This window comes from Diadema antillarum, unplaced genomic scaffold (assembly GCF_040938485.1).
Source record: "Diadema antillarum isolate AM-2024a unplaced genomic scaffold, OU_Dant_1.0 scf00000035, whole genome shotgun sequence".
Classification (NCBI taxonomy): domain Eukaryota; kingdom Metazoa; phylum Echinodermata; class Echinoidea; order Diadematoida; family Diadematidae; genus Diadema; species Diadema antillarum.
In genome coordinates, this window is record NW_027270924.1 from 2,058,792 (window position 1) to 2,202,970 (window position 144,179).

Sequence of the window (144,179 nt, forward strand, 5' to 3'; positions counted from 1 at the left end):
TCCAAACTAGAACTCTATAAGGCTGAGTTATATGGTAAACAAGAGGTTTACGCTCGTAAGCTTCATGCAGCGGCAGGCGTTCCGATTGGGCCTTGTGGCATAGATGAAATCAAGCGATATGAAAGTATATTCCCCACAATGCACAATATCATCGAAAAGTAGTAGCTTCGAAAGAACATCTTAACCATATAATTTGGACAGCTACAGCAGATCTATCACTGGAAGGAGCTTTTTAAAGAAGACAGAGAACTGTTGGTAGTTGAAGTGGAAGAGTTTTTTCACTTCCAGTTAGAAACAGACCCCGTACAGAAAACACTAAAAAACAGTGTTTATGGAGGAGTTGGGATGAGATAGTTGATGACTACTTCGATGAAGCCATCAGATAAGTCAGTGAGGCTGATCTGATAGGAGAACTACGCCAGATTTATCACTGGGAGGACGTTTTTGAGGAAGACAGTGAACTGTTGGTAGTTCAAATGGAAGAGGGTTTTTTGATTTTCTTTTTTGTTTTACAGTTCAAGAGAAATGTCCGCCTTAATGTAATCTTCAATTTGGAGAAACCTGTGTTTTATAACCTTATTATACCCGTAACATCTTAAAGGAGCATAACGATATTGTTAGAATTTGTATGTATATGAGGTTTCGAAGAAAAAGAAAACGTGTTGTGAAATATAAACTTGTGTCACTTCATCGTGGCATATCATTATGGTAGATAAAGAGTGAAATTACAGTAAACTTGACGAATATCATGATCAAGTGGTCGTGTAATTGATTGGATATTAATGTTCTGAGTCTTAGTTCGTGATCCATCAATCAGCAACTTGGCAATTTCAAGCGACACATGAGTTGTTGCTGAGCGTTTTTGATCAATCGGAGATTGTGATTTAGAAATTGTGTATAGATTTTGTTCGAACCCCCCCCCCCCTCCCGATGATCTGGAATATCTCCTATAAATCGTAAAGTTTGGCAAAACATCAGCTTGTTTTGTGAATGCGTTAAATACATACGCACTGTCATGGTGCATTCGAATTGAGTTTGCAATTCATTGTTATTATAACAGGGAATACCAGAAGTAAAAGCTGTATTGTTTTTTTTTTTTATGAAGTGCTTAGTCTACATTACTTCCAACGTCAGGTACAGTAAAGTCCCTATGCCATGTATACCAAGGATTCAAATCTGCGGTCAAACTAGTGCTTCTAGCAATGCACTCACCACACTGTTAGCAGGGTATTTCTCCAATATAGCTCGTCGAGATCTTTGATCCGCATGCGTGGTACTCCATTGACTCTCGGCATCAAAGGGCTTGACATATCATTCGTTGAGGCCCGGAGAAATTCAGAAGGCCTTGTATTTCCCGCTGGATTAGGAATGAACAACACAAATCGAAATTCAGTCTTTAAGAAGTTTATGCCCTGACTTTGATAAATCGTAGTAAATCATAGCCACTGAAACAAAGACTATAAATGAAAACGCCATAACTCTCCAGTTAACCTATTTATTGATTCTATAGACCGTGTATATATCGATAATAATAATAATGATAATGTCTTCTTTATCCAGGGCATATAGACTCTTCAGTGTTGCCACTGCTCTACCACAGGGCCCTGCCATTATTATTACCCTAGCGTTGCCAGGTACCCATTTATACACCTGGGTCGAAAGGGACATGATGGGTAAAATTCTAAAAACATCTTGTCCAAGGACGTAAGCACTGGGCGGGAATCGAAATCGGGTCCTCCGATTGGCATGATTGGGAGTCGGGAGTCTTATCCACTCTGCCACAGCGCGGTAAGCTACCTTGCTGTGAAATAATACGCGATTTTGCCCTTATTGAAAACACGAGTATTAATGGTGTATGCCCATGACACTTACGTGAAGTTGTCGGATAAGGTCATCCACCTCGTCCTTGTTAACCCCCTCGATGCTATGGCCTTCCCCCTCGTCGATCGCATCGCTGTCTCCACTGTCTTCAGGTGAGACGTGCCAGGAATTTTCATCACTTCGTATACAGGGAATTGTGGGGTCGCTGTAGTCATTAGGAAAGTAATCAAAATACAGATGGATCAGGTCATGAACCATTTTATGAGGGTATTAAACATTTTACAAGATGAAGGGAGTGGTCGCCATTGTAGACTTCGTGTTGTGAAGAAAGTGTGGATGTCTAACCTTTCTACATTGTGATTCTGGCGTCTCGAGGATGACCGAGGGTGATTCCATCAAAGTAGAAGAAGATGTGAGCAACTACTCTTTTACCTCAGCTTCATGTTGCTGTGGTTGCTAGGCTGGCGTTGTAGAAATTCATACTGCCCTTGTGCGAGGTTTCGGATCGCTGATTCTTCGATCGTTTACCATTATCATAGTGGGACAGCTCGAGTGTCGTGACGGTAGTGGCGAAGGAAAGCCATCTATGCTGACCATTTCCTCAAAGCGGGTGACCTTGAGCTTATAGAGCGAAGAGCAGTTTTTCCCCTCGTGTTCATGAAAACCCTTTCATCGTTAGCAAGTTGATGTGTTTAAGCTTTGGAAACACACGCATGATGAATCTGCGTGAAAAAAACAACAAACAAAACATGTTTTGGTTATACAAGACACAAGAATATGACACGCAGGTAATAATTAGACCTGATATGGGTGACTAAAAAAGGTAAAAAACAAACAAACAAACAAACAAACAAACAATAAAACGTGTATACATATATTGGAGTCAAAAGGGGCCTGAGCTTTCGATCCTAGCAGAATCTTCCTCAGAGGCAAAATGACAAACAGACAAGGACAGCGATCACGTATAAGGACTTCACACAACAAGAACAGTCAGGGACAGGCTGGGTACACAGAACAAAGAAAACAAAAGGGGACGGTTGGAGGTCACTGGCAAGGAGCCCAACAGGTTAAGGGAGGGGGATAAGGGAGGGTGGACAGACAAAAGGCAGAGGAGGGTCAGTGATGATCCCGAGGACCATGGGGGCAACCTTTGAAGGATAAGGATGAATAGGGAGGCAACATCAAACGAGATGAGGAACAACAGAGGGATAAAGAAAGGAAAAGAGTGAAATAGCAACAGCAAGAGTGTGTGTGTGTGGGGGGGGGGGGCAGTAAGCAGCGAGCCCTAACCAGAGGTGTACCAAGAGGAGGCACAAAAAGAAAGTAAAAGTCAACCAACAAATGCAAGCTATCAAACATATCAAAGTGTGTATAAAATAATAATAATAACAACAATAAAGATGATATTGATAATAGTAATGGTAAAGATAATTACCATTACATAATCATATTGGACAACATAATGCACCTATGTATGTGAGGAACAGCCAAAATGTGCTCACAACAAAATACACCGACACAGTGTAAATTTCACAACCAAACATCTACAAAACCGAGCAAGCTACAAGACACACACAAACACACACACACACACACACACACACACACACACACACACAGAGGATGTTATGGTTATACACTTTTCAGGAATATATTAAATGTACATTGTACAAGATGGGGAAACAAGCTCCTTTCCCTCATCTAAAATAATCTATATTCGCCTCCAAGAGTATATGACTCAGGGCAAAAGTTTGGTAACTAAACCAGAGAAAGAGAGAAAGAATTGAGACTAGCACACTTGCATTTTACATAAAACAAGACAACTCCTACAATGTATATGAACAGCTAAACTAACTCTTCAGATTCTTGTTGCTTCGTGTACACTGTAAAACTATGAATTTTCGCGTGCATGAAACTTTTGCGTATTTCGCGAGGACCCAAGAATCGCGAAATTCAATGCACGTGAAAGTGCTTTTTTGATTATACGCCAGGACATGATATAGCGCACCCATTACTATGTGTTTACTAACACCTTATGGTGTAGGACCCTGCTCACACCAAGAAGGTACTTCACATTATGAACATGATGTCTTCTCATCTTATAATAAGGGAATGATTGAATAAGTTTTCACTGTACTGTACCATTCTGTTCTTACGTACTCTCTTAATTTCTAGGACTTAAATTTTAAATCTTTCTTACGACTTAAAATATTTTAAGTCTTTAAGACTTATTTTAGGTGGCTTCGATTAAAAGTTGAGTGTCGAAGCTGTTCGCAATCTAAATCTAACAAGGACTTAAACTTTCAGCCAATCAGATGACTTGTAAATGACGTCATGCGCTATCTTGAACCGCCTAAAACCGGAATTGGCGCTGGCCGTCACTTTGCTTCATGCGATGCTAGATAGCGTAGTCATACACACACATTCAGTGCATGCACAATTGTACATGTACTAGACCATTTATAGTACTTGTACCCAGTGTTGCCAGATGGTGATTTCGGGAACCAAAAAGGGTGAAATTTGGTGATTTTTGAAGTGGTTTGGTGACAAAATTTTAGCCTGGTAACCAAATCAAAATTTGGTGATTTTTGGTAACTCTTTGGTGATTTTTAGACCAATGAAAAATAATCACACGAATTGAAAACGAAAATGCATTTCGCCCAAAGTTTTCCCCTTATTTCCTTTAGAAACATAAGATGTGCCCCTTTTTTGTCACTCGACGACACACACAAACATTCACATATCCATACACATCGTACACATTTTGCATTTTACGGCGCGCCGAAAATTGCACCGAGACTCGCTCAGAGTGTTTGATAAAGGTTTATTGACATAATCTTGTCTTGAAATTGAAGCCTTACCTACGCTTTTTCCAAATTTGGTGATTTTTGATGGCTTTTGGTGATTTTTTACAAGCCTTTTGGTGATTTTGCTCTGTTGGGACCTGGCAACGCTGCTTGTACCTACCATCGACCATTTGCAAACAAACGCTATTGACTCGAACAGTTGAGTTGGTCTTGAAGGCAGAAGTCATGCAGGCCGGAGTTTTTTGAGGGCATGATCTGACGGAAGCTTGACCAAGTTGCTTAAAGGTGAGCATATTACTGTATGAATGCCTAAGAATGTGTTTGATAACTCTGGGACTCAGTAACCAAAGATAAAAGATGTTAAGATGTGCACTAACCGCCCTACATTTTTGGCGAGTTTGAGCCTTGCCGCTGTATACAGCGCTGTCCATCCCTGAAGCGCCAGTGCTAACGTTAGCTGTTCATGGCTAATGTGTCTATCCAAACATTGTAACAAGTTACATGTAGGCTAACGTTATACTAGTATTGTGGGGGCTCTATTTCGGTGAAACTGCAAGTACAAGTGTAATAATACAGGGACTCTTATAAAGCGCCCATTCTACCTAATGATTTACGATGTTGGTGTCTTGACTGAAAGGTAAAGCTATGGCCAGGGCATAACACAGGCTACTGTAGCGTAGGCCTAACTGTCGTCTAACACTGAGTAACAGTATAACAAGTTAGTGTCAGTTCACCCCTTCCTACACTCTTGTAAGGTTTAATTTATCAATTTCTATGTAGAAAGGCACAGTTCTAGGCCTTATCATGCCCCTCTATGCTGTGATAAAATGTAGGGCATATGCTGTTAGATGGGTTTTATTTTTAACGTTGTGTTTAGGCCACCAATAGTACGTAGACCCTATGGGCGCTACAATACAATAGAACTGCGACCAGCCCAAACACGAAGCCCCCTGTGTGATGAGCGCCCCAGGGTTTAGGGCGCCAATGTTGCAATGCCAGTGCAGTGGCGTCAAGCTCTGAACTGTAAAAACTTCTATCGCATGGGCCATATTGGCTGACATCACCAATTTCCATTGACTCCCATATTAAAATAGGGGGTCTACAATTAATAAACAGTTTCTGTTCCATTGCATGACTAGGTCTACTGAGTCTGATGTCACAATAAACAATTACCTTAGGCGTGTGCACTCAACACTCTTACTATCAAGCGTGCATCATGTCACTCATTTTACTGGAATAATCAACTTCAATGCTACTTGCACTCGGCTGCGTACATGTGTATGTAATGTGAATGTGCTACTGATTTGCATTCCATGAAAATACTTCTACTATTATTACTACCACTCAGTAGTAGGCCTGGACACCTAGGCCTTATGGTTGCCATTTCTGCACTGAATTCAAGACTCTTTCTTGAACTAGTGTAGTCTGTTAGTGTTATTGTTGAAGGTGTTGTATGAAACAATGTATGGGATAACTCGTGCAATGGAACAAGATTTCGCACCTGGATAAAGGTATTCTACTCCAGTCTTTCTCTTTGTAGCATAATCAATGTGGTGATCTGTGTTTGAGTAGAAGGATCTAGACTTAAAATTCTACAGATCTACACTTCTGGCTGAGATGTATGCATTAAGCATCACATACACCAGTGAGAGAATGTAGTGAAGTTTTACAATATATGAGGCCTTTTTTAATTTTTTACTTTTAATATTTTTTAAGATAAAGGGAATGCAAATTACCTGTTATTTGTATAATTTGTACTCCAAGGAGTACTCTGTCAGGACTATCCCTTCTTGGTGTTTAGATATGCAAGACATCCCTGGTATTTCTAAAGATTGATTTTAACGATAACATCTGAAACAAAAATCAGAGATATCGGTCTCATTTTTTCCTCCAGCATGAAATACAACCCTCGAGACCAATAAGAAATAATTAATTACATAAAAATCTAGAAATGTGGCTATGGCGACCGTTTATACCCCCGAAGCATATTTGTTTTCTTCCTTTTTTTTTGTCAAGCGTTTCTGTTTTTCATTTTCCACTTCCTTATCACTGATATTTCACAGTTTTTGTGTTTATTTTCAGATCAATACGGACTTTGCCCAGTTGTACCGAGAAAAGTGCAGGAGATGGTGAACAGATGGGGGCCATTTTACGTCAATAGAATCTTGCACTTGCCAAGCGAAACCACCCTTAGTTGCAAGACATCGTAAGAAGATGTGAAGACATGGATGGAGACAGTAAGTCCTTCCGCCAATCCTCATAGATCTTGTGGCATTGATTATAATTACTGGAACAATTTCTGTCCAAAGTGTAGGAGTAAAACTTACTCATTTGTTTATGCTTCATTGCTATTACACCTTTCAGGAAAGTGAATGTGTACGAGTTTGCTCTTCATAGACTGATATTGATAATAAGTCGAAAACTGAATGTTAGGGATTGTCAGAGCAGATACAATACGTCATATCTAATATGTTAAAGAGAATGGGTGAAATACTTAAAGTTGAAAGAAAAAATTGTATTGTCTTCCATTCTATAGGAATTTTGTGGAATGTCACTACTTGCAGCGATGCTTCACAGACCCAACATCCCCGTGTAGAAGAAAGGGAGAGGACCTCTCATGCTCCCGAGGGATGCCCAGCAGTACCTGGTGCAGAGTGACTATGTGCCTGTAAGTACAGTATATGCTTAATGTTTATAGACTTGAAATCAGTTTATGATCAAATCATTGAGCTTCCAATTTTGAGAATTATCAATATGCATGTTTCATTGGGCTTTTAAGTACCAGCTCATGTTTAGAGAAGAATATTTGAGCTTCGTATCTTACAAAGCAAGACTCGTGTAGAATCTGCATGTACTCAGTAACAGGTGGAATTTAAAAATCTGGATTTCTCATGCTGTCGTGAGAAATGCAAAGTTTTCTTTTGTGATATATCAGTGTTTTTGAAGCGATTCTTCTCAAACAAACTTTAGAACATTCAGCAATGAGTATTGTGTAGGGGTATCTACCGTGTTTTGTCAGTTTTCTTTTAAATTCATTAAATTACGGATTAAAAATGCATGCTGACTTCTATTGATTTGTAATAATATGTACATCAAATATCTTATGAGTCTGGAACATGTAAATATCAAGTAGGCCCCACCCCGATGATGGCAAAAAGTAATCTGATTTCTGGGAATTTTTTTCAAGGCTTTGAGGTTTACCAGATGAGACAAAATGTTTTAAAATAATATGTTCCGAAATATATTAGAAATATTTACTTGTACATCACAAACTAAAAGTTATGTGATGAATATGTTATTAGTACATTGTATTTAAGATCAATATGTAAAATTATATTTTAATATTTTTTCCCTCCAGAGTGCCCTCTCACTGAGAACTTAACTTCCCTCTATGTGATGCAAAGTTTATTTGATAATAATTGTAGCCTTTGTCATTTGCTCAAACGATTCAAGTGAAATTTAGTTCGAAATATCAGTAGTGCTATACATGTTTAATCTCTTTTCAGGTAGGAACCAATGTTCATGGCATTGCTGATGCAGAGACTCCAACCCCAGCCCCTAGCATCTTCTGATCTGGAGATTCTCCCACCTGAAAGCCCTAGCAAACGGGAAACGCCAAGTTGATCCGCGCGAAACGTATACATCACGAGCGAGAAGCGCGAAGTTCAGTGATGCTAAAGATGCCACCTTCAGCCAGCCCTGCTTAGTCAGATAAGGGAGTGACTAGACGTACATCCAGTATTTTCTCATCCTGGACAAGACCATACTAAGTCCAGGCTGGAGATGACCGGAAGCAAGAATTTGACAGACTCTTTAAAGCCCACTGTGTCTTCATCGTCAAATATGCTTGGGTGCTTGAAGCATTCTTTGATTTTGTGGCGGCATATTCATGTACTGCAACAATCCCAAGTGAGGGTTTCGTTCTGGGCATTAGCCATGAACTTCAAGAACACGTCAGTGTATGATGCTAGTAAGATTTTCCGACATTGTGCCACAAACCCATGCACACAAGAAGCATATCTGACTTGCCCTGATGTGCAGCAAAGTTTTCTTAATTTTCGGTGAATTCTTAAATCAAAGTAACACAGGTAAAATGCTGCAATGTTTCCTTTGAAGATACTATCATGCATAATGTTTGACTCATGGATATTGAGTTATGTTATGTGTGCCTCACTTTTCCATTTATATTGAGCTACAAATCCATGCACACAAGAAGCATGTCTGTCATGCCCTGGTTGTAGTAAAGTTTCCTTGTAATTTTTTTTGTGTGTGCATTTTTAAATGAAAATAACACAATAAGGAAAGTTAATGCCGCAATGTTTCCTTTAGAGGTGCTATCATGTATGTGTGTGCCTCACTTTTGCATTTGCATTGCTACGTGAACATTTAAACAATATTTCAAGTTTTTATACATGTCCAGTTTCAATTTATTTATTGTTCATCTTTGGCTTGTTTTCTGTATATTATGTCTGGTTGATGATGAAAAAAAAAAGTAATGCCAGATCCGCATTGATTTAAATTGAAAGAAGAAAGTTTAAGTTCCCCTGAACACTTTTGTAATTATTCAACGATTACCTAATTTTCATCACTCCCACAGTGTTGTTGAGCCATTGTCCATCACATTTATTGAGCGCTGATTTGTTGCTATTTTCATTATGACGTTGTGGCTAAACACTTTAATATGAAACTCTCTATTTATAAAGAAATAAACTTTGGTTTTCCAGCCAAAGTATGTGCTTGAACCCACGAGGAAGGATAGATTCAGCGCAGATGGGCACCTTAAACAAATTTAGAGCATTTGACTTGAAATTTGGCACACATGACCACTATGGTATATAGATATGGAAACAATGTGGTGAGCAATGCGTTGCCGTGGTAACAGCTTTTTTTAAACCAAAAAACATACAAAAATATTGTGGATTCAGCTAACTTCCTTTAGTCTTCGAGCATTTAGCCAGAAATTTGGCACAAAAGACCACTGTGGTATGTAGATGTGTAAACGTATTCTTTCGTAAGTGTCGATCAATGTGTTGCCATGGTAACGGCATATTTTGAATGAAAATCACAAAAATAATGTGGATTCAGTTAACTCCCTCTTTGAGTAATTGGCTTGACATTTGGCACATGCAACAACTTTAGCATATAGATGTGCAAACTTAATCTTTCATCAATGGTGAACAATGCGTTGCCATGGTAACAGCATCTTTTCACTAAAATGCATACAAAGATATTGTGGATTCATGTAACAACCTCAGTCTTTGAGCATTTGGCTTGAAATTTGGCACATGCAACCATTGTAGTTCAGAAATATGCAAACTTCATATTTCATCATTGTTAAACAATGTGTTGCCATGGTAACGGTGCATTTTCAATGAAAATCATACAAACATTTCGATTCTTCTGTCTCTGTTTAGAGCATTTTGGCTTCAAATTTGGCACATGTTACCTCTACATTACCTAGATGTGCAAAAAATCTTTTGTCAGTGTGGAGAATGTGTTGCCATGGTAACAGTATATTTTGCATGAAAATGATACACTAATGTGAATTCAAGTAAACCCCTCACCCTTTTAGCATTTAGCTTGAAATTTGGCACATATGACGGCTATGATATAGGGCCTATAGTTGTGCAAACTTCATTTTTTTCTTAATGTCCAACATTGTGTTGCCATGGTTACACAATTTTTAGTAAAAACCATAGAAATCGTCAGTTTATTTATCTTGCTCACTCAGTTTTTGAGCACTTGATTTGAGAGGTGGAACAGTGCATTGCCATGGTAATTTTTTTTCTTTATTAAAAAGTAAGAAAAAATAATCCTGGTTGAGCTAATTCCCTCAATTGTGGGTGGGGGTATATTAATCACAATGAGTGATAATTCTAGTTAAAAATTCAGATTGCATCACTTCAACATAGTGCTTTGTTACGAGATATGACATCAAAGTAATTAAGAAACTAGTGGTCCATCTCACTTGAACAGTCTCTTGAGATGGTTCCCTGTCATCAGTTGAGATGGATTCTTAAATATCAATAGATTAAGCAGGAATTTGTATATTCTTTTGTCAAACATTTTGTCTACCAAAATGCAGTATGGAAATGTACTTATGTAAATCCATTTCAGACAATCGATATTCAAGGAATTTTAGAAGTAAGTTTAGAATGTTAATTGTTATTTGAGCTTCTTAATGTTTTAAGGTGAATTTACTTCAGAGTTTACATAGATCTTGCTCCCTAACTGTTGTATGTAATACAGTTTGGATTCAATTGTAAATTTTCCCTACGGAATAGTGGAAAAATTAGGGAAGTCTGGTAAGAAATAAGGAAATGTAACACGTTTTCAGAAAACATTTCTTGACTAGTCCGTATGAATATGCAAGTACATGCAGGTGAAAAGTGTAAAAAATATTTTGAAGGAATGACATCATCAATTCCCTCATTTGGACGTTCATAAAGACTGGACAAGATCTGTTTTCTGGAAATGTGTGAAATTGAAAAGAGGCATATCTTCCTTATTTCGTAGCTGATTTTCATAGTCTTTACACCATTCTGTGTAGGGAAATTTCTTCTCTTTTCTAATTTGATTACACTAATTTTGGCCTTTACTTCCCTCTTGATTAAATTTATACTATGCATCATTCCAAAAAATCAAATAATTCTTTAAATTGCATGCATGGGACGTACAAAGCGTGTAAATCTAAACGTCAACTTAATGGAGGCTGTATTGTTTATTACACAGCATCATTTCTAAAATTTAAGTTATTAGAATTCATATATAATCTTATATTTGTTCATAGTTTCCATCTTACGACTTAACGATGCTCACCAGGGAAAGAAATACATAAAATGAAAGTGAATCGAGTCGTATGGAGTCATCTTGCAAGATTTAAAAAAAAAAGTGAAAAAAAGTAATCTATTTGCCAATGAAGGTTCCAGTCGTCTAGTAACTTGTTTACAGAACACAGTGAAAGAATCATCAGTAACATGAATGTGAAGATGTGACCATCCGAGACTATTGCAAAATATGCTCTGTTTTCATTTTTACTGGAGCCTACATGTGTATGACAATCATCTGTATATTTTGTAACTTATCGATGTTTGTGAAAAATGCATCAGGTTGATTTTGTTAAAATAAATAGACCTTTACATGTGAAGAAAGTGCATCAATTGGCTGTCATTTTCAGTAGTCTGAGTTTAAATCCATGATGGATTTATTTGAAATAAATCCAAGGAAGGCTTAAAATAAGTCTTTCGTCGTTTAAATCCAAGCTGGATTTATTCTAAAAACAAGTCTAAGAAAGATTTAAATGTAATCTAATAAGACTTAAAAAATAAATCCTATAGACTTGAAATTTAAGTCGAACATAGACTTAAATTTTTAAATCCTAGCTAAGACTTACTTTTAAGTCCTAAGGTTTTGTCTGTATTTACAGTCCGCTAGGACTTAAAAAAATAAATCCTTAGGACTTAAAAATAAATCCTAGAAATTAAGAGAGTAATGATTACACAAATAAGCGTAAACATACATTCCATTATGGACAATATACAGTGTACTAATGATACTGCAAGGAGACGTGTTTCCATATATGTTTACAAGGAAAAGAATACATGTACTCTACATAATGGATATGGATGGCATGATTTAAATAGTACATAGCTGTTCTCAGCATGCTAACTTGCCAAATTCGTTAATTACAAGTTTGATATGAAACTTACCCCCTCGATGTATCACTTCACGTGGCTTCATGGGTCTGAGGGTTCCTTGTGCTGCCTGGTATGTACCAAGAGAAACATATTTATAGTCATGATAGATACCCATCCACACAATATTGACTACAATTTGGTCACTTTGTCGATATACTGTGTCTATTTCATAGACACAGTCTCTCAGTACTTCCTATCTCAACGATGGTGTAACAGAAAATGACAGAGAAGCATTCTTACCCGCACTGCCTCATGGCCAAACAACTTACTGGTAGGGAAATATATAAAGAGAAAAAGATAGACAAAGGGGAGGGTGGACGGAGCGGGCAAGAGAGCAGAAAGGAGAGGGAGGGAGATGAAAGAAAGCTAGGGAACAAAGAATATCTAGTGAATGGGGCACTTCCTGAGTTACTCTTGTTGGGAACATTCCCACCATACACTCCACATAAAACATGGTTATCCAACAGAACACGATATTGGCAAAAATAAATGTAAAACATAGTATGGTACATGCATATATATCCTTACAGATAATGATAGATTATCATATCCTGATTTTAATTTTATACATAATAATGAAGCTACATAGCGATAGAATCAGGATTATTCGGGCGTCATGGATCAGCCATTTATGCAGTATACGGTCTCTCACGCTTTATAACATGCGATCATTGCCAGCCGTTGGTGCCTCAAAAATCAAAGGCATGGTACAGTTTCGGTTGAGATGGGACTTGAGGTTTTCAACTTTGATAATAATCCTTTGAGATAATAAGAAATCTCTTACAAAATATGAAAAAAAGCATATATTTCTAAGAGGAATTCAAAGTTTATTTGAAGAAAATTGGTTTTGAAATGGCTGAGATATCCAAAGCAAAGTGATTCTTTTTGTTATATAAAATTCGGATCGCTTTATTAACTTTGTTTTCGGATATGTCAGCCATTTTAAAACCGTTTTTCATCAAATAGACTTTAAATTCCTCTTAGAAATAGAATTGCTAGCTTTTTAACATTTTCATTACTGGTTTCTAGGTATTTCGCAAAATGTAAAAGCTGAATTCTCACCTCAAGCAATACTGGATCATCCCTTTAAGCACTGGATGGTCGGAGGAGGAGCTAGGAGGGAGATATCGTGCAGCATCTATTCGTAGCGATGTGGAAGGGTTCTTGATGAGACGGATGCAGACAGCCTGCCCTTGGTGACTCAAGAAGACAGCTCTCGGAGTCCTCAGGACGATCAAACGCCTTGATTACTTCTTACAGCTTCTATTCGTAGCGATGAATGAGGCTGAACGTTCTTTAGAGCTGGCTATCTCCATTCTGTAGTATGATTCCACACTCGGAATCGGTCCATTATAGGCTGCCGGAGTGACTGATGCGCGCAATGCAACTTCCCTCGTGATTTGAAGCGTTTTTATACCATGCACTTTACCCACCATGAGTGTTAATCTATCTCAATGGCAGGTGCTACAACCACACAAAGGTAACTTGCGAGTTATGTTTATTTCAGCTCGACCGATACAAAATTCGTGTACGCTCTAAGAATAGTGTTCTGCAGTCCGGGTACCAGTAAGAAATACCGTGGTGGCAGATCTTTTTGTCCGTCATACATTGCCGGTCGTTCCTGGGCGCATGCAGGTTGCCATGACTGTGTTCGCTTCAAGTGCGCAGTATAGACCAATTCGGTTTGGACGCTGGTTTTAACGGTTCTTTCTAACTGGGAGCTTCAAGTATGCAAAACAACAAATAATTTATGCACTGACATAGCAACGCACCTGTAGCATGGCTCATTGCATATCCCATTGAAAGCGCTTTTGTTCTTCTTTGGAATCCCCCCCCCCCCCCCCCCCCCCCATGGCCGCCATAAATTACAGTGCTCTGAAGTCGGATTTATCTATAGGCAGTTTGCTCCGAGAAGGGGTGTCCGTGGTTACGCGCAGGGTCGGGTTCTCAGCTGTGGAGGAGGGGGCAGGGAATCCACTGTTGCAGCGGTAGGCCGATAACAATGATGGACATGGTGGGATGGGGGAAGGGCTTTAAAGAGATCGTATAGTTTTGGTTGAGGCCTACAGTAACTTCCGGTTTCTAACATTTTTTGGTGAGATAATGAGAAACCTCTTATGATATATGTTAAAGGGCGTGTAATTTCATGAAGAATTCAACGTTTATTTGATGAAAATTGGTTTTGAAATGGCTGAAATATCCAAAACAGAGCGATTCTAATTAAAAAGCGGGACCCATCTTTTATTACGATCGCTTTGTTTTACTTTGTTTTTGGATGTTTCATCCATTCCAAAACTGATTTTCATCAACTAAACTTTTCCTCTTAGAATGGTATATGCTCTGTACTATTTTATAGGTGTTTTCTTGGTATCTCGCAAAAAGTTAAAAACCCAATTCTTATCTCCAATAATACCGTATCACCCCTTTAAGTCGGGACAGGGAGGGGAAGGTCACCGGAAGATGAATGAGCAGGAGAGGAAGCAGATGGAGAAAATAAAAAAGGTAAAGAATATGGATGAAACGAGGAAGGGGAAGATGATAAAGACGGAAGAAGAAAAAGATTTTCAAAAAGTAGAACCTGAAGAAGAAGAGAAAGGGGAAGCATAAGAGATGGTAGAAAGAGGCTGTTTACCAATTGCAAACAACCAGACGAAGTGCAAAAAGAAGATATGATACTGCTGTGTGAATCTGTTGGTTTATGATTCATGGATTGCCATACACCGTTAGAAAAACACAGAAATTTGCAATAAAATATCGCGTATGTTCTCTTTTCGCTCCTGTAAGTAAAGGAGAATAGTACATCAGTATACCTCACACTTCACTCCTTTTCAGTTTACAAAATGTAAATAAATATATTATATAATGCGGGAAGCATCACTACTGTTGTCATCAATATCATGGCCGGCGCAGCCGTGGGGGCAGTGGGGGCTCGGGCCCCCACACTTTTTGTGCACCATACAAAGGAATACATAAGGTGTCATCACTTTGGGCCCCCACACTTTTTTTTTAACCCGGAAGTACGTAAGTGGCACTAAAATAGAAACAGATAGGGATCTTGAAGTATGGCGGCGGTAAGGTTATGTTTTTTTCTCTGAAGACCTTTTTTTTTTTTTTTTTTTTTTTTTGCTTGTCAGCTGAAGAAACCCGGAAGTGGACGGGGAGAAGAGATGAGCCTTTTTTTTTTTTTTTTCCTTGTTAGCTCATGAAACCCGGAAGTGGGCCCCCACACTTTTGAAAACACTGCGCCGGCCCTGAATATAACCACGATCATGGCAATAATGGTGCAGCAAGATCATAAATCATCCTTCTCATCATCATCATCATCATCATCATCATCAATACCACGCATCGTTAGTCTACATAAATGATATCATTTTGCAATTATTAAAACATAGTAAAAGTTTCTCGCGAAAAAAACAAACAAATTGTCAAGGAAAAGGTCAAATTGCAATGCCGAAATATGTGGAAAATATTGACTTGATATGCCCAATATATGGGAAAAGGCTAAAAATGTATTAAAATAAACCCTGCGTATCGAAGCTTTGAAGAATTTGGGAGAGAAATGGTAGCTCCTTTTACATGCAAAGATACTTTCTAAAACTAGTACGTTGTTAGAGAATTCGAATTTGTCGTGGTGTTCAGTTATCACTGTCATTCCCACGAAAGTATCCTTATTCCTTTTTCACAAGAACGTCCATAGAAATATTGTCTATTACCTTCTGGTGACAACCGCGTATAGATGCAGGATAATTAAATTCCCATTGCTACCTGTGCGGTAACAACATTCTGTAAAGGAGTGTTTGAATAAGAACGATATAATTACGGACATGACAGCATCCTGGATTATTGTGAAGAATGTTATTAGGATTAATGTTACTTGTGTCGGAAATCATATCTGGATTTGTATATAGATCTAGATAGGTCATCGAGTAATGGTCACAGCTGCAGAGCGGCCCGATATTGTTAAAGTGAGTAAGAGAGCCCCATATCTCGAATGCAAACTAAAGAAAAGAAGAAATTTTACTCACCTCTTCAAGAAAATTGTTGAATCACATGGCTACAAATATTCGCAACTGGCTCTCAAGGACTATTGAAAGAAAGCAAAATGAAAATCTGTTCCATATTCCGGTTCGTATAAACAAAAGGCGTTTTCACATCAGCCCGATAAAAATCCAAGCTCGAGATATTTTTTAATTTCCCAAGTCAGAAAATAGCGCGCTATTTTGAAACATCGGGCTGATGTGAAAACGCCTAAAGAGAGTGAAACAAAAGATCGTATCCAGGCTCTGTAGAAATATCAATTATCTCGTCGTATATGTCATCCTATAGAGCCCGTTAAAGAATCAATACCATGAGAAAAAAAAAATGAAGTTCTGGTTTATCATGAATGCACGATGCTATAACATTTACATGGATTTATCATCGTTTATGAGTTGTTGGATCGGGTTTTGTTTTGTTTTGTTTTGTTTTGTTGTTTTGTTTTTACGAGAAAAATGAAATGTAGTTCTGAAAAGAGATGAATAAGGCGTATCTAGACGCATCATGCAATCTCATGTGCATTCTCTCGTTTTTGTTGTAATTCTCCCACCGTATTATAGTGAATAAACCAATACCGAATAGCTTAATTAAACGATAACGGTCCGCACCCTAGGTACTAGTTAGTGGAGCTTGTTCGTAACGACTTAAAGTTTCAACATTCGCATAGTAGAAACAACTTAAATGCTCACAATGAATCTGCTGTGTCTATGATTATTCGAAGCTGCTATATTATATATTTTTTCTCTCTCTCTCTTCAATGAAACGGGTCCCTTGCTTGTTCCCATTAGTGTTAAACTCCATACATCTGACTTCTGAAGATGACGATACTTAAGTAGGCGTCACACTGCCACAGAACCAAGCAAAGATGGGCACACGATAAAAAAAAATGTTCGAATATAATTCTGATCATGACAATGATAATGAGAAGTGATGAAACGAGGAAGTAGCGATTAATAAGACTATAACTTATTCGTTCAAGAAAACGTGATATTAATTAACTGACAACGAGTACGATAAGATATGCACTTTTTGTATTCTTCCACTTGTCCATACGTAATCGTGGAATATTTCTGCAAATTGTCAGTGTTTCGCAATCATCTGAACTATTTTCAAGACAGCAATCATGATAGGTTTTGTATTTCAATTTATTTATTCATTTTATCTATTTACTTATTTATTTATTCATTCGTTCATCATTCATTCATTCATGCATTCATTCATCCATTCATTCATCCATTCATTCATGCAGCATTCATTCATTCATTCATGCATTCATTCATCATTCATTCATTCATTCATTCATTCATTTATTCATTTATGTATGAATTATTTATTTCTGGATCTGGATCAGTACGCTGCTAGAACCTGTTTATTCATTTATTCATCCATTTATTTATTTATTCATTTACTTATCTATTCATTTATTCATTTATTTGTTGTTCTTTATTTTTTATTTTGAAAATTAGGCGAGTTCGGTTCATAAAGCAGAATTCATCGCAATTTGTCATCACAGAGTTTGACTACTAGTATACTGACAGTCACCGGTAGATGGCGTCCTGTTCAAAACAATCAGTAACATTCACTCTGCCTACGCTCGTCGGTCCACCACACCACCTCCACAGCCAGCGCAGCGGCTAGCGAGCTACAGCTTCGCGTTCTACGTAGAAGGTAACATCTGTGCGAGCTGCAGTGTACATATAACATACCGGAAGTGCTAAGTAGTTATTTATGTCTTCGCATTTCTCACTGTCATCTCGAGAAACATGGGTAGTCGTTTAAAGTGAGTACAAATAATTGTGTTATTGCTCGAAAGTTTTAATGATGTGATTTTCTGTGTGAAACTAATCAACTGTTGGTTGAAATTTGTTCTACCATGCATGTACGAGAAGTGTGCAGTAGTGTCTGACTAACTGTTCATTGTCACTCGGTTTTTCTCCCTACAGACTTTACAGTACATAAAGTGTGAATACTAAAATAGTGCAGTGGTCTATGACTATGGTCGTGGTAGTAATGATTGCCGCAGTGCAGTATCACATGATGATGACTCCTTATAGTCATTAGATTACATAGTAGTAGTACCTCCTTGTATAGACCAGGATCGAGGGAAAGCTAGAAGAGTCGAGTGGTGATAGTTGTTTGTCACAGATATGTGCATTCTTCCTCCACCTGTTCGATTTATCTCTCGAGGACGATGTACATTCTGTTAGCTGTTGAGTGTTGTCAGTGTTGAAATTTTGATGTATGAAATATTGGTCGCATTTGTCTGCACTCACCACACGGCTTACAATTGACCGAAAGATCAGTCTGTATCTGGTCATCAGGGATATGTTCCACGGAGACTTCATGCGGCTTCACGGAATCCCCTTCTACGGAGTAGAGTGATAACGTCCAAAAAATAAAAAATCCTCTGGACAGACAGATCTTTCTGTCTAACATACACTTAATGGAATGATGGAGGAAGACTATTTATTGACTTGACATCAGTGCAATACATTATATGTCAGGGATCCATATGTCAATACCTGGTACTTATTGTGTGCCTCACTGCCCTGTCATAAATCTTGACTAGGTTGTGGTTCTACATATACAGCATGTATCTGCAGTTGTACAGATGTGCAGTCTTGACAAGTGGTGTAAATTTACTGTACCATAGTAGACTAGGCTAGATTTATGTTAGACCCTTATTTATGTCTACAGCTCTTAAACTTGCATGACAAAGTAACTCATTGTGTAGTCATTTCAAATACTAAACGCAGGTCATCTCTCAAGACTCTAGAGCTCTAGCACTAGATTGTAGACACACAAATGTGTATTCTGCCTTCAGAAGTGGCTTACAACAGTCATCAACATTTGATCATTGAACATATACAGTTGTAGTTGCCATGTACACATGCATGATGTACACTGTACATGCAATGTTAATTCAACTACTTTAGTACACTGACTTTCCACAATTTGGAGAAGACATACAATGGTGTATTAGTTCCAGTACTTACAATGTCAGCATACACATACGGGCAAGTCCAAGATAATGCGCACGTTACGTATGGGACATTCAGAGACTTTTATGACCTGAAAAATAGTGTTAATGGCCTTTGATCATATTAAACTTTATCATGGTGATTGATATCTAGGAGAAGTATAATCATGCAAAAAATTGAGAAAAATGACCTTGACAATTATGTTCTAGAAGAGAAAATATGTGCCGTTACGTATGGGACCAGAAAGATTTTGTTTTTTTGAACATTTTTTTCAACCTCAAAACTCTCTGAAAGTATATCATTCTACAACTTGTAACTCACTGTGATGAAAGTCACAACACTCAAGATTATCACAGGTAAGTTTCATGTCATTAGGCAAAAAGCTCTAATTACAGGTTCTAATTAAAGACAGACATGACGTGTTACGTATGGGACAGTTACGTATGGGACAGTTTGTCCCCCATTCATTTAGTGTGTGAAGAACCATGTTTATGGGTATTTTGCATAATTATTGAAGTAAAATGAGTTGAAACTACTCAAATACTGATCCAGATTGTCAAGGAAACAATATTCCCCAAATATTCACCATCATAATCATATTCAATCATATTTTTATATTTTTATGACCTACCTGGGTATGCATGCCCTTTGTCCCCCATTCGTTTAGTGTGTGGAGAACCATGTTTATGGGCATTTTGCAAAATAATTTTGCAAAATAGCCATTTCAACAAATTTTTGCATAGTTATTGAGGTGGAATCAGTTGAAATTACTCAAATACTGATCCAGATTGACAAGAGAACAATATTCCCCAGATATTTACCATCATAATCACATTCAATCATATTCTATATTTTTTATGACCAACCGGAGTATGTATGCCCTATTTTTATCAGGATAGTTACTACTGAAAAACTGAATAGTTTAAAGTGTTTTCTTGCATTGATGAAGGGCAGTTTGCCATTTAGTTTCAATAAAAAACAACTTGACACAAGAAATATTAAGTTTAATAAATAAGCAATACCTGCTGCATGAAACCCCAGTGATCGAGTAGATATATGATGTCTGTCTAGCAGTCAGGTCATTGATTCGAGTCACAACTCAGTATGTATACCCATGAATTTTTTGTTGTGGCTACTACTGAAAACTGAATAAGGACAATTTGTGTATCACTTGCAATGAAAAAAAAAAATCATTTTACTTTTTATTTTTTTTCCTATATATATCACAACCATTTCAAATTGGATCTCCATCACATAAACTTTGAATTCCTCTAGTCTTAGGATTTTATGCTCTTAAGTAATTCATTTGTATAAATTGGTTTCCAATCAACTCTTTAAATGTTGAAAACTGAATTCCCATTTCTAGAAAAAACTAGACCATCCCTTTAATGCTGATTTTTCATTGTGTACTTTGCCATTATCCCCTCCCCCTTTCTGAAAATTGTTCAGTCAAGTTCATGTATTGTTTCAAGTGTCTATAACTCAAAAAGTAGCTACAATGTTGGGATGCTTTCTTCAGGATGATTGACCATTTGTGTACTGAGAGACCTTCCTAGCTAGCTACATGCATTCACATGCAATATGTATGAGGATGTCCCATACGTAACGCATTTGTCCCATACGTAACATTATTTCAATGCCTAATAAAAAATATTTCTTTAATTTTTTTTTCTTTTTTCTCTGGTATTTAATTTCTCTAAACAATAAATTAGAACTTTCCAAAAGGGCATTAAAATAACCTTAGCAATTTCAGAAAAAACCTAAAAAAATGACCTCATTTTGTTACGTATGGGACATCTCATGATAGGACACGAGCTAATTTGCATAATCATTTGCATAATCCCTAAATTTTCATACCAAGTTAAACTATGTGATGAACTTCTTATGTCCACATATTAATCAAATATTATTTCCTTTCCTTTGAATTAATATGAATTTTTATAAATGTCCCATAGGTAACGCTGTGTTTCACATTTATGCAAATGAAGCCCTTGAAATTTGCATAAATTTACATAATATCATTTTTTCCTCCATGGAAATCAAAACTTCAACTCATAAGCTTCAAAATGATACCAAACATGCCAATATTGAGCAAAGATGAAATTTTGCCTTCTGAGGGGACCTTATCTTGGACTTGCCCATACACGGAATATGTATTGTTTGGCCCTTGTCTAATTCTTTACAAAGTATTATTATGTGATACATTAATCATTATATCATTTTATAGTATTGTGTGACAAATGATATCAATAGAATTAATGTAATAATAATGTTGATATCATACTGTTGACTTCATCAAAGTATTTACCATTCAGATAAATATGTTTAAATTGTAAACAATGGATACGTTAATGTACAATTATAACAACACAATCAATATCACAATCATTCCGTTTGTATGTAACATTACATACATACACTATGCACTGACAGTGACTGACTACATTCAGTGATCAGTGGCAGATCCAGAGGGGGGCGCAACCGGCGCACGCCTCCCCTTTATTTTTTGTTAAAACAAAAGAAATAAAATGAAAAAAATGAAATGAAAACCAGAACTGGCACCAAAAAATATTAGTTACGCCCCCCTTTACAGAATTCCTGGATCTGCCCCTGGTGATGGCATCCTCCCATTCCTGTGTGCAAGACATTAATGTGCTGAGGGAGAACAATTTATGTAATTGAATTTGCCTGATAATGATAATTTAACTGTACAGTTTTATTCAGAAAATTAAAAACAAAAACAAAAACAGCATTAACATTCATTATAGCACAAGTAAGAAACGTCATGAAATCACATTTGATAATCTCTTGCTGTGGCATATTACAATGTGAAATAGTCTTTCCCAAGTTGTATATGGCTTCAATCAGGACATTCATGTAGGGTACATCGATGCACGAGTGTATTGCGACAATTTTATTGTGCACATGAAACGCACCAACAATTGTAAGATCCACTCGACATATTTGTAGGTAAACATTAACGAAACGGAAGGATGATCCATTCTACATCAAATCATGTTTTGAATACAAGTCTGTCAAAATGTGATCCATACTAGCATTTGGAGTGAGTGGAAATCCCTATGGAGATGTGAATCATGGACTGGTTTGAGCACTTTAAGCAAACCCACTTGAAAAACAAACGAATAAATATATATATATTTTTTTTTTACCATTAGTCTTGTATACTGTATGCGCCAAATATTTTGCGAGGTTTTTATTTTCACGAATTTTGCAAGTCAGGTGCTATTCGCAAAATTAAAGGCACGCGAAAATATTGACTCTGATCCCGATGTGAATATGACGTACGCGTGTACACTTCTCCATTCAGTACAGGAGTCTACGATTACGAAGTTAACCACTCGCGAAATAGACGGGAATTCCCGATTCACAATTTAAATTTTGACTCGCAAAATATATGGCGTACATACAGTATTTTACAAACAGTGTGTATTTGTGATGTATGAAGCATGATGAGTCCCACCTACACGCTGTATATGTTTTAATGTTGTGGACTTCCAAGCATGTTGCTGCCAGTAAGATATCCAGCCAGTACAGTACGGTACAAATACATGTAGTATGCCCTGTGCCATGCCTGTCTTGAGCTGAGCCCTAGCAAGAACATTAGTGTACTGATCTTGTAGAAGTGTGTGGATGTACATAGCATCCAGTTGAGTGCACAGGCAGCAGGGTACAAAACGTTATGCGAAATAAGTTGATAAGGATGGTACAAAATTTGGCATTAAGTGATTTTTAGAAGAGAATAGAGAAGAGAGCTTTGATTGACGTACAAAATGTAATATTATTAAAATAACCTGCAGGTGAAAAATTATTTGATGTACAACACATATTTGTTCATGATTATCAAAATACATTAATTGTATGAGTTTCTGGAACATTGTTTCTGCTGTAAATAAGCATAGGATATTCACAAATTAATACTCATGCTGCCCCTGCAGATGGGGAGCCAGTTAGCTGACATGATCATTACGCTGAAGGGATGGTGCCCTGAGATAGATGTGTAAAACCTCATTTCTTTTTCCATGCTTGACAGAGACTTGGTATTTCTGTGGTACACATGATTTATTTTGTGATTTTTTTTTATTTGATTTGATATGACTGAGAGATCCAAAACAGAGCAATCCTAATAAAAGATGGGACCTACATTTTATTAGGATCGCTTTGTTTTACTTTGTTTTTGGATGTCTCAGCCATTCCAAAACCAATCTAATAACCTTTGAATTCCTCTTAGAATGGCATGCTCTGTATAATTTTGTAAGTGTTTTTCTAGTATCTCGCAAAAAATTATACAGTATGCCCAATCCTCATTTCCACCAATACTATACCATCCCTTTAAACACTTGGTGGGCCACCAGAACTTTATATATCCTTTCTGAAAAAGTGATGGCATCGGACCACCGCTAATGTTGAGCCCTGCATGTACATTGCAGACCTGCTCAATATCTGCCTTGAGCTCTTCTTTTTCAAAACTGAAAATGACTGAATGGTCTAACATTAGATTTAAAGGGACTGTACAGTATTGGTTGAGGTGAGGATTCAGCTGGTAATGTTTTGCAAGATATTTAGAAGCCACTCTATGAAATGTTAAAGAGCATACCATTGTAAGGGGAATCAAAAGTCTATTTGATGAAAATTGGTTTTGAAATGAGTGAGATTATATCTAAAAACAAGGTGAAACAAAGAGATCCTAATAAAAGTTGTGGCCTGTCAATTTTATTAATATCGCTTTTTTGGATATCTCAGCCATTTCAAGGCCAATTTTCATCAAATAAACATTGAATACTTCTTGAAATTACAAGTTCTTTTATGTCTCATAAGAGGTTTCTCATTGTCTCACCAAAAATGTTATAAACCTGAATCCTCACCTCAACCAGTACTGTAAGTCCCTTTGATAATTCTAGATGTGAAAAAGAAAGAAAGAAAGGACTTAAAACGATTGTTTTTTTTTGTGTGTAAAAAGAAAGAAAAAAGGAAACCAAAACATTCTGAGAATTCATTGGAAACATACAAATCACAAGAGAACCATATACCATGTCATGGTGTACAGACAACAGCTCAGTTTTCAGGTGATACTACAGAAACATACAGTGTATACTGTGCATAGTACAGTTTCCCTATCTGTGACTTTTCATTCTTTGTAATATATTGTACTTGTACATCTGCCACAAAGGGTGCCAGAGACATTGATTGTTCCTTTTTTATATAATACTATAGATATTTTCTTTTCCCATTTCATTTGTGTGTGTACAAACAGTATGACTCGGTCTTGGTACACTTTAGTGGTGGAATGACACACATCAGTACAGTCCAGCGCACAGTGTGGTCATTTCACATTCATCTGTTGTGCTGACAAATGAAATGGGGAATGGATTTCCCTGTTGTTCTGAGTCATTCCAGCGTGAAATGAACACTTACAGACAAATCCGTCAACCCTCCCTGTAATATCAGTATTTACTGCAGTCAATATCCAAGATGATTAAAAACAGACAAACAACAAACAACAACAAACAACAAACAACAACAAACAAACAGACCCAAGGTAACATAGATTTAAGCTTGTTTGTGTATCCACATTGCGCTGGATATGAATGGGAATGCCAGGTACTCTTATAGTGAATAGTTTGAGTTGATTTTTCATGTCGTATGCCTTTATTGATTTGTGTGTGTTGGTTTTGGTTTCATTTTGTTTTGTTGTGGTTTTAAGTGCACAGTAAAAAGCATTACGTTTTACAATGTAATGGTCTAGCTGTATCAACGCTCATTTAAACTTTTCACAAACCATCCTGTCGAAAGTCCTTCCCATTTTTTATTTCAGTCAAAGTTTATGGCATAAAATGTTTTCTAAATCTTCAAAGATTTTGTGCTGGATTAGTATTATTGTTCATGTTTGTATAAATTCCAGCTAGGAGATTGTGCTAAAAAACAAACAGTCTTTAAATAAAATGGACAATATGTTTATACTATCCGTAACATGCAACAAAAAAGCTAGCACTACATACAAGTAATACTGAACAGTGGGTGTACATGTGCTTTGAACTGACGTCAGACAATATGCATACCTGGAATACAAGACTGTGTTTACAGTAATCAATGAGCTGATGTTTATTACATCGTAGTCCAGGTAATTTACAATCATAGCCCTACCTGTAGTAGCCTTTAAACAAGGCGACTCGCTCTGCGTGCCCCCGTATAGCGCGTTTACCCCACAAACCTGTTGGCCGGCGAGTGGAGCGAGCCGCCTTTATCCACTCGTTCAGGGATGTGTACTTTTGTCGTTGTTGTTGCTTTATATTCTTTGACAAATTTGCGTACAAATTTGACGCAGAAAATACACACGGCACCAAGGCAAGCCTCGTTAATATTAAAGCCTCGTTAATATTAAGTAACTATTCTTATTCTACTTAATATTAACGAGGCTTGCCTTGGTGCCGTGTGTATTTTCTGCGTCAAATTTGTACGCAAATTTGTCAAAGAATATAAAGCAACAACAACGACAAAAGTACACATCCCTGAACAAGTGGATAAAGGCGGCTCGCTCCACTCGCCGGCCAACAGGTTTGTGGGGTAAACGCGCTATACGGGGGCACGCAGAGCGAGTCGCCTTGTTTAAAGGCTATACCTGTAGCTGACCGTTACTGCCATGCATTCCTCCATAGTTACCCAGCAATGGTTATAGTCGGCTATTAAGTTCTGATAATGTTTGTTCATCAAATATTGGCCTTGAGGCTTGGATGGTCAGTAGCCAGGGTATTGTAGTACTAATTAACATTTAATGTGAGGACAATTGAATATACCTAGATATTTAGTGCCCCATAGGCTTGAACTGTACTTGCGTATTTCCATCAGCGTGCATAATGCTTCGGCTTTTTTGATACCAGGTAGGCCTACAAATTGTACCTGATACTTATTAGCTTTTTTGTCCCTTCTAGCTGAAGGGGGCAGCATTATGTAACATGATGTATTTCAGTTGTCTGTCTCTCTGGCTCTATTTGTGCCCCAGATCTCATTAACCCACTAGATTTTCTTGGCACTTGGCCCAAATGCTCTAAATGCTGATATTTTTCGCATGCAGATATGTTTATGAATGGCAGTTGATCAGGCATTTTAGCACGTTGTTAATTTCGCCCTTAGTGGTCTTCTCATTATAATGATAACTTGGAAAAAAAACAACATCATAGAACAAACATTCAGAAGAAAGTGGGACTTCTCAAACAAACTATTTTGTTATTGAAACATTGTTTGATTCATGATCAAATCTCACAGAAAAAATACTTTGGTATATTTGGTACTTTGGTACTGTAAAACATGATATATTCGCGGCATGAATTTTTCGCGAATTGGAGCCAACGGCCTTTTTTGCGGCATGAAATTTTCGCGAACTGCCACTGGTATTCAATGCATATAGTGTAGACAAGAACTTTCGCGTGCATTTTAATTTCACAAATCTTGTTGCTCGCGAAATTCGCGAAATTAAAATGCACGCGAACATTCCTCGTTTTACAATTACAATGTATGTACTCAGACTGAAGATGTCATTGCCAGTCGTATCATCAGTTACGTATGATAGTTACAGTGGAGCAATGTATTGGAAGAAAGGATGAACTACTTGTGTAACATACAAAACAACTCCTATCACTGGACAATTGCCTCTGAATTGACGTGACAGAATTTTTTTAAAAAGGCCAAATTTCAGGGTCAACGTCTCCAAAATTTAGAGGACATTTGTCAATTTCTGCTATCCGTCTGCTAGGGCAGTCCTGTAGGAAAATGTAATTCAATATCCTGGACAGGAATGTATTTGGATATAATTCTATATGTGCAAAGATAGTCAGAGGGCAATCCTGAGGGTCTATCCATAATCTACAATTGATCAATGACTATGCAAATGATCCCGATGAAGGGCCATGCACAATGATATTGCAGTGTTGTGTCATTCCAGTAAATTGTATGCTGTTTTTACATCGCTCAAGTACTGTTTGTGTTTCTTGATTCCAGGCCATGGATGTTTTCATTGCTAAAGTGCTCTCCACTCTCGGGTATCCTAGCTGATACAGTTTGTGATTTATAAGTTCTTGATCTTTGTACCATACAGTGTAGGTACAATTGTACATGTATAGGATTCTGGAATGTTGACAAATCTATTGTCCATCTGGAAGAATGAAAAAAAAAAGGATTTTCATTGGAATTTACTTTCATCCACTATTTGCTCTGTCATGTCAATATGAGTCTAAAAACATGACTTGTATAATGCAGACAACACAAATTGTGTATTTGCCAACATGCAAGTGTCATCGTATCTGAGGGTTTACACAATGTAGTGTCTTTTCATTTTCTGTAAAAATCCTAATGGTTGATGCTATTGGCAAGATTGTGTGCACACCACAATAATATCTGATGTTTGAGTGGTGCATACTGTACAGCATTTCTCTCCTTTTTCTCACTTCTTGTACACTCTTCCTGGAGCGGAACTCGCAAAGGTAACATTACGCGTGCCCCAGTGACTGCATGCATTTTACAGATCGCTGCCTAACACGCATTTTAGCTGCCGTGTTGGCAGGGAGAGAAAAAAAGAAGAGAAATCATGATTTTGTTGTACATTCTGTAAAGGACATAGACGTCACACATGAAGGGTGTGTTGAAGCAGAGATCCGAATCACATTCAGTGCTGTATACATACCTAATCTCGGAGAGCAGTGCAGTGCACCCTTGTGTATATTATATGATAATTATGCACAAAAGTAGCAGAGCAGAATGGCATATTCCAAAGGGAATACCTCCATCTGTAGCCTATCTTCATTATCCTTGAATGATAGCACACCAAAGAACCACAGTAAAATGTGTAATGTATGGGGGTATGTATAGTGTAGGTATGTGCATGAAAATACTCCAGACTAATTGTGATTATGACACTGATACAAATTAGAGTGATTGGTATCATGCAACACCTGAAAAGATTCTAGCTATCCGATTGGTCGATTGCTCATCATGTGACATGCAGTCAAAAGTACTATTGCATGCTGTTGCTGTTGAGCCGACCAATTTTTGTCTACAGAACAAAAATGGATATTGCATGACTGATGTCAATAATTTACAGCAGCGCCTCACTCCTGTGCTTAATAGGCTCATGATCAACTCATACGTTGTAATTCTTACACCATTGCCCGCCTCTGATGTCACCTTTGCTGCGCGTGCTCAATCAGTTACCTGTACAAGCCTGCATTCAGTCACTCATTTTACTCTCAACAATTTCAACCAATCACTTTTGCATGTGATGGACAACTCTACTGTTGTGCGCCTCTGATACCATGTACAACCATTCACGCGTAACAAAAATAATGGTTGTCATTTCTATACTACAATGTACAATCAAGAATCGGTGTGGACCACATGCGCTGACGTCCAAGGTGTTGTATAAAACAAATAGTGTATGGTCTTTACTCATGCAGTGGAACAAGATTTTACACTCCACGAAAGATGAGGCACACTTTTCAACTCAGCTTCGCCTCTTGAATAAAGTGCCTCACCTTTCACCTCGTACGAAATCTTGTTCCATTTCACTTGTGACTTTTCCCTATTTGTATACCGTCCTTTTGTTGCACCTTTGGGAGGACACAAATTTGCTTTGATGTGAAGATCACCTTTGAGGAACAGGTGCGAGGGTACTTAATATCCATCTGGTATCCTGTGAACATCGTCATAAAATGGACACCATCTATTAAATCCTGATGGACTGCTTGGTGACTGGACATGATCTCTAAGACCCCGTTTACAGTGAGTGAAAAGGCCAGGCTCAGTCCGGGCTCAGCCCGGCTTTCCTTTCACTGTAAACGCTCAAAAGGCCAAATGCGGTCCTAAAACGGCCGCGCATTTGGCCAAGCTGTGGAGGTAGTCTTGGCCTGGCCTTTTCTCGCTGTAAATGCAAACTGGGCCAAATGCGGTACCAAATTGCGATCGGCGCGCTCCCAATAGTAATCGTTTGTTTACAAGCAGAGCACCACTGCGACAAAATATTGAAAGGTTTGAATTAAAAGCCCTGGTCGAGCCCTCCACTGTAAACAGACAAAATTGCGGGGCCGAGTATCGCAATTGAGGCCGGCCCATGTGTAAACAGGGTCTATGAGGAGCGTCATTGCTCAAGCCGGCCCCGACGCTCATGTGTAAATGGTTCACAAAGCAGCCTCGGGCTGGCCTCGGGCCGGCAACGAAAAGCAGGACTCGGGCCGCCTTTCGTAACAGGGGTCCATGTCATCTTGTGGAAATGCAGTACTTCTCAATCATATCCTATCACAAATTCTAGCAGCATTAACAGCATATTTTGTAGGTGCCACTGTGCAAAGTTCTGAATTCCCCGTGTACCTAATTGGGCAAGTAGGATTAAAAAGAGAGAGAGAGCACAGGAACCAAAGAAGAACCTTTCCCAACTTCACTAATGTCTTATAGAGCAAATGATCATAAGCATGAGTGAAATGCTGAGAAAAAAAAGGTACTCATTTATTTTTTTAAACACAGCAATTACAGTGATTTATCACTATCATATTGTAAAAAGAAAAGTAGAAGAGGAGGCATAGTGTTTAAGAACGTTTACAATATGAGAAATGTTAGGCTTGAATATTTAAATCCATTATTACAAACATGGAAAAAACATGGACCCAAGGAGTGTCAGGGCAGAGTTTCAATCATGAAATCTGCTTATCTGAATAGCGTCAGAGACTTGGAAGTGAAATTCAACAAAATATTGAGACTCTGCTGCTGAAGCATAAGATCAAATTCTATGATTTACAACATTGTACAAATAGTATATTGTACAAGATATGTTTTATATGTCACTTCATCAGACTTTATGGCTGATTGGGATTTTTATGACAGGGCAAAATTTTTTTGAGCAAAATCTTATAAAGGGAGAGGTTAAAGAAAGGTGAAGGTTGATTAAAAAAATTTCACATTCAACACATACAAATGAATAGGTTTATACCCATACAATTTTGTATTTCACAAAACATGTATGGCTATTTAAAGGCTCTGATTACTACAGGCCTAATATTGACATGTATTCTACTCTTACCTGCCGGGGAAATGTCTGGCAGATTATGTATGTATGTCTAGCAGTCAAGTCCAATGTTTATTGTTTTCATATAATGCAAGTATTTTCAAAGTATCGTGTATATTTTTCTGAAATGACAGGTAGGTAGAATGTAGGTTTACATACTAGATAATGTGGATCTATAGCATAAGACTTTGTAGGATGAAATCTAGTATGAAGATTGAAGGTTCTGTGTACATGTACATGAATGATCAGTGAGGTCAGGGTCAAATTTTAGACTTTCACTTTCTGTTTAATAGTGAATGACAAAACTTTACTTTCTCTTGAACATCAAATTTGGTGTCACACCAAGATAAAGGTAGAGGGAAATACTCTGATGAAAATGTGGACAGATTACTACAATTGTATGACAGATGGAATCCAGCTCTGTTGCAGTGCAAAACTCTTGGCAGGGTTCGAAATTGGCGATGGTCCGCTGGCCATTGGCCACCCAAAATCACGTCGGACTAGCTAAAAATCATAAAATTCTGAAGTTACTAGTCCGTCTGGCTAGCCAAAATATTGCTTCAGTGTCAAAATTGATTCTAAGTAGTCCGCCTGGCTAGTTAAAAAAAAAAGTTTAGTGCGACCCCTGCTTGGACTGTTGAAAGCTCACCAAACTTTGATATTGCATTGTTTTTATGATATAATGGGGTACATGTACAGTATTTGCAGGTGAACAGTACACTTTGGTATTAATGGCTCAAGAACTGTTAGGTTTGAAAGGTTTTGTAAGGTCAAAGTTTCGCAAGTGCTCATTCACTCACATCCTGTTGCTAAAAATTACTACCTGATGGGGTAGACTTTGATCTGACAGAGTTTGGACACCTCTGGAGCTTCCGCAGCACAACCGATCCTAGTATTAAAAAAGTACGACTTGTTGTTCGCAATCCATGGGGCTTGCTTGTATATGATATGAACATGTACAAACTGTAGGTGCAATAAAATATGCATGCATAAACCATAGCACTGAGAATCACAGTATGTACATTTAGTTTCTAGAGTGTCACAAAGCAATCATGAAGAGTTTTAGAGTGTGAGCACATCAGAAGTCTTTGTCAGTAATTACACACAAATGGACACAGCGATTGAATATTTAGTAAGTGATTTTGTTTAACCTCCTTTGTGTTCTGTTGAGCCTTTTTTTTTTGTTGAGTGGGGGTAATTAGATACATAACTTCTAGTGGTTTTGCAGGAACGTGTTTTTTAATACTTCACTTGCGCTGACACATATTCGAAAACAATGATAAATGTTAGCCACATTTTTGAGGTATCATTGGTAATATCTACATTGTAGTGTATTCTTGTATACCAAGCTCAGTTAAAGTGCATTGACAGTTCACAAGCACAAACACACCCACACACTTTTAAAAAAAAAATCTTTGAGTCTGTTCTATGTTAGTGTAGATTATATTCCACATATTACACAGAGACCACATACATGTACAAAATAGAAATTTGTAATTGTGCAAGAAATATACAATGTACATGTAGACCATACATGGAAAAGTAGGCTTAGAGTGTATGTACACTGTACTGCATACTATGTACTTGTACTTTGTATTTATATACATAATATGTTTACTTGTATTTAAGGCAGCATTCACTTCTTGCAAACTCCAATCTCCCTTTAAAAAAAAATGACCCCATTGCTTCAATGTCGTACCCTTGTAAAAAGGAAATGCCAGTTCAGTGCTCATTTTTAATGTGGAGCAAAATGAACTGTTGATTTCGCTTTAGTAAAACTTTAATTAACCTCCGAGTCTATTAAAATCTCATTAGCGGACACCTGCTTCCTTCCGATGTGCTTCTCAAGAAGTGCTGTGTTTCATCCAGGAATATTTCTGATTGAGCAGTCTCCGACTCGTTCGTACAGTCTACATGTACAGCTGTACATGCATCCGTTCTTCTCAGGTTGTGTGAGCCCCAAAATGAGATTCCCATGCAAGGGTTAGCTGCCCTTTACATCGAAGTACAGCTTGTATATTACAGACTGTGTGCGCCCTTGGATGCATGTGATAAGGTCTGTTCTCAAAGACTACTTGACTATAGGGCTCACACCTGTAAATATAATGGAATATCCCTGACCGCATCACAAAATTGTACCAAAGATACTAAAATAAATGAAGAAAAAAAATTAAAAATCAGAAAAGGCAGTTTGGCAGAAAATGAATAGCTGTAGATATTGAGTATGAATTCAATGTACAAACTGCATTTTGGTTGGAAGATGAAGACTTTTCTCATGGAATTTGAAGGGACTATATTTGATTCGGTGCATGTACAGAAAATATGTGATTTTTTTAGTTAGAATAATTTGTAGTCTGGCTTTGCGAACCCTTGGACAGAGTTTGAGCCAAAGAACTTCCCTTGGAAATTTGATGGATGAAAGGGTATACCCCACTTTTTCAGCTTACTGAAGATGAAACACCTCATTTCTCCCAGCTATTTTACAGAATTTTTTGAATTTGAACACACGTCTCTATGGGAATCATTTACATGTGTGAGCCCTATAACTTTCCCACAGAATGTTTGACAAGTGTAAAGTGAAAAAGGAGATCATATGAATGTATATAGGACTAAAGTGTAGTAAATATTTTCAGGTAAATTTTCAGGTACGACTAAAGACTTTACACAAACCAGCATGGTTTTTTTTTTCTTTTTTTATAGTCCAAGGGTTAATGAATGGGTGTCACAGATTGTTTGTCTTGGGTGTGAGATTCTTTGAAGTTTTGTATTTTCATTATAGAAATTGTATACTCTGCTCTTCCAGGATATCTAAGAAACATTCTGTGTAATGAATATTCATCATATTTAATAGATTTTATTCAGAGAAAGCATGAAGGATGTACATATATAGGGTAAATCAGGATAACATCCTCAACATTTAGTTTCGTATATTTTTAAAGTTTATTTTTGAGCCAGGAAGTTGTTGAGAGGGACTGCCTAAACACAAAGTGAAGAGTCTTTAAAGGACAAGTTCACCTTCATAAACATAAGGATTGAGAGAATGTAGCAATATTAGTAGAACACATCAGTGAAAGTTTGAGGAAAATCAGACAATCCGTTCAAAAGTTATGAATTTTTGAAGTTTTTGTGCAGTAACCGCTGGATGAGAAGACTACTCCAGTGTATGAATAACTTAGATGTCACATGCGTACAACAGTATAAGGAAAATATAAAGAGAATTTCACAAAATGCCATCTTTTGTACACATTCCCCTGACTCGTTACCGACAAATGTTATGGGTAATATTATTCCCCCTGCCTTTAGAAAGAGGCAAGTCAAGAGCTCTTTTATTATGCGAAAAAAGTGAAAATATGTTGAATTTTCTTTTACATTTTCTTTATACTGTTGTATGCATATGACTCACAAGCTGTAGTAGTCTCCTCATCCAGCGGTTCCAACACAAAAATTTTAAAAATTCATAACTTTTGCATCGATTGTCCAATTTTCCTCAAACTTTCACTGATGTGTTCTACTAATATTGTTGCATTCTCTCAATCCTTATGTTTATGAAGGTGAACTTGTCCTTTAAATATACATTGCAAATTGCCATAAAGATTTGTATGACGATCATATGATACAATGTATCGACATTATAGTACAATGCCAAACTTCATGGAAATTGGGGAACAAAAAGGTATCTGATTACCACAGGAAAATTTAACATATTGTCATTTGGGACTTATATTATGTGTAGTACATGTAGTTTTTTGTTTTTTGTTTTTTTTAATGAGTGATAATGGGGACATTTTGATGGCAATGCTTTTCCTCACCCGATTCATTGTTATCTCTCTTAAAGTGGAAACCAGACAATAGTTTCGCCGATGCTCTGTTTCATTTCCGCAAGTTGTTTATCTTCGAGAATGTGTGCATACAGGGAAGGTGAATTGGTAATTTCCTTTTGTTATTTCTGGCACTCTCTCTTCTAATTTTCTTTTCAAGTTGCAAAAGTCTGTGCAGTAGTATACTTTTATAGTGAATTTGAGAAGTGATCAGCACATTATGATCATGGAATGGGAAATAGATAAATGAACTGCCTAGTTTTTTGTGTATCACCCTTCACTTAAAGGGATTGTACAGTTTTGATTGAGACCTAATTTCAGGTTTCTATAATTTTTTGGTGAGAAAATGAGAAACCTCTTATGAAATATGAAAGAGCATGTAATTCTATGAGGAATTCAACATTTATTTGATGAAAATTGGTTTTGAAATAGCAGAGATATCAGAAAAAGAGTGATTACGATTGCTTTGTTTTACTTTGTTTTTGGATGTTTCAGTCATTTCAAACCCGATTTTCATCAAATAAACTTTGAATTCCTCTTAAAATGGTATGCTCTGTACTATATCATAAGTGTTCTCTTGGTGTCTCACAAAAAGTTAAAAGCCCAATTCTCATCTCCACCAATACTGTACTATCCCTTTAAAGACCTACATTTGTACATGTACATAGTGTGGGGAAACCATGGCGTGGGAAGGTTTGCCTGGCCTAGTAATGGATGTACAAGTATTTGAGAGTCCTTATAGTGAATTGTGACACAGCTTTATAACTGGCCTCTATGTAGGACTACTGCAGAGACTCCAACCCCAATCACCTTCTGATCTGGAGATTCTCCCGCCCGAAACCCCTAGCAAACGGGAGACTCCAAGTTGATGTGTGCGAAGCGCAAAGTTCCGAGGGTTCTAGATGTTCTCTGGTGCTCTCTAAGGCTTATTTTTTCAACATAACGATAGCAATAAGTAAGAAATCCTTTCCACCGGGAGACACAGAGCCAGGGCGGGAGAAATCAAATCTCAAGTGGGGGAACGGGAGATTTTGCAAAAATGGGCTTTCGGCGGGAGATCTCCCGTCGAAAACGGGAGAGTTGGAGTCTCTGCTACAGTATATGCTGTATATTTCGCTAGGTTTTTATTTTCGCGAATTTCGCGAGTGAGGTGCTATTCCGCGAAATTAAAGACACATGAAAATATTGACTCTGATCCCGATGTGAATGTGACGTACGCCTGCACATTTCTCTGTTCAGTACAGGACTCCACGATCGCGAATTGAATCACTCGTGAAATCGTCGGGAATTCCCGATTTGCGAAAATTTAGACTCGCGAATATGTCGTATACAGTACATTAAAACACACTTACAGCCTAAGAATCTTGACCGGAGTTTACTGCATAATGATGAGCATATGCTTCGATGGATACATTTGCTGACAGGTGTATGTGTGGTTTTCGAATGTACCCCAATGGGTAGTTTTCGAATGTACCCCAATGGATAGTGTTTGAATGTACCCCATGGGTAGTGAATGAAGACCATATCAATCAAGCTACCCAGTCATCCCCATGCTACCAGGGCCCCATTTCATAAAAGATGTTAGGATGGCAACTCTTGCTGGAATGGCAACTTTCCATAGCATCAGCCAATCAGGAAGCTGGATTCTTGTTGTTACCATGACAATTGCCATTCTAGCAAGAGTTGCTATCATATCAACTTTTTATGAAACGGGGCCCTGGTCTTTAATTTAAAAGATTATACAGAAATCATGTGTGCGATTATAAAAACCAGAAACATTCAGGCCATGAAACTTTCCCCGAGTCAGCGACTAGCATTAAATGCATAGTGTAGACAGAAGCTTTTGCATGCAGTTTACTTTCACAAATCCTAGCTCTTCATGAAATTCACAAAAGTTTCATGAATGCCAAATTTCTGGTTTTACAGTATAAAGGCAAATCAGTCATTGTTTTGCAATATTTAGTATAATTTTATATAGATGTGTGTGCAGTTTACATGTATATTCAGTATACATGCAGTTTTAAATTCCAGTTCGCTTGCCTTTTAGACTTGAGAATACCCAAACCTACATTTGTATCATGGAGAAGCAAAAAGAACCCTCCTCCCCCATAAAGAAACAAAAACATTGACAACAGCAACCAGATTCTACCATTGTGGTCCAGGAGAGTTAACATACAATTTACAACGAACATTGTCATACACGAGTACACATTGCTGTCAATGAGGTCTGTGTTTACATTTTTTGCTCGCTATGCCATGGGACTTCCCCTTTCTTTTGTACACAGTGTAGTGTCCATGTTCACAATTCAGCATTAAATACAGATCAATGTGTCATCAAGAGACAAGGTGCAACACTTCCTATTGTGGGTTATTGTCTGGCCATGCATTTCATCAAGGAGCTTCAAACACATGATATGAAGCTCCTTGATTTCATGGTGGAAGAGACTCCAACTCTCCGGCTTTTGCCAGGAAGCAACCCATTTTCCATTTTGCACAACATGCAACCCGCTACAACAGAAGGATCCGAAAGTCGGTGGAGGACGATTTTCTGAAAATGACATGACATTATTCCCTTACTCTTCCTCTTTAATTTATATAGCACAACTCATAAAAGTACTCGGTTGCGGAGATATGGATGATTATATTAGCGCATGTCGAGTGGTTTAGGAAATCAGTGTTTCGAGAGAACTGCCTTGAAAGTTTTCCTTCCGACGATATCATGATCGAGGGGAGGCAAGATAGTTTTCACCTCTTGACAATAGAAGGTATGCTCCTAGCAACCTCTGTGATGTTTGTTCAAGCTTAATAGCACCAGCGGTCTACACACGACCAATCAGTAACCAGGATGCCACACACTGACCAATAAGATCATTCCCTTGTTGCTAGGGGCGGAGTCTATCTGCGCGCTAAATCCAAATCTTCGGACACGTTTCTGTTCCATTGAAAGTTGGAAAATCATGGCCCAGAAAAACGTTAATTTCTTGCCTTTCCATTGATCATTTAGCTTTGAAATTTCAGCAGATGAAAGACGAAACTCTAGACTACAAAATCATGCCAAAAACAGAAATCCAATTGTTTTGACCGATTTTGATGATCTGACTTCAAACTTGATTTTCTCGGCTCAGCTGTCGGTGACTTTAGGATCCTTTTGTTGTGGTGGGTGACACCGCAGGTCACATATGTTGCTACTGTACACGTACAATTGTATGGTGTAAAAGCCTCTGCAATTTTGGCAGTCGGGAACAATGTACCCTTTTTTCTTCGTACATGTATCCTGTGTCATAAAAGGTATTGATCCACTCAAATTTGAATAAACCAGTCTATTGAGTGTAATGTCTTGGCAGTGAATGACTTCTCAGCCACAGATTTTGGGAGATTGTGTGTGTGTTTGGATTGCTGTACACAAAAAGGAAACCAAAACCCAAAGAGAAATGTGAATTGAGTGAAAGCAGCAACATCAGTAGAACACATCAGTAAAAGTTTTGAGGAAAGTCGGACAATCGATGCAAAAGTTATGATTTTTAAAGTTTTGGTGTTGGAACTGACGGATGAGGAGACTAGTAGAGGTTATAGTGTCATGTGTAGACAACAATATAAAGAAAATATAAAAGGGAATTCCACAAAAATTCACTTTTCTAGCATAATGAAAGAGCACTTAACTATTAAGTAACCACTTTCAGAAAGCAGGGGGAATAATTACTACCCTTAACATATGTCAGTATCAAGTTGATGGAATGAGTAATTTTCATGAAAAATGACTTTTTTCCGGAATTCCCTTTATATTTTCTTTACATTGTTGTCCACACATGACGTCATAACCTCTAGTAGTCTCCTCATCCAGCGGTTCCAACACCCAAACTTTACAAATTCATAACTTTTGCATCGATTGCCTGATTTTCCTCAAACTTTCACTGATGTGTTCTACTAATGTTGCTGCTTTCACTCAATCCACATTTCTGTTTGGGTTGTGGTTTCCTTTAATGCATACTCCAGAGTGTCAAGAAAGCTAGAGTGTACAGGTATTCCTCACCTAGCCAAGCAAACATTGCTTGAACACAGCAGTGTCATTTCTGTCCTGTGACTCTTTGATAGCGCTTTCAGTGTTCAGTACAAGTCAAGGCAGCTGTCATGAGCGCTAAACCAGTGACAAGTTTGACAGTGGTGCAGGGACAGTCCAAAGGTCTGAATCGTGATGTCTTGGATGTGAAACAATCCGTCTTTCTGGGGTCAGGGCTGACCTGCAAGTAATTTGCCAGTGCCTGACACACAGCCAAATTTAAGTGAGCGGAGAGTCCCTATGTATTTACATGAGTGATTATATGCTGTCAAGCGTGACATCCCGTTATTAAAGTGGGTAATAATGTTTCCATCGCACCCAGATGTCTGTGGAATTGTGTCTTTGTGCAGACAGTGTTTGTGTAGCTCTTCTGTTCTCGTTGTTTAGTTGCAATGTCTGCTCTCATCTGTACACAGTGCTGCTGCATTAAACCTGTCTGCTCATTCCAAGTACTGTAAAACATGATATATTCGCGGCATGAAATTTTTTTGCGAATTGGAGCTGACAGCCTTTTTCGTGGCATTCAATGCATATAGTGTAAACAAGAACTTTCGCGTGCATTTTAATTTCGCGAATCTTGGCACTCGCGAAATTTGTGAAATTAAAGTGCATGCGAAAATTCCTCGTTTTACAGTACACTAATGAAACCCATCTTAGCGACCACCCTGTCTTTAGTGAGTGGTCACCTGCCGTATACAACCACTAAAAATGATTCCCTCCGAGGGAAAAGCATGCTTTGTAAAAACCTGTCTATAGTGACCACCTGTCTATAATGGCCACTTTTTCCGTCTCCCTTAGGTGGCTGCTACTTATGTATAGACAGGTTTGACTGTATTAGGAGGGGAATAGGAAAACTTGTCTTCAGTATTACTGACTATCTGTGTGTGTGTGTGTGTGTGTGTGTGTGTGTGTGTGGCTGGGTGTGGGTTTGTGTGTGTGTGTGTGTGTGTGGGTGGGTGTTGGTTTGTGTGTGTGTGTGTGTGTGTGTGTGTGTGTGTGTGCGTGTGCCCCGTGCAGGCTCAGTGCATCCCAGCATAATGTTACAATCAGGACGAAACTGCCAGTGGAATATTGCAATAATTTCAAACGTGTGATAATGAGATGCGATTTGAGTGATGTTGAATTGGTGTTTGATGATTAACACTGTAAGCTTTAGGACAGTCTCAGGTGGAATAGCCATGTGACTGGGGCTTTCCCCTAGGAATATGACAGTGTATCGTATGTGTTTGGGCATTATATACTGTATAGATATGACCCTAATGAGAGTTGTAAAGCATAGAATACAAGCAAGTGGTGTCATTACGTGTACAGCATGTCGCATGCAAGTGAAACTCATCTACATACCTGCCATCCATGCAAGCTGTAAATCAAAGAAATTATGTGGGCATGTGCTTGCTTCACAAGGCAATGCATGGTAATAGAACAGATAAGATCTATGACTGGAATGCTGTACAAGTAATTTCTCTGATGTCTACCCCCAAGTTATATGGAGGAAGAAATTTTGTCTCTTCACTGTCATGTTGAAAGGCAGTCACATATACCACATAAGAAAAGAGAGTTGTTCTTGAGAGAGCAGTTTGAAATAGGGATAATTAGTACAGGCAACTCTTGTCACAACAAAGTCCATGGCATGGGCAGTTTTCCTTCATTATAGTGACATTTCGTTCATGATAGGCCAAACTAATAAAGTATACAATTATATTAAAAGATGTATAGATTTCAATAGTTTTTGGACCATAACCCGTTGAGGACGGGCAGATTTTGCTACAACATGCACTTCCTGTAGACACCTGCCCGAGTATACTCAGTCCTGACTCGTCCTCAACGGGTTAAGTTTTACTTTGTTGTAACCAAATCCTGTTGTAATCGTGTCCATTGTAACGGGAGTGCACTGTAGTGCGTTTTTTTTGCAGAATACCGCAATAGTAATTTTAGTGAATACTTCCAAGTCTGGTTTAGATTTAAATGAAAGAATCAAGAGAGTGTTTACAGAATACATGCCAAAGAATGTTATACCAATGTGCTCTATCCAAAGAAATTACTGGCGTGACACTGCATAGCAGAGCATGACTGTATGATTACTTGTACATCAGTGATCATGATGCATTTTGTCGTAATTATGAATGTTTAAGATTTCAATTAAATTCAATTCATTTCAATTCAATTTAGTTTGATTATACTTTATTTTCAGCAAATAAAAATTAACACATGTTACTATGTTTCATTTTTCCACTTCATTTCATGCAGGACTGACCCAGAACATTTATATGAGGCTTTCTTCGAAGTAGCTGGCCCTACAGATGAAGCTCCCGGTGAGTAGGATCTATACACACACTGTAAAATCAGTGCAAACCCATCAGGGCCCCATTTCATAAAAAAGTTGATATGATAGTAAGTCTTGCTGGAAGGGCAATTGTCATGGTAATGACATGTACCCGTATATGAGGTTGGTCCCAGATTATGTTGGGAAAAAAGGCAATTGGAGATAGTGGGCCTACATGTAGCTATTTACTATATTGTACTTTTTGAAGAAAAAAAATATTGCAGGAGAAAAACTAATCAATCAATACAATTGATCTTATGAAATTGTAGTATACCGGTATGTAGCTTACATTGATTTTCTATCCGTAAAATTTTTGATGTTTTTTCAAGTTATGTGGCACTCCTGATGCATTTAGACTATCCAAAAATAAAGCTGAGTCAGCAATGATTTAAAAAGACTTAAACCCATTTCACCAAAACATTATTGGCTTGTGACTTTAACCCATTGAGGATGGGCTGATTTTGCTACAACATACATTTCCCGTAGACACCTGTCCGAGTATACATGTACTTGGGACTACAGTCTTCAATGAGTTCATACAAAGAGGTCCCTATTGCTGCAGAGTAAAAGTGGGCTGAGTTGCGGGTGCTTGGAGGCCTCTTCACATTTCTCCTCACAGTGACTGGTGGATGGTAAAAAATCAAAGGCAATATAGAACTCCTTCGATTGACCTTTGCAGACAGCAAATTTTGCTCCACTGTCTTCCAGAGAGAATAGGAGTTGATTGGGGCCAAAGGTGCTAATGCCAATTTGCCAGGATCTCTCGTGGCACCTCTAAACAGCTGCTGATGGGGAATGGCATCGGTTCAATTCAAGGCAAATTTGGAGCGATTTGTGGCGCTGCCGCCGATCGGGCTGCTATAGTCGCACAAGAAGTGCTTGCAGCTGATGTACGAGGGGCAGCTTGTCTGTGAGCATAATCTGTGAATGTAGTTCTTGGAGCTGCATGCTCGTGAACTTCTGTGCATGACACAGATTTTGCCAAGTTACTGCTAAGATGAAGAATTGAAGTATCTTGCTAAGGGCTGGACGGAAGATGAAGGTCAAGGCCTGTAGATTTGAAAGCATAGAACAAAAAAAAAATGCCTCACAAAGCATAGGGATTCTGTTTTTTTTTTTTTTCTTTCCTACGTTAAGGTGTGTGCGTGTGTGGGTATGGGGGGGGGGGGCTGCAGGTCATTGGTTAACCTCTACCTCCCTTTTTTTTTCTGATTTTTTTTTTTCCAGACCAGAAAAAAAAAGGGGGGGGGGGGACTCACCCCCCTCCCCCAGCACCTCTGGTTCTGCAGCTCCTTGTATCTCTTTTGCAAACATCACAAAATTTGCATCGCTGTAGAATGATGACTCCCAATAATTTTTGAATGCAGTAATATACACCTCAGGTTGTTGTAAGAAATTAAAAACCATGTCACTAAAGAACACCCTCCCCTTTCATACAATGAATGATGGTTGGAATGTTTTCGAGGTCCCAATAGATTCACTGGAAAGCTCTGATATTGCTTCCCGTCCATCATAACAAAGTTTTCAGGTTTTTATCATTCTGAGGAAAGGCCTGAATTTTATGTACCTCTACAGTATATATACAACGTGTACACATACCTGTACCAGCTTGTATGAAAGGAATCTATGATGTACTTTTCAGGTGACACAAGGGTCACATTTCTGTTACTGGCACTGGTTGGTTGGTACATTTGCAAGACATACTGGAAGTATATCGAAATTATCCCTACAAAGTGTAGAAAGAGATGAAACACATTGTATACACTGTAGAATCATCACTTCAACCATACAGCAGAACAGACTCAGCATATAACAGTGCATGCAGAACACAATGTGTTTTCACTGACTGCAACACCTTTAGACTGCAGCGTGTGTCGTAATGACAATGCACAGTTCATACTTTGCAGCGTCACTTTTACTTCCTTGTGTCTTGTGCATGTGAGTATGTCATGGTGTGGGGTGGGGGAATTGCTCTGTAGCCATAGTAAATATCAAGTACAGTCATGCAAGAGACCTTGCATTTGTGATGACTGCAATGAAGTGCCTTTAGGATACTACTTTCTGTACGTATTGTACATGTAATGTGCAGGGATGCCAAGTTCAAAAAAATGTTATGAGTGAGATTTTCATGACTCGGCATCTCGGCATGCGAATGTGCATGCGAGCGAGGGTGTGGGAGGGGTTTTTCCCCCTGTGGCCCGAGTCCCACGGGAGGGAGCTTTTTCAATTTTTAGCTCTTAATGGTGTGATCAGGTGCATACTTAAGTGACTATAAGACAAAAGGGAAATATACCTTCATTTGCAACTATCACTTTAATCTTTTGAGCTATGCTCATTATTATAGGCCCAATTTGCAGACTTAGCCTGATGCGTGAGAAAAATGGGTGTAATGCGTGAGATCGTGAGATGGCCCCTAAATGCTTGAGTCTCACGCAAAATGCGTGAGACTTGGTAGCTCTGAGTGTGTGTGCACGATTATACTGACATTACCTGGTAATGAATTTCTGATTACTTGTCTGATGTCGCAAAAATTGTCACTTTCTTTGGCCCGGTATCTCTGACAGGGTTCTAAAATGAATATCTTTGATTTTGGACAACTCCTTGAAGGTCACTCATCAGAATTGTAACTCGAGGGGTAGGTTGTTATTGGTTGTTGAATATTAGTTGAATCATCTGCTTTAAAAGTGAAAATATATTCTCATGACCAGAAATTAGTGTGAAAATAAAAGCATGCGATTAGTTTTGCCTGTTTATCATACCATGAAGTAACATGTAATGTCTTGATACCATGGAATTTGTACTTGCAAAATTCATCTTTGATACTCTGCAGAGTGCAGAAAATTACCCACTTTTACAGTGCATGTTCCATGGTGTGCTCTATACTGAGTAGAAATATGTGTAGTACAGCTGACTTGAATGAAGACTAGTGGTGCAGCAGCCCCGTGTGGTTGGCACACTAAGGCTCTAAACCACATTGCCCAATACAAATGTATGATGTCATTAAAATGGTATTCCTTTGTGACAGTCATGTACACATTCTAAAGATTTTCTTCTTTTTTTTTTCCCCATCACATTGATATTTCTGTACCGCCAGCATGCCGTCTGCTTAAATAATAATATCCTTCCTCAAACACACTCTTTCTCTTCCTTTGAAGTCTTTGTGAGGATGTTGTGGTCACAATTTTAAACGGTGTGAAGAAATTTCTTATTTACGCATAACCTATTGTTCTGCAGGTTTCGATTGGTAATGGCTGATTTGTCACCAGCACAAGAGAGGCTACTCGACTTTGTTCTTTCTTTTCTTCTCACTTATTAATAATCTTTCTTTCTTTTTCTTTCTTTTTTTACTTTTTATCAGCCGTGAAGGAGCTATCTTGGTCGCATGACTGTGATCTCCTTTAAACCTTGAAGTATTTTTTTAATTTGAACACAAAAGACCCGAAATCTCTCTCAATTTTCTGACATTCAAATAGAGCTTGGAGGATACATTTTTATATGATGACATCATGTCCGTGGTATATTTCCCAAATAGAGCCATTATATACGAAGATCAATGTACGTGCTTTGATAATATGGAAGTGAACGTTTACTGACAGCCAAAAATCAAAGAATATAGTGTAGTCAAAGGAATGTCACAATCATTTAACACTTTTTCATGCAAATGACTGACTTTGATATTTATATTCAGGTAAACTTTCTTATGGTATCTTTCGTGTATCTGCAGGCACTGTAAGATGGCTTTGAAAAGAATTCACCTTTAAGACTGCCTGTGAAATAGTTCTTGACTTTTTCAGACTGTCATTTCCTTGATTTTTTGTTATTTTCTTTTTCTTAAAACTTTAAACTATACCTAGATTGGCTTTGTAAGTACAGTAGTATGCATTTTGGACTTGGAAGTTCTGCTGGATGCATGCAAATCAGCCTTTAAGAGTAGACATTTTGCTGAATTTGGTATTTTTTGACACCCTTGGAAACTCATACCTTCTGTTTGATGATAATAAAGATGATGATAATCATGATAATGATTCAAGCAATAATATAGCAACAGTAATTAAAATGGTAATGATGATCGCAAGTCTCATACTACCGCACGCTATAGATGATCTACGTACAGTTGTATAATGCATGCTTTTGTGCTTTTTGTTTGTTGCAGAGCCTCACATTGTTGCTACGTTTCCGGAAAACTTCAAGGATGAGGTGGTATCCAAGGAACTTCCAAGGTTCTGCTTCCCATGCGACCTCAGCAGGTAAGCATGGTCCCTCTCTGTGGCACCCCTCTCACACCAGGCAAAGTGTATCTTGTACCCCTTTCAGTAACTCATGCATTTCTGGCCAGCTCCTGGCCCGAGCTAATTTGGCCCGTGCCAAGCAGTAAAAATTGCGTTCAGTAACTACAGCAGAGCCGTGCTACTTTTACGATGACCCATTCACGAACTCGGCCACGTAAGGGATAACTACCATGGCAACTGAACGCGCGCTCCGGCGGAGGGCATAGCCAGGTAATTGTGACCTTTGACCATGCAAGAAATTTTGGCCCGAGCCTGGTGCTGCTATCATTCATAAACTCTTCGATTGGCACCAGGGCCGAGCCTGGCCCGTGCCTGGTGCTAGCTTCAGCAGCGCCAAAATAGTCCACTCCTGGCAAGGGCCACTTTGACCCGACCCATTCATAAACTCAAAATTTTACGACTTAGCTCAGGCCTGGCGCTAGCCAGGGGAGTTACTGAAAGGGGTATAAATACATGAACATATATACAAATTTGGCCAAATATTTTGAAGCAGGAGAAAGGCATTACATATAAAATGGTGTATGGTGTGTGACTGCCCTGTCAGATGTTTTGGAATACTGATCCTTCAATAAGTATACAAATTATGCACAGGTACAACACGTGTAGGAGTAAGTGAGTGGATATCCTGCGCACTCGAAGTTATGGTCAGCATGCACAACGTGCAGCCGAGTGCATGATGCATGACATTGTGAATACCGGCATGATTGTAAATGACAATAATACTTTTTGTTCTATCAAAATGACCCGGCCATTCCTTCTCGTGAAACATACATACTTGTAGACATCAATTATATGATGACTAAACTTGGCTACATTCGCTTGCCCAACTCAGTCAAGAGTTTGCCCACTTTGCTTTTTTGCTCAAATGTAGAAACACACAAATAGATCAATAAACGGCAATTTTCTGCAGTACATTGAAAGCATCGTATCCATAGCTTTGTCATGTAGTAACATCACAACAAAGCTGACAATTTTCTCTATGATTTACTGGACTGCATTTCTAGCATAAACAGTGAACTATAAAAAGTTACATGGCTTTGAAAATCAGAGTGTTTTCAAGAAGTGTTCATGTGTTGCTGTCTCAGAATTATGTGGCATGCAGGGGGTTCAAAAAGCAGTTTCCACAGGAATCCGCAGGGATGTACTAGACATGTCTGCAGCTCTTCTGTGGCATTGTGTTAATCTGTCTAGCAAGGTCTCTTGAATACTTTAGTCAGTCTTAAATATTCAAATGTCATGGTCTTGTATGTATATGGGGGCCTCTGTACATTCGTCTCCCACATAATGAATTTCCCCTAGAATAACCCTCCAGAAATAATTCAATTTATCCAGCAAGAGGATTTTATGACACACAAAGCAACCCAGAGCCCAAACAGGACCACCAGGGGCCCGTGTGTGTGCAATGTCAGTTGGACTTATAGGTGGCGGTGTTCAGAGGCTTAATCAGAGTCGACAAAGGCAGTCTCACTGCAGGAGAAATGATTGCTATGCAAGCCCTCCCTTCGGTGTGACGTACAGTGTGGGAAGCTGCGGCAAATACACCGCCAAAGTCTTCGCCCACTGTGTGAGTCAGTGTGAAAGACAGCCAACTAATCCCATTCACGTAAAAGTGGCCGCACAAACCCCACCCCCTTCTCCTGGAAAAAGGGAAGAGACCCTCCATCCAGACAATCCTTAATATTCATAAGCAAACAGCTGTATACCTGGTACTATTCATTGCACATATTTGTCGCTATACCCACACATATTTTTATCACATGCATTGTGTGCTCAAACAGACAGCAGAAAATACAATCCACAATGTATGGTGGGGGGGGGGGGGGGGGGAGGGGAGGCATGTCACGTGACCAGAGCCAAAGAAGGAAGGAAATTGTCACGCTTGTTGTTCTTTCCTGCTGAAACAGATGCAGGAGGAAATCCCAGCACAACTGAAAAGATGGCCGCGTGCATGCTGGTTGAACTTGAGCTCCATGTTCTACGCTCTCTGGTCTTTTTCCTACCCCTCATCCTTGTCTTCCTCCTATCCCAGCCTGCCTTTCCATATTATGTTTCCCGAACTGGTGAAGCCAAGTTCAACTAGACCAAGCTTGGCATTGTGGGGGTGGGAAATAGCAGGCCATGTGAGTCATACATGTATCGTCTATGATGAATGAGAGCGAGATATTGAAAGCACTCAGTGGGTTGCAGCACCTGTCTGTGTGGGGGATCTCATTTTAAAAGGGCACTCTGAGTTGGGGTGAATGAAGAAGAAATATGAAAAAAAAGAGCCATTCCATCAAAGGAAGGCAGTATTTGAAGATCTGTCACTTCAAAGTTACATTCTGCACATGAGCAGATAAAGGTCATGTGAGAAAAGAAAAGAAAAAAACAAAACAAAATGCAGAGTTGCAATGAGCGATGTCATGGACGGCGCCTGAAGGGTTTCTAGACGTCGCAGTGAAAGGACATTCTGAACATTCAAGGGAGTTTGTTAACATAAAACCAAGTTGCATTATGCAATGTGCAAGTGGGTGATATTTAGCTTTACAGCTGTTTTGTTTCAGTGGTTTCAAATTTGGGTCATTGGACATTTTAACTCTGCACTGGTCTATAGAGACCTGTATATTTATAGTAATATGTTGAAGGAGTCTATGATATTAATCTTTGGCTCTGGGATATGAGATCCAAATGAAAAAAAAAAAATGGTACCAGTGCCTTCATTGTGAACCATGAAACTTGTGAAAGTTTTGCTGCTTGTCCTGGGAAATCATCAAGAGCTAATGCAGTTGCCTAAAGTTTGTGTTGGGATGGGGAGGGGGGCCAAGAAAAGGAAATTGTCTCTCGTTTTATGTCATAAGGAATGGATAGGTGTGTGCACTGATGTACTGCAACACCTGTTAACAGAAAGCGTGGTAGAGCTTTAAACGTTGCCCTTTTGACCTGCATGTTAAATAGAAATTATTGCAGTTTGTTTGCTTAGGCAAAAAGAAAACCTGCCTGCCTGTGTGGCTGGGACAACATTATCTCACTTTCAAGCATTTAAAGGACATGTTCACCCAAATTTATATGTGGATTGAGTGATTGTATGCTTACATTGCAGCAATATTTAGAACACATCAATGAAGTTTTAGGAAAATTGGTCAGTCCCTTCAAAAGTTATAAATTTTTAATGTTTCAGTGCTGTCATCACTGGATGAGAAGACTACAAGTTATAGTTTCTGAAAGAGGTATTCAAAGTCAAATGCTCTTTCATGAATGCTAAGAATATGATAATCTGTTTTTAGTTTTTTCTTTATATTGTTGTCATGCAGTGATGTCACAAATTGTTTGAGTCTGTTCATCCAGTGATGTCAGCACCAAAACTTTGAAATTCGTAACTTTGGAACTGACTGTCACAATTTCCTCAAACTTTCACTGATATGTTCTACTAGATTATTGCATTCACTCATCCCACACACATATTTGGTTGATCTTGTCCTTTAAATCTTTGAAATAATGTCTTTCCCATAAAAAAAAATCCCTATCATTACTTAGGATTAGTCAAGGCTGACCCCCTTTTAAACATTATGGTGTTATTGAATATTCTGGGGGAGATCTTCAGATACTCATATAGATTAAGGGGTCTCAGTAATTTCCTGCTATCAAACCATATAAACATTTACTTTATACACAAGGTGGCCATTAGTCAGTTTACTAGTATGATTCACACTTTTTGTATTGTTGTTTTTACAGTGAAAGCTTTCAACTTGCACCAGTGGGACCTTTATGACATATACGTAGACATGAATGAAAGAAATGAATCAGAAATCATTAAATTTTTACAAATGTGTGCAAAGGGTTGACTGTTAATCCGGATGCAAAGTACTCTCTTATTCAAGTCTATTCAATAAAGATGGAAGCCATATGCAGTGCATGGGCTGTTGTAAGTTGTAATTTACCAGCTGGGAAGCCTGTACCCCTCTCATAATTTTGTGATTTACACATGAAGTCTAGATGCATTGGTGTCTCACAATTCACTGGAGATATACAATGTACTTGTCATTGTTGTGAGAGTACAAGTTTAGATTGCTGCAATGAAGGGCCATTTAAGGTCAGTGTAGAGCTGTGGCTCTAATACTCTGTTGGTACAGGAATTATTGTTCTCATTGTAACGGGACTATTTCTAGTGTAGTTAAGATTCCCCGTCCCTCCCCGGCCTACCCCCTCCACAATCCTTTGTAACAGGTAAAGAGCATTTTGAATCCTGTGTACAACCAGGGATTCTCTCTTCTATTCATATTTGATTGTCTTGAAGAAAAAAAAAAATATTTCCCAGTGTTTACAAAGTATGGCAAAAAAGACCAACTTTGTTGCTGTCAGGTTTGTAGGTTGCTTTGTGTGTGCTTTAATTGATGGAAAAATAGTGCACTGCCGATGTTGATCAATTAATTTGGTTCAGCATGTTTATGTAACTTTGTACTCTTTGTTCACTTGTTGATTTTCCTTCAAACCTTGCCAAAATGTATGATTTATTTTTCTTTTGCAACATTTTTCATGAACATTATTTCTGACATTTGATATACTTTCCTTCTTCGTTTTTTGCGTGTTATGGAAGTTTTTGGAGAGGCTTTAAGGACACAAGGAAGTTTGGCACATCACCAATGTGCCAACTGTAAGTCTCACCAAGTGGTGAGTTATTGGAGCTATTAAAATGTATTTCACAGCTAAAGTTCCTGCAGGGTGATGATGCGTCAGTAAATATTTGCTATGTTTATACCTGTATAGAGTTACCAAGGTCTCCTTTTCTGCTTTCTTTGATACTGGAAATATCTCTGAGCAGAACCTCAACTTGTTTAATACAATTTGAGTAAATTTAGCATTTACGGTTCAGGAGTTGTTTAATTTGAAAAACAACAACAACAACAACAAAAAGTTGGCACATTGACAGATCATAAAAGGTACAGTATCTCCACGTCAGAGTGGACAATAGAAGATTCAAAGTAATGCTTCCCTTCATGTGAGTGTCCTGTTGTTTTCTTCAGTATGTTTATGATGTTCAGCAGAATCAAAAAACTTCTTTTACCTTGAGATAGTTACATTTGTCATCATGAGCATACGATGTATGTATGGGTAAGAAAAAAAGAAACTACACGTTGTATGTCAATGCATTGAGGCTTTTCACTCAAATTGTAAAAAAACTGTCACCCCAGGTCTTCCCCTAAAAGTTTGTATTACCACTGACATTTACACATACACCTGTACATGATGCGTACTTCTGTATTCTGTGTACGTGTGTAGGTGTACGTGAACGTACAATTAGACACACACATGCACAAATACAAACATATGCAATGTATACATTAAAAAGGCATAATTTACCATTTGCAGATGAAACAAAAACCAAGCATTAGTGCTTCAAAATAGTTCTGAAATGTGAGTTAGGGATAGAAACAACCAATGTAAAAATTTGAATGAGTATAATCGATGTGAAGTATTGTTAAATATACAAAATGTGAACAATAGTTATAATAAAAGTGTTTCCAGACTAAACCGTCTACAGTTATGGTTTAATGAGAAAAATAGTGATATCTCCTTATATTCTAGGCTTTATTGCAAAAACTTTATATGGTACTAGGATTTTTTTGATACAACCGACCTTTACATGTACAGTATATGCATCAAAAGTGATATCTTGAACATTTCTTTAATCACTTCTCCCAAAGGTAAACAGGACCTTTGACATCTCTACATTACGTCTTTATAATAATTACACATTGTTCTACACATACTGCGCATCATACATTCACACATCTGTACATACAATATTGTACACATACGGGTATAGTGTTTATTCATGTATCAATATTAAAGAGAGAGAGAGAGGGGGGGGGGGGGGAGGAGAAAGGAGTTTGTATGGCCAATAGAAGAGGGATAATACATCTATAGGCAAAGCCTAGGATACAGTACAGTGTAATGATGTGTGTCCGTGCCCTTTCTGTATTACTGAACTACCGGTATGCTATTTTAGGAAGTGGCTGTCACATCCAGTGTTTGTTCTGCTGAGCTGCTTTCTCCTGTCTTACTCTGATTCTGTAGCTTTACTCTACCGGTCAAAAACCATGTGACAGGGCTAGTGATGCCTGTAACATATTAAGGATGGCATGATCTCTTAAAATGCTCTATGGCTACAACTGTAAGGCAGACTATCATATGGCTTCAAGAATGTAGCCAATCAGAAGTGCAGAAATTAGTCACATATCGTCGTGCGCATGGCAGATTGTCATTACAGTGTGGGAGTGTGCATGGCAGATTGTCGTTACAGTGTGGGAGTGCGCATGGCAGATTGTCGTTACGGTGTGGGAGTGCGCATAGGGTTAACAACATTCTGCCATGCGCACGGAAGTGCGCTAACAACAATCTGCCATGCGCACGGAAGTGCGCTAGCAACAATCTGCCATGCGCATGACGATATGTACTCTTTTTCTTTCTTTCTTTCTTTTTGTTTTTTGTTTTTTGCTAACATGCCCAGGAGTGCAAAAAGTACACATCAAAAAAGTATAAACTGTGTTGTTGCGCTGCATGTTTAAACCCTCTTGTGGCATCATTGTTTACTGATCACTGTGCGTGAGCGTAATGAACCCAAACAACTGCTTTATTTCACACAGTCATCTGCATGGTCAATCGAAGAACAGCCCCATTGTATTGCAATGCAAAGTCTGATATGAAAAAAAAACAAGTTCATAAGCCCATTTTATAAAACAAATGATGAACAGGTATAAATAAGTGGATGATGCTGCACACTCTCGGGTATTCACAATGCCAGGCATCATGCACTTGGCTGCATCTCGTGCATGTTTTATCATTATTATAATTATACCCTCGAGTATGCTGCATCTCTACTAAAACACACTCTCACCTGTATGATGCATTATACATTGTACATGTATTACTAGCATCCATTAAAACTGAAAATACTGTAATTAGGTTCACATGACATTTCTGATCTTAAACATCTTTCAATATGGTGTATGCACTATTCATATTATAGTTTAGCATCATGTGGGCATGATAATCAACAAACTCGAAAGTTAGTGTGACCTCTCTCGTTAACTCTATTTCTTGTTAGCCTCCAAGTCAACCTCTAGTGCATGTTGTACTCTACTGTATCATTGCACATTTGTTAGCGTGCATGTACACGGTGTACATTGTATGTATTTCTTCTGGATCTGTGATTTAATCATTGAGTTGGACTCTTGCTTGAAAGTTTAATGTTTAAGATTAGGTGTCATGCGTTGTAGTCTGAAACTACAGGCTAATGATCAAAGTTTAAAACTTCAAGTTAATCATGAAGATTAGGAAGGTCGTGTGAACCTAAGTAATGTAACTTTTGCTTTAATTTAACTTTTGCTTTTGCTTTTCTTTTCTTTAATAAACATGACAGGTACAACCCTGCAGGTCAGCTCTTCACATTCGTCCTTACAGGGATCGACAACCTGCAGAGGTTTGGATTCTGCCGGCACCCCCCTGGAGCCAAGACGGCCATCTGTTTCCTCAGGTACATACCACCCTTCTCTGATACACCTTCATCCCCTGCCCAATTCTGCCCAATTTACCCACCACTCCTTGCCTATTTCCCATCCCACTTCCCTAAACCCTTTGCAACGCCCACCCTCATCTTCCACCGTCTAATTTTCACGTTTATTTCCATCCTATCCAGCAAGTGCGGTAGGCGGTAAGTTAGCTCAGTCAGTAGTGCATCTGCCTCATGATCCAAAGGACCCAGTTTCGATTCCCAGGTCCCACTGAACAATTTTCTGTGTAATCATACCGTCCCCAGTAGTAAGAGGCAAAGCACTCTGTCCCTCGGATAGGACATAAAATCGAGGTCCCCTGTCCGAAAGAGTCACAACTCATGCACATGAAAGCTCCCGCTTCATTTATTCATCGCAAAGAGCAGGGTGTTTATAACCTGGTGAAGTGGTCCTGGTTTCCAAAATTGTACATCCAGCTGGATCCCATGGAAGACCAGCTATTGCAGCTGAATATGGGCTATCCAGCCATCTTATCAGATGGAAATGAAACAAACAAACTAAACAAACAAGTACATTCCCCCTTGTACTGTATATGCCGTATATTTTGTGAGGTTTTAATTTTCAAGAATTTTTTTAGTAAGTTGCTATTCGCAAATCTAAGGAAAACAAGAAATTACTATTACTCTGGCCTCAACATCAATGCGACAGGCATGCATATATTTCTCTGATCATAACTGTACTCCTGGATCACGAATTTAACCACTCACAAAATTGTTGGGAAGTCCAGATTTACGAAAAATTAGACTCACTATTAATGTATGGCGTATACAGTCTCAAGGGAAATGCTTCCTGGTGTCATAATGACATGAATAAGGGAGATTTTCTTACAAGCCAATGGAATAGTTGTAAGGTAACAAATGGTAAATATATTTTGGCTGGTGTCTGTGGGAAATGTGTGTTACAGCAAAATCAGCTTGTCCTCAACAGGTTAATACAACTTTTATTATGAACTCCTCATTTTTACACTTTTTTTTATCTCTCATCTTTATTTCATGTGTGATTATCTTATCTTATGAGACTCTGAAATTTTCATAAGCTTTAAACCTCTAGGACCACCAGATTCCTGTAGTTAATGGGTTAGATAACTCCCTTTTAATGAAATCCTCCACCTCCTTATCTTCTTTTGAGTTTTAAAGGGATAGTACAGTTTTGGTGGAGGTGAGAATTGGGCTTTTAACTTTTTGTGAGATACCAAGAAAACACTTATGAAATAGTACAGAGCATACCATTTTACGATGAATTCAAAGTTAATTTGATGGAAATCGGATTTGGCATGACTGAAACATCCAAAAACAAAGAAAAACAGAGCAATCGTAAAAAAGTGTGGGTCCCACACTTATTAGAATCACTCTGTTTTGGGTATCTCAGCCATTTTAAAACCAATTTTCATCAACTAAACTTTGAATTCCTCATAGAATTACATGCTCTTTCATATTTTGTAAGAGGTTTCTCATTATCTCATCAAAAAATGTTAGAAACCCGAAATTAGGTCTCAACCAAAACTAAACGATCCCTTTAAGTGTTTTTCCTCAATTTTTTATAATCTTCTCTTGACCCATATCTGTCTTCCGCTTCTTTCCCCTCCTTTCCAGTATTTTTTTAGAAGATCCCCATTCCCGTTTCCCCCCCTCCACCCATCCATGCCTCTCCTCTTCCCTCTAATGAAAAACCCTTCATTCACACAATTTACCCCATTTTCCTCCGCCCCAACCCTTTCCCATTCTGAGTGCTCCCCCACCAACACAGTATTTCTATCTTTCTCTGTAACTTCAGTCCCATGAAATTTTGCAACCTCTCTCCAGTAACACTCCTCCTCCTCCTCCCTACTCCTCATTTCCTGCTCTCCATTTGTAACCTCCTCTTGTTTGCCTTTTTATTCTTTACCCCTGCCCCCATCTTTTCATCCCATCACGTCTTGCCACATATGGCCTGATGGATTTACCCAGTTGCGGCTTCATGGTCGTTCATTCAGGCAGTCTCTTTGAGAAGAGCTCTGTCTCTCGCAGCCTTGCGAACAGACGTTATAAGGATGTGCTTTGTGCAGTACTTCAGTGTACATATTGCACCTCACAGATGCCTGTCATGATTGTAAAATGGATTTCAGGGACTATAAGTTGCCCTGATATTGTTTTGCAAGGTGCTAGTGCACTTCTAGTCTCATTAACCTTTTAATGACTGGTCGAAGCACTGCCAGCCGATATGGAGAGTGTCTGCTTTCCAGCAAAATCAGTGTCTTCAAAGAGTAAAAGCCAAAAGCTCTTATCTCACAGTGGATTGCATTACAACAGAGTAGATTTCTGTCAGTAGAAATACATCAATTCCCAGTCTACCAAGTCTTGCATTTGTGATGTGGTTTATTGCACAGAGAGAGAGGCAGTGCGTTTGTGCGTTTGTGTGCGTTTGTGTGTGTTTGTGTGTGTGCACGCATGCAAGTGTACAATATAATACTTCTATGCAGCACTACATTTTGTACAAGTCGAATTACAGTGTCACATGAATCATTTGTACCATAAATGGTTTCAAAGGAGCAAATCTTAAGGCATTGATGTTTCCTTTTTTGGTACCGGTACATCTTGATAAAAACTTTTGTTTTAAAACGTCATTACCAATACATTTGCTTGAGTTCTGAGCTACTTTGCAGTCTCTACTGGGTCTGCCATTTGATAGCCAGTCAGTTTACACAGTGTGTTTGCAGGGGTCTAGGGCAATTACCCCCTGGGCAATTACCCCGGACCCTTCCCCTGGCCCTAATCCTAATCCTAATCCTAAATCTAATCCTAACCCTAACCTAAACTCCTAACCCTAAACCTAACCCTAATCCTAATCCTTACTCTAACCTTACCACTAACCAGCATTTAGCCGGGGGGTAATTGCCCTCTGGGGGTAATTGCCCGGATACGGTTTGCAGACATGCCATGGAGTGAGCTTTAGTTTCTACTGTCCTATAGTCCTTGACCTGTCTTTTCAACTGAGCCAACCAGTTAGAACGATGTTATGGCTGTTTTCTTTCTTTGTTTTTATTTCAATCAGTTATTTCTATTACAAGAGTCACTTGTATTGATTTTATTGATACCCCAACATTTTAGTATCACCATGATGTAATTGTAGTAGCACTGTAAAATCTTGCCTTCTTCCTAATTTTGACACCATCATACATTAAAATCACTTTGTTGCAAAGGAAGTACAAGTACACATGTACACGTGTATGGTTTACAGTATACTGTGTTCTGCCTTGCAAGATGTTCTGCAGAAGAGAAGTGTGACAACATTACATACATTTTATATTTGTAAATTTTGATGTAACCATTCCTAAGTTCTCAGATTATACAGGCTTGATAAGGAAATCTGAATCAAACAGCATACAATATCTACTTTCATTTTAAATAGCTACATTTTTCTTTCGATTCAAGCAATGACAATTTACTGTGCATTCCTTTTGCTTCACAGTGCAGATTTGTACACAATTTCACACTTGGCTATATTTGCCCAGGTGCTTGGCAGGTATACTTGTCAAGCTACTCTATCAAAAAGCTGACTATTTGTTTGCAATTGATTTCCTACAGCTGATATAGTAAATGTAGTGTCCCATAGTATATGATTTTACATTGTATTTTGCTACCTGGCACATATTGAAAGCAACAATGGAAATTCATATGGATTAAACACAGAAAAGAAGAAGATTTTGGCACAGTGTTATTCTAACTCTGGTATTACAGAGAAATGAAACACACTGAAATTTCTATACTGCCAAATATTGGACATGTATTTCAGTGGAATTGGGATTTTATTTGCCAAGAAATAAGGCCGTAATCTTTGTTGGATTTCCAGACCACAGTCCATAAACCTCATTTTAAACTCATAAAAAATTGATGAATTAAATACAACCTTGTGCTAAAAGATTTAGCCATGATGTAAGTTGGATAGATGAAACATTGCAAAGACCCTCATGATGCAAAGATTCAGGAGGAGGATTACATAATCCCTATCCAGCGACAGTCGCTGTCTGGACATGTGGCTTGATTGGAAAAAAAAAAACAAGCCAGAGGATATGTTTGGTATGCATGCACACCATATATTTTTTGAGCATAATTTCTGCCAAGCAAGACAACTACATGAGTGCTTGAATTCATGTGCAAGAACTGCATCAGCAGAAATACATACATGTATTTGTAGTATTCATTTCAAGACATGTGTTACTAATTTTGATATTCTCACCCTCAGCAGTATATTTCCAATATTGTTAATAACCCAAAATCAATGGACACACAAGGTTTCTCCACAGTCATTCTAATTCTTATTGCGTACTGTACAAGCTGGATTTTTCACAAAGAGACATAATTTTTAAAACTGCTGAAGTTACCATGGCATTGTCTGACTTGTAGTAAAAGGATTGCTCATTACCTGTGGCTTTCAGTGTGGTTGTCACACAAGTGTTGGAAATTACAAATTTGCAATATATCGAAGAAGTTCTGTTCAAAACAGGATACAAGATTGACAGGAATGAGCGTTGAATGAGATATGTACAGTCAAACCTGTCTTTAAATAGCAACCACCTGTCTATAGCGGCCACCTGCCGTATGTGACCACTAAAAAAATTCTCTCTAAGAGAAAGAACCTGTCTATAGGGGCTACCTGTCTATAACATCCACTTTTTTTGTCTCCCTTGGGTGGCCGCCATAGACAGATTTGATTGTACATGATTACTGCGAAAGTGAGTATTTCCCTGCACGTAATTTTTCTGGCTCGGCCGAGTAATACAATTTCATGTTTTTAATTCTGCGTAATCAAGACATTACGTAGTGGTACATATAGCAAGCAACATTATTCACATATATGCTTTTATTTTCATGCTAGGTTCTTATCGTGCAAAATACGTTTAAAAAAATGTTCACAACATGAAAATTTCCACTTTTACAGGTAAAAATCAACATTAGATGAAAACCTGAACTGCAAACATTGGATATTAATGTCCCACTTTGCATTTCTGTCTCATCCTGTATCATTCCTCCCAGCTACCTGCCATGGTTCGACATCTTCTACAAGGTCTTGAACAAGATGGCTAGCCTGAAGAGCAGCAGTGAGCAGACGGCCAAAGCCCTGCTGACCGAACTGCACCGGATCAACGTGCCCGCTGCTGGACAGTCTTTCAGAGTCTGCATTGACGATGCTCCCAATTCAATAGTAAAGTTCACTTTTTATACATCACCCCTTCATCTCTTTCTGTCATCACCTCATCTTTACCTCATCACTCCATCTTTTTGTTACCTCTGCGTCTTTCTCTTTAACCCGTTGAAGACGAGTCCCAAGAATACTCGGGCAGGTGTCAATGAGAAATGCATGTTATAGCAAAATCAGTCCGTCCTCAATGGGTTAATATTACTTGATCTTTCTCTCGTCACTACGTCTTTTTTCTTTATTACTGCATCTTTTTTCTCATCTCTGCATTTATTGCTTTTCACCACATCTTTTTTTTTTTCTCATTAAAGGTCACACTTTTGTTCTTCTCATAGTTCATATACTGTAGTTTTTGTACTCCTCTTGTTGTCCATTTGTTCTTATCTAATGTCAATCTCCTCCTCCTCCTCCTAACTCCTCCTTGTTACCATGGCGATACATCCTGTCTGCATCAAGAAGCAGTGGGTATGAAATAAAAGCCTAATGAGTAGAGTCTCGAGTGATGAAGAGCTGCAATCATTTGTAAGTGTGCTCATATTCGTAGGTAGCCATTGTGTCAGGAGTGATCAAATCTTGATACCAGATGAAACTCTTTATTCAGATGCTCTGGGAGATACCTGTTAAAACTGCTTTCAGTGAGATTTGAAATACTGGAAAAGCATGCTGACAGAACTACACATTTGCATGTTCTTTTATTCTTCTCTACTTTATCATACCCTCCATTGAAAATCTTTTCTCCTACCTCTTCATAATGATAATGAAATAGATTTGTCTTTCTACAGCATATTTCTGGTAAGACATTAGTCATTGCACTTAAGATCATGAAAGTATGATTGCAGCAAGCTAAGAAAGAAAATAAGAATTTCTTATTAGATTCTATTCAGAAATAGGTTCTGAGGGTACTGAACTAAGATCCTATGGCAGTGTCGTCCACGGTGTCTGTGGGAGCATTATTACACATGAACAAGCATCAGTTGTGCACCCCTGCTGTCAGTGGCATTTTTATTTTTCAACTTACCAATGGATGCATATGTATGATATCATTGCAAATTAATCCATTGAATGACAGCTGACTGATGCAAGGAACAGGCCTTTTTGCAGTTCTGAAGCCATTGTGCCTGTGGTTTCATTTTAATTGCTGCAATTGTAAACCTCAAGCTTCTCATTTAATGTGGCATCCACTTTCTTATCAAAGCCAACTCAGTACAGCTGTGCGCAGATATATTGTTCATAGTCACTGAAGCGGGTTGTCTGCTCGCTGCTCCCTCATTTTGTAGAATCAACGGTGGTTCAGTATAGTACTGTTGATGAAACTTTTACATTTTGTTTCTGCAGATGGTGACAGGGAACTAAAAAATCAATGATCAATCCGTCATTCACATGTAACGGTCTTAGCTCGTTTTTATTTCATGTTCTGAACGTACTGCCATTCAAGTTTTACCAGCAGAGATCAGTAAACATGTGATTTTCTTTTTCCTGTTTGCTTCCTTCACCTAACAGGATTTACTTCATACTTGCCCAGACACAAAGAAAACCTTGCCTAGTATTCCAGAGAATGTAAGTATCATACATTTCCAGGAAATATCACCATGAGTGGTATGAAATAGATTGTAACTGGATTTGTTTTTAATTCATGAAGTATACACATAGTGCACGTAGTGACAATATTTGTACTGTACTTTTCCATGTATTCCTTACTGCTGAGATATACACAAGTCATCGATAGTTTCTGATATACTCATTAGTAAGGACAAGAAATGTATGTAATTAAGGCAACTTTTGGTAAATTTTACATACCCTGCAGAGAAAATTAACAAATTTGCTATTCTATGAAAATTTGCTTTGATATGTTGCTTTCTCTGTAACATATTTCGAAGTAAATGAATGTTTCAACTGTGTTATAGTTATTCTACATAATGTGGTATCTTGTATACAGCCGTGTGATCTACTATGTGTGTTCAATCATGTATTGGAAATACTTCCATGTACAAGAAATGTGTGTGCAGTTGTATATATGGCAATTATATATGTGCCATATCTCTTTCGTAGAAGGAAGTGGTGTGTGGCATTGTGGATTATCTGTCAGTATAATCTGTATTATGTTATGAATGTTACATTGTACATGTAGGTTATCTGTCAATCAAATCTTCATTATGTTATGAATGTTATATTGTACATGTAGGTTATCTGTCAACCCAATCTTTATTATAATGGTATGGATTGATGGCAAGTGAATGTCATGATAAATATAAAGAATTAATCTATATGACTTACTAATTAAGTGGTTATTTGTTTCTTCCTTTCTACCTGCTCCAGATCAATATGACAGAATATTTCAGTGCAGTAACTCCAGAAAACATGATCATTCTTTTTGTCAGGTAAATTGCCCTCGTTGGTGATACCTTTTTCCTCAACTGTTTTTCATGATTTTGTGGTGGTAGAATTACACCAAAGACCTGATTTATCTCCTAGTACCACCTCTTTTTTATTAATTTTTGCTCTTTGTGTACTTTTCTCTACAGTTGTCATGTAAAAACAAAACTTGGCCTCACAACCAAAACACATACATTGAATAAGACTCTATCTGCACAGCCACTCTTTGCCTGTGATGCTTGGTAGATGCATTGTTTGTGTTTGTTATCTTGATTTTTTAATTCAACTATATGTGAGACATTCTGTCTTTCTCAGTTTAGATTTTGAAACCATGAGTGAATTGAAAAGTGTGTATAAGCCAAACGTGATATATGTTACAGTCATTTTTTCTTTTTGCTGGTGTAATAAAAAGATGAAAGAAAATAGAATAAAGATATAAAGTTCTTAGGGCATTAAATGTGGTGTAGAATGGTAATTCAGGGACATTGATTCAGGATAGATAGTGTTTTTTTATCTATTTGTGCACAGGCATATTGAGTACCGGCACATCATATTTTATTTTATTTCTAACACATTGCAATATCTTATTTTCTCTTTTCCTGGTCAGTTTGTTACATGAGAGAAGAGTACTCATCACATCCAACAGGTTACACAGGGTAAGTTGTTTTTATTATGTGTATGTGCATTTAGGGAATGCTGCAAAGTTTCAGCAAAGTTTTAGTGCCACCATCACTGGATGAGAAGACCACTACAGTTCGTGTTGTTTCGCATGGTCAATGATACAAAGAAAATTCAATATATTTTTATTTTTCCAGTATAATGAAAGAGCACTTGACTTCCCTCCTTCAGAAAGCAGGGGGGAATAGTATTACCCTCAACATATGTCAGTAGCAAGTCAAGGGAATATTTACTTTTCATAAAGAATTAAATATTACGGTGGAAAATAAATAAAAGTAGTTTCCAGATATCTGTGCAATTAGGCAAGAGCACAAAAATGGTTAATGACAATGATACATGCATACATACATTTTTTATAACACCATTTTCCATTCTGATTAAATGCTCAAGGTGCTTTATAGCAAAGCAAAAAGACTGAAAATACATATACCATAAAAGAAGAAGAAGATGAAAAAGAAGACATGAAAGTCTGCCTTCAAAACACACTGTTAAACAAATAGGATTTTTAGTTACTCCTAAAAGACGTTACGGAGCTTGAGTCTTTCAGCTCACGTGGAAGTGAATTCCACAGTGTTGGTCCAGCATGAGGAAAAGCTCATTCCCCCCAAGATTTCCTAGAAAGCGGAATATGTAAGAGTCAGCACGAACTTCAACTTTAAATGAGAGATTCTTTTTCTCCTGATAATGCAGTTAGCGGCCTGTGTCCACGGAGCGGTCTCGATGCTGTACCCCCTCCACTGGCAGCACATTTACATTCCTGTCACCCCCTCGCACCTGATCGACTACTGCTCGGCACCCATGCCTTTCCTTATCGGCGTTCATTCTTCCTTCATGGAGGTGAGAGAATCGTCTGGTATTGGTGCTGACATCATTTGTCTGCTATCAAATTAATAATAGGTAGTTTTCACCACACGACAGGAAGACCGAGAGTACGCGGAAACAATCAGCTATGACAGTCCCCGCACTCAGACTCCCGTCCCCGTATCTAAGCAGTTTCGCTTTCCTGTTAGGACTGAGGCGTGGGGACAGGATTGCTGATTGACTGGCTGGCTGGCTCAATCCTGCCCGGCATTGGGACCGAACGCTATTTTGGCCGATTACCGTACACATTTTCCCCAGGATGGGACGTTTCTCGGATTTGATCATACGCAGAAACAAATTTTGCACATGGCATGCTCAACTACCGTTGTGCTAACGAAAACTCGCTAATAATCATTATCCAAGGCAGCAGCATGCAAATGAATTTTGCATCTTAGACGGGGCTTCCCCAGTGTGAAAAGAGTATGTTATCTGAAAAAATGCAGTGTCATGGATTTTTTTTTTTCTGACCAACCAATATGGCTTTAAATTCTGTGCTTTGGTTTTGTATTTGATTTTTTTTTTTCCGATGCATCCTATTGCAAAAAAAAAAAATATATATATATATATATATTTGTCATTACCCATTGAAGGGAACTGCACACCTGCATTCAAATCTGGAATATCTGTTCTAAAATGAAATTGGATATGAACCCATTGTTTAATGCTCCAAAGTTAGCCACAATTTAACTTACGTAGGCATGTAATTGGTCCATGATTCACATTTAAATCATCAGTTTAGAATTCAAACATTTTGAGATACGGTGAGGGCGGTGAGTTGGCTCAGTCGGTAGCGCGTCTGCCTCACGATCACGCGGCCCGGGTTCGAACCCAAGTCTGGACTGAGCAATGTTGTGTGTAAACATACCGTCCCCTCTAGCAAGAGGCAAAACACTCTGTCCCTCGGATAGGACATAAAATGGAGGTCCCGTGTATGAGAGAGTCACAGCTCATGCACGTAAAAGATCCCACTTCATTCATTCATCGCAAAGAGCAGGGTGTCTTACCCGGTGAAGTGGTCCCACCCCATTTCCAACTGGACCCCATGGAAGATCAGCTTAGTGTAGCTGAATATGGGAAATCAAGCCATCTTTACAGATGGAAAATGAACAACGAACAACAAACAAACAAGATACTGCTACTTGAACAACAAGTGGTTTTCAGATCCAAATTCTGACTTTTAACCTTCAGATTTGAGTAGATAAGTTTGATAGCAATAAAAGCAATAGATATGTACTGGTACTCAGAAAGAAGCGTATATATCTTGATTGAAGATGTTTTCAAGGGATGAATCATTCAGGTATTTATGATCATCGATATTTTGAAATTATGAAATGAGGATTGGTATAAACTTTTTGAAATGTACTGCTGACAGCTGTAACTGGGTTTTTTTTAATGATCTTTGTTCCAACAGCAAGTAAGAAGGATGGCCCTTGATGAGGTGGTCATTCTTGACGCTGATAACAACTCGATAGAGACACCATTCGACGATCTCCAAACACTACCCTACGAAGCAGTAAGTATGCCAGGCAGTGCTGTCTGTCAGCTAGGTAGTGGGAAATGCTATTCCATTAACAAAAGAGCAGTGTATCCATATCTGTCGGATTCCATTCACTGAAAAGAGTATGATGATAAAGAAAGTGTCCATAGGTTGTGTCATGCTGTCTCATCATGCAGTCGTGTAATCACATTCCCCTTCTCTCCCCACCCTTACCAACCTATAATTGACATATGTTAATATATACCAAGGTAGGGAAATAATTGCCTGTATGAAGAGTTCAATATGTTTCTATACGTAATATCATCCTTAAATACTGACTTTATTAACTAACCTATTACACAGTCTGCAAATAGTCCTTCCAGAGAAAGAAAGAAATCTTGTGTGTAGGTAGTAATAGGGATGTATTGTGTGACTGTAATTTGCAAGCAGTACACATGGTTTGTGGAATATCCTTAACTTCAAGTACAGAGGACTTCTAAACTTTTCTTCTTCTCTCTCTTTTTTTTTTTTTTTTTTTGGGGGGGGGGGGTAAAACTGTCAGTGTTTAATGTGTAATATGTTGCATGTGTCCTGAATATGATGAGGGTACAATGAAGAAGCTCTGGCTGTATTGCAATGTGCATAGATGTGCAGTTAATGACCGAATTCCATTGTGAAGAACATGGATGGATTGTAGTCTTAGCAGGTGTTGGATAAGTTACGTAAGCACATGGCTATCAAAATTCAATCTGTAAAGAAAACAGCAGATTGTTTTCTGTAAAATAAGCAAATTTCTGTATTTGATCAGACAGTAAATAATCTAGAATCTTGAATCTTGGATCTTGATTTGTAACAGCGCCAGTAATTAAAAGGCAAAACATTAGACGATCCAAGTAAGGTGTTTAGGTGTTTATTGGCCGTGACCGAGTCAACAGGCAAAACGCACGAACATGTGTACAGAACATAATAACAGTATGGAACGCCGTCTGTTACAGTATTATGGAACGGGTAAAACAACGCAACTCATACTGGCACAGCAATGACTGATCATGTTTAGCAACATATTCCCTAATATGTTCTCGTCGAGCATTGAGTATTTTTGATGTTTTCTTCCATTTGCCTCTTTGCTTCCTCTAGGTAACACAGCTGAAACACAACCTCAAGAATTCCAGCCAGGTCAGCGGTGATGGCGTGGCCAGGTCGTTTCTCAAGACGATAGTCTACCTCCTGGGTAGCTACAAGGACGCGCTCAAATTAGAGGTGCGTCTTCCTGTGTGCTTGTTTGCCCTTGTTGTGTGGATCATGTTATGTAATATTCAGTAGAAGCTTGTGTGCAATATGTGTATACAGTGTATACAAGTTTTGTATTTTATTATGTTAAAAATAGTAGTGGTAATAGTAGTGGTAGTAGCAATAGTCATGGTAATAGTAGTGGTAGTAGTAATAGTCATGGAAATAGCAGGTGATAGTAGTAGTGATAGCAGTAGAAGTAATGGGGTACTAGTAGTAGCAGTAGTAGTGGTAGTACTAGTAGTAGTAGTAGTAGTAGTGGTAGTAGTAGTACCTGTTGTTGTTGTAGTACTAGTACCGAAGGTTGTAGTAGTAATAGTTGTACTAGTAGTAGAAGTTATAGTAGTAATGTAAGTAGTACAGTACTCTCCGCGTAATCGGTTATCGCTTAAATGGGTACTCCGTTTAATTGGGTAGTAATGTAAAAATCAGTTCCAATGCACATTAAAATTGCCTGATAATCGGGTTGCCTCTCCGCATAAATGGGTAAATAATTTCTTGTAGTCTAATTTCTACCCACATTTTATCGCAGATATAACACTTTAAGAAATCATGAATGTCAAATTTTTCCTCGGCTAATCGCATTCTCTGCTTAATTTGCAAAGAAGACCGATCATTCTGGGGAGTGATTTAATATGAAAACACATGTACCAGTACCGACTTGCCACACGTAAACGAACATTGCACATGTAGCTGACACTCACAATTAAATAGACAGACTGGAGTTGAACACACTTGCTTTCCTCCCTTGCTCGGCAACAACAATGAGACGTGTTCTTCTGTTAATCGGGTACTCCGCTTAATCGGGTAAGAAACGCTCTGCCTGAGCCTACCCGATTATGCGGAGAGTACTGTAGTAGTAGTAGTCGTAGTAGTAGTAGTAGTAGTAGTCGTAGTAGTAGGAGTAGAAACAGCAGCAACAATACTAGTAGAAGTAGTGGTGTATTAGAAGTAGTTTACAAAGTGGTTGTAGTAGTAGTACCACTGTTACCACCATCATCATTGCCATTATCATCATTATATTTCTTTTCCTTTATTGCTGATGCAGGATGGACAGATAGTATTTGATCGAGACCAGTTTCTGGCCACCAGCCCCAAGCACGAGCTTCCCTTCCGGAAAATGGTACTACAGCTTCAGCACTTTACCCAGGTGAGCAACTGGTCTGGCAGATTGAGTGAATAAAACAATGACAATGACAATAACTTGGGGTTAGACACCAACATCCCATCCCCATCCCTCCCCCCCCCCCCCCCCCCCAGGATTTAGGACAAAAATAATAAAATCAAATAATAATAACGTCAATGAGTAAGCAAATGAAACATAAGGAAGCTCATTAGGCTTACATTAAGATTTCAGCTTTTGGAGAAAATGTGGTCTTACATGAGAGACATTGGAACAGACAAACAAATTTGGGAAATTCTGAATTGATGTAAAACAAATGAAAGCTGCCCCCCCCCAAAAAAAAAAAAAAAAATGTGTAACAATTTTACTGTAAATTATCTAATATGGGATCCGATTTGTGTCTCAAAATTATCATGATTAAGAGGTATTTGTATCAAAGTTTGGAAATATGTTTGGATATACTTGACTTTTCACTTTCTCAGAAGAAGTATTCTTTATGACTACACTCTAAAAACACAAAAGATAATTATGTTTTATTCACTTTGAATACAGAAGAGTTGAATTCTTGTGAAATTGAAGTCACATTGTAGTTTCTGTTTGTAGTGCAAACGAGCAACATCACTCCAGCATTAAAGGACAAGTCCACCTTCATTAACATAAGGATTGAGAGAATGCAGCAATATTAGTAGAACACATTAGTGAAAGTTTGAGGAAAATTGGACAATCCGTTCAAAAGTTATGAATTGTTAAAGTATCTGTGCAGTCACTGCTGGAAGAGAAGACTACTACAGTGTATGATGTCACATGCGTACAACTATATAAGGAAAATAAAAAGAGAATTTCACAAAACTTTACTTTTTGAATAAAGTGCACATTTCTTTGACTTGCTACTGACGTATGTTAAGGGTAATATTATTCCCCCTGCCTTCTGAAAGAGAGAAGTCGAGTGTTCTTTTGTTATGCGAGAAAAATGGAAATATGTTGAATTTTCTTTATTCTTTCTTTATATTGTTGTACTCATGTGACATCATAGGCTATAGTAGTCTTTTCATCCAGCCGTGACTGAGTAGAAACTTCAAAAATTCATAACTTTTTAATTGATTGTCCGATTTTTCTCAAACTCTCACTGATGTGTTCTATTAATATTGCTGCATTCACTCAACCCACATGTCTATGAAGGTGAACTTGTCCTTTAATATCATGATTACACAGCTGAGTATGCTCTTGTAGATACCCACAGCAATAACAATTAATAATCCAGTAGCCTTAGAAGACTTTCTATTATATCGTATGCTAGATTCTGCAAAATGTGTTGCTATCTTTTGCTGTTGTTTCTGTTGCTGTTGTTTTTGCCATTTCAAGTGAGTTCCTGTGATACTGAAAATCTCTCAAATCTTATCATTTGATGCATGATCATTTCCACAGTATCGTGACTTTTGCTTTTGAAAATGAAACAGAAACATGATAATTCATTTTAAATGTGTAGACCTATTGTTGTGGTGTTTCGGGAAACTTTTTTTTTTTCCTCTTTGTCATCACCATTGTCTTCCTGTTTGTATGAAAGGTGATTGGAATTTTAGATGGAGATGAAATTTTCAGAGAAATAATCCCTTGAGGGTTTTAAGAGGGAAACTGAATTCTTTTGAAATGGTTTATATAATAACATTAATTTAATTGGCAAGTCTGATGCATAATTTCCCCTTTTGATTATAACTGAACTGTTTAATGAGTATAAGTAATATTCCCTAGATATATGCCAATGATATGCTTCACTAATCTTTTCTTTTCCCTGCCTTCAACTTGCAGTTTGTAGAGAGCCGCGTGGCAGCGTTAAATCTGGAGACATCAATGGAGGACCTGTTTGAGGAGGAGTTGGACAGCAGAAGTTCTTCGGGTAAAAGTCATGCATATCTCTTGAGTGCTATTCCTTACACCAATTGTAACAATTATGTTACATTTGACAGATAAATATATGGCTTCTCTCTCCAGAGGAATGCAAATTTGGACAGCGTCTGGTGATATGTCATCAATGGTGCTAATACAGCATACTTCATATCTGTACAGAATTTGCAGGTGTCTACCAAACGCATCTGTTGTATACATTTGTACATTGCAATCTTTCTTGGACAGTCTCAATCAACGGTCTGTACAGAATCAAGACACATAACACCCTTACCGGTACTACTTGTAGTTGAAAAAAATTTCAGCACTGGATGCTGTAGAGAACTGCTTCCGAATTATTTGATCAGATGACAAGGTACAGCTGTATGATTCTATCAACGAGTTGGCCATTTTTTCATATGTAAGAATTGAATTTGACAAGCAAATACACACGTTTTGGTAGTTCATAGAGAAATCTGCCTTCGCCCCTGGTGCGGCAATCATATTTCTGAAACAAACTCACACTGATAATGCTAAATTAAAGCAGGAAAAATATCCCTTCCAGGAACCACTCGACCAGATTCCTTTGAGAAGCAGCCCTCAGTAGGGATGTTCTCTCACAAATCTGAGTAGCCCCTCCATGTTTGTTTCAGGCGGGTCATTATTCAGACCAACCAACCATTCTGAATTTGGAGGAAAGAATCTGAATTTTGACCATTCTCAGCTCTCGTTTCTGTATGAGTTTCTATTTCTTATCTCTTTCTTTTTTTTTTTTTTGGGGGGGGGGGAATAATTCTAGTATTCACACTCAGATGGGACCTGCTCTTTCATTCCTACTTTTGAGCCAAACCATCCTTAATTTGTGGTCAGATAGGTTTAGGATGTCTGATTATTGTTTGTCTTCTCCTTGTGTGTGTGTGTGTGTGTCTGTCTGTCTGTCAGGCTCCAAGTTGCAGGACAACTTCAAGCGGAAGCTGAACCAGGCCAAGCTAAAGAGCACAAACTTGTACGGACGGGTCAAGGAGAACGTCAGGGATGCCAAGGACAAGGTAAGGTTGTTGTGGTGACCAATTCTCCGATCCCTCTGCCATTCTGGCTCGGCTTGATGAAAAGAAAAGTTTTCCTAAAATGCTACTCTAAGGCTAAACACTACCTGATATGCTGCAAAATCCAAAACTCATGCAGAGCTGTTGACAAGTATTTTTTTGGATTTATCATTAATATTTTTTTTTTTATGACTTCTGGTATATTATATTTTCTCACTAAGATTTGGAAAATATGTTTCCTGAATGAAAAACAAGCTGTATTCTGAAAATTGTATTCTGAATATTCTAAAATTTGACTGAGCATTCTATAAAAGTACATGTATGTGCAATTTTTCCATTTTCAGTTATACCAAATTATAATTTTTTTTTTTTTGTTCAAATTATCTTTTTGGGGGTTGTTTTTTTCTTCATCTGCTGAGGTTAGCAATACTGATCACATCAAGAAATATCAAGAACTGAAGACGCTGTTTTTCTGTCTTATTATGAATGTTCTATTTGTTGAGTTTAAGTTTTTGTGAATTGGAAGGATGTCAAAGTTGGTAATGGAAAATAAGCGTCTTCCATCCTGTCCGTCGCAGACCAGATTTTGCTATGCTCCATTTTCAATATAAACATAGAGACAGTTGACAGGTGTATGAAGTCAAAATGAAATACCAGTCTGCATTTTACCTTGTTTGTCATGATGATATAGATGAAATAAAACAAAGATAATCCCAGATATACAAGAATTATTTCTCAGAGTTATATTGTCAAAATATTGTTTGTACTTATTGCTTTAGACTGAAATTAAACATAATATATTGACAATGAAGTCATGTTCCTTTGTGTCCACCAGAGGCTTTTAAGCTGACTTGATGTACTTGAATCTTTGCAGTTTCAAAACTCGACTCAGTGATTTTTATATCCCAATACTACCCTCCCTGCTTAGTGGTTTTGATACGTCAAATCATGTGAATGTTATGTCTGTCAAATATCTTATTATGTTATATAGCTCACCTCTTATATCATGCTGTTGTTATACCCTAATCTCATCATACTAATTGTAACCTACAATGTTGTATATTCCATTCTGTAATATTGACATCGATTTCACTGGTTACTGATCTGGGATTTATTTTAGTTGATTAATAGTAATGGTAATAGTAATAATAATGCATATGATTTATAAGGCACCAATTCCACTCTGTCATGTGCTAAAGGTGCATATAGTGTTTACATATTACCTCTTTTTCATGACACTGTATTCCATGAGACACTCTTCTATCTATTTGTATAGAAGTCTCAATATCAATGATGGCAGTAATGAATTAAGATTTTTTTTCTGTTTTAGCACACCTGATGGTAAAACATATTTGGAAAAAGTTTTCCCATGCTATTAATTAATGGTGAACACTACTTAAGATTACATGTCTTTTTTTTTTTCCCCCAGCCATTATCATCTTGATGATACCTTTATGACACTTGTTATATATTATGGTAAATAAGTGTAAACAAACAAAAAGTAAATGAGAAATGAGGATCAAGCAAGTTGTGTTGTGATTCTGGCCACAAAAAAAATAAAAAAATAAAAAAATAAATAAATAAAAATACAGAACAGGAAGTGGAGATGTTGCACATGTACAGTGAATTGGCATTGAATGCATACAGGGAAAGTAGCTGATTATAAAGCCGCTATGAGTAAGATGGTAGTAGTAATTATTCGAAAAAGAGCTCATGGTGAAACAATTGTCGATACGTTGTTCATTGACAGTAGCAGGCCTCTTGGGATGTCTGAAGAATAATGAGAGTAGTGATAGTGTGTTATGTTTTGTGCAGATTAGAAAGTATCTCAAATCATGAAAAGCGTATTATTTTATTTCCAAGGCATCCATCACCAGAAAAAGTGTCAAACACATTTAGCAACCATGAATCAACTGTCTTTCTCTGAATTTACCACTTAGCTACTCTGTATTGGTATGCACAGCAACTTCTGGCATAGAAATCTTTATAGTCAAACAATATTTACACATCTTATCGTAGATACCGTAGAGCGTGTACTATATGAATCACATATTACCATGACAAATATATTGCACATTTTAAGTTGATCATAAACCATCGATGGCTTTGTGAAAAAGAGGAGATGCATACAAATGCTGTGTAAGCTCGATCTTGTGTCAAGATTTCCTCAGACATTTTTGTTGTCCTATGTTTTTCATCTTTATGCTAGCACCAAATATGTTTTTTTACAAAAATATATGTTTAGACCAGCTCTTCTCTTATTGATTCGAATAATATGTATACTATCATCTATAAGAAAAAAAAGTGCATTGCCCATACATAGTTCATCATCTGAAAGGCTGTGTTTCATTGCCATAATGACAAAACAAAATTGTATGTTATATGTGTTAAGATGAGGATTAACAGAATTTGTCATAGAATACTCATTAAGAATACAAGGCAGAATGGAATTTAACGTCATTGTCATGGAGATGACAACACCGTGCTTTTGATTATGTCCGGAATATTCACGAGTGTGTGTGGTTTTCTTCGCAACAACCACAACAATTCAGGTTCGACGCACTGACAACAAGAATAAGGCAAGACAAGAGCTTCATTTAGCAGCCAATTGAAAAAGAAAAAACAAAAATCCACATTCTTGCAGTTGCTGTTAGAGTCATTTAGAGTACACCAGAAATCATAGCTTCATAGCTTTTAAAGATCAGCTTCTTTTCTCAACAATCTCCCTTTTTCCATCTTTGCTTTTAATATGGGATGTAGTGTTTCATCTTTTATTCAAGAAAAAAAGGGGGATGGGGCAACTTCAGTTCATTCTATTGAATGTTAAAAGATTTTGTGTTGTGCATAATCAGGTTTTGCACTTGATACAGGTAAATGCAATTCCTGTACATCTCAAATCTCAAATACTGCACTGGTCTTGGAGACTTGATTTGAGGGGATATTTACTTAATTTTTGCAGTTTCGGATAGGCTTTTGTTTTGGGTATTACATGTGTTTGGCTAATTATTTTGTTGTCTTTATAGTGTTTCTAGTATGTTATTGTAAGTTAGATGTCATTAACAAGCTGTAAGCTTTTTTTTTTTTAAGTAGATTCTATGTTGGTGGATTGGGGGTAGTATCTTTCGGTAAAAGAAAGAATTGAACTTTATATCATATTTCTTTCATTTTTTTTTTTGTTGTTGTTGTTTGAGGGGGTTCATTTAGATAAAGACTATGGTGCATAGAATACACTTGGGAAAGTACAGTATTTTCATTCTATTTTTTTTTTTTTATTGTGTTTGATAAGTTTACGGTGATGGTATTTGGTATAGTCTGTTATTAGATCTTAGCAAGTGCACTCAGTCTTTGATGAAAAGCTGGAAGAATCCTGGTGCAACCTTAAATTCTTGCAGATTTAGGCCACTGCAGAGCCTGCCAGGCCATTTTCATTTGAGGTATTATAATAGAAAAATGCAAAGAACTGAGGGAATGGTCTTTAAAAGCTGACTATCTTGTTGCACAATGGAAGAAGTAAAAAGTGGAAAATGGATTTTTACTTCAACCTTCCCTTCACTCTCCCCTTTCTTGCACCGCAACGAGAGTCGTTATTCAGGAGAAGGAATATAGGGTTCGTTTCTTTTAATAGCTTTTCGGTGTAATATTCCCAAGTCTGCATAATCTCCATCACCAGCCAACAGTCACGCCTGCGCTAACGTCATTGGTCATTTTAATGGTTATTTTGCATTAACCGAATCATCCTCATCATATGAAGTGAAGCATTTAGATACTGGTATGTTAAGTTACACTGCGTCCTTGCCTGAGCTATGTCTATCATTACCTTCTCTCATCATGCTCCTTCATGGTATGCTATTATACACATACTAACATTTGCCATGCACATGCATTAGAAAACCATTTTCTGTACTGATTTTGCTATAGTGCAAATCACAAAAGTACCACATGGATTTGTGGGATGCACATTGCAAATGGGTGTTAGATGAAGCGGTATGGTACATACCGCTAGTCATGCCGAGTTAGTATTTCTCTCCAGTGTGTGTGTGTATAACTGCAAGACAGTTTTGATTATTTGTCACTGTATGTTCATTCCTCTCCAATGTTTTCCCTGTTCTAGGTCATACAGGCTCAAGGGAATCTGAAGGTCCCTGTAAGTTGGAGTATCATATTATATAGATACCCTCTTTACAAACAAAACAAAAACATAAATAAAAAATGAAAAAAAAAAACATAGAGCATAGCTAGAGAATAGAAATTAAATGCATTCATTATCACCCATTTAACCTGTTGAGGACGGTTTGATTGGGCTACAACACGCATTTCCCGTAGACGCTTGCACGAGTATACTCGGGACTCGTCCTCAATGGGTTAAAGGTCACAATGAGGGCATGAACTGTAGCTGGACTCCCAGTAACTGTGGCAACAATGCAATGTATTCATTGTCATAGAATATATAGCATGATGCTGTGATTTAAATGAAAAAAAAAAATCATTGTATGGGCAAAAAGAAATTCTTGTATGTTTTTTGTGTGTCTTCCTTGCTCTCTGCTGGCTATCATTTACATGTAGCCATATTCAACACATGTCAAGTGCAATACTATTTGGTTTGCTTCTTTGTTGTTTTTTTTTAAAGGGGTATTTGGCTGGGACCCACTTGGGGTGAAGACTCAATTTATGTAATAATGGGAGTGAGGGGATTGGTCTATCTCGAGTCTAGGACATGATTAGATGTGTGCATATTAAGACGAGCCAAAATTGTAGCAGCAAAACGGTCTTATTGAAATTGAATGGAGAGTGGGGGTTATGCGTGAAGTTAATGACGATTCATGTGTGCAAAGTATGGAGTTTGGCGAGAGAATTTTGAGCTCAGTTATTGGGTACCACAAATGATATATCGTCGCTGGGGTGACAAGACCTTGTATCTGCAATTTTGGTGAAAATGACTTTTTGGATTAATGGTCAGTTAATCAGTTAAGTTATGTCCTGTCCAAATCCTAGATGTCTGACCCCAAAAATGAAGCCACCACAACATGTCAAAGGAATGTCTATCCCATTGGATACAGTGCTTTCGCTGCCATGTTTTTTTGCTCATCCTGAACATTTGACATTTTGTAGATACGAGGTCTTGTCGCCCTAGAGCGACGATATGAAGTTTTTCAACCGCAGAACACTTTCATTGTGCCTAGAGAGCGCCTGCCGTAGGTTAGGTCCATGTTGTTCTGATGGTTGGCAAAGTATGAAAAAAAAAAAAAGAAAAACAAAGTTGAGAAAATGCTTCATTGCATGCTGCTGTGATGCTGTTTCTTATGGTTAGAGACCGGGCTGCTCTGTCAGTGGTGTGCCTTTAACACCATCAGTTTTGTAGATTTCTGCTTCTTTGGAATGACCGGAAGGTTAAGGGCAGTAAAGTAATTCAGTGTCACTGTAAAAATGTGCACTGCTTGTAGGCTACCCTTTATTTCTTTGGCAAGCAAGTGCATCTTGTACAATTTTGTTTACAATTTGGCAATGTACAGGCTGTAAATGTCACTTCTTCTGCATGAAAACATTCCTTTCTCTGTTGACTATTAAATCAGTGTTTTGTTTTAAAAATACAAATTTTTATTATATGCTTTTTTTTGAGAGAGAGAAATGCTCCCTGAGGTCCCATGAAATTGCACTGCGCTTTTGTCATTTTCTTCTCTCTCTTTTTTAAGGTGGTATTTGCTATAAGTGCAGTGTTGGTCAAATATCAGTGTGAAAATACTACATGTAGGCTTGTGGAAAGGACTCACTAGGTTTTTCTTTGTTGACCTCTATTCATAACGAGTATTATTATGTATAGTTTTAGCTGTTTTCTGTAGTTTTAGTGCCAATGTGTTGAAAAGACATAAGTGATTTTTTTTTTCGTGCTGTAAGGGCTCTTAACCTTCCTTGCTAGGAAGGAAAGACTTCAAGACTAAAAGGCTTTGATTCTTCTTGTTCAAGGGCAGTGTTACCATTAATTGATTACTCTTTATTCGGTTCTGCATCTGCTGTCACTGGACATTGCAATGATGCTATTTCTTTTGGAAGAAACCTTCTTGTGTCTGCCCCTTAACCCTAAAAGGGCCAGGGGAGGCAGAATCCGCCCCCCCCCCCGACGTTTCGCGCTATAATTCTGTAACGCGAGAAGGCCTCGTCGTGAGGCTTCTTGACTTTCTTCGTTCAAGTCTCGCGCAACTTTTGAGACCAAATTTGCAACGTCCGCGCATACTTTTGCGAAGCCACTCACATTTTTGTAACGGAATGTCGCCCCAAAACGGGCACAATTCTGTGATTTTGTGTACATTTCCTATGGAAAACGGTGCTCTGTCATGAAAGTCATAAAAACCTAATTATTTTTACATTTAATCACTTTCATTGATTAATTTTGTGCTAATTATGGTAGAAAAGTGGTCAGTAACAATTTCCAATGAAAAAACAAAGAAAAAACAAAAGTTGAAAAACAAAGGAATACATAAGAAATTCTGAAAACAACAAAATACATAAGAATTGGAATGAGTTTTGGAAGTTTTTGTGATGTATAATTGTTGAATATTCTAAAACGGATTTACAGATCAAAAATTAGACTCTCAATGCTTTTAATTAGGCTAAAATATGATCTTGAGCTTAATTTGCATAATTAATTAATTAAAATTAGAAATTGATTGTTTCAAAAAATCTTATGACCCAATCTTGTAGATTTTGACGTGGGTCTCACGCATGCAAAATGTCATCGCGATCGCACCACCGATGGCCGAGATCTGGGGGGGGGGGGGCGGAATCCATCCCCCCCGGTCTGAGCATAGCCAAAAAAGCCCGGCCCATTTAGGGTTAAACCTTCTTGTGTCTGCCCCTCACCCCTAAACCCAACCCAACCCCTTCTTCTCCCTTCTCACATACAAATAAAAGCATTGTTTAAATCCCTTTGATGATATAATGATAATAATAATCAGCCATGAATAATGATGAACCATGTGTATATTTCAGAAAGTGATCATAGTTGATTACTTGTACCATGCAGAAACAATAAATGAAATGAAGTGAAAATGAAATAACGATGATAATAATAACAATAACAATAACAATAACAATTATAACAACAATATAATGATGATAATAATAACAATAATAATAACAATGTTAACAATTATAATAGTGATAATAATAGTAATAATTCACTATATTTATAAAGCGCTTATTACATTAAAATGTCCCTATTAAAGCACTGAGAAGATAGAGAAAAAAATTTGTTGCCAGAGGGCAATATATAGCATATTATATATGACCGTGCACCACAAAACAAACAAAAAGTCGCACCTCTTGATTTTACATGAGGACTCAAAAAAGGTGAAATGGGTCAACCGAGTCAATCTTGAGTTTTTCATATCTTATGGAAGAGCTATCCTTCTTCTACATTATTCTTTAGTTTGGGATGATAACATGAATGGGAAAGTGTGTTTTCAACAGTTTTTCTACAATCTTTTTTGGGGGAGAGTAGAATGATCAGGTATGTCTTAGAGGCCCCTTTTCATTTCTTGAAATCCTTTGCACACTCTTCACTTTCAAGTCTAATAACTTTTGAAATGATAACGCTACTGCTTTAAAAGTTGTCATAATCATGGACATATGTGTTAATTGAACATGCTCAATTTCTGCTTAATCTAATAATCCCTTTATTGTTGTTGCTGCGGTGGTTTACATCCTGTTTTTTGTCCCATTCATCGCCCAGCTAGCTCAGCTTGGTGAAGATTAAATGCTTGAAGAGACCCTGTACTTCAGAGCTTTTCTCAGTTCACACTTTTCCAGAGTGTGTGCTTTCTTTCCAATATTTAGATAGGTTAGGAGAGTCCATTTGAATTAAGTAATACATCATTTTAAAGCTTAAAGTCTGCTCTTTCAGAATGTGCTCTTAACTAAAAATCTATATCTGGCGACTTTTTGTTGGTTTAGTGACGCAGGGTCACATATTCTTACATACCTTATAACCCTGTTTACTCACATTCGGTAAATCGTTGGGATATATGAGATTTTATGCAAGGGTCATTACACGTTCAGAAGAGGCACTTCACCTCAGTAGACGTTTATCGTCTGCCTGTGCAGACTGATAAAGGATGCATTATTCCAGCCCAAACTACGTTTGCGATAATACCATACTATTGGATTGAATCCCGGCTTATTTATCAGCTTCAATCTCTGCCTGTCATTCAAAGGATTAGATTGTTTTTCTCAAGGTTTTTTAAAAATATAAAGCAAAAACTCAGGAAGGGAAACTGTTTAAAGGAAAGCTTGGAAGATTGATGCGTCAAAATGCCGAGGTAGTAGTATGTAGTGAGATAAAAAGATTAGTGTCTGTATTGAATTTATGAAGTCAAGATATTCATTGCTGCCAAATATGGGTACAATTGTAATGGAATGCATTGATATTAAATCCTTCCTTCATGCATTTTTGAAAAGTGTATTTGTGTATCTCAATTTTCAACTCATTAAACCTCTTTATAATACTTGCATCCTGACTTGTAAGCTCTTTCTAGTGGGATTTTAGCTTTAAGGTCCTTAGTCTGAAATTTTGATTGGAATAGTTACTGTACCATATTTCACCAGTGTTTATGAATGTGTGTTGTGTTTGTGTTTGTGTGTGTGTGTGTGTGTGTGTGTGTATGTGTGTGTTTCAGTGTATTTCTTGTCGTGTTTTATGCATGCTTTTGCGCAGTTCATCAGAATTTCCAGTTAGCCAGCTCGTTGCATCTAACCAAGCTTGTTGGTGTTGTCCTCATTGAAGCTGCATGTTTTGTCTAGATGCCGGGGTAACTACTTCCAATACCAATTCGCCAGAGTTATGTAACTCCACATCGCATATCTCATAAAACCAAAGCTAACCTTTCATGATGTGAGACTCTCCTCACTGTTCAGCCTCGTTGCAGTTTTCTTCATCGGGGATATCCCCCGTGCTTCTCGTTGCTTTTTGTGAAATTGTTTGTGGTCTGTCATTTCAGTCATTTCAATGATTGCATCGAATCATGGTCTTTCTGCACAGGTCAATGTGAATCCACAAGCGGTGAAAGATGCTTTCTATCAGGTAAAGAAACTCATGGCATTGATACTGGCTCCATCATCATTCCAGACCCTTTATGTGCCATGTAAATACCTACATATTGAAAAAGGAATGCTGGACCAGTTTCAAGTTGGTCTGAAAAGAAAATGTAACATTTTACCAGCACAAGAGTGAAAATTTTATCAAAATCTGAATATTCAGATTAAAATTAAAGATGTTATGAAATTGATAAGTTTTGTTAATTCATATAAGACAGTTCTTTAACAGTCACTATGAATATGGAAATGAGTGCATTGATGATGTCATAGCCTCACAAAGCTTGAACATAAAGTCTTGAAATTTCCCTTTGTGTGTGTGTGTGTGTGTGTGTGTGTGTGTGTGTGTGTGTGTGTGTGTGTGTGTGTGTGTTTGTGCGTGTGTGTGTAAATAAAATTATGGCCCAGTCTCAAATCCTAGTACAGTCAAACCTGTCTTAACGACCACCTGTCTATAGCGGCCACCTGCTGTGTACGACCACTAAAAACAATTCCCTCCAGGAGAAAAAGCATGTATAAGAACCTGTCTATAGCGGTCACCTGTCAATACCGGCCACCTGTCAATACCGGCCACTTTTTTCTATCTCTCCCTTGGGTGGCTGCTATAGACAGGTTTGACTGTATATCTTACTGATCATTGGTTTTTAAGTTATTCAACCAGAAATAGCATTATGTTTCATGCTTTTGCAGTTAAAGAATATAATATATATTTTTTTTTTCTTTTTTTTTCTTTTTTTTACCCATTTACCTAATCAATGGAAAATTTTGAGAAGATGAAATCATCAGCTCACTCATTTCCATTCTACTATCCGTATTGACTATTGACTGTTCAAGATTTGTTTTGAGAAAAAACAGCAAAACTTCACAATTTCACGATTTCATGACTTCTTTAATTTTTATCCAATTTGGTAAAATTTTCACTACTGTGCTGATAAAATTATGCTTTTTCTTCCTTTTTTTAAAAGCCTTTTGCATTTTCTTTTCAGACTTATATTTAAGAGGTCAGGAATATCCTTTTTCAAACCAAGTCATACTGCTCTGGTGTTGTTCGTACTTATCCCAATCGTTTGTGTATTGTTTGCACTGTGGGGAAGGTGTTGCGCAAATAGATGAATCCATCCTCAAATGCATTCATCATCTGTTTTTTAACTGTGTCAAAGTAGCACTCTGAAGACTGGAATTGAAGCTGATTTATAAGTCGCTTATGTTTTGCTTGGAAGCATATCAAATACTAGACAAGGGCCATTTTGGTATCAGTCCTGCAACCCCAAACAGCTGGCACATAAAGGGTTACAACAATTCTGCTTCCTGTGGTTAGTAGTTTGCAGAAGCTACATGTATATCACTGTAATTGTACTGTTGCATATGGAAATTTGTATGCCGTTTTACCCGTATGTGATCTTGTATCATGACCCCCCAAGTTTATGTATCAATTTTCTGGTAGGCCTGAATTGAATTATGCGTATTTCTGATCAACAGTGTAGATTTCCACATTTTGGTATTTGCTGAAGGAGTAATTCATCTCACATATAAATTTGAAGTTTGAAAGCCTAAAACCAGAGTGAAAATTAGTGTACTGGTTTCTGCACAATCAATGAAGATGCATGTTTTTTTCATATAACATTTTTCTCTATTTTTCCCCCCAAAAAGACATTTCAAAGTGCATGTTAAAACCAACCAAGAATAACCATAAAAGAATCGGCCAAAAACCCAATTCCAACTGAACTTTGAAATATTTTGAAACTGGACATGAATGGAGTTTGTATGATGAGCATGATTTCATAGTCCTTTCAAAGCAGTTTGATCTGAATTTTTTGAAACCTTTTTTTTTTCATTTTTATTGGCAAGATAAAGAATCAGTCAGTGATCTGTAGCATACCTTTACCTTCAGAGCTGTTTTCTTTAAAAGTAAAAAAGAAAGTTATGTAACTTTTCCAAATAGTTATTAGTATTTATTTCTTATGAGTTTTACCTTGTTTAAAGCTGAGAATCTCTTCTTTTGGAATCTGATCTGAACATAGAAATTCTGATCTCGTGACCTTTTTTGTTGGTTGCCACATGTACAGATAAGAGGCGCTGGCTGTCAGAGATTTTTTAAAAAAGAAGAAGTGCAATGTGTCAAAGGTCAGCTTGTAATAAGAGCAAACACAAGTTGACATTAACACTTCTAATTGTAGTGACAGCAATACTATGTACACCTTTATGTTAGCTGACATTGCCTATAATATGGCCTTGCCAGAGTCCCCTTTGCATGCACTAAATGGAAAATGGATTGAAACTTTTCCATTTTGCAGACGAAGCATTTTGCTGGGAAGAGGCTTAATACTGTGAGGGACAAGCTGAAACCAAAGGTCAGATTCCTCTCCAGTTTTTCGTGCTTCTTCTTCTTATTTTGTTTTTCAGCTTTTCTTTATATTTCTGAAGATGCAAGGAAAAGAATGTATGTTCATCACAATGTATAAATGCTACCTGTTTGAATAATAATGTGCAGCAGGACTGAGAAGGTTTCTAACACGTCAAGTTTGCAACCCTTACTATGTACTCTGAAATATGAATTCTGTTGAGTATACCAAAATAGTCCTTGTTTAACTAGAACAAAGTTTATTTCTGTTGTAGAGTTTTTGCAAGTGAAGGAATAAATGTCTTGCCACTACAATTACAAATTTCATAGTTTCTTGGCTACTGAGACAAGAACACAAGTGTTTCAGCAATTGAGAAGTAGTTTTTGTTTCTTTTTAAGAGAGATGTAATGAATCATATTTTTTTTTGCCACTGTCAGCTCCCTCCTGATTTTGATGCATGCTTTTGTTAGGATCAGCTGTATTATCATCATCAGTATGTATGCAAACTTGACTTTGAGGTTAGAAGATTCTGCTGAATGCATTCATGTTGTAATGTGATATGTGCTTTCACTACTGGAATAGAGAACCATGTGTTTTAGCTTAAAAAAAAAATAACTAAAGGAACATTCTCATGTTTTCACATAAAGGTGAAAGTAAGAATTCTCCTGATGTATGTAATTGTTAGGCTGAAGATAGGCAACAAATATGTCACAAATATGAGCTACTTGATGATCTTCTCCCCCCGCCCCCACCAACAGGAGTCGGAAGACATCCTCCCAACGAGAAAGGACTATCCGGAGATCTCTCTCCCCATCTCAGGGGCGCGGAGCACCCCTTCCTCACCCACCACCAGCCCCGTGCTCTCGCGGAAGAAGCCCACCTCGGCCTCAGCACAGGTAGCACACCCTCTTCCCCTACCCCTTCACCAAGTACCCCTCTATGGCCTGCAGGTTTAACCCCTTCAAATTCACCACCTCAGAATACTGCTGACAATTGTGTCCACATACATGTAGCTGCCATTGGCAGTGGCAGACTTAATGCAGTGACTATGGCAGTAGAAATTCCTCTGTCATAGTAGAACTCCACACAACTTTTGTAGTCGAATTTGATAAATCAAAATGTTGTATACCTCTTTTGCAAACGACACAGAATTTTGCGTTAGATGGTGAGAGAATAATGTCTTCCAACATTGTGTATGAAATCATACGGTAATACACCTCAGAGTTTTGATAAAACAAATGAACAACTAACCCCAACACTTATCACTTGAGAATATGCTTCCCTTGTGTACCAGGAATAATGGTTGGATTTTTTTATTTTTTTATTTTTTTTTTTTGGGGGGGGAATAAATTCACTGGGTATCTATAATATTGTTTCCTCCACCATAGTAAAGAAATTTCGAGTTTTATTATTCGAAGGAAAGGTCTGAATTACCTACCTCTGCGATATACCAGCTTATGAAAAGAATCTGATTTTCAGGTGTGCAAAAAGGGAGCCACAAACTTGAAAGCATGCTGTCATTCCTAACCAGTATGTGATCATTGGCCAGAGTCCAGTGAGCTGCAGGTGACAAGTCACACACACACACACACACACACACCTACATTTTTTTTTTTATCATTTCAGTAGAGTATTACACATCTTTCCTTGACAACTAGAAGGCAAAAAAAAAAGGTATGCAGTGAAAAGGAGAGAATATTTTGCTGTACCATTGGGAGCGTAATCACTGTGTGATAGTGATTTTCATGAGTTTGCCCAGCAAAAATTTCATAAATTTGCACAAATGTATTTCAGTCCGAACTAAGCCTGTGTAAACTGGGCTCCCGCTGATATGACCTTCTCTCATTTTTTTATACCCCCGCCAAACGAAGTTTGAAGGGGGTATATAGGAATCAGCGGACGGTCGGGCGGTCGGGCGGTCGGTCGGGCGGTCGGGCGGTCGGGCGGTCGGTCCGTTGCAAATCTTGCATCGCGAACTACTTCCTCAGTTTTCAACCGATTCCCATAAAACTTGGCACAGATGTGTGCCTTGGGTTGTAGATGTGCAAGACGTATTTTTTTACAGTACCCAAAAGTACGTTGCCATGGTAACGGCATATTATGGGCAAAAATGGGTACAAATCTTGCGTCCTCCCACAGTTTTTGATCAATTTTTATGAAATTAGGTACAGATGTTCATCTGAATATGTTAATGTGCAAGACACATATTTCCGCAGTGGCAAAAAGTGCGTTGCCATGGTAACGGCATGTTATTGGTAAAATATAGGGCAAAATGCTTCATGGCAAAACTGCTTCATCAGTGTTCTTCCAATTCTCATGGAATTCATATTGAATGTTTGTCTTAGGATATAGGTCAGCATGACACATTTCTTGACAGTGACAAAAAGTATGTTGCCATGGTAACAGCTCACATATTATGAGCCAAAATGATGGAAAATTTTGTGTTGCAAACTACTTCCTCAGTTTTTGCCCAATTTCCATGAAACTTGGTACAGATGTGTGCCTTTGGTTGTAGATGTGCAAGACGCATTTTTCGACAGTACCCGAAAGTACGTTGCCATGGTAACGGCATATTAATGGCAGAAGATCAAGGAAAGATCTTGCGGATTTAACTACTTCCTCAGTTTTTTGACCAAAGCTTATGAAATGTTGTTTGGCGGGGGTATAACCAGTCACTGTAGCGACATTTCTAGTTTTTCTTTCCATCTTTTCAAACCAGAAAGATTTACATTCAGGAAAGTTTTGCCCTTTTTTGGGAAAGAATGAAATACCTCAGACCTTCTGACTGATCATTCTTGTGCTGGTTGAGTCACTTCACATTTCAAAACTAAAAGTTAGTCTGTCTGTCATTGTACCCTTTAACTCTTTCAGGACCACGCCATCCTAAAATCTTATGAATACTCTATATTAAAGGTGCATGGTCCCGGTGTTTAATAGTCAAATGCGTACACAGACGCACGGCGCAAGTTTCCTATAGAGACCTACGCTATCGACTCCTCTTTAGCGCTTACGCTGTGGCCCACTTCCCCGAGTCCAAAGAAGTCCGATTCACTGTAGTCAGTGGTCCGATCACAGTTCGGCTCATGATTTGGCTGAGGGGGATGACAGCTTCAACAAACTTCTTTTGTGATGTCATAATAAGAAGCACATATGCACGCACCCTGGCATTACTACAGACTGCGCGATGCGCAGAGAAGACAACGAAGGCAGCGTTACTTAGCAACACCTACGCACTTTACTCGTGATGACAGCTCAACTTCGGTAATCTTCATATCAATGCTAACGGTGATCGGCAGTATCATCAACAGCGCCCTCTACACTACCGGGACTATGCACCTTTAACACAATGTGATATGCACTGAAGGAGTTAACTGCCAGAACAGCAAAAATTATTCAGATTGAATTCATTCTCAAACAGTTCTCATAGCAACCATCGAATATGTGCTTGTATCTGAAGAAGACAAAATCTATTGTAATATTGATCTCCTTAATTCGTATTATACATTTATGTTTGCCTGCTTTCTATCTCCTTTTTCCTGTTTTATTAAACTAAGCCTGCACACAGGGACTATGTGATTTATGTTTAAAATGTCTACACTCTTCAAGAGAGACATGAGTTGACATCACCTTAGGGAGGATTTTGATTTGCAACGCATTTAAATAAATTGAGGTATATTTATTAGAGAGTGTCAGTTTTTAAGTAGCTCTGTCATTACCCGTCAGTAGCGATGTTCATCTTTTTTTCTTTTCTTTTTTCAATGGCATTCAGCAGGGTGCTATTATTCTATGTCCCAGGAAAGAAGTGAAGTCATATAAAATGGGCTCTATTACAGTGTGTGCTGTTCTATTATAGCTGTCAGCACAAATTTGCTACGCTCTCAAGAAAATCTTAGTGTGACGTGCATCCTATTAAGTTAAAGTCATCAGAGTCGGTTGGCGTACAGAGAGTTATGAAGAGGCGATGATGAGGGGGGGGGGGGATTGTATTTATGGTATAATGGATAAAGTACTCATGCTTCATGTTGTCAGGGAAGTGACAAAATTCTAAGTACTTCAATCTGTAATGGAATACTTGTCTTTCCCATCAAGCTGCTGAGTGCAATGCACAATTGTGCTTTTTCCTTTGCCTACTTTTTTGTTGTTGTGGTTGCCTTCTTTTTTGTTGTGATTGCCTTCTTTTTTGTTGTGATTGCCTTATTCTTTGTAAAATATGTCCAGTCAGTACAAAATCCTGCCTCTGCAACAGCTAAGAGTACAGAGCCTCAAACCTGAAAGGATACTTTTGCCTTTATTATAGGTTGATGCTGTGCTCTGTTCACTTTCAGTTGTTGCATCATATGTTATGAGATGGGGCTGATAGTGATTGTATGTCAAGGGCTGAGGTAAAAATCTTTAATATGCAGAGGTTGTCATTCAGTAGGCTAACTGTCTTTCTCAAGAGAAATGATGTGTAAATCATGTTGCTCTCTACATCCAAGTGACATAATGAAAATTGTTTCATCATGGCTGTTTGGATGTATACATGTGCAAAGACAAATTTTGTGGTCAGGAAGACTGGATCTCAGCTACCAGATGTGCATGATGATGAGGCCATTTGCACAAGCATGATGTCAAGCCATTAGATAATCAAACCTTAACTATCTTCCCTGATAAGATGTAAATTGATAAGTCATTTATGAGAGTCTATTTTTGAAATGTAATTCTCTCTTCCCAAATGCCTGAATCAACACAAGTAGATATCTATTTCTTGAATTCCATTTTGTCCCAGTCAGTTACATGACAAAGTATGAAGAAGATTTGTCCAGAGATGCTTACTCATGATAAAAACAAAATCTTAATCTCCAGCACATAAGCTTTGTGCAAACAGAGAAGTCAGCATAATGGAAAGCTTGTATAGATAAAAGGCATTCTGTGCAATAAGGATAAGAGTTCCATAGCTGTGCAATCACTATAGTGGATCAGGATTCCTAATACTATTCTCTTCAAGAGAGACATGGCTGACGGTCCAAGGGAAATTAGAAATGTCTATGCCATGGAATTATTTTTTTCCTCTTTTTTTCCTTTTTTTTTTTTTTTTTTTTTTTTTTTTTTTAGTTTTGACCCTTTCCTTCTTCTGCTCTTGTATCAGAGTGCGTTTAGACCGAGGACTTTTATGCTTCCTTCACAGCTCAAAGACAGAGATGCGGACAAGTGAGTATGAGATGGGAAACGTGTGAATGCACCCTGGTACCCAGCTGCCGAGCAGTTTAACTATTTTCTATATTACTGTATACGCCGAGTATTTCGTGAGGTTTTTAATTTCGCGAATTTCACGAGAGAGGTGCCATTTGCAAATTTAAAGACACGCAAAAATATTGACTCTGATCCCGATATGGATGTGACGTGCACGCATACATTTCTCCATTCAGTACTGTACTCCACGATCGCGAACTTAACCACTCGCGAAATGGCCGGGAAGTCCCGATTCGCAAAACTTTAAACTCGCTGAATATATGGCGTATACAGTATCATAGCCATTGCTACTTTAGCCTTTGCTCATTCTGTGGATGAGATGTAAACCTGTCCCTTTTTTTCTTCTCATCCCTTCTCTATTTTCATTTCTTTTAAAGGGATATATATGAATGTTTTCATTTTGGTTTTCTCTCTCTTCCTCTCTTTCGCTCTCTCTTTGGTCTTGTTCGAGAGGACCATTTACTCTGCAAATATAATTCTTGTCTCATTAGTTTGTTAGTAACCGTTTACAAGTCCTCAAATTATGTTACCCGCTTTTGTTCAGTTGGCTATGGTAGCTGTTAGCAGCAAATACATCAGCAAGAAAGAAAAAAAATATTGGAACGTGTCAGTCTTCACATTTTGTTGCATTGGCCCCATAGAAAGTAGAACCATAGCAAGAAACATTAACATTGTCACACAGTTGGCAAGAGTTTATCATATGGCTATTCTTATTGGATTACTCACCAATTTCACTTCTGAGGTATTTTTAGTTGTGGTATTAGATACCAAAATGAAGACTTTTACCATCTTTCACTTCTACTATATGGCCACCATCAATTTCAGGATACACTGCAGTTCATATCAGAATGTATGTGTGTCCACTCAATAGAATTCACTGCAGAGGACCATAACACCATAAAACTATGCCACAATATGTTCGAACGGCCCACAAGTTGACTATTCAACATTTCATTTGCCACCATAGATAGCGCACGTAGTCCATACTACAATCACAATAATTGTAGCAGGCACTCTTTCTGCAATTGGAGACACATTTGTCTCCTTTCCTCCTTTTGTTTCTAGCACTTTTGAGTAAGTTTTGTTTTAAAGTGTATGAGATGAAACTAACAGATTCTTCTAGTTTGTGAGAACACCAGCTGAATTGACTTTCATAAAGAAATGTTTTTTTCTTTGCAGTGTTTCACTAATCCCCTTGAGTTTGCACACCTAACAGTGACTGGTAGCAACATTTATCTTTCAAATTTATGTATTTTATGTATCTTTAAACAAAATTTGAGATGAATACTCTGGTGAAATGAAAGTATAGTATAAAAAGAAAGTGAAATAATTCAAGAAAAGTTTGCCAACTTTTTCAGCGCCTAGATATTTATTACTCTGCATCAGAGGTTACCTCAGATATTTCTATTATACTCTCTGTATTCATGTGAGCATTTGGGAATTTGGTTTTAGTTATGAAGAGTCATTTTGCACATTTATTGCATTTGCAACCAGCATGCATTACCCTGGTGCTTGTTTTACAATCTGTTTGATCATGTTCTTACCTAGAGTGGAGGGTTTTCATTCTTTTTTTCTTGATGTACTTGCCAACTTATGATTGAGTAAACAAAACAGAAAAAGAAAAAAACAATTTCATTTTCTGGCACTTGATTAAAATTGATTGCGCCGCATGTTGTGTTGGTTTTAGTGCTAGTATTATCATTCTCTGCTGTTTATTTTTATCCTCTAAAGGCATTGGCAACCAAAGTAATATTTGTGGTATCCTTACTTTGCATAAAGACAATTTGCAGAAATTAATTTGATGATATGATTAAACAAAAATTCAACTGTAAAGTGTCTTCAAAACTAACAATGCAAATCCGACCCCCTGCATCTTTGCATGTCAAATATTTCTTGTACAAATGATTTGCGATTTTTTTTCCTCCAATCAAAATTCAAAGTACTGCTCTTCACATGTATTTGTGCTGCTCTTTGATGATTTTTTTAAAACTTTCTTTTGATTTTGAGCCAAATTCTAATGCTGCATTGAATATTCATACATTACCAAATTGTGCCCCCTCTCTATGGCCTAATAGTAAAAGGACAAAGCTAAGCAACTTTGTGGTTTAAACATAGTACACTTTATATCTCCAGAAGAGAGAGAGAGGAGGCAAACAAACAAACAAACAAACAAACAAACAAACAAACAAACAAACAAACAAACAAACAAACAAACAAACAAACAAACAAACAAACAAACAAACAAACAACAAACAGACAAGATTGGCAAGCTATTGCTACTTTATATTTCAAATAGTTTGCCAGGAAAATATCTCATCTGTCTGCATTTTGTAGAATAAAAATGAGTTTTTCAATATGTTCATCAGAAACGAAAAAAACAAAACAATTGCCACCTTCTAGAGAAATACTTCCTGTGACTGACACATCCAGACTTGTCACACACACATATACCACCAGCCAGACCCATCACACACACACATATACCACCAGCCAGCACCAACACAGCCTCCCTACACCCCGTAACCCACCACACATTCCCGAAATCACCTCACCCGTACCCCTAACCTTCCACTAGCGCACACACATACACATACTACCAACACACAACACATTGAAACACATAACACATAAAACACACATACACACACACACACACACACACACGCGCACACACACACACACACACACACACACACACAACATGCAACACATAACACATAACACACATGACATACACACAAACACACACACACACACCCAGTCCCCATGGGCTGGTCTGTGATATGTTTAAAGCTATCAGTACTCGGCCATCAGGACCTCCTGACAGTACACCAAATATCAAGGGGATGTTCTCTGCTTTGGTAGGCGGGGCACGCGGCATTACAACACGCTGGACATTGACCAGACGGAGGAGCTAACCCTGGAGGAGGCCCTGAGGGACGACGCCCTCCTCCCAGCCCGCTACAGCAGCATGGACCTCATGCCTGCCGTCCAGCCCATCCTTCAGAAGCTGGACCGAGCCTCGCCGGCTTTCGAGGACACCGATACCGCTAGCCAGGTGAGTGTATCCCTATTACCCATCTTCGCAGTAGGCGTGGCCTCCTGCGCAGTAAAACTTTAATAATTCAGGAGATGCACCGCCACTCTGTTTTCAAGTTGACTCTTATAGAGTGATATCCAGCATACACAGACTTGTAGAAGTTTCATGAAGGTGGGATATTAAATCAGGTATTTGTGGAATGTTAGAGTGTTTAAATCATTTCTCAGAAGAGTGATGTTGGGTGCAGCTTTGGTCCCTCATCTCTCAAGGTAGTGATTTCCAATTTATTAAAGCATCAGGGTGATATTTTGTGAAGGATACATATTTTTGAATTAATTTCATTTGAGGATATGAAGTCTTTACACACTTGCAGGTGAATGGGAACCTTGTTGGCAATGGTATTTCCCCTTCATCTCATGAGCATGATCAATATCATTGTTCTGTGAAAGCATGTTGCAATAACATACTGCACTATTTGATATAATATATACTGTATCTGATTTTTTTCATGAAACTTCTATCATTTGTGCGATGTCATTCTTTTTATTAAGGTTGACTTGAAGATGGACTAGAATTGCTCTCCCTTCTCATCTTCTTTTTTAATGAGAATTTGACTGAATTTAGTGAGAGCAGTGAAGTGAAAGCAGAATGGGTGCACATAAATTGGTTAATCTAGCAGCTATGAAAAATAAAGATACGACATTGGTTACACTCTCTCTGTAAATTCTCAGAAGACCAACCAAAACCACAATTATATTTTCATATCTCACCGGGACAGGTGTAAGTCAATTCCTATTCACTAACTTTGGACACATTCCAAGTTTTCGTTGATAGCAAATTGAGTAAGGAGTGCTGAGGCAAGAGATGCCACGGTCGGATCATCCATTAACCTTTTTGCACTCATTTTTTCATGATTGTCTAACTTTGCGTGCTACACCATACTTTGCTGCTTTAACTTCATTACTTTTAGTACAACCAACTATTCCTTGGAAGTAAATTCTGCTGTAAAGCACCTTGTAAATTTCTTGACATGTAATTTATGTGCTTGTGTGTGTGTGTGTGTGTGATTGAGACTACATGCTCCGGTTGGTACATGGGTATGAAGCAAACTAGATCCATTACTTTTGTCCAGAACATTCGACTTTAACCGACCGGAAACAAATACTTGTAGTAAAACAAATGGTGGAACTCATTGTAAGTCAGTGTGTGTGTGAGGTTGCTTTAAAAACTAGTAAATGCCTTCATACCTGCAGAAGTTGAAGGGTACACGCCAGCCAGCCATCGACATAGACAAGTACATAAACTATTGGTGGACGGTCTCAGCTGCTGGAAAAGTTCAGTCGGCGGTAAATCACGAAGAAACACCTGTTAAATTGGTCTAGAAGATGTTCTCACACATGAATACTCTTAACAAGGGATGTGTAAGCCTGTGAACATTGTACTTGAAATGAAAAGTGCACAAGGAGGGTTCACAGTCTGGTGTAAAGTGCCTGACCTCTGAGTCGATGGTCAGGTGGGAGAACAAACCTATGCAGTGGACGGGTCCTCATTTGAAGGCCTTTGCAAGTGGGTGTGGGTGCGAGTTCGTGCATGTGTAAAGGTATGGACATTGCATTTTGCTTTTTGCTAAAACAGTGCAAAGGATTGATGAATGGATCATGATAAGTGTGATTATCAATTTCATGTGTAAGAGACCTCCCCCCTTCCACCTGAAATGAATTTTGACCCCCCATTGTTGGTATCAGGGGGACAGGTTGCCCCTTATTGCACAGGAGAAGGTGAGAGGTGTGCAGCCTGCCGTACCAGCAAGGACGTATCTCACCTTGAAGGTTAGTCTCTCGCACTGGATGTTGTGATGAACTCCAAGGGGAATAATACCTCTCCAACAGATGACGTGGTTAGATGCAGTGTCCTTAATAATCGTCTCATCTCACCCTGTAACACACCGTAGCGAGATATGTTGTCTCACTACCACATACAGCAGCATTGAGTGGTTGAAGTCAGTACCATTTCACAGTGGTCACTCTCTAAAGATAACTAACATCACGAGTGATATCATTAACACAGTAGAAATAGTCACAACAAAACAAAAACAAAACACATTCATACAAGGGATAGCATTTCACAGGGTTAGTTTGGAGCAGTAGTCCACAGTCAACGGGAACATGGTTGGTCATGTTAAAGGTCTATATGTAAATCTCTGAATCTACTCAGGAACCAGTTAATAGCATGTTGTGCCCATTGAAGTGTCCCTATCTAGATGAATGTTGTAGCTTTGATCTTGCTACAAAGTACACAGCTGTTCCTTCTTTCCATTTTGTCATAAATTTGGTGCACAGGAGAAATTTGTTATCAACCCACCCCAACCCATCTCAGAAAAAAGATATGAATACAATAGATGAATAAAAGTGAAATGAATTGAAGTTTAAAAAAACCCCCAAATTTTAGATTCTTTGTTGGTTGTAGGTATGAGCAACCCTAACATTGCACTCTCTTGATATCCAGAGTTTATACATTGTAATTATAAACTTATTATCCTTGTTGCATTAACACTAACAGACAGCATATCATGTTACTGATTTTTTTTTTCTTTAAGTGCCTGTTTCATTGGAGCGTACAAGTATGGCTTTTTACAGTGAGAATCATGAATGCCCTTGGAATAACACATGGACAATAGGATTAGGTTGTATTTTTCTGCTCAAACCTACAAAATAAAGTCTCCCAGTTTTTACTTTTTGGTTTAACTGAAAAGCAATTTCTTGTTTAAATTTACGTAAGTTAAGAGAGGAACAGGAAAAAGAGTAACAAGAACAAAATTGCAAAAGGTTTTATTACCATCTTTATTGATTAAATATAAGATATGAAATTTAACTACAAAGAATTTGGGAGTTTTACTCATTTTTAAATGACAATAAAGTTAGTCATAATTACAAATGCAAATTGAATGAGAGGATTATAATCATCAGTCTTGTATTGACCGGCACACAATCTTTAGTAAGTTTCTTTTTTTTTATTAAAAAGAGTAACTAGTTTTTAGTCCATCACATCACATGATTGTAGGGTTGTTATAAGTGGGCGACAATACTTTGAATGTGGAGGAATAAAGAGGGTGCTAAATTTTCCATCAAAAAGTATGATTCTTATTGTGTTTTCTTGTACAACCAACAAAACATGTGATGACATCACTTTACTTAATTTTCACGTGTGATAGTGTCAGATATCAGTGTAAATAATTTACTCCTTTTTTGTAATTCTGTTTAAAACTTCCTTGTGTTAGTCGGGATTGAAATGAAAATTCTTCCATAACTCAATTCATCGAAGTCAGTTGGAACATCGGGTTAAGATTCCCTTTTATCAGATAGGCGACATGTCATCAGATGACTAGTTAAATCCAGAGAATTTGGGGTGATTTTTTTTTAAGGATTACTGATTGCACTTTAAATGATTCATTTCATGATTGTTAGCTTCTTCAACAGGTATATTACCCACAACTCTCTTGAACATATCTCATATTCATGTTGTCACACAGATGCCATATTTACACTAACTGTATTCTCCAGAAAATATTGTTGTTGGACACATTAGTACCAAAAGAATATATTGAATTTTCTGAGGATAAGTCTTATTTAAAGAGGAAATCCACCCCAAAAATAAACTCCAAAAGAAAGAGAAAAAAAACAACAACCTACAAAACATTTCAAAAATGACAAAAATCGGATAAGAAATGCGGAAGATATTTTGAAATTTCACATTTATTCAAAAAGCATTTATTGACCAGTCCTTATTAATATTCAAATGAGCAAGTTGATAATGTTATGCCCTCACAATTTTTCATTAATATGTTATATGTGAAATTCAGGAAATTTTTATTTTTAGCTAATATAGGTAAAAGCATATTCCCATGCCAAAATATATCAGAGGTAACATTTGTTATTTTTTTATTTTAGGTAGTTTTGAGACAAGTTTTATATTAATACAGTTGAAATATGAGATTTTTGTCATTTCTGTATGTGAAATGAATAAGAAATTGTGAGAGCATGACATCGTCAACTTGCTGACTTGAATATTCATAAGGACTGGTCAAGAAGTGTTTTCCGAAAAATTTTGACATCAGAATGTCATAACTCCCTTATTTCTTATCCGATTTTGATCATGTTTTCACTGTTCTGGAAGGATTTTTATTTTTTGTCTATCATATGAAATTGTCCTCATCTTTCCTCATCTTCTTGTTGATATATTGATAAATCTATCTGTATATTTATCTGTTCGTTCATCTATCAATGTCTGTGCGTTGATAAGATGCATAGTGACAATTTAGTGTGCTCGGACTCTTTTTTTATGTGTGCGTTTGTGTGTGGCACTTTGGTACTCCTGATTTTGGTTTGTGCTGACTTCATTCTTTTGAGTTTGTATGCAGTATTTGCAGTATTTACAGTATTTGAACTGACTATGTATACATGTAAATTTGTGATGACATTTATACAGCTCAAGATGCTTGATGATGTATTTCATGTAGTTTGATATCTTTTTTTTTCTGCATGGCATCATGGTATGCTTCCCCTTGGGAGATGTATGTGCAGACATTATGGGGGGAAGAAGCAGTTTTATGTTTTTTGATATGTAGCAATATCAACCTGCCTAACCTGGCAGGTGGTGGTGCATGGATCAATGTTACAGGTGCATGGTTGCCCATCATCCCCCTCTCCCACAGCTTTCTCCCCCCCCCCCCCCACACACACACACAAACACACTCCACCATTAACATTTTGAATGCAGAACTGCGTTTTCCCTGCCACGCTTTGTGCCCTGCAATGTGAATGATCTCATGTGATTTTCATTTCATGCCACCCCTCGTGTGATATGAGTCCACCTTTTACAGCTCAGTTTTATTTGCAATTTTGTAATCAGCCAAGTCTCAATCCCATCGTCTCAATGATTATTGATAATATAAGGCATCATTATATAACGTTTACACAAATCCAAGATATTTCCTGTGCGCAAAAGTCATATTTCAAATGACACAAGTATTCTTAGATGGTATGTCAGCATGCATTTCAATACCAGGTATTTCTAAATTCTATTGGCATTCTTTCGTCACTTTGAATTATTCTTTTTCCACTGTAAGACGTTATTAAGTGGGAAAAAAAAGAGATGGTGATGCTCCCCACCCCCTCCGGTCCATGGATGCTAGTTTGTGTTGTAGGTACATGGTTATAGAAGTACTGTGACTGTGAATCTCAGGCTTGCCTCAAAAAGTTGTCTTGATTTTAGTGGGAGGGGGGAGGGGTTGGAGTTTCTAAGTTAATAATGGTGAGCAATATAGATATATTAGCAGTAGAGACTCCAGTCCCAAGCTTCTATTAAACAGGAGACACTTCCACCTGGACCATTTAGCAAACAAGAGACTCTGATCATTTGCGCAATATTATGCGCACATCACGAGTATGAAGCGCAATATCAGCTGCAGCCTAGTCTAGTTTCCAGACCCTTTTCCAACTGTAGTCCCTTCCACAAAATGCACCCTCCGTGGCAATGAAGTCACCATTCATGATGAAGGGGAATGCTAATGTGTGCAGGACTATCTGCTCAGCATGCTACTTCTTTCATCAATAGAGGGCGTCGATATTCTGGGAAGCAAAATAGTGTAGGCATAGTGGTCTTGAAGCAATATAGTATGTACAGGCAGATGGTCTGGAAGCCAGACTACTTGCAGCTAGGGTCCAGGGCGCGATTAATTGCCTTGGAAGCTTCATTTAGCTCCCCAGTGCTGTCTTAGTCTTATATTTTAACATACAGTGTACATTGCAAGACTTAAGTTTAGTGGGAGGGAGCAAAATTATGAGTAGGAGACTTTTTAAGATGTCTTAAACAAGAGACACACAGCTAGAGCAGGAGAAATTTCAACTCAAAGAAGAGAGTAGGAGATCTTGCAAAAATGGCCTCAAAGCCAAAGGTCTCCTACTAAAAGTGGAATATCACATAGTAAGAAGAAACTGTAGCAGCCTGATTTATACCCATTACTGTATGACCATGAACCAGGCTTGCTGAAGATTACCCCCCCCCCCAAAAAAAAAAAAAAAAAAAAACTTCATTTTTTTTGGAGGGGATGTAAGAAGGTCCCAATTAGACCCATTTCAGTTTTCTCTGATTTCTCTGAGTTTTCTCTAATGTAAAACTAATTCCCTTTCGTTTTTGCAGGAGGTGTATTTTACACTCTCGAAAGAATGTAATGAATGCTCATGTATAATCAGTCATGTCAGTCTTCAATCAGCACATTGTCATGCTAATGGTAATGAGAAGACTTTTATTTTCTGTCTGGCAGGTATGGGATGAAATTCCTTCTGCCTGCTCCTCCCAGTAGCAGGGGCGGATCCAGGAATTCTGTAAAGAGGGGGCGCCTTTACAAAATTGAAGGGGGTGCACGCACCCCTCCCCCCATTTTTTCTTTTTATTTCTTTTGTTTTAACAAAAAATGAGGGGGCGTGTCTGGTGCGCTCCCCCCCCCTCCCCCCCCCTCCCCCCCCCCCCCCCCCCCCCCCCCCCCCCCAATCTGCCACTGCAGTAGAATTGTTGAAGGTTGTGTCAGGGTGTCAGCAGTTCATGCTTAGACTTAAAATTGAGGGTAAAGAAAAAAAATAATATAAAGTAGGAAAATGTGAATTCACACACAAATGAAAATTTGTCTTATAGCTGAATAGAAAATGAAAATAGAATTAGGTCTTTTCTGACATTTTTCCACTATCCAAACACATCCCAAAACTGACAGTTGTGTGGTTTACAGGTGTTATTTCTGTATGATTTTTATCATTCATTGCTATTATTTTATGATGAGAATGAAAATTCCTTTCTTTTCTTTCTTATATAAATCCTATTTCAATCAAGTATCATTTTTATAGCAAAATGATAAGCCTTTCATTTACTAACTATATAACTGGTTCTTATGAATGACAACATATTTTAGAAGATTTTGTGTTTATATTTTTGCCTCAATTTGGCCAAGTTTTGTATTTTGTGTGTGTGTGTGTGTTATTGTGTGCACATTTAATGAATTTAATGAGTCCAATCTAATGTCTCTCCAATTAAGGATAAGCAGTAAAATCTAGACTTACCAGTTTATTGAGGTCAGTATAAAGTTTATGCCACAACATTACACCGGGACTAATGCTATTATTTGATAAATTCTACGTCCATTGGAAAGGTTCATGTGAGAGGGCTGTTGTGAATGTGTTTAGATTTGTGTGCACAATGCATTGCACCTCCCAGGCACTCTTTCAGTTGTGTGGAAAATCAGCCCCTGAGGCTTGCCTGACTGGATGTTTAATAAGCAATCACATTTAAGGCTTTTAAACAGTCCCTGTGGTAGCCATGTGGTATAGTGCCTGAAAAGCTGTCAAACCACAAAGGATTCAAACTTCCCTTAAATGGAAATACCCCCTGTTCAGACACCACAAAACATCTGTACTCGGAAACTTCATATAGAAACATAAGATCTTTATCATATAGCCTATGGACCTGTCAAACTTAACATCTTGACCAATTAGCAAAAGTATTGTATAGCTGTGCAGTTTTCATCTGCGCATGTTGTTATGGTTGCTGCTAGCCGCTGTTTGGCCCCTGTCCATAGAGTGCGTGGAATTTGACTTTCGACGAGCGAGTCGAGTGCCGGTAATGGTAACCTTTTGTGTGTGCTCACATTAAGCCCTGACCAGTCATACTGTTCATATGGTCACCATACTTTCAGATGCACACGAAAAGGTGATTGGTTATGGAGTTATTGAGTTCAAGTTCGAAACAATGCTCTGACCTTTGTTTCATTATTCAATATTTCGGTGTATGACATTTTGTAACCTGGTCAGCATTCAGACACATGAATCCATCATATAACTTTAATGCTTTGGCATTGCTTTTCACCATTTTAGTACAATTGTGTGTGTGTGTGTGTGTGTGTGTGTGTGTGTGTGTGTGTGTGTGTGTCTCAATGACGTGATAGAGAGCCATGGTACAGCATGAAAGAAGTCACCCAGGCCTTTGGGATATTTGTAATGAAATTAGGATTTTTTTTTTTAAATTCCCCAATGTGGTAGAAATTCAGACTGCTCTTCTAGGGGCTCGGCAAAGTTTGCCGAGGGGGATTATTTGAAGCCAAATCAATCTCTTCCACACCTGCCGTGTGGAAGGAGAAACTTAATGCACCGTCAGAAGAAAGTAAAGATGCTCTCTCTCTCTCTCTCTCTTTCTCTGGTATCGTCATGGAAATTTCCCAACTCCTCTGGCTTGGGTAATCTCTGGTGGGTGTTTCAACACCTCGTGAAGTTTAGTCTGAGCTCTCGTTTGTGACTGGCAAGCAAATATTGATAAATCAGGGCAATAGATCTGACCGTCAAGTCCATTATGTGAGGATTTTTTTTTTTTTTCATTTTTTTGGATCACAGACACTCTCAGGTATCAAAGTGGTGTGATGCTTAAGGCTTGCTTGTTGTGCTTATTTGTCTGAAGAAATTTTGCACAGGCATACCTTCAAAATTTGCTCAGAATTAGTGTACCTTTCCCCCACCCCGTCCCCCGTGAACATTCGTAGAAGTAATGGTTTTCTTATTATAGTAACGGTGTGTGTTTTTAACCTATCATAGGGGATCAATCTAACTTATTTCAATATGTAAGCTTTCTCCGATAATGTGTTTGTATGCAGTTTCTTCTCTTTTTTCATATTCTCTTTCTTGGAGTGTGGTGAGCAGGTGTGTCTTTAGGAGATCTGATGCAAAGCAATTGATGAATTTAGAGATTTGCATTTAGACAACATGTGCTTGACAACTAATAATCTTAAAAAGGAAGGGCCTTTGAGGACCGATGTGATGTAAGGAGATACCTCTTTTATTGTGTCTGAGTGCTTATTCTTGGAAAAAAGCCCTCTTTTTCTTGAAGTTATCTCATCTTGTTTGTAGTTATTATAGAATGAATCACGAATGCAATAAAGCTTGTCCCAGATATTGCTTGCCACTGAACCAGATTGCATTATGAGATGGCTGTGGAAGTGCCCGACATTTTGATGGCCAATTAAGTAATATATTCACCTGCCTGCCTTGTTTTACCAACAATGATTAACAGTATATGTTGTTATTGCTGTAACTGCTGCTGCTGCTGCTGCTTTTCTTTTCTCCCCTGTCAAAGATGACATTTTCAGTTTTGTTTCATGAAGTTTTCTGGTTTGTTCAGTACCATGGTTTTAGTGTTTGCATTCATCTGAGGGGGTTAACGTGACTCTCAATTGTCTTGAATCTTGTTGCGTTTGAATGTAAAACTGCAATAATATGCTGGAATGAATGGAACAGTGTTCAGTGGAATGCAGCATGCTCATATATATACAAATGATATAATGATATGAATTATACTTTCTTTTCAGCCAGTGACAGCTACATTTTGTTGCTGACACTATCTCGCCTACTAGCAAGCAGCCTGGAATTGGTCATTGACATGACATCTATTACAACTGATGATTTGATAGTTATGTGCAATATTGTTAAATGGATAGACTTGATAGTTGCAGATAACATGATATTATGTTTTAACAAATTGTGTTTTAAAACCAGAAACCAGCATTGAATTCATTTGTATTGATAGTTAAACAAGGAATTTAGCTTCAAGTTGTAGATTAATAAGATTTGAGAAGATATTTGCTGATTTTTTTTTCTTTTCCTATTGCTGATTAGTTGCCAGTGATATAAATTGTATAGTAGTAGGAGATTTGAATATACATATAAGTGTACATTTGAATATACAGGAAATATGCATGTAAATTTACATATAATTTTATTTGAATATACAATATAAATATTATGGGGGGCTAGCCAACTTGTATCAGTACCTAAGAAAAGCAGCACCCTATTGACTTTTGTATACAGCTCTCCTACTCTCCCTTCTCCCTCCCATGATATATCCCCCACCCCAGCACCCCTGGGATGAGAATGCCAGCACACTTGCTCTATGTGGGGTATCCAGGCAATAAACCCTGGTGCTGTTACCATTTTGAGTCCTACCAACATAGCAACATCCAACCCCTCTTCTTCCCACATCATCCCCCCCCCCCCACCCCGAAGAAAAATTGATGAAAAATATTCCATGTAAATGTCAACTACCCCCGCTAGGGTGATTTGTTCCCACAATAGAAAGTTGCAACAGCAAATCCCTAAACAATTACCGGCTCTAATGGTTGAAAGGGTTAGTGGTCCGAGAGCCAACTCCTCAGGGCAACTCTGTGAATTGTTCGTCTGATGGGTACTTACGTAAATGGAACAGGAGCATGCTTGCCTGGGAGCTATGTCTGTGCATTTTGTTTCTCTCTGATGTATGACTTAGTGTGCATGCAGTGAGCTTGTCTTTACTCCACTCTATGATCTAGTTGTCGTGTTTGATATGATGCTTGATAACAAGATATCATCCTGTCTGCCTTCCAGGGGTCCAGTGGTGGTCCGTCGACTCCTCAGCCCCTACCCCGAAAAAAGAAGGAGAAGAGGCGGCAAGACGGAAACGGTGACAACATCAGCCTTGGTAGCAACAATAGCAGCTCTAGTAGTCTCAATACGCAGGCCGTAAACAGCTCTGAGGGCCAGGGGGCCTCCCGACTACCCCCACCTCCCAAGGCTCGGCCTAAGTGTGCCCCGCCTCCACCTCCACCACCCACGTACCTCCACCATCAGTCCTCAAACAATTCCAACGATGTCAATCTCATAGATATCTCACCGGACAGTGCCGCAAACGACGGGGAGGTAGGACAGTTTGAGGACAACTTTACCACGTTTGACGCTGGCAGTAGTGCCACGGCAGACGGCAAACCGAACTTGGCAGCGCCGAAGAAACAGACGGGGCAGAAACTGCTGGAAGAATTTGGACTGCACTTTGACTCATTGACGATATCAAGACCCCCGTCACTACCCAGCGCCCCTCCAGGGCAGGCGGCTAGAGCTTCGCGAGCATTCACATCGGCCAGGCAGGAGCCAGCGATAAGCTCCGACAGCGCTGCATTCCAGGACCTTATGGCACCACCCCTTGTGACAGTTACCACGACAGCAAGCCCATGGGCCCCGCCCGGGCCAGCGGTGGCTTCTTCCAACCCTTTCTCGCCTCAACCAGCAGTGCCTCAGCCCCCTGTCCTCTCATTCCAGGCCCCGTTGTCACCGGCAAAGGTCCCTGCTACAGGTCAGCAGCCATCAAATGACCCGTTCGCTGACCTGGTGACCATCCAAAGAACCACCTTAAGCCCAGTAAGAAAAGATGCAGCTGGAGCATCATGTCAAGGTGAGTTTGGCAATTGTGACTTAGATGTTTATGTCTACCAATGTTTCTTTCTGATTTTGCTCTGATAAACACTGTAACTAATGGACTATCAGGGCGTATTAAAGTTCTCTGCATCCTTGGCTCTTATGAAGTAGAAACATCCTATGAGCACATACACAATAGATTTTAATATTCATACAATTTACCTTTTCCTTGAGAGGTGATTTGATTTAGACGTTCTTAATTGTGACATATTGTTATTGCTGCTTTTTCAGAACATTTTAACCACTTGTCTGACACCATCTGTTTGGTGCAGTTGTTGATGAAGAATCTCAATTAAACAGCAAATGTCTCTAGAAGATATGATTGGCAGGATTAACTTCGAGGCTTGAACACAGCAGTTTTTGCAGAGACTCCAACCCTCCCGTTTTCGACGGGAGATCTCCCGCCGAAAGCCCATTTTTGCAAAGTCTCCCGTTCTCCCGTTTGAGATTTGATTTCTCCCGCCCTGGCTCTGTGTCTCCCGGTGGAAAGGATTTCTTATTTATTGCTATCGTATGTTGAAAAAATAAGCCTTAGATAGCACCAGAGAACATCTAAAACCCTAGGAACTTCGCACACATCAACTTGGAGTCTCCCGTTTGTTAGGGGTTTCGGGCGGGAGAATCTCCAGATCAGAAGGTCCTTGGGGTTGGAGTCTCTGTTTTTGTTATCCAGGGTTTTTGGGTCCCAGCTGCAGTTGAAATGGAAAGAGTGTCAGCAGAAGGTAAAATGTTTAGAAAAGTCAATTGTAACCCTTGACATTATCATTTACGGCTTTAGGCTTGACAGCCAACATTGACAGTTGCACATCCTAGACATTTAAAGGGGGGGGGGGGGGGGGACAACAGAGAAAGAGAAAGGAGATGAACCTGCGATCCTCTTCTAAAGGTTAATCATTGTGTGTGTTTGTGTAAGCTGTAGGCTCAGTAATCCAGGGTCATGAAACCAGAGCTTGTCTGACTGAATACTGTACTGAACACTGCCTGTCCCAGTATGTTAATCCGGCCATCAGTATTCATAGCGGACGAGGATTAGTTCACCCCGCACCCCGCTTGCAGCTCACTTGTAGCTCTTTAGTTCTCTCGTATCAACAGCGCCTCCGCTAATGCGCCAATCCCCTTTCCTCGGCAGTGGGTGTGAATAAACGTTCATGCAGCTGTCCTCCACTGTTTAGCAAGCAATGCCGAGGGTCACGAGGTAGAGGGGGTGGGGGGAGGGGAGGGGGGATGGGGGAGGGGGGAGGGGGATGAATACTCTGTGGACAAAGTCAGAGCTTGTTAAATGCAATATATTGTTGTAGCTTTGTGTTTACATGTTGTTTGCTTGTTGTCAACTTGTGATTACTTTAAATGTGTGTCTCGATTTCTTGAATAATTGTAAAGACATCATTTGCAAGTAGAGCATGGGTAGATATTTGAGTGGTTTAATCCTAAACATTAGCTTTCAGTGAATACCATCATCCAAATACACCAAGCTATTGAGCCAGTGGTTTCAAGTTTACTTCACATCTTTTGAAATAAGTACAGCATAAACAGAAATACAACAGCTAAATATCATATTGTATTTTATGTTAAAAGCATAATTATGATACAATTCTAAATATTACACAAAATAGATTGAAAAAAAGTCGCAGTTGAAGGAGAAATAAACTGTGTTACAAACTTAATCGAGACTACTGGAAAAAAACTATTTTCACTCACACAGTGAACACATAGATAAAAAAAAAAATTCAGTTGCCTATGAAAAGCTTAACCATCAAATAAAATTAATAATGATATATATATATATATTTTGTAAGTCATAGAAGCATGGTTCTATAAGTTGAGGTATGATAATGGGACAGCAACGTGTAACAGCTGGCAGTCAACATATAATGCTTATTTCACATAAGTCACATGCTGTACATACATTTGTTGTATTACCCTCCGTAAGTGTGATTGCATGCTTGATCTGTGTTATCATAAACACCAAGTAACAACGCAGGAACCAGCATTGGATTTGAATGCGTTGCTGCCCATTGCTTTAGCTCAGTTGGTAGTGCTACTGCCCGGTATGCAGCAGATGACAGGTTCAAATCCCACGCCTGTTCCTTCTTCTTCTTTTTTTCACTTGACAGTTATGATTGCACAGATTCTGCATGTGATCTTTTAACCCGTTTCGTACAGGAACCTGGTGACCTGTGTATCAAATTTTATGGGGCTTTCAGAATTCAGTATTGAACGGGTTAAAGGAGGGTTCCAGTAAAAAACACATCTCTCTTACTCAACCCTCTCCGCTAACAAAGTTGAGTGTTGCTTGTGTATGTGTAATAGTTTGTATAATAGGTCCTTTATGAAACACTTGACAGTGGCAGCTTTTCTTCTTTTTTTTTTAACTTGCATTAGAAAAGTGTAAACAAGAGGCAGACAGAAGCAATTAGACTTCTTTTACAGGTGTTTGTATGTGGTTGTTGTGGAGGCTGCATAAATTCAAAATACTACTGACATTTGGAAGGCTGGGCAAGGGGCGAGTTTTAGTATTCTAACAGGGGGAGATGCATTTTGTTAATGCCATATGAAGAGAATCCTTCTTAGATCAAGCTTTCGGGGGCTTGCAGCATTTTGAATGATTTCATCGGTGGTGAAAAATCCACCGGGTATTACGGTAATCTGCACGAAAATTTTATTTTCATGATTTGCAACCTTTTACAAGGTCGCTGCTGTAGCTGTGATACCGACACGATGCTCACGTAGACAACTAATTGCCGCACTGCCCTCTCTGTTGAAGCTGAGCAGTGATTAATTGTCTCGAAAGGCAGATCATCAACAAGCATCAGACTTAACGATCAAGCCATTTATTGTATCCTTCTTTAAGTGCAGGCAGTTGAAGTCAGCTTTGTCCTGTTTCAGTGACCCAGTCGACTTTAAGCACAGATAATGCTTTTGTGTGCCACAAGTTGTGCTCAGCTCGATAACAAAGTTGAATTCCTTGAAACTTTGAATAATTATTGAAGCAAAGAAATAATAATGTAGCCTGATTTCTGTTTATCTGTTATATCAGAAAAAAAGCCTCATCTGTCATCTGATCAAAATCTTAGCTATTTAAAGCTTAGTTAAGATGAGAAAAGGAGAAAATAATCATTCAAAACAACTTTTGATGCAATATCATTTTACACTGCCGTGTGATGTGGTATGATTTGTTAAATGTCTTGTTTTAAACGGTCTTAGATGGTTCATGACATGAAAGTTTTTCACCCTAACCTGCTGTGAAAAATATACAGGAGAGACCTATCCTGCATTTATGATGAACATGGTTGTTTATCAGTTACATCACAAACTAGTATAGACACCACTTTGCAAAAGCCATACTTTTTTGGACATTTCTTTTTTCTATAGTTTTGTAGGGCTGGATATTTTATTTTCAATCCCCCCCCCTCCCAAATGATTACAGCCTTTTGAGAGGGTGAAAGGGATAGACCATTAAGGATGCATCAAAATGAAATGAATTCAAGTCTGTGGTACTAGTGCTTCTTTTTCTTTTCAGATTTACTTTTCTCTCTATCTATCCACATGTCCATCAGTTGGTGTTTCTGTCTGTCCGTCTATCTTCTTACTGTATGCCATATATCTCGCGAGTCAAATTGTACACAAATCAGGACTTCCCGACAAGTTCGCAAGAGTTTAAATTCGTGATCGTGGAGTATGGTTTTATTACACACCTTATTCATGTACTGTGTACTGTCTGCCCGTACATGTATGCAGCACTTTACATTCGTGTCGGGATCAGAGTCTCTATATTTGCGTGTTGTTGAACGTGACTCATGAAATGAAAAAAAAAAAAAAAAACATCAGAATATACGGCATATGCAATATCTATTTATTTCATTTTGCTGCAGGCCCAACAGCGTCTCACTGAAAGCAGAAAGGCTGATGGCTTTAATAGAAACTGCGGTTTGCAGCTGCTGCGTTTGGACTCCTGTTTGCCATTTTGTGAACTTGTCAAGAACTGTCTCCCCTGAACGCTCCTTCCGCGTCAGTCGAAAGGTCTAGAGGCTTTGAATGGATGACATTACAAGAACCAGCTCCCGAAAGCTTCTTCCACGTCACTCCGCACGCGATGAGTAGATGACGCTCACCACTTTGACATATGGCTTGCGGCGACACCACTAGGCTGCATCGCGATCACCTCTGCACAAAACAATCATCCAGTCATATCTATGAGGGCAGTCCTGTCGTTCGCCCACTCGGGTCAGAATGTATCACCGGTTGCCTGTTCGCTATCTGGCAGCCATTTTATACGTGCTTCAGAGAGAATCCTTCACAGGGATTGCATCTTCTCACATCTATTCCAGGTTGTCCTTCCAGTGGAACAGATGACAGCAAATAGGAATGCCCTTTCACTGGCACATGGGACCAAGTAATGAATACCGTATCAAAATGCTTCCCATCCAAAAAGACTTCTCTACTCATTGAAGGATCAAGGGACTGAATCATGCAAGATTGGATCATTACGTGCACCGAAAATTGATATATTCTTGCAATATTCACTAATCCAACAGAAGATAAGTTATGCACAACAGGTTTGTCAGAAGGAATTACAGGACCACGCAACTATAAATAGAGAACTTCTTTTAGTTCTGATGTTATCATGAAATCCTGGATTGTTGGAATGACAAATGATGTTTGGGACATATGAACCAGCATCCTAACTCAGCTCCCGTCCTGGTCTGTCGAATTATTGGTACAGGAATTGGTGTGGCCACAAAATTCCCTGTTATTTACCGAAATGTGAGACAACTTTTGTCAGTCATGGACAGATTTGTGAAAGTCACAAAAAATTTGGAGATGATAGAGTGAAGAATTATTATTTCTTGAAATGAGAACAGTTATTATGAAATCCATCAAGAATTTTAAAGTCAGCTCATTTACTGTTCGTTTTTGACATCGGATTGGTGTTGCTTAGTTTTCCTAGAAAACGGATACCTCTTACTGTAAAAGTGGAAATTTTCGCGGTGTTGAAATTTTCGCGCATTTCGCGCAATCAGAAAGTAGCGCGAAAATAAAGCACGCGAATATTTTTGCTTGCCATATGTTCCTGTAGGTGATGTCTTGATACCGCGGAATATCACGCGAAACTCTTCTTACCGCGCCGAGCGTGAAAAATTAGTCGCGTGAAAAATTAGCCACTTTTACAGTACCTGTATGGAGGTGTAAAGACTGTAAACCACAACTCAGAATCATGACATGTAGTTGTAGTGATATTTGTTACAGCCAATAATGAACATGTAAGAATAAATTCAGCTTGATGCTTGTAATAGATGGAAACTATCGCACAAGGCACTTGGATATGAAAGAACTAATTACCCTCCCCCCATAATGGGTTATTTTTTTGGTTGTGCCTAAGCAAAAGCCATGTCTTTTACCTATTAATCTTTTTGCTTGGAGGCTAGTATATAATGGAAAGCATTTATAATTAGATCCTACGATTTCAATGCCCCTATTCAATTTATTTCAACTTGAATAGCCATGTGGTGATACTGACATTAAAAGAATGTGTTATTGCAGCTACTGGGTGGACATCCACTGATACAAAATAGACCCATAGTGGGCTTTTATGATAATCACATTACTTAATGGTGTTGGCAACATCATGCGTGTCACCTGACATAGTATGCTCCAAATCGCCCAGGGTGTAACAAGACCCATTCCCAGGTACCCATATATCAGTCTCTGTTGCAATGCACTGAATTATCTTTCACCCTATCATTTGACCACTGGCTAGAAAAGGGTGTCAGGAGAAGATAATACATGGAAATATATTTGTGGTGAAATTCAAAAGATCACTCGGTCTCGTAGTTGTTGCTCAGTGAGACTATATCATCATATGATATTATCTGTAAGCCTGTGTCTTGGAAGTATATGAATTCGGACACTTTACACAATTCTTCAGAATCCTTAAATGTAAGAAGTTAAAAGAACAATAAACATTAGCAATATGATGTATGCAGATGGAGAGTAGTTATCATTTTTTGTTTTTGTTTTTTGGTATATTTTTTCATATAAGCTATTGTATAAAGATAACGGCAAGAAGGCATGGTGTTCCAAATGAGTTTGGAACAGGTTTGCACAAAGTTGTTGAACTACGCAATCAAAAGCATAGCTTGCTCCTCAACAATACCATTTTGTATAATCAATGCATATTAAGAAATGCATTATGTTGCATTTTTGTTCAGAACCTGCGGTGTAACACATTCCATGAAGAGTACCTGTAAAGAATCTAAGATACCAGAGTAATGTCAAGGTTTTTTTTGTTTGTTTTTGTTTGTTTGTTTGTTTGTTGTTTTTTTTTAAGATTACACATTCATCATGTCATATGCCTAGCTCTTCAAATATTGACCCGATTGCATTTTGGAATGCTTGAGTATTGTCTCTATTTCTTTTTTCTTTTCTTTTTTGACTCACCTATTGTCTGTAAAGTATATCTGTGCACAAAAATTTAATTTTCTGGCATTGTAGATTATTCTATTGGTAATGTCCCTGGGAAAACTGAGAGTGTGACATTGCTCTCATATAGAGATATTGAGTCAAAAAAGATCAGTCACCAAATACGTAAGATTACAGGTGCCTTGATCTAAAACTAGTCATCTGGCATTATCAATTGCATTTGATTGCGTAGTTCAACAACTTTGTGCAAACCTGAATGTTCGATATTGCTTTTATGGATAGAAAGTATCCAATAAAGATGTTTGCAGACAGAGGCAAGTGAAGGAAACGTGCACACACGGCAGCACACGGCGAACTGGCTACTGTCGCCTCACGCATGATTGCATGGATTTTAAAAGATTATATTTTTCAGTTGTGGGTGCTTTTTGTGATGAGCAAGAACTTTCTCTGAGGTACTAGGGACATGTTCTTGCAGCTCTCAAAGTTGAATTTCAGGGTTCAGATACAACTGAATGCAGGAGGAGACTTAATCTGTATATCTTCTTTACGTAATCCCTCATAAGTACAAGGGTCAACACTCACATGTGTTTCATTGCAACCATTGATTTAATTGTGTGATTTTCCCCAAAGAGAACATCTTGTGCCCAAGATGCCCCCCCCCCCCCCCGAAAAAAAAGTGATAATACCCACCACACATAAATTTACTACAATTATATCTTCAAATGAATTTGCAGGCTTTCACACATTAACTGGTGATTCTTATATTTTAAATGTATTCTTGTGACTTCATCCTTTTATTTTGTGAGAATCTTGGTTTACAACCATCCAATTGGGATATGGCAATGTCTCATTTTGTTTCATTATCTTACATAAACTCTTTCCAGGAAATTATATCTGGAAAAAAATTAAGAGATACTGCTACATTTCAGAAAGACTCAAACAAATCCATACACCATATCCTCATCTTGAAGTAATGTGGTCTGTGAAAAAGAGAAGAAAGGTTTTATTCATCTGTTTCATGCATGGCAATAGACGGAAAAAGAAAAAAGAAAAACGATGAAAGCACTTTGGAGGCTAGACTGTATAACTGAGATATTTTAGATATGTCATATTCATTATTGCACACTAGCCAAGTTTTTGCAGATTAGTAAGAGAATCTTTTCTCATTGTTTATTGAAAGGCTGTAACAAATACAAATGTCTGTACATCCACAACTCATGCTTATTCTGTGCCAACAAGAAGAAATTACATGTATATCCATGAATGTCACAATTGATTAATCGTTGAGTGCTAGTGTTTCAGCCCCCCTTTAGGACATGACAACTTAATCCTATTGCCTATTATCGTATTGATGATTCTGATCATTTTTTTTTTTGTCTTTCTTTATGTCTCCATTCTGTGTGGGTTTCACAGACATCTTTTTAAAGGCAGATTTGTAAAATAGATGATGGATTTATATACTGTTTCAAGGCCCAGGAACCTCTTTCTATTTTTTTTTTTTTTTTTTTTTTGGGTGCATTTACCTGGATTACTTATATATGATTTTTTTTTTCAGTCATGTTTCACCAGTAAGTCTTCCATATGCCCAGAAAGGTTTTGGATTTTGTGCTTGCAGTATGGAGATAAACTTTCAATGCTAACATAGATTTAGAAACTAATGTTTTTCGTAGAAATATTTAAATTGGCTGACTGGGGTATTTGGTTCCTTTACTTCCCAGGACATTGACAACATCAGAGCAGAAATTGAACCGTATACAAAGGTTTCCATAAAAGTGGGACACTTCAAAATTAAAAATGCTGAATTTCAATACTGCAATAGGCTTATCAAAATATTCATACATCAGATGTACCAAAGACAGATGGCCTCTTCAGTGGTGGATAAGGGAATATGTTTACGCTTTTTGTTTGAAGGTGCTGATGTTGTGCGTTGTTATAGCTTGCGTCCGTCGCATTGTCACCAATTGAGAACTGAGAGGGCATAAGAAATCTTGTCAGCGATAAATACCCCCTTACTCCTAAGCCCCCCCCCCCCCCCCCCCCCAAAAAAAAAAGAGAAGAGAAGAAATGAAATGAAAAGAAGAAAGAAATCACCCGTCTTGTCTGGATTGTGTTTCTAAAATAACTGCAGTATCGTTTGCGTTTGATGGCAGCCCAGATAATATTTTCATTTATCAATATTTATAGCCGGATCAGGAATCTTCATTTGAGCGTGCGTGCATGCGTGAGTGCGTGATTAACCGCCCGTAAATCACCTCTTCCATCGCCTCGACGAGTATTATAGCCATGGCCTGTCTCGTGCGGCCAACTCCTACAACGGCTTTAAACGCCACCGCCGCTGGCACGGACACATTGCTGGAAATGTGAGTGTGTCGCCGGGCAGCGCGCAAGACTTGGCTCGCCCCTCCCCGCTCGTCCGTCCGTCGCTCGTTGCTTGCAGCTAGCTAGCCAGGCAATCGATAGCGACCGTGAAGGGACTTACTTATCTACGGGGAGGGAGATGAGAAGAAAAGAAGGATATGAAAGTCAATGCGATACCTCTTGCCTAGTCAAACCCCGGATCTGTGCATTTTTTTTCTTCTGCGAATTGTTAATAGGGTGCTGAAGAGCGTGCTCATTTTGTCTAATCCCCGACCAGCCCTCCGGGTTTCGTTCGCTCCCCTGGAAGTACGTGTGGTGAAACAAGGGGATTTAGTTACTTGCGTTTTCCACTCCAAAACTATTGTTTTTACGCGGCTGTGACAAATAGGTATTTGGTGCCGCATTAACATGTCAATCAATTTGGAATCGCGGTAAACACCACAATTTCCGTTACTCTCCCAAAGAAAATAAAATAAAGTGTCATTGAACGGTGAATTTGTGAGAAATATGAGATGGACGAAAAGAATCGAAACACTTTTTGTGATGTGCTTTAATTTGAAAGGACCTGTATTTTTTTCTCCGATGCATGGCTCTAACACAAGCGGTGAAATGCATTGTCCGTGTAACGTGTAGGCCCTATGTGTCATATTTCCAGACGTTTGTCGAACTGTCAAGAATAATGTGTTACTCTTTGATCGACTTGGATAATGACGTCTAAAATAATCTGTTACTTAGCATGTGATGGGATGTTTGTCCGATCGTCCCTATCAGATCCCACTTTTTATCAGTATCATACTTGCCTAGGTGTGTTACATGAGGTGTATAGATACGATAATAATATAGAGCATGCATAATCCCGCTTTGTCAAAGGCCACTAAACATTGGCTGTCAAACTTGTTTGTTTTTGTGTATGTATGTGTGTTTGGGTTGTTGTTTTTTTTTTGGGGGGGGGAGGTGGGAGGTGTTTTGTTTCTGTTTTGCTTTTTTACCTGTATAGGCCTAAATGTCCACTGATATTTGGAATATGCTCGTTTGAGTTTTACATTCTTCAGTGTATATCAAAAAGTGATTATATTTGTGTGGAAACGATGGAATTGTTTGCGTAATGGGCACATTTATTTTGCTTTCAAGCGCTGCTTATGCACTCTATATAATACGCAAGATTAAGTCCTTCCCGTGATAATACAAGAAACCCTACCTATGTCTTAGCGAAGAGTATAAAAGTTGGACATTTCGAGTTCGCCCGTTGTAGGCAGTAACGCGTTACGAAAAAAAACATATTAGTTTCACCGCAGTAATTGAATAAACGGGATTATGCAGCACTCCATATTACCCTTTGGCTTCTAACATTTTCCATCAGATCCTGTTTGTTTCGACCTTATGGTACAGACGAACTTCGTGTAGCTTGACATCTCCGTTCATGTGTGACTTTAGAAACCTGACCAGCGGTCAAACTTTCTTGTCACCTGGATTCCTCCGTGTGATGAGTCATAACACGACCACCATCTTTTCTCTTTCTCCCCCCCCCCCCCCTCTTTCTTTTACGGAAGGTGAAATTCAAGCAATCAAAACTAATCAATTTGTGCGAAGTCGAGGCCTGTAATATGCATTATTTTCATTGTTCCCTTTTTCAATATTTAGTGAAAGTATTCTTACCCAATATAAAACTACAATGTATAGCTCTGAAACTATATGCAGAGACTCCAACCCCAAGCACCTTCTGATCGGGATTCTCCCGCCTGGAAACCCCTAGCAAACGGGAGACTCCAATTTGATGTGCGCGAAGTTCCTTGCTCTAGGGTTGCAGATGCTCCCTCGTGCTATCTAAGGCTTATTTTTTTTCAACATACAATGATATTAAGTAAGAAATCATTTCAAGCGGGAGACACAGAGCCAGGGCGGGAGAAATTTACTCTCAAGCGGGAGAATGTGAGATTTTGCCAAAAAGGGATTTCGGCGGGAGATCCCCCGTCGAAAACGGGAGAGTTGGAGTCTCTGTATATGGAGGGGGGGGGGGGGGGTTAGAATGTGCGTCTGTATTATAGGATTATATGCGCATGTTCCAGCTCCTGAAGCAGTTAAACGCAAAAAATACGATTATCTGATCGTGTGCGCAGATTTCACAGAGACGTCAACACTGCCTCGATCCATGTCGGGATAACGACGCCCGCCCACCCAAAAGATTTTCCAATGAAAACTCCGTTAGGATGCCGACGTGTGCTAATTTGGTACGTTGCTGTTTTTGTGTCTGAAAATGAATGCGCTTCATCATGAGGCGTACCACGTGGAGTTAATCCAACCAAACTTATCTCGAAATCGTGTTACTTTGTCGATAAAAAAAAAATGAGAATAAGCAGAAAACAAGTGAAGAAATATAAATCCATGGACGTGAAAGAGTGCGGGTGCTGGCAACCTAACACTTCAGTATCTTAGCTAGATATCAAAGTACCTGACGGTATGACAGAGTAAAGCGCGCTCATTATACTCTAAGTTTTAGACACATTGTGTTGCACTGGTTAAACAACAGAAATTATATGTTGAAAGTTACGCAACAAAGCTTAAACGATTTGAGGTAATTTGGATCTAGTTTTTGTTCGTGTGTGTTATTTTGATGTGAGGTTTCATATATTTGTCTGTTTTCTTGTAAGTTTGTTTTTGTGAAAGGAATAGCTTGTTGGGCAAGTTTTCGATCGCTGGTTTCTTACGCAGTGCAATAGCCTGGTTACATTCTTAATGAAGGACGTGTAGACAGCCAACATGTATTGACACGACGAAGTAGTTTTTGATTAATGTGATAGCTGGTTCCTTTGCAAAAACCTGTACAAGCCTTTACAAAAGCGCTAGCACGGACGGAATGACGCGAAAAGTTCAGGGGGGGGGGGGAATTGAAGGGTGACGAAACTTCGCGATGAATAATGGGAGGTAACGACAAGGCGCGATACGATTCTGAAATTCCGCTTCAATCATACTTGCGGTAGAATTTAGTCGGATATTGTGTGGAATGATAACGATATACACTTTTGGCGTGGCAAGGAGTGGTGCTCGTTGACTGTCACAGGCTAGAGTGTACGTATTAAACAAGGATACATTCCTCTAGCACTATGAAGTGAAAATGTGTATTTTCCCCTTTTTGTGGATGGCTTTTGCTTTGCACGACGATGCCGCGGTTTGGCGACATTCTTGTTTATACTTGGAGATAATATACATAATTATATATATATATATATATATATATATATTTTCGTCATATATAACAAGGCGCTGTGAGAATTTTAAAGTGCACATTTTGCAATGCAGTCACTTGAAGTGTCATACTAATTACTGTTTAATGCTAGTACCAAGGGAAAAAGTTATGATATTGTGTCGTTTACAGGACACCATCGTGCTATTGGAAATATTGTATTGCTTTGTGTAAAAAGTGATGCGGCTAGATGAAACTCGAGGTATGCTGTTACCATGTACAATGAGAGGTTTATAATATGAATATAGTGTTATGCGTTTGAGAAACATGTAAATAAAAAACGTAATAGTCAATTAAGTGCAACGTATACAAGACTGTGACTCCGAGTGATACATGTATTTCCCTTGTTGTGACATGTTTTGACGTGAATTGTGGCTCCAATTTTGTTATACCGTCGATTTTTAGTTTGTGGTTCGGTATATTGTGGTTTAGAGAGTGCAGTTTTGCGTGTTTTTTTTCAATGGTTTGTGTGTGTGTGTGTGTGTGTGTGTGTGTGTGTGTGTGTGTGTTTGTGTGTGTGTGTGTGTTTGCACGCGTCTTTTTTCTCTCGTATCTTTCTCTGTCTCTATCGTTCCCTTACTCTCCCCTCCCACTCCCCCCCCCCCCCCCTTTCTTCCCTTTCCCTCTTGGGCGACATTTTATACTTTTCTTTTAAATTTCTTTTGTGTGCCCTTCGTCATGGGATGACGGATTAAATAACGCATCAGCTGCACTTTATTCGGAACGGGAATGAATTGTATGTAAAGCCCTTTCCTACTGACCACCGGAGGCTCATCCTGATCCCCTAAATGCAACAATTCCGGCGTTCCGACGAGTTCCAATGAAATCTCATCCGACAAGCTCGAGAGACTCGCACCCATGCTCAGCGAGGGTGATAACCAATGCCACAAGAGCCCCATGACCAAGACTCAAGTTAAATAGATGGTATAAGTATTGGTTGAGGTGGGAATTCGGCTTTTAATATTGTTTTTGCGAGATACTTAGAAACCAATGATGAAAACCATACAATTTTATGAGGAATTCAAACTTTATTTGATGAAAATCAGTTTTGAAGTAGCCGAGATATTCTAAAACAAAGTAAAACAAAGCGAATCTAATAAAATGCGAGTTTGGTGCCAGTCTGTAGAGTTTGTTGGTTCATATTTTCATCGAAACTCATCGGAACGTCGAAATGTTTGCATTTTGGTTGGATCAGATGAGCCTCCGATGGTCAGTGGAATGGGACCTTAAGTAGTGTCGAGTCAGTCGGATAAGGGTCGAGTCAGTCGTGCGACCATCGGGCGTGTCCTGCTGACGTCCTTTGACCGTCTGTTGAGTTTCCGACGACTAGGCAGTCATCGATTAGGTTAACTTGAGTCTAAGTTCTGCATCAGGGGCTCTTCTGGCATTGGTATCACCGTCGGTGAGCCTTGGTGGGTGTCTCGGGAGCTCTATAAAATAAAATTTCACCGTGTTTGATGCACATTGTGTACATGCATATAATGTTTATCTATTCATTTATTTATTTATTTATTTATTCATTCATTCATTCTTTTGTTCATTCATTCATTTATTCATAAGCGATTCATAAGCAAGCGTACATAAGTACATTGATAATGGTAATTCATTGACATGATTTTTTTTATGACGTCATGTCAATAAATCTAATTGATGCACCAAACCGACAATTACCTTCAAAACGTGTGTGTGCGTGTGTGTGTGTGTGTGTGCGTGCGCGCTTCAGTTACAAAAGCTCTGATAATAAAGATAGTCATTATTGTTTCTTAATACGGAAGACAAGTTCCTTATATATATTCCCATTTCAGCATCGAAAACAAAATATCAATAATTAATCTCTTTTCAAGTAAAGAGGAGTACTGTAAATATCCGGTATGATTATTTCCATCAGGAAGTGTCATTCTGACTCTTGTCTAAATTGGGATCGCGTGGGCCACTGGCATGACACGTGCTGTATGCCCTGGTGTTCGTGAAAAATGTCACCGAGTCTTTGATACCTTGCGTTTGCTCTTCAAGCGGTATTTTACACGAGATCTGTCACTCGTGTCGAAAGTATGAGAAAGTCACGTGCAAAAACGATTGTTAACGTAAGAAAAAGTCAAATTTCGCCGTGCTGCGGACGACACGGGGTAAGTAGCTTTTAACAGATCTTATTCCTCACTATGAGATTTAATCGCTTTAATTGTCACTCCGCGTGTTGTACCGGAGTTGTCATTGTCTATGCTCTTCTTGCTGATGTGTGTCTTTTTTTTTCTATCAATACTCCTCCCACGATCTCTCTTCCCTTTCCCTGCGCTCTCCCACCCACAATCCCCTGGCTTCCTCTGATGCACGTGACTGTGCGACATCGTTTCTATGGTGTCGGGGGGTTAGCAACATTTTGGCACGACTCTGTAGGCTGGAGTGCAAGTCGCATCCACTGATTCACTCCTGGAGTTTACGATGCAGCTTTTTGAGGCCATCGCATCGCGGAGAGGGCGAAGGGCGCAAAGTCGATCGGAACGCCCCCTGGGGGCTCGGTTGGCTTTTTGCTTCTTGTTTTTTTTTCTCACCTTCTTGGAAATGCATATCATCAAAGGAATCACGGGAGTCGTACAAAATTGTCTCCTCTCAAGTTATATTGAGTAGATGCATTGTTTGGGAAAGGCAGAGAACGTTTTCTTTTTATTCAGTACGATCTGACGAGGCCAGTCTCAACCACACATATGCATACACACGCAAATAAAGGCAAGTGAAATACTACCCAATTTCATCGTGACAAATAGAATGGATTATAATGATATATAGACGGTGAGTTGAATCAAGAGATCCTGTTTGTAAGTAAATGCGACGTTTATGTGTATGAATCATATACACTCTAAAAAATTAAATGGTAAATCAACCTTTTAAATGTTGTTACTCCTCCAACCATTTGTTAAATGTTCAATTTAACACTCAAGATGTTGGATTTACCATTTTTGAAATGGTAAATCCAATATTTGAGTAGTAAATTTAACATCGAAGCAGAGGTTGGAGGAGTGACAATACTTAAAAGTTGGTTTACCATTCTTTAGAGTGTATAAATTTACATATATTTATATATGTGTATATATTTCTATACACACATACACACACACACACACACATATATATATATATATATATATATATATATATTATGTATGTATATATATATATATATATATATTATGTATGTATATATATATATATATATTATGTATATATATATATATATATATATATATATTTATATACATATGAGAGAGAGAGAGAGAGAGAGAGAGAGAGAGAGAGAGAGAAACAGATACAAAGACAGACACATTTTGTATAGCTAGAAACTGACATCATCCACACGGTGAGCACTGGTCGTGCCGGTATTCCCAAATCACCTCTCTTCCCCTCATTCGCTTCTGAGAATACAAAGCCGATACATAATGTTCCTTTTTCGGTAGTGCTCAAAGTAATCTCCGAGAAGAAAGAGTCGTGATCCATCTCCGCAGGCGTTTAAACGAATGAGGTGTATTAAATTACGTCACGACAGGTGCACATTACCAGCATGTTTATCAATAACGTGACATGAGTGTGGCAACTTTCATGCGTCTGTTCGCGTGCCTATTTTGCAGAGCAACCGCGCCTCATTAAGATTTTATGCTTTAATGTCAGACGTCTTTCATCGACTTTTTGAGATATGGCCATGCCCTTTACGCAGGCGTGGGAATTGAATTCATGTTCCGCCAGTCTTGTATTCTTATCCTTCATTCATCTGTTTGTTTATATTTTTGTTTGTTTGTTTGCTTCTTGACAGGTGGGAAGGAGAATGGGGAGGGGTGGAATGGCGTCACCATCGTACCGAAGAGACCGAAGAGACTGGAAGCAGATGTTACACGTTTGCCAATGTGACGACCGATTAACTAGCGTATGATAATACCTATGTAGTGTTTTTACATAGATTTTCCTTCGCAGAGCAGATGTTTGTGGTGAGAGAGATTCCCGCCAACCAACTGTCGCTTACAACTAAAGCGTGCATTGCGAAACACATGCATAAACATTGTTTTCGTTCTCCCAAGAGGTTTAAACATAGAATCACCATGTCGTGCTGGCATGGAAGTACATATGTGCTTTATCATATAAGCATATTACTCTTTCTATTTTGTGGTCATGTGATAATAAAAGAGGCCATGAAAGTCCATCGATATTAGAATAATATTTGTAAATACATTTGTTTCTTCTGGATTTGATCCCTTGATAGACTGATCAACTCGTATCAATGTTAAGCATGCTAAGTCAGCAACAATAATTGATAAATAACAATGATAACAACACCTCTATACTCTATCAGGCCTCATTGTGACAGATATATTATCTGACCTATCTACGGGGTGTTTTTTTTTTTCAGAGAAAAAAAAAGATAATAGAAAACCACATACATTTAGTAACGTTTCCAAAGAATACCTCTTCACACTTTGTGCTCGGAGAGGTGTCCTGCGAAATATTCATTAATCTTTATAATGATAATAATGATGATGATGAGAATGATGATGATGATGATGATAATAATGATAACAATAACAATAATAATAATAATAATAATAATAATAATAATAATAATAATAATAATAATAATAACTATAATAATGATAATAATAATGATAATGATAACAATGACAATAACAACAACGATGAGGTTTTCTTTATCCTGGGTAGCCTCTTCAGTTTTGCCACTGTTCTACCAGAGGGCCCTGCCATTATTTTCATTACCCTAGCGTTGCCAGGTACCCATTTATACACCTGGGTCGAGAGGGACATTGTGGGTAAAACATCTTGTCCAGGGACGTAAGGGACTGAATGAGAGGGAATCGAACTCAGGTCCTCCGATTGGGAGTGGGAGTCTTATCCACTATGCCACAGCGCCCCACAATGGCATGCACTTACCCAAACGAGGAGTCAAGAATGACAAGAAGCAAGAAATCAGAAAACTATAGTTTACGAGAAAGCTTTTTAAACTTATCAAAAAAGATAAGTAGATAATACAAGACATATCGACTACAAAAAGCATAAAAAAGTAATAAAGTTACTTTCTGTTTAAAGGTCCTGATTACCTTTGGGAACAGTGATTTAAAAAATTCTCAAGATATCACATTTGATGCATACGTGTAAGACCGTTATATCACAGAGCATCCTACCATATAGAATTTTCGCAATAAAGCCTACGATATATGCAGATATCGGTATCTTTCTCTGTAAACCGTAACCGTGGACGGTTTTGTCTGGAAACATTCTTATTATAGCTATTGTTCACATTTTGTGCATGTAACAATACTTAACATCGATGATACTGATTCAAATTTTTACAGTGATTATTTCTATCCTAACTCACATTTTAGAACCATTTTAAAGCACTAATACTGTGTTTTTGTTTCCTCTGCAAATGGTAAATTATGCCTTTAAGTAAAGGAAAGAAAGATTTTTATATCCCAATTTGAAAGAAAGGAGACCTCGAAATTTATCGGTTTTTTTTTTTTTTTTTTTTTTTTGGGGGGGGGGGGATCCTCAATGAAGAACGAGCCTTTTTCATAATGGTCTTGCTGAAAGCTTTATTTCGTCAGTACTGAATCAAGCATATCCAGTGATCATTTTGAGTGGTATGAACAGTAAATTATTTCATCTTACATGGATAAACCTATTAATACAGTGTATTTCATCTTTTAATCCAGCGACAAAAGATGGAATTTCAGATGTTAGAAAGTCACTGAAATCTAGAGCTGGGAGGAAAGGTAGTGGTTTTGACGATATTCATCCAAATGTTGTTCTGCACGTTTTACATTATTTTGTTGAACACTCTGTATGTATCTTATACGTAACTCTCCTGTGAATGCCGGTACTGAACCTTTTAAAATGAACATATCGAATGTTATACCAGCTTTCAAGAAAGACCGACCCCGGAATAACTACAAATACCAATATCTATCTTGCTTTTTTTTTTTTGATAATAGAAATATGTCATTACACGCCTATGAATACATAATGTTGCTATGATATGATCTATTACACGAGTCACTTGGGCTTCTGACCAGGGATACAACAGGTATTGCAGTTATCGACATACAGGATAAAGTTGTTCAAGAATTCAATAGCTGCAAAGAAGTCTCACCAGTACTCATTGATCTCTGTAAATTTTACTTTAAAAACTGCAATGTTATATTCGGTGTCACAGGTGTATATCTTTGAACTGGTTCAGATCTTGTTTATTTGATAGCAAATATTAACTGTTTATGATTTTCTTAATTCTTCCTGCAAGGTCAAGTACATCAGCTGTTTATAATTGGTTTAAATGCAATAAACTCTCTTTGAAGAAAAGTAAAATACAATGTGCACTTTTTAGGAGGTGAAGTGTGATATACATTATATAGGGCGGTTCGTTGGCTCAGTCGGTAGCGCGTCTGCCTCACGATCCTAAGGACCCGGGTTCGAACCCGAGTCTGGACTGACCAATGTTGTGTGTAATCATACCGTCCCCTCTATTATAGCAAGAGGCAAAACATTCTGTCACAATATGTTTTGTATTTTTTTCTAAATCTTTACAACTTCAAAGAATGATTTAAAGCGAGGCATATCATTCCTCTTTCCGATTCTATCTCGTCAAAAAATTTGCTTGCTGCTCAGTGGAAGACTTTGTCATCTTTATCTAGTCTCCGTCGTTATGTTTGTGATTGTGATCGAAATCAATTTTCCTGAAGAATATATGAGATGGTGTCCGAAGAAGATAATGTGTGGTAAAACACACACACACACACACACACACACACACACACACACACACACACACACACACACACACACACACACACACACACACGCACACACACACATAATCAAACAAATACGTTCAAAGTCAATTGCCCAAGTTCCCTCTCGAGCGTAACTTTAGTCCCTTGATGTGTTTTGAATAGCATCGAGAATTGTAGTCTTTGCCCGGATGATATCATCTTATATTCATCGAGTTTTGGCTTTATTGATTTTTTTTTCCTCAAGTTCATAATGACGTAGGCATTCATTTACTTACTCATAGTCAGCAACTCAATCGGATTATTTAGAGGCGATACCCTAGCAAGAAATAAATGAGATATGCCATTTCAAATGCTTACTTTAGATAAGCAAGGGGAGGACGATTGTCGCATGTGCTCTTCTGTGGTTATCGCTGATGAAAAGTATCGATTTTATCATCGTGATTGAAAGTTGAACGACCGTTCGTGTGACTGCGGTGAAGATTGAAATTATGAGTTTTAGTCACCTGCACACGAGACGTTCAAAGCTATTCCGATTCATTCATTCCTCTTGAGCAGAAGCGTTACTTCGTTCTCGTTTCGTTTTCTTACATATTTTCGATTTTGCTGGATAATAACTCCTGGAAATAGAGATAAACACATAATTGCTCGTACTGTTAGAAGAGTACATACATATTTGTATCATCCAATAGTTTCCCTATTATTACTGAAATATTGCAATCAATGCCCATCAAAAAGAAACTGTTGATAGATACAGTAAGGGAAAATATGAAACATAGATGTTGGTATTTTGCTTTTGAGCTGTGTGTGTGGGGGGGGAGGGATTCTGTCTGTGGGTGGATGAATTGCGTGTGGGCGTCTTTGTGTGGGGAGGTGCATGTGTAAGTGTGTACGTTGAGCCTGGGTGTTTGTTTGTGTGCGTGTGTGTGCGTGTGTGTGTGTGTGTGTGTGTGTGTGTGTGTGTGTGTGTGTGTGTGTGTGTGTTCGTTGCCCTTGGGCGTGAAAGCACATTTTAGCGGCGTGGCGTGTTGGTGTTCGCTACCCTCACGTGCTGACGAAATGGTCATTCTCATGCGCACGCAGGGTTGGCGACCGCACACATGACTTCTCGTCGCACCATGTCCACGATGAAGATGGATTGTGTCGACAGCGCGTAACGATCTGTCAGCATCGTCGGCAAAATGATGGTCCGATATCCATTTTCCTCACCTTGCTGTACCAACCTCTTTGACTCGTCTCAGCGGAAGAGGATAGCGACACACCAGTGAGACCTTTTTACACAAAAGTCTCGCTGATCTGAAAAAAAAAAACCCCGACGTTCAACTAATCACAGACGTGATTCGGATACTTTATGATTTTCAGTGCGCTTTATCAAACTGCATTTTTTGACCTCAAGTTGGAAATGTTATGGTGGTATACTAGCTGCAAAGAGGTATGGTCGTCTAAAAGTTGTCTCCTCGGAAAATAATTTGGACTGCAGAATACGAGATCCCGTTTCTTGTCTTCAGAAGCAACTGCCCAACCATTTCCTGAAAAGGTGCTTTGTCCATTCTTTGAATAATCATCAGGTGTCAATTAACATGTGCCAATTTTGCAGAGGAGCACAGCAACGTTGGAGCAACTAGTTCAGGAGAAATATTCGAACTGGGGACATAAACTTCGATAAGGCCGACAGCAAGTCAAAGACGGGAAGTGGCGGCCGGGACGGAGTGAGCAGGCGACAAGCAGTAATCGATAGGATTTCTTACAGGAATCGACCGCGGTGCCCAAACGATCTCTCACCGGTGTACACCGTACGGCCGTTCGTGGCGGGAAATGGGCTCGTCAGCGAGTATGCGCGTGTCGCCGAGCGGAAGTGCAGTGGTCTCTACCAGACAGGCGTTGAAACGACACAAGGACATTGAGAAGATGTTGACCATTGGTCGTCTGGAAGCGACCAAGACCATTAAACTCTTACTCCTAGGTAAGCAGACGTTGAGGTAAATTGTTAATCTTCCCTTTTACATGTTCTCGCAACATCATGTTCGTCAAAGTAATTTAAAAGTTTAGAATAACATAAAAACTCATTTACCTCGTCAAGTACAGATAAAGGGCGACAGATGATTGATTTCTGGTATGCTTGTTGTTCTGTTCTTGTCAACCGTCTTTAAACGAAGAGATTTTTAATTGCAATAGTTGTCAATGCATACATGGTAATGTTTACTTTTACTGAAAAAAAAAAACACTGCCGGGTAAGAGAAAAGCTAAACTTATTAATACAGCAGTTTTATATCTCTTGGGGACCATCCACTGTGAAACTTTTTACTGCGAGAGCTGTTCTGTGGTAATAACTTATCAACCAGAAGAAGTTCAGAAAAAAGAAGCAAATAATAAAATCGTACTTTTTACGTGGTTAGATTAGATGCAAAACGCAAATCTTTATTGGATCCAAAGTACTATATTCGTCTACATAACAAGAGAACCACCATTTTGACGTTAGTATTACCCATGTGTATATAATTGTTTGATAATGAGAATAAAACAGGAATGAATGAATGAATGAATGAATGAATGAATGAATGAATGAATGAATGAATGAATAAATGAATAAATAAATAGATGAATAAGCAAAAAAAAAATAGCGAAAACAAAAAAAAAAAACATAAATGGCTAAATGACCTAAATCTGGGTCAAGAAGTCATAACTTTGCAATGGTGGAAATGTAAAAAAGAATAGATACCTCTAGGCTCATTTAAAAGAGACTTGCTATTTGTTCTCTTTTACCCAAAGTGCAGTGTATAGTCGAAACGTCGCACACACTGGAAAATGAACCATCTGGAATGTTACAGATATTATTGGTTATTTGAATATCCTCCTCTAAATACTGCATTATCAAAAGCAAAATTTGCACCAAGCCCAAGTTCACGAGAAATCACTGTCTAGCTTAATCTCGACTTCAGTTTTCTTCCAGTTGTCCAGTCTTTGTGAACAAAATGAAAAATAGAAGAGCAATGAAAAAACAAACTGTCGGAATGATATGTCATCAGAGATGAACTGATATTCACTCATTATTTTCCTTTTCTTGATATATGATTGATGCATCATACACCAGTAGAAAAAAATAACAGGGAAATTGTAATCTTCAATTTCATTGCAGTTCAAACAAAATGTGGGCCTCGGAATATGTTAGAAAGAAATATGAATAGATAGTTATAACACTGTTGTGTGAAAAAAAAAACATATAGAACTTTTAAATTCCTTTAATTTCTTATCTTAGATATGAGTTTGACAGAATTTCTACTATAATATTCGTCTGACTTTACTCCAGCAATACTCAAGATGAAGAAATTGCTGACCGAAGTGATTTCCTTTTCCTGATGAAAATTACGAATGAGTTAAACGTCCTTTGTCATAAGGTCAAGCTGTAAGACGATTAGTGAAAGAGAGAAAAAATTGAAAGGACTCCCTTTATGATATATCGAAAAGCTGTCCCAAAGGCCAGGAAGATACAATCTTATCTATTTTTTTTTAAATCAAGTAGATTGTGAAAACGATATTGCAAGGTGTTCTCTTTTTTTTATGTAAAGCATGTCGTTTACCCTGCATTTCACCCTGATAAAGATACAAAATCCTGAAGTTGGGGAAAAAAATAGATGTCTAAAATGAAAGTAAAAATAAGAATAAGTAGTGTTTTTTTTTTTAATAGTATTTGATAGTTCTAACGAGTTCATGCTCATAAAGGGGTCTATCAGAATCTCAGAATATTCAAGAACAGGAAAGCATTTCGCATTTTCGTTATTTGCGTCTCTCGCCATAACCTTGGCCATGAAAACCAAAAAAAGTGAAATAAATCGGGTCACGGAACCAGGGCGGTTGGAAGTTCAGTTTTTCAATAAATGCATCATTGAAAGGTAGTTTACATTAGATTTAAACAGACAGAAGAATTTATGCGGCAACATGTCTGAACAACATACACTGCCTCGAAGTTCCTGTTTCCTATCAAGTTGTTAAATTGTCCCCTCATAATATGTTATTAGTTGATTGGGACATGTTTTATATCACACGATAAATTAGAATCTTCAAATATCTACACATACGTATGTAATCATTTAATTATTGTTCGACGACGATGTCAGGATCTTGACATTTTTCTCAGATATTGTACACATGCATTTCAAAATATCATTACTGACAGAGATCATTTAGCTTGTTTTTTATCTTCATTTCTAATTGATACTGAGCGCTTATTACATAAATGAGTAAGAAAATAAAAGCAGAAGCAGCTATGAAAAGGAGCGATTAAGAATAATCAATACCAACACTCTGCTTAAAAGTATTGTATACCATAGGGAGCAGTGATTTAAAAATGTTCGAATTATCACATTGATGCATATGTGCAGGTCAGTTGCATCACAAAACATCCTACCATATAAAAGTTTCGCAATAAAGCCTACAATGCAAGGAGATATTACTAAGTTTAAGTTTCGAAACAATCTTGTTATAACTATTGTTCACATTTTGTATATTTGACAATAATTAACATAGATTATAAGGATTAACATTTTTACATTGGTAGTTTCTATCCCTAACTCATTTTGTATATTTGACAATAATTAACATAGATTATAAGGATTAACATTTTTACATTTGTAGTTTCTATCCCTAACTCACATTTTAGAACTATTTTGAAGCGCTAAAGCAGGGTTTTTGTTTCATCTGCAAATGGTAAATAATTCACGTGCCCTTAAATCTCAAGAAAGTGAATTCAAAATTCAACGATCAAAACTGTTTTACTCTCTCCTTTGTCAATAATGTCAAAGTAAACGTTTATGAGATTTTATATTTCTCTATATCAATAAACCATCGATATGATATTAGTAAAAATGATAAACTATAAAATAACTTTGTAACGAAGCTCGTTTGTGTTCTCTTTTTAACTAATATGAATTAATGATAGGGCTTGATGAGATTGTATTTCTGTCTATGTCATGGTGGCCATGCCAAAATTCTGTTGGAATGACCCACAACTAACATAATCAGTTTCAGATTCAGTTTATTTTATTTTCACACAATACCTGCTTCAGCCAATGGCTGTTCTTCAACTGGTCCGTGCCCGATAAGAACGCATACATCAATACATACAACAACCTACATCAGTATCATAAGTATAGTAACTTTGCAAAATGCATCCCTATATCTTACGTTGTGATTACTATTTTTATCTTGTTCTCTTTGAAATACCAAAAAAAAAAAAACACACACACAATATTTTCCCCAATCTCCCTCAACCATGCAATCGTCAACAGTTCGATAAAAATGAGGGCGGGGGGGGGGGGGGGAGGGGGATATGCCACCCTATCATTTTCTTAACAGAAATTAATGTACTGAATTTCATTTGGCAATTTCGATTACCCGTCTTTTGTATTTTTCCATTATTTAAACGCAATCATTTGTGTGCGGCTCCAGCAACCCCTGAATTCCCTTTCTACCCACAGGTAATTTATTTGATCGTAATATGTCTAAATGCGTAATATCGATACCTCACCCAAAGGCCCAGGAGTGCATCATCCTTCGACCAATGAGTCCTCCCTATTCAATTATTCTCTCCGACGAATTAACGAAATAATGAGAAATGATGCAGGGCAGGTTTTGATGTGAGTTATTTCACTAAGTTAGGCGATATATACATATGTATAATATATAATATATTTATAAAGAATAACTTTATTCCACTCAAATTTTCAGCGGCCTCCGCCTTCTTCAGGAGTCTTGACAAGAAGGCGGAGGCCGCTGAAAATTTGAGTCGAATAAACTCATTCTTTATTGGCCAAAAATGCATTACCAGTTTATTTCTTCATTTCTTCGTGGAGCCAATACGTGAATTCTCAACATGTACATATATATATAATATATATATATATATATATATATATATATATATATATATATATATTTCACGCCAGACTGTCTGCTTTTGTAAGTGTTTGTGAAGTTTTAAAATCGGCCAAAGCACCGGCTATAGACGGCTCCTCCATCACGAGAATCCAGTTTGTGTGTGTGTGTCTGTGTGTGTGTGTGTTGTTTTGTTTTTGTTGTTTGTTTTTCTACCGAGACTTGTTAATGAACAAAGGACATGCGTACATATTTCAATAAGAGAATAATACAGCATTACATAGGATATGGGTTGTTTCTATAGCGGGTAAATGTCTTCCCTTAGTCAGTCAAAAAAAAAATGCTTTGATTTCTTTTGTGCTATTTTGTTCCAAATTGTAGACAAAATTCTTGAATTACTTTATTTCAATTACTTATTTCTTTCTGGAATTGCTTTGTGTAAAAGCGCAAAATGATTCGATATGATGTGGGAAAATGTAACCAGGGGGGTGTTTCATCAACGTTTGTCAGCGCTGACAACTTGGATCACCATAGTAACAGTCAGTGACCAGAGCATCTCAGCCAATCAAAACCAAGGATTTTGCTGAAATTGTCAGCGCTGATAAACGTTGATGAAACACCCCCCAGAAGTAGAAACTAAAATAAAAAGCAACCATGGCTTTCCTGTCCTTCAGTGATTCCCTTCTTAATCATTATGTCAGAATCTCAGATAAAATATATTTGCAGTATCTAAAATATTATGTTGTATTCTATTTCAGCATAGCTTTTCTACATCAGTGGACACATTGTCTATGTTGTGCTTCATTTTCTTGTACGCACCAGTAAGATACATCTTATTATCAGTGTTTTCCAGAGATTGATCCAATCAGTACATTAGATACGACAAACGTGTAGTGTACAGACCCTACTTGTTAATATCGGGCTACTCTCATCTAAAAGATACGCCATTTGATCCCTTCAATCATATACCATTGTCGATTCGCTCCCCCATAGGCCTATACCTATTCCCAGAAAAAGACGGACACATCCTTTTAGTGCCATGATACTCTTAAATCAAAACACGAGGGTTCTGATCTCTGGAAGAAAACGACGCTAAATCTCCCTTCGATGTTCGACTTTGCCTTTTTTTTCACAGTTAGCGAGCAATTTGAATAGGCTTTTAAAGGAGATGTCAAAATTGGCGCCACTGCCACTATCCATTTCTCATCAAGAAGAACATCCCTGCGGAGAGAATGTCATTAATACTTCATTTCTATGATAATCGTGACATGAAACTTTAAAAGGTATGTCGATTTCAGCCACAAAAGCATTTGACCTAAAGTAATAGAAACACTGGCGCCCCGCTTGATGAAAAGATCTTTTGAGAGAATTTCACCAAGATCCTAATGGAAATTGTGTAGGAGGCAAACCCCAATACGCACCTGACATTCTCACTACCAGTCTATACTTACAGTATTATCAAAAGGCTTATTGCAATGTGCATGTCAATAAATCAGAACGGAGATGTGTACAATTTTAAGACTATTTTCCGGAGTTTAATCATGCGTTGTTGTTGTTTGTTTGTTTAGGTTCTGTTTTTTAATGTTTGTGTAATTTGTCATATTTTTTATAGAAGTTGTGATATTTCATATTCAATATTCAGATTGAGCAGGGGTCGATATATCATGTATGAAGGAATTGTCTATGAGCTTGTGGAAAATATATATTTATTTGAATTCCCTTGAAATAGAGCCATGCAGCAGACATCTACACGCTCTTACTCACACGGTTATAAAGATATTTCTCAAGACCAGGTAGATGCTTTAATTTGATGACAAGTGATGTCAAATAGGAATTTCAAGTTTCATCGATAAACAGCAAGAACGCAATAAGATTGGTCTCATCTTCATCCCAGGCCCCTTGGGAACTTCCTTCGAGAATTTGAATTTCGTTGGTGTCAGAGAGAATGTATCGGTTTTCAAAAACACGAACAGTTACGATTCGTTAAAGATGCAAGAAAATGATTATTGCAATGGTTAACGACGTTACTATTTGTTACATATATTGAATAGCGAGGCATATTCAGTGAGCTACATTGGTTTGAGGGATATTTTTCTTAAGCCAAGAAAAAATAAAACACCCACAAAAACGAAAACAAAAACATGAGACAGAGCAGCACCCTGGGTACATAAGACTGATGTTGTCCGCTCAACTTACAGTGAATAAATTGCGATTCTAAGGGCGCTGATGAAAACTTGATAGGGACAAACCACGAAATGTAATTATCATCGTCTGAGCACAAGTTTCTTCTGGCGTAATTCATGTACAAAAAAAATCTACACAAATTTGTTAAAAGACAAAATGAAAACTTTAAAACTTACATATATCTAAGTGCAAGCGTTTGGCCTTGCGGGCATGGTTAGATTTACAATCGTAGACATCCAGTCTCATGTTCATGAATTCTATCCTCTGTCACCTCATAAGCAAACGCATGAATAAATTGGAGAATGGTATTGATATCAGTGTAAACTTCTCATTAAAATACGATATAAATGCCATTTCATAATCTGAAGCGGACGTTGCTATTTTTGTTTTCATTTTAATTGAGCTTTCGGCCCGTCATGATTTCTTTCACTATATTCTACCCTTCAAAGAGGCACCGCGTACGTTTTGGGCAAGAACGATCTCTCGCTATGTGTGTGTGTGTATATATATATATATATATATATATATATATATATATATATACAGTTGTATATATATATATATATATATATATATATATATATATATATAGAGAGAGAGAGAGAGAGAGAGAGAGAGAGAGGGATATATATATATATATATATATATATATATATATAATAGTGAAATTGGTGAAAGGCCCTAACAAATGAAAGTGTAAATCAGAAAAAGACTATGTGCATTGTGTGGAAATGGCGGTGATGTTATCGATTATCTGCTCACGTATACGTCCGAAATACGAGCGAACCTTTTACTGATAGCAAAAAGTTTCGTTTGATGCCGGTTCTTTTTTTTTTTTTTTAATCATGCCAAAATTCATAAGAGAGTGCGATATTAAGGCGGTGTATCGATTGTGTGTGGTGCATGTGATTGCATAGGAAAACGTCCGGCATCTTCAATACTGACACATCGACATCAGACATGAGATACTTCGTGTAAACATTCTGCTTGCAATAGGGGAAGCCTTTAGGATACATCAATGACATGTTACCGGGGATAAGATCAAGTATTTCCCTTCTAACAGTTGTCCTGGAAATGAAAACACATCTCCATAAGTATATCATCGATCAGCTTTCTTGGATCAGTGTGTCTATGTGTGTGTGTGTGTGTGTGTGTGTGTGTGTGTGTGTGTGTGTGGCTGAGCCTTCATTATAAAATGTCTTTGAGTTCGAATCAACTCAAGGTTACACTTTGAGATTACCATCTTTATGGCTCGTTCACGCTGTTGTGCGATCCACTATACGGACGCCACGATTGGGCCATTATTGCTGACCATGTATAATTTTGGTTTATTTGTATCACAACCTGCGCCACGATTAAAATCGTGATCTGAATCGTGGAGTAATCGTGGTGATCGTATCAGATCTTGAGGTCAATCGTGGCAATTGCGTAGATCGCAGACCATGAACCGTCCAATACTTTTCTGCGACCTACACGATTGCCAAGAGTGTATGACCTCAAGATCTTATAAGATGTGATCCTAAGCTCTGAGATGATTACCTCGATTACTGTACGATTTGGACCACGATTTCAATAGTGACGAAGATTGTGATAGACATAAATGAAAATTCCACGATCAACTATATACTCATTGCCTATCGTGGCGTGCGTAGCGAATCGCACGACGGTGGGAGCGGGTCTCGTCATGACTAAAGAAGCAAAACATAGACAGATCGTAAACAACCTTCCCTCTAAGGAAGTCATTAGGATAAGCAATCACCAGTGTTGGATCACAGTATACATATCATGTTGCATGTTATCATATCCACTTGGTGCCAATCACATACCCATTCTGAATCATCAAAACACTTCTTTTGAACTTCTACCTCCTCGAATTGGAATCTGTGCATGCTGAACATAATCTTTGAATACTCAGATGTGAGTTACGAGGAACCGATTTTGGATATCTCCCAACATTTTCATTCACCTCCATTTCATTTCAGTTATTTTCTATACCAAAATGATACAAACTTATCACAAAGTAAAGTGAAAGCCACATTACGGTAATAAAGGAAGTAGAATTTACATCAAAAATGTCAATCAAAAACCCTTACAAAACGAACAATATGTTATACTAGTGTAATTATATTTACATATTCTGCACGTACATACACATCCATAATAAACATGATATACAGATAGTTTTTGATACATGGAAGGAACTTGCAAGGAATGTTGTCGAATGTAGGCTACATCATTTATGTAAGTTACTATCAAGAAATTTGGGTGCTATACAGAAGCTTAAGCATGTTTTCCCCGTTTATATATTACATACTTATATTCGACTTTGTTACTTCCGTATCTTCATTATAGCATACTGGCCTGGGGGAATTGTTCCAAAATACGCCTGGAGTCTATCTTCAGAATACAAAAGCGAGCTACAAGGATTATCAATTGTACAAATTATTCAGCTCCGACAAGCCCACTTTTCAAAAATAATAACCTCTTAATGATTTTGACATACATTCTTACTCCCTTGGGGTATTTATGTACCAGTTAACTAAAGACGAATTACCTTGTGCTTTCATTCCCATGTTTGTAAAAAAAAAATAAAGTTATACATTCCTACCCTACAAGACAGGAAAAGTCAATTCACTTTTCTCCCGTAAGAACTGCATTTGCTCTTAAAACGATAGTACATACAGGTCCGACATTCTGGAATAGCCTTGACTGTGACATCACTGAATCGTTGTCACTGAATTGTTTTAAACGTAAACTAAAAAAAAATCCCTTGTGCAGGCTTATGTCTAATCATACAACATGCAATTTTATTCGAACTCCCTCTTCTTTATCAGATTCGTCGTTTATTAGGTTTCCAGGTTTGCTTTTCGTTCTTTGTATTGAGTCATTTATGTCAAGGCTATTCCTGAATTAATGAATCATTATGTATCATGTGCATTTTGGCGCATTCTTACAGTTACGTAACTATGTTGCTCGGGTGACAAGGAATCTTGTAAGCGCAATACAGGTGGCTACTTAGTATTTCGCTATGCTCTCGTATATCTTATTTCTTTCTCTTGCTCTTTTTGCTCTCTTTTCTTTTACGTCCCTTTCCTTCCTTTCATAGTTTTCGTTACTAGGTTGTTTAAGAAGACCAACATTTTCATCTATACAGGGACCTATACATTACAAGCTTTGCTTTTTAGTAGGTCCCCCATTTCATGTTTGTCAAATTGTCTTCTCTTGTATTCTTTGTAATAGATTACGACGCTATGTTCAGTCTTATGTCAAATCGATTGTGTCATGTTATTTGTGTTTTGAGATGTGGAACAATAAATCAAATCAAATCAAATCGTAGTCATAGTAATTTAGTACAGTGCATTACTTGCGAAAAAGAAAATGACGAAACAAAAGAGAATACAAATTGTCGATAATGTGAGAAGGTTACGTATATTGCCTGAAGATTTTACATTGTGTTTCCACTTAAATCTAAGGAAACAAAGCTTAGCAACAAATTTGGTCAAACAAATTTAGTCACCCGAATGAGACTGCGTTATGAATATATATGTATATATATATATATATATATATATATATATATATATATATATACCGTATGTCCCCCCCCCAAAAAAAAAAAAAAAAAATACAATTGGATCCTCCGCAATGGTAACTTCAAAAATAGTGAATCAATCCAAATACAATTTCAGGGTACGAAACTATTACTCATTGCCCACATCTTACAGAAAACCCCATTCGATTTGCTTTTGTGGTCAAAGAGAAATGAGGAATTTTGTAGAGCATGTCAGGAATCTTTTCCCTCCAAGTTCTGTCTATTGTGTTCACACACAGGAGCATCCAAGTGCTAAACTTGGAAGAATCAGACTCATTACATGCTTTACAACAATCCACAATTCTCTGTGACCCCTCAACCAAATTGAATGGGGTTTTCTGCAAAATAGAGCTAAGATGTTATATTTTAAGACCTTGAAGTAGCATTTGGACAGTTTAATCATAGTGGGTGTAATCAATGCGAAAATCTGATTGTAACTTTTTGGGGGACATTTTTGGGACTGTATATATATATATATTTGGTTTAGTCTGTAGAATACGAACATTAGTGGATGACTTCAACATCTTCATAAAATTGTCACAAGGACATCTTTGCTTATGTAGACGGAAGACGAGTCCACAGCAATTGAATTTTCGTTCAAACTGCAAATGTTTTCATTTGTGATTTCATCCCGTGGGAAAACGGTAATTACCATGTCGACAAATTTGAGAAAATTGGATCGTGATCAGAAAAGGCCGATTTCCCAATACCAGTTGGAGGCCATATAATGTATGTGTAAATTGATAAAAAACACCTTTATTAATGAGTATTAACGCAAATTCCAGAGTGATATAATTAAATGTTTACTTTAGGTTTTTTACTTTTTGTTTTTCTCAATGGGCACTAGAGAAAAGGATAAAAATGCATCTACGAATTTTGCCCTGACTTGTTTTCATTCCATGCGATAACAGTATAATATTACAATATGCCAAGATAAAACAGTCATGTGTGCAAGTTTTGAAATATGCATTTCTATAAAGAGAGATTTTACATCCCCATTTCTGATAGATATATCATGCATATCAATAGAATATTCCATAAACTTTGAGACGTGTAGTGCAAAGCCGTCGCCCTTTTATTTTTACTGGCCTATTTTTGTCAGTAAATAGATGGTTTGGCAAATGAATGCAAATTGATGGGTGTGTCAGAAAACTAGGTTTCAGTAAAACCTATTAGAAAAGCCCTGGAAAAATGAGAGTTCTCTAGTGTCTAGGAAGAGTTGAAACTTATCCAAATCACTGGGATCGCTTTTATTCTTGACTCGATTCCTATGCAAACCAGTATAGGATTTCAGTGCGATTATTCAAGTAAGTTGAAAATTTCAGGTGGTAGGCGGAGTCACTGATGTCGTAATTATAGTTTCATTTGTTGAAAATCATCATTCGTCTCTGTCAACAGTGATTCATTACATAAACAGTTTTAAAGGTTTAGTCATGTGAGTTCGAGGATTGTTACGAAAGCAGAAAGTTATGGTCGTCCAGTCAGTGCCAGTGCGATAAATGGGAGGTTTTCTGATTCATTCATTGCGTTGATAGCTCGTCACAAATAAAGAGGACCTCAAAATGATTTTTAGACTTTGGCATTTGGATATCTATTAATTGGTTATACTGGGTACATAGTTTTAGAATTTATAGTGATTGGGATGAAGACTGAGAATAGTATCAAAGTTCGTAACAAATCACGATGAACAAGGATGATTACAGTACACAGCGGCTTCACATACATTGAAATAAGAATGCATGATTGGGCATTCAAAGAAGCAGAACAAAAGAAGAAAGCACGCATAAAGCTTACGAATGTGAACTTTTAAAGCAAGTGTAATTGCGATGGAATTACATTGCATACCTTTCTCGAATATGTAAACCTCCTATGTCATCACCCTTGTTCAATGTAATTTATTGTGTTTGTCTGCTCAAGGACCACAGTGAATTCCACAAATCTATACATGACACCATCGATTTATTTACTGCACGATGCAAAATTGAATAAATTGTTTGGTATTCTCATTTAAGTACTGCGTAGATACTCATATACATGAATAAATACTGTTAATATCTTGGTGGTCATTTCGAGATTCTCGCACCCAAAACAAAAGAAGAGCACCGCAGAAAATACAAAACAGAATGCGGGTACACACTAGGAGCTAATGTGGAAAAGATACAATAGCACACATACGTTCACATAGTACAAACACATAACAGATTCATTGAGTACATAAGCAGGGGAAGGGAAGTTACCCGAATAACAGTGCATGATAAAAACAAAAGAACATCGGGGATCCTACCATATTTTGCTATTTGTTTCCAGCTAAAGTAAACTACAAGTTGATACATAAGGTATAGCCTCCTAAACGCTACATGTGTTTTCATCGATGTTCGTCAAGAATGCTGACGTACATTCTTACCCCTACGAGACAAAAACATTCATTTCTTCTCTCTCCCGTGTATACGAACTGTAGCTTCCCTAAAAACAATAAACTCCACAAGAGCCATTTTGAAGGAGATAACATGGAGAGAAAAATAATCCAATCATCATCTCGTAATCAATTTAAGCATAAATTCAGATTGATTCTTCTAAATTCATATATCTGGACCGATTTTCCTTATCTCGCCTGGCTTTCTATGGGAATGTTTTTTTATTTTCTTCATCGTACCGGGCTGGCGCCTCGCTCGGTCGATATCGCCGCTTTTGGTGGTTGAATGTAACGGACATTTATTTTTTCTAAATAATTATGTTATATTCTTCGACGTATGCATCTTCCCACTTCATAATTTGTCATTCTTTACCACTGCAAATATCATGTCAGAATTCGCCTTCGCAACTTCTTGGAATCTACGCCCTACAAGCAATACTTCTACGTAGATTCCTCATATTTCACACACGTATCAACTCTCTTATTTGTTGTATTGGACAACTCACATATTCATTGTCTTGTTATGTTTATGCTTTATACGTAAAACGTTGAATACAGAATAATAAAAAAAAACGCAAACAGACACAGAGAAAGAAAAGTGGAAGAAAAGAAAGTCCAGAGAGTAGGCGAGTGAAAGACTTAGTGGTCTTCGAAGTATACTTCTGTACAGGTATTAGGACTCTCTATAACAATGGAAGATGGATGTAGCAATTAAGCACAAAATGTATTATTGCTTCTTTACTTATAAGGATGACATGAATAATCACTATTCACGGATGTTCATCTCGGTGAATTAAAAAAAAAAAACATGCCTATCGGTACAAGTGACATTCTTCTGCTAAAGCACCAAGTGGAACTACGAACAGGCTTATTATAGGTAAGGTGGCTTGAAGTGCTATTAAAGATTCATGAAACCGACAAACAAGATGCTCTACTTGTGAGCCAGGGTCATTCTAAGGCCGGAGCCTTTGGATGAAGTGTGGCTCAGGCGCACGTCAACAATTTCACGGGGAATAGCAAAGTTACGTCGAAGGAAAAACAAGCAGTTCACTCATCACGTTTTACATAGGGTGTGTCCGTCAGATTAGAGCCATGTTCGTACCCAAAAAACGACAACAACAACAGCCCAAACAATAGGACTTAGGTACAAGAAAACTGGAATAAAGTAGTCAACCATTGGCAAATATATTTCGGAAGGTTTGGAACCTCTGATACGCAAAGATAATGATAGAATTTTGGTTGCAATACTGTACATCTATTATTTATTTTGGGGATATTTTTGGTATTGACAAAACGTAGATTTTGGTTGCAAATTACACTGTATACAATATTTTCATTGATTTTTGGCATGTATAGGAACGACAAAAAGTTACTGTAATCAATCAAGAGCAAGCTCCGTTTGCGTCTGCTATTCATGGTTGCAGTTTCACAGAAAGTTCTCTGTTATGTAAGATGAATAGCAATGTAGCACAAAGGGTAAATTTGCAGAGCTATTTCAGAAGTCGTGACGTCGATGTGCAAACCAAATGTTCTATTTTTGAATCACGGTTAAGTGTGGTGACGAAAGAGGTTTTGTACCAGCTTATAATGAATAAGGCATAGTACTCGGAACTCTCAGTGACGTCAGGTAAATTTAGCAAGTTAGTCGACACTCAGTTAAGGTGCGGTTAAAATATTCAGGAATCAAAACATTGGAAGCAGAATGCTCTGTTTCTTCGGAGGGGTCAAAATCATTAATTTAGGGGCAATGCCTCTTAGGTTATCCATAGGTCAACAAACTTCACTAGAGTATCTAATTTTCGTAAATTAAATCCAGCTTAACCGTCACCGGAATTAGATAATATGTGGCAAAATACCACCTAAAGGTAGAGTTAGAAACGCACTAATAGATGCGATGAGTAGGAAGATATAGAGGCTCAAAAGAGCTCTCATCCTTATAAGCAACTTTATGAGCACCTATAGCTTGCATAATAAGAACTAGATTGACGGAATTAAGTATATGCGTTTGCTTATGAGTGAGCTTTTAGCCAATCTTGTTAGAAATTATTTACTTGAAATATTCAGAGTTTATACGTTCCGACTAAGATGTTATTCAGGATAAAAACCGAAAATTGTTTATCGATAGAATTGGTAACTAAGTATGAAGGGTCCCATTTTACATTGTGGTAATGTAACAGTTCAACAGTTGTTTTGTGACTCATGTATTTTAACCTGCTATTCGTTTTTGAATGAAACAGTGGACCTGGTTTTTGTATACGTTAATTCTACTCACATTGCCTTGAATTTGAATAAAGTCACGATTAAACAACAATTTTTTTCAACATTGATGTATTACACAGTGATATGCATTTTACATACTCAGCAACTGTTCTTCCGTCCAAGGGTGATCGATGGTTGTCCAGTCACTGCCAGTGTTTTCGTCTGAAGAATAATTCGTAATACATTGACTATGATTCTTGGTGTTATGAAGCTTTTCTTCTGCAACAGGTGGTAGGCTAGGGATGCAAATCTGTCGCGTACCCTCTTCACACCCGGCGTCACGTCGTTCCGGATGGCGATATGTGGTGCTGGGTATGCTGGGGTATTAAGGGTTGCGGTGGTGAAGTTTTGGTGAGGCTTGTAGGATCCTATCCTATATTCTCCCATCCTGCCCAATCGTCTGGTCCGACATCGGATTGCGGCTGGCCTCCAAAGCCACCAGCTAAAACGACTTGCCTTTTTAGCTCACCTGAGCCAAAGGCTCAAGTGAGCTATTGCGATCGCCCTTCGTCCGGCGTCCGTCGTGCGTCGTGCGTCGTGCGTCGTGCGTCGTCCGTCGTGCGTCGTCCGTCGTGCGTCGTGCGTAAACTTTTTACATTTTCATCTTCTTCTTGAAAACCCCATGACCGATTTTCATCAAACTTTGCAGGTAGCATCCCTAGGGGGTTAGGAACTCAATTTGTTAAAATGGGCACCATGCCCCACCCAGGGGGCCCCCAGGGGGGCCCAAACCCCCCAAAATTAAGGAATCTGTAAAAATCTTCTTCTCTAGAACCAGAAGTGATAGAGCGAAGTTAATACTATGAGTTAGTACATTGATGACTGTAGTTTCAAGTTTGTTCATGGCAGAATCAGGGGTGCCCCCCTTGGGACCCAGGGGAGGGGGGTGGGGAAGGGTTCTAATGGGGCCTAAATTGTACATTTTCATCTTCTTCTTGAGAACTCCATGACCCATTTTCACCAAACTTGGCAGGTAGCATCCCTAGGGGGTTAGGAACTCCATTTGTTAAAATGGGCACCATGACCCACCCAGGGGGCCCCCAGGGGGCCCAAACCCCCCAAAATTAAGGAATCCGCAAAAACCTTCTTCTCTAGAACCAGAAGTGATAGAGCTAGGTTAATACTATGAGTTAGCACATTGATGACTGTAGTTTCAAGTTTGTTCATGGCAGAATCAGGGGTGCCCCCCTTGGGACCCAGGGGGGGGGGTGGGGGTGAGGAGGGGTCCTAATGGGGCCTAAATTGTACATTTTTATCTTCTTCTTGAGAACCCCATGACCCATTTTCACCAAACTTGGCAGGTAGCATTCCTAGGGCGTTAGGATCTCAATTTGTTAAAATGGGCACCATGCCCCGCCCAGGGGCCCCCAGGGGGCCCAAACCCCCCAAATGAAGGAATCTTTAAAAATCTTCTATAGAATCAGAAGTTATAGAGCTGAGATAATACTATGAGTGAGTACATTAATGACTGTAGTTTCAAGTTTGTTCATAGGAGATCCAGGGGTGCCCCTCTTGGGGGTAGGGGGGAGGGGGGTGGTTGGAAGGGTCCAAATGGGGGCCTGAATTGTACATTTTCATCTTCTTCCTGAAAACCTCATGATGGATTTTTGTCAAACTTGGCAGGTAGCATCCCTAGGTGGTCAGGATCTCAATTTATCAAACTGGGCACCATGCCCCACCCAGAGGGCCCCAGGGGGCCCCAATTCCCCCAAATTAAGGAATCTTGAAAAAATTGGGCCCTTATTGTACATTTTCATCTTCCACTTGAGAATGCCTCGTCAAATTTTGGTAGAGCTGTGAATAATTTAGATTAGTGACTGCGTGAAAGGTGAACTTGCGATACTCAGGTGAGCGCTAGACCCGCGGGTCTCTTGTCTGTTAAGTCGATGGACATCCACGAGAAGGATAGAGTACATTGCTTCGTCGTTTGTTATGACATGCAGTAAAGGAAAGACAGAAAACCATACCCTTCAGATTTGTTCCTTGTTGGCTTAAGGGACGCCAGAGAATCTGATGAGAAGATTCAGCTTCCTCTCGTGAATTTCATATTACAGCAGCGTTTCAGTTGTCTCCATTTCATTTGATCAATATGCTTTGACTATGTTTGTCGTAGCCCCTGGTCGTAGCAGGAAATTCAGTTTTCAGCGTCGTCGATCCTGATCGAAGTATCGCCGATGCTGGCTTCGAGATGACCGGTCATTGTTTTCAATACACGAGTTCGCTTTTGAAAGAGGTTTATTCACCAACACCGATGTCAAGCTTTTGGCTGAGCTGACCAGTGCTGGACTCGAAGGCCTCCATCATTCCGACATTTACACGTTCAAGATCAGCGGCAGTGGGCGCTTGTGATATTATGACTATATGCTGGTATCGGACTGTACCGATATGTCACTTTGGAATGTACTTTTCCTGAGAGTTTGGGTATTTTTTGATGGTTTATTTGGCGTTTTGGTTCTGGTGCTCCCTGAAGTCCTCTTCGTATATATTAGTAAGTTGAAGTTGGGAAATAAATCGGGAATAATTGGTAATATTTAAAGTACGAAGAAAAGTAGCGAAACTCACCAAAGATATATACAATTAAGTCGCCAAGAGGCACATTCCTATCCGCGTCACCAATGATGCCCATGCAGAGACCATGTTAGAACGATCTTGTTTGAATAGACTCATAACAGTATCGGGAACATTTCAACAACGGACTTGACTTCCAACTATTAAGTCTTGCCCAAAAGTTCCGCCGGTAATATCAACAGTTCCAGACACACACCACATAAAAGGCTGCACCTAATTTTCGTCAGATGTTTGTCCCCTTTATAATTCATCCATCCTCAAGCTCCCCATGACGAAAAGTTAAAGTTAGTAGCGTTGTACATCGAGGCCAATCGACTAAAATAAAAGCCAGACACTTATTAATGATAGAGGTGGACAGAGTGTGAAGTATAAGGATTTTTTTTGTGTGTGTGTGTTCAAAGTAATGTACTGGGCCATCCAACTTGGAGTGATAATGTATACCCTGCCCAGTCCGACATTGTGTTCTCTTCATCTGGACATGAAACCCGAAGGTACGTGGGAAGTGAGAGTGATATGGACGCTGCATGATACCCCTCTCGATAAATGAATAGACAGTATACAGTTGGTATATAGGTAAATTTGTTGTCAAGACACTCTTCAGTGGACTTCTTGCTACAACAATGTGAAGGTAATTTTTCAAAATACTACTTTTCGCAGATCTTTAACAGATATTTCACCTCCAAAACCATGCTTCCATCCTAGAGATTAAAGCTGTACAAGCATTATATCTCTTCCGAAGGCCGAACGGTCGGAATATCTAACAAAATTTTGCCTTTTGATCAGTCTTCTGTCACTCCGAAACGAATTTCTAACATCATCCCTCATATCAAGTATGTGCATGACTCTGAAACATTGTTACTTTGTACACTGTGAACTCAACGCCATTTTCATCGTTTCGGCGTAAAGTGAAAGAAAAATGGTGCCGCGGCGCCGGTTCCCAGAGCAATCGACTATAGGCAAGTAAGTAGATAATGAACAGTGAACGCTTGACCGAAGCTATTCGCAGTCAAAGAAGATGCGAGTCAAGAATTCGCTAAATTGATGGATCAGATTGAAATGCAAGACAGCAGAGTAATGAACCTGAGGCCCCGTTTTATCTAAGGATATAGCCGATTATAAATTTCCTTACCACACAGGCTGCCATAGACTTACAATAGAAATCTGCTGTATAATCAATCATAACCCCTCATAAAATAGGGCCCAGGAATCGGTCCAACAGTCCCAGAAAAAGAAGAAGTTGTTATATTTGTTGTTGTTTTTTTATAGAAAGAAAGAAGAGAGAGAAAAATGGGGCCCTATACAAATAATTTGCCCCAGACAGCACTTAGCATAAAATAAACATTATAAATCTTAGAGAGATATAAACAGGATTATTAAGTATATGTATATAAATATACCATATTATATTTATGTGCACTCTGTAATGAATTTTGTAGATTTGTGTTACGAAAATTATTATGTTAACTTTTCACTCTGTTGATGTAGTGCAACAAATTTTGATGGTTTTGTTTGATTTTATCTAAATCATTAAACTTATCATGTTAACATTATTCATGTACATTGATTCACGGCCCCATTGAAAAACAGCTTTTGTTGATTAGGCATTTTTATCCGTGGTGAAATGAAATAAAAAATTAAATGGAATGAAATAAATGAAATGAAACCCTCCGGTTTAGGGATGGGAAGATCAAGGCGTTGCATCTCCTGAGCGGTTGGGAGAAACAACACTAACCTTCGGCCCGTCAACTGGATTGTTCTTTGCGTGATCGTGCGGCTTCATTGTGCACATGAAGCATAGATATATACAGTACCCATCCCATGATTTAGGTGCAAGAAATTATGTCGTTTGCACTTGGTAACTCTTTGACGGCGCCAGCGTCGTGTATAGAAGAAATCGATATGTGGGGGAAAGGATGTTAGATGAGCCTCTATGGTTACTTAAGCGGCCTCTTCCCGAGCGATTCTGGAAAGGTATATGCAAAATGTATTCTGCCATGTAGGCCTACTGTCAGCTAAAAGGGTGGCAACTATTCACTCTGACTGTGATTGAAAACCCAAGTATTTTTAATTTAGAAAAACAGCCACAATTTGCCTTGTGCTTTTCCAGCTGATTTCTGGAGGATTTTGGTACTGCATTTCTTTCACTATTCAACATTTACTTTCAAAGTTTCTTTTGTGTGTGTCTTTCATGTTGAAGTTAAGCTATACTGTAGTGCTCTCTATTAAAGACGTTGCTCTATTGCGATCTTTTAATCCTTCTCTCAAGCTCTAGGCCAGCTTTCCCTTGGTCTGTGTAATGGTTTTAATGACGAGTAGGATATCTCGTAACTGTAACGTAAACAAATATACGCACAGGCATTCGCTGTGTATGTATATATAGGCCTATTATTGTTCACATAGAAATACATATTAGACACATATAACAGATTAGCCAAAAAGAACATAACGGTACACTATTAACATCATGGTTCATGTAAAATGAGATTAATTCACAGAATTGTAACGCATTATAATGTGTGTGATAAGGTCAAATCATGGGTAATTGTAAATGACTGTATGGGGGTAAACGAAGAAGAACAAATTGGAAGGTACGGAGCAGTTTGTGGTCTCCTGTAAAAGTTCGGATACATCGTCTATGGGAGGTGTACATCAGGTGTGTAAAAAAAATCTAGATTTTTGGAGCTCATGGTGAGCCCTGAAGGGTTTCTGGTACATACGCTTGCGGGTGGGGTGTATTCTTTGACATAGAGGCCTTCAGCTGTTAGAATGGAGCGTTCCGAGTTTATCAGTCCAGAAGGAATCAAGGCTAAAATGTTTGTGCAGATCGATTTTGATCCCAGGCAATTGAGAAGTCGTTGATTATGTGGTCTGGGGCAGTGAAGTGTATCGTATGGGAGTGTTCTCTACTTTGATATATTTCATATATACATATATATATATATATATATATATATATATATATAGCACTTTGTTGGCTAGTTTGTTTGTTCTGTTATAGTTATGCTTTTCTAGAATTCATTTTTCTGAGCAGGAGACCACTTGATTAGCCTAGTTTGGAGCTCTCATGTACAAGGTCACCCGAATAAGCCATTGTTTCTGCTTTTGCGCAATATGCTGTCTTTCGACATGGTTTGGTTAAGTTCAATGAACACTTGTAATTATCTCCTTTTCCAAATTCTGGCGAAGTCATTTGTCTGAAATCGTTTTATTTCAATCTTTCTCAAACTTTATCGGATTATCCAATGATCATATTATGATCTTACCAGTTTTGAGTCTGCGTTCCTCATTTCTGGTGCCATTTCAAATATAGGGGTATATAGGATGATTTATTGGAATATGATGTAGGTTGTCTTCTTGCATCTGTGACATTGTAAAGCACTTTGGAATGTAAGACAAGCTGTAATAAGAAGATGATCAGAAGTATATTGAGGCTGCCGGAAACATTTAAGTGATCTCGCATTACAGATCGTCAAATGCATTGCCGCAGCCACAATATTATTACGTTTTTCTTATGAATAACGTTAAGATTGCTAAAGTAAATTAATTATCTTTGCGAAACAAAAACGTGGCAAACGGATGTCACCGATTTAAAATTTCAAAAGACTCGACGGGAGAAAATATTGAGAAGTATCGTCGTCTATATATCGAAACATTAGGCGCATCATCTGTGATGAGAATTAACGTCTGCATTACCACTTATCATTGCTATATGACAATGCCCTGATACGTTTAAGGTTAGGATTACAGTCTCTCCAAGTCATTACCTTAATTACTCTTTTTCCCTTCCCTTTTCACGCTGCACAATTATCATATCTCTTCTTACTTAGGTCGCTGTGTCTCTGATATTTTTCTTGTCTGTTCCGTTTTCTTGTTATTTTAATTTTGTCTCATTTTATCTTGTCGTGTCTATCCTTGTTGTCGAGAGAGTCTTCTTTCGTATTAATGTTGTTTTTCTTTCTTTTGCTCTGTCTTTTTAGATAATAATTCCATTCCAAATTGTATCACTTTCACAGAAAAGAGGAAAACATTCCCTGCAGAACAGTAAAAAATGATGAAAATCGGATAAGAAATAAGGAAGTTATGACATTTTTAAATTTCAAAACTTTTCGCATGACACTTCTTGACCAGTCGTTATGAATATTCAAATCAGCAAGTTCATGATGTCATGCTCTCTCAAATTCTCATTCATTTCATATGAAAAAATGACAGACATCTCATATTTTAGCTGTATGGACAGCTGTATGAATTAAAAAAAATTTAAGCAGAACTAATGTTAACTCTGATATATTTTGGTATGGGCGTTATGCTTTTACCTGTATTAGCTAAGAACAACAATTTTTCCGGGTCTCATATCTATCATGCATGAAAACTTGCGAGGGCGTGACATCATCAACTAGCTCATTTGAATATTCATAACAACTGGTCAAGAAATTGTTTTCTCCGAAATGTGAAATTTCAAAGTGTTATGTCTTCCTTATTTCTTACCCGATAATTGTCATTTTTGCAACGTTCTGTTTTGGATTTTTCTCTCTTTCTTGGAGGGGTTTATTTATTTTTTGGAGTGGATTTCTCTTTAAGGACTTCCGAACCTGTTTCTGTGTAGATTGTTTCCCTCAGAGGAACCAACATATTACAAGCATTGTCTTTCTAGTGTTTGGGTCCCTCACTTTTACGTATACGTTATATTTCATTAAAATTTCATTTCAATTGCATTTTCAGATTTCTCGAAGAAAAATACATCAAATTTAACAAAATACAATGATAAGTGATATCCAGGTAGGATGCACAATAAAATATTACAAACATATATAAAACATGGTGGTCAATTTATACAAGTTTGAATCTGCTAAAGTATGAATGCTATTACGAAACAGTATGGAACCTATTTGAGAGCAAGCTTTTAAAGAGTTAGGTCCAAGTCATTTTGAAACCGAGTTTCAAGATCAGGATAACAGCTGGTCAAGGAAGAACACGGATACAACATAGGACAAAAAATATAAAATACAGAAAGAAAGACAAATATACTTTGGGATGGTACAATACAGTGTGCATCCCTTTGTAATGTTCATTCTGGTTTTTGTTTGATGTTTGTAATGCTTATGATATGAATCTGGTCGAATGAATAATAATAATAATATAGCCAATACATATTGTTTACTTTGATGATTTGTTACACTGTATCATCATCATAATGATAATAATATTTCGCTATTATTCTGTGTTTTATTTATCAATCATTTATTCATGCATATTTTCAAACAGGGGCTTTCCGTTCAGTTTTGCTGATATACAACAGACGTGCTTTTCAACGAGAGTCTGTTCATTTCACAATGTAGTGTTTATATATTCTTTGTTACAAAAGAGAACGAACTAAAAGTTATTATGTTTTGTCAATAATGAAAGTAAATCCGATGTGAATTAAAATGAATTGGCATAATGTAGCAAATGAAAAGATTGCATTCCAGTCATGACTCATGACCGTTTAATGAGTAAAATGTTCCAAACGTTTTTCCGGATTGGCAGCATTTTATCTTAGCAGTATTTGCCTTGGAAATACGAGAACATGGTGTACAGGTAATTGTCTTTAAAGCATGCCGGGGGAGGGGAGGGGGGGGGGGGGGGGGGGCAGGTACGTTTATTACGGAAATGGCAGCATTCAGTCGTAATGTATAGAAGTGGTAGAAATGTTCCTCCATGAAAACAATTCGGGCTGAGCGCAGATTGTTTGCGAGAAAGTGATTATGACGTAGTTAGAAAATATTGATCGAGGAAGCGTATTTCCATAACATAAGATCTCAATCTACCTCCAAAGTTCTTCTATCATTTGGTACTCTACTGTTTTGAGTTATTTGCGTTATCTCCGACTGAAATTGATATGACGTATTGACTGTGTATGATAGGAGAGGAAAGGGGGAAATGTTCTTCACCGCAGTTTCTGTTTATTTGTTTTTCCCTGTTGTATGTCAATGATCTATGTTGATACAGTCAGACCCATTCAAGTTGTGAACACCACACGACGGCGATACCCATTATGTGAGGATTTTTTTTTCAGACACACAGACACACAGACACACACACAATAAACCCCGAAGATGATTATTCTGAAAGTGTAATAAAACACTGTAATTATGCAGCGTACAAAATTATCATTTACGATATAGGTTTTCCCGGCCAATTTCGCACTTTTGTCAGTCCATTTGATGAATGGTTCATTCATTTTAGCGAAAATCCTCGTAACTGCACATTCTGTCATTCAAAATTGCAACTTGTTCGTTCAATTTAGCATTTCGGTCAATGAAATTCGCACATGTGCCTTTCGAATTCGTAAAACGGGATTCAAATTGGCTCGTGCCCTTCAGTCATTCAAATTCGCCAGCACTGGCGGAAAATGGTATTTTATTCATTCAATTTCGCGTATGGGCAGTCAAATTCCAAACATGGTCATTCAAATTGGCGTAATGTTATGTATATTTTAAAAAGTTGAGAACCGTGATTTATACGTATTTAAATGTGAATTTTTGTTCCATCCACACGCTGTTAAGTATATAGTAAAGGTATATCTTTGACCCTAAATAACTCAAGTTTGTTGTTCTGTAACCATCCTCTTCTTTCATACATGTTATCAGAACTAAACATGCACCGGTACCATAGATTCACTTCACTTTCTTATGTCCAGTCATGGCAGCACAAGTAATAGATACAGGCGTATCTCTCAAAAAGACAGGGAAAGAATCATAGAAGCATTTGAGGGTAATAACCTTGACAAATTGATGGCTAGAGCTGATTCAAGAACTTTATTCCTAATGATGATTAACGCAATAGCACCCACCAAATGAAAATAATGAAACATGCCGATGAAAGAAATAATCACGATGTAAATTGAAACCTCCTCCCAATTAATGTCAAAACAAACTTAAGATTAATGTATCTGTGAATGAAATAATGCTATCGAACATTTCAACACATACACATATTTTGAAAGTACTGTTGCAAAGATGGTATCAGAATAAAGAATTAATACGAAAGTATGAAATGTTATGATGCTTGCAAACAATACCTATGATGAATGAAAATAAAAAAAAGAATGAAAGCATAAACGTGTCTGCTAAATTGACTCCAGTAAATGCA

General features: G+C 38.1%; 1 protein-coding gene across 1 annotated transcript; it reads left to right on the top strand.

Moving 5' to 3' along the window:
* The first annotated feature begins 18,032 nt into the window (after positions 1-18,032).
* LOC139744205 (uncharacterized) lies at positions 18,033-103,271 on the top strand. The gene is made up of 22 exons (XM_071654660.1): positions 18,033-18,143; positions 40,532-40,596; positions 44,761-44,854; positions 52,296-52,409; positions 57,459-57,627; positions 59,122-59,178; positions 59,938-59,999; positions 60,602-60,650; positions 61,363-61,509; positions 62,945-63,046; positions 64,148-64,270; positions 65,349-65,450; positions 67,230-67,317; positions 68,247-68,353; positions 72,462-72,494; positions 77,382-77,423; positions 79,729-79,785; positions 80,535-80,672; positions 84,905-84,966; positions 87,874-88,066; positions 98,500-99,340; positions 103,236-103,271. The coding sequence occupies exons 1-22, from the start codon at positions 18,127-18,129 to the stop codon at positions 103,253-103,255; spliced, it is 2,682 nt and encodes an 893-aa protein (XP_071510761.1). The 5' UTR covers positions 18,033-18,126; the 3' UTR covers positions 103,256-103,271.
* Positions 103,272-144,179: the final 40,908 nt, after the last annotated feature.

Coding starts and splice junctions, on each gene's coding strand:
- LOC139744205 (XM_071654660.1), top strand. Junction 60,651..61,362: donor CATCCAACAGGTTACACAGG/GTAAGTTGTTTT, acceptor CTGATAATGCAG/TTAGCGGCCTGTGTCCACGG. Junction 99,341..103,235: donor AGCTGGAGCATCATGTCAAG/GTGAGTTTGGCA, acceptor ATTTTGCTGCAG/GCCCAACAGCGTCTCACTGA.